This window comes from Sylvia atricapilla, chromosome 2, assembly GCF_009819655.1.
Source record: "Sylvia atricapilla isolate bSylAtr1 chromosome 2, bSylAtr1.pri, whole genome shotgun sequence".
NCBI classification, from domain to species: domain Eukaryota; kingdom Metazoa; phylum Chordata; class Aves; order Passeriformes; family Sylviidae; genus Sylvia; species Sylvia atricapilla.
In genome coordinates, this window is record NC_089141.1 from 70028608 (window position 1) to 70172786 (window position 144179).

The following is a 144179-nucleotide window of genomic DNA, read 5'->3' on the forward strand; positions in this document are numbered from 1 at the left end:
GGATGAGTTTTGTCATTAATTACATGACTGCCCACATGGCCAATAAAAAACACTGTCTACAAATAAAACATGCATAAAATGAGGTAGAATTCTGCCGTTCAACTCCCAATGCTTTTCTTGCGTTGTGAGGGAAAATGAGATATCATAGAGCAAATGGAGCTATTCACAGTAGACAGGGATGGTAGGATGGTATTGAATTACCACAGATACATAGGGTACAGATCAGGAAGAAGCCATAGTACATTCTGTGCATCCCAATATATATGGGAAACACATTTTCTCCCTGATCTACTCAGCTGAATTTGCTGTAAGCTCAGCTGGCCTGAAAACCTGGAACCCTCTAAAGTCTTTTTTCCCTAATAATAGGAGCACTGTTGTCTGCCTCAGGCCAAATATGCATCTATGTTTACACTGAAACACTGCAGTCTATTACAAAAGAAAAAAAACAAAAACAAAACCAAAAAAACAAAAACCAAAAAAAAAAAAAAAAGTGTGTGTGGAGGGAGTGTTTATTTTGCTGCTTTTGTTGTTTGTTATTTTCTAAGAAGTTAAACTAAAATTTAATATTTTGAAGGATTTTGCATGCCACAAATTTTTTCTTTAAGCAAAATACCCGAGCTTATCTTCCAAAAAAAAAAAAAAAAAAATTGTTCTGCAAAATATCATTGTTATATGCTTGGTACTAGAGCCCAGCATATTCTGATTGTGCAAACCATGCGTAGCCCCTGAGGAACATTCATGTGCTACCATAATTATGCACACGTATGCCTCATATTTTTCAGCTCAGGGCTTCAGAGTTTTAGTCAGGAATTTTGGGGGTTTTTTTGTTTGTTTGTTTTTCACCTTCTTTAGGAGATATCATGATATAAAAAAAGTGGAATTTCCAGGTGGTATGTATTTAAGTTTCCCTGTGTTTTCTTCCATGAAAATCAATGGTCTATTTCAAGATTCTTGAAAAAAAAAGTGTAAACTCTGCAGCACTGATTAGGGGAAGCTATCTCTAGATAGGCAAATATTTTGAAATATAAGTTTCTTAGTAGATTATATACATATATATGTAAAAACAAAACAAAATAATCACATTTATTTTAACCCTATGCCTGCCAGACTGTCTCAATATAGTTCTTGACAGGGAACCTATTTTGATGGGTTTTGCACTAAGCTGCTGCTGTGGATTCCTTGCAGTTCTGTTGCAGTCTCTGAGGACTCACTTCAATTTGGACAGAAGTCCATGTGTTCAAATGAAATTCATTGGAGGTATACCTACTCTTGAGGAAAGCATCTTAGGCCACAAGATAAACATTAATTTCAACATCATAATGTTGGCTTTCTTTTCTTGTTTCAAAAATGCTCACAGAAGGAATTTTAAAGATAAATAATTAAATTAATAATAATAAAAATATAAGGTACAGACATACCTAGCTGAAATAGCTGCATAATTGCCAGAGAGCAAAAAATCAGAGCGCACAGTGCTTTGGAAGCAGTGACATATGAAGCGAGGATGAAAAAAAGTACCTTCATTAATCATGTGCAATAGTTATAACAGTTAAAATGTTATGTTTAGATGAAGATATAAAGTTGCCTGGTGAATCCTTTGACATGGTTACCTGGTAGTTTGTGAAAGACCTGAATTTACTCTGTACTTACCGTCAGGTTCACTGTTCGCTAGGCTAGCATCAACAGGAGGCACTGCAATGTGCCTTTTCAATCTCTTGCAGTTTGCATATCCTTAAGCAATTTAGTATAGAAAGAGCATTAGCCTTCGGAGAGATGAACCAAATCTACTTCTCCTTCTAGGTAAAGAGGATATAGCTTTTTTTATGCCTCAGTATGATGGGATGAACTATACAACAGCCAGCTGAACATGAGCCAGCATTGTGTGCAGGCAGCCAAGAAAGTCAAGGTCATCCTGGCCTGTATCAGGAATGGTGTGTCCAGGAGGAGCAGGGAGGTCATTCTTCCCCTGTACTCAACACTGGTGAGGCCACAACTCGAGTGCTCTGTCCAATTCTGGGCCTCTCAGTTTAGGGAGGACATTGAGATGGTTGAACGTATCCAGAGGAGGCAACAAAGCTGGTGAAGGATTTAGAACACAAACCCTTTGAGGAATGACTGAGGGAGCTGGGATTGTTTAGCCTGGAAAAAAGGAGACTCAGAGATGACCTTATCTCGCTGTCTACAACTTCCTGAAATGTAGCCGGGTGGAGGATGGTCTCTTTCTCCAGCAAGTGACTGAAAGAGAAGACACAGTCTCAAGCTGTGCCAAGGAAAATGTAGGTTTGATATTAGGAAAAAAAAATACAGAAAGAGTTATAAAGTACTGCAATGGTATGCCCAGGGAGGTGGTGGAGTCACCATCCCTGGATGTGTTTAAAAAAAGATTGCATGAGGCACTCAGTGCCATGGTTCAGTTGAGGTGTAAAGGCATGTGTTGGACTTGATCTTGAAGGTTTCTTTCAACCTAAACATTCTGTTTTTCTGTTATCCTGTGATTCTGTGATTTTGTGACCGAGGAGATTCTATTTCCTACCACCTTATAAGCCTTATGTTCATGATAAAAAATATGAAATCTTGCAAGGAATCTGGCTGGGCTGTGAAGGGCCTGCTGTTTACTCCTGAGTGAGGATGCCTGAACTTAACTCACCATTGATTAACTTCCTAGAGGTAGCTGCAGAACTCCCAGAAGCAGAAAAGCAAGCCTTCAAACACCCATGCAGGAGGCTAACAGGGAGTTCCAACCTTGTGTGAGAGAAACCTGGCAATGGACGTTAATGGAAATTATCCTTGGACAGATTTTATAGGAAAGTAAGGAGATAAGTTAAGTGCCAGCACAGTGTAAATAGAGAAGCATAATGGGGACATGAATTAATGACATGTAATGAAGTGCTAAGCACTACCATTACCGCTTCTTCCCAGCATGTCTTTAACAGCTGCAGCTGCTGTTGAAAAAACTTGCAATATAGCCTTTTTTTAAAAGAGTTTAGTAGAAATTACACAGGGTTTTACAATAAGCTGACAGTTTATAAATTCTATTTCAATTCCTCCATTATACAATATACACACTTCATTTTACTATTTGACAGCACATGTTCACTCAACTAAATCGTGCAGAATAAATCACCCTCTGTGTTCTCATGTCATAGCTCTCTATCAAGGGATAAATCACTGCACTTTGAGGCCTCCCTGAATGAATAGAGAGTACCTGTCTGAAAACTATCTGTACACCAAAATAAGCCCCGAGCTCCTAGAGAACCTAAATTGATATAGTCCCATTTATGTGCAAATGATGGGAGATTAATTCCCACTGATAATATTAGTGTGATGCATTACTGAAGGAAAAAAAAAAAAAAAAAAAAAAGATAAGGTATCAGACTGTTAAATGGTATGGTAGAAAGAAAGAGCACATTCCCTATGTTCAGCTACTGGACTACTTCTGTTTTTTGTTTTTTTTTTTCCTAGTCTGGGAACAGAAACCAGTCCCGTATTCTTACCCACTGTGCTGTGTAGGAAAGATCCGTTATAGTTTTCCAATTAGCTGATGCTTAAGTAGAATTAATACACTGTTCAAATGTATAAAAACAATTAACAAAACCCAAAGGAAACAAATATTCATTGTTAAGTTCTAAGGTAATGTAGGTAATTTTTAATTACTGTATATCAATTAGGCAGTTGAAATGGAGATAGTATAATTCTTTATAAGTATTTCCAAACATCTGAGCATTTTAATTAGCTAATGGTTAATGTAATTAGTCCAAAATAGCATAGGAGAATAAAGATTTCACAATAATAGAACCAGGAATTAATAAATCAGAGAATTATGCATTTACAAAGACAAAGGAAATAACTGTTATATTAGGAAAATTAGTTGAGGGAATATATTTATCCATTTCTGTAATCTGCTTTCCAACTTACGCAAATAAAACAACATAGTGACTACTGGCCAACAAATCTAAATAAAGATGCTGGTCTATTAAAACTGTGCTTTATTTCTTTACATTTGAAATTTTATGCTTCAATGCAATCTCATACATTATTCATTCTTAATTACTTTTAACTTTCAGTATACCGAAAGACACTCAAGAAAAACAGTTAAAAACTAGTTAAAGAAGGTTTTAAAAATGTGCATTGGAGTTTATATTAAACTTGCAGGACATGTGTACATACCACAAAGAGTACTTATCTGGTTTGACTGTGGAGTAAAAATCTAAAACTTATGCATATGAATGTAAAGGAAAATAATGTGGGTTTTGTTTTTGGTTTTTTTTTTTTGTTTGTTTGTTTGTTTGTTTTTTTTTTTAATTTCCAATTTAGCAATACAGTATTATGATTCAGTTCCTGCTAAAAATATTTTAAAATATTTTCAATTAAAATAAAAAAAATGACAGAGTCAAAAATAATTGTTTGGTTTTATTGTGGGTTTTTTTGCCCACACAAAATCCATGATATTTCCTAAAAATAAGTTGCTATCATTTTGAGAAATATTATTCTCATGTAAGGAAATATCACTGCTTAATAAGTAGATGCTTGCAGGTTTTGGTATGCACATCTCTTCAGACTCATAGTTAATATGATACATGGTACATAGAGATTTCCATGTTGATGATACAGAGATAGCCTTCATATTTATGCAGAAAAATGTAAGCCAGGGTGCAAATCTATCAGTATGTTACCTCTGCTTTGGTTTTATGTGAGTTATTGAATTCTGGAAATGGCACAATGAAATGTGCCTTTTATGGGCGAGGATAACTACTGTTTACAAGTAGCCAAATGTGTAAGGCTAAGGTGCTTGTTGCATTAGGATGTCTTTGAAAGCCTGCTTCTTAATACATACAGGGATTTCAACTTTTCTAAGTAGTGTTGAAAATCTCAGGGAAAGATTTAGGTGAAAAACTTTTTAGGTAGCATCCCTTCCTTGCACAAAAAAAAAAAAAAAAATCTATTCAAGAGAGCCTTGACACAGTACTTCAGTACTTTTTACTTCTGTTAGCAACATTAGTAGAAAAAAGTATCTAGCAAGAAATTCAGACAACTGCCATGTTTTATTGTAGTATGCTTCAAGATGCTTTAATATGATAGGTTCATTTATCTATCATTCATAGATAAGATAGATAAAAACTATATAGATGTGAAGAATAAAATAATTTGAAATTCATCTTGACATAATACATATATTTTCTCCCTTGTTCATGCACTTTTTATCTAGACAAAAATTGATTTTTAGTAGCTCTGTACAATCCAAAAATAGTCTGGTAGTTATGAATTCCTGGTTTGTTGTTTGTTTATTTATTTGTTTGGTTTTATTTCTTTGTTTTTTAATGTAAACCAGCTTTTTTATCTTTTTAAGCATTTATTTTTAATGATAAATACAGATCCAGTATGGACTACCTTACCCTGCAGTTATATACAGAGGTAGTACACCTTCCCCAAAATGGTCCTGCTGAGATTCCAGCTTGTGCAGTGTAAGTACAGTACTGTCTCAAGGCCATAAGCAACAAGAGCTTCCTTCTTCCCCGTCTCCCTCCCCATTCTGCATTTCATTCCTGTCATCCATGCCTTTCTATGATCAAGGTACTTGCTCGCACTTTGTGTACAGCACTGAGGCCCTGTGAAAGACAGGAAATACTTATTTATTCATAATTACATTTCTCTTGCAACAGACTCTGCTAGATTAGATGAAGAAGATGAGGAGGAGGCACCTGATCCTCTTGTTTTCTATGCTGCAATATTTAGTGTTGTCATCTGGATGCTGTAGTTTAGTATATGCTTTTTCACTATGTCTGTCACTGGAGTATGTAAGAACATCCCAGAAACTTTGCTGACAAAATATGATTTCTCATATACTGTATATTTTCCTACTTTGTAGTGAGATGGAAGCAGGTGAGCAGAGTTCTTTGTTTTGTGTGAGTCTGTCAATATTTGTTTGGAATTTCTTTGTTCTTGAGTATTCCATACACACGTTGCTCTGTAGATTTATCAAAGGCCACAATGCCTTTAGAAATGCACTGCATATTTGAAGGGGAAGGGTCTAGAATTTAGTTTATTGAAAAGTACTTTTCACAAGCTTCTCTCACTGTGTGAAAGGAGCTGTCCCCTTTTTTATCAGCATTGAGATGACAAGCATCTCCCTTGTGTCAGAGGATCAGCTTAGACTGAGCTTCTAAAACAGTGCAGCAAGAGAGTTTCCCAACCTGTTTTCCTTAGGCAGAGTCCCACCTTTGTCCCTGTGGCAAGCCTGGGCTGGCCATACAGAGCAGGTCCTGTTGCCAGTGGATCTGATCAGGACACAGCCCCACACTTGCTCCTGCCTCAAAGCAATGCCCTCCTACCTTGATTCCTGTCTGATAATCTGGTCAGGTTTCAAATAGTTACAGCAAGAAAGAAACCTCCCTCAAATATTTTCTTTCAGGAAGAGGAATTTCATTAAAACAGCAGTGCTGGAGATGCCTTGAGAGGCTATCACAGAGAAACTACTAGCCTTCGTCAGTGCTGAAGTGTCTCTTCTGCTGCATTGCACCTCTCACTACCCTGGGAATGTGTAGTAGGTCTTAAACAAAGAGGAAAAAGAAGAACAGCGCATCACATTTTCAGTCTCTTAATTGGTTTAATCTTTTTCTTTTTCTTTTTCTTTTTCTTTTACATTTTAACTTCAAAATGAAGATTTTTAATAATTTCTTTATTCTAAGAAATTAGATTTAGTTTATCTGGAGTTCCTCACTCTTGGTTTTTCTAAACTTTAGAACCACACTTTTTTATCAGTTAGAATAATACGAGAATAAATAACTTTAAAAATGTAAGATTTAAGTGTTTTCCATCAATGTGTCCTTAACAATTTCTTGGTTTTTTTTCTCAAACTTCTGTATTTAACCTCTATCAAGTGATGAAGAATAGAAAAGAACCACATTTTCCTTTTGTGAACTGCTGAAACATTCTGCAGTCAGTAAAATTAAAATTTACCAGTAGCCTAGAAATCTCTCACAATTCGTAAAGTATAAAAAAAAAAAAAAAAAAAAAAAAAAAATTTAGAAGAGGAATATCAGTGCCCTGAAAATACTCTGACACAAAAAACCAGAAAGATCAGCAGGGATTATGTGTACATTTGAATTTCTATCTTTTTTGTGTGTGTGAAATCTTTTCCTTAACCACAATTTCAGATAAAACTCTGATGTAAATGCAAAGGGTGAGACCTGAGCTTGTCCTCACCACACCCTGTATGTGGAGAATGGCCAGCCATTCCTGGAACACGCATGCTCAGGAACACGCAAACAGATTTTCTGTGAAAAATGAGGTGCATTAAATGCATTAAAACCAAAACAAAACAAAACGAAAAAAAAAAAATAAAAACAACAACAAAAAAAACCAGTTTTGAATAGCAATGGTTAAGTTTAAAATTTAAGAAAATAAAAATAGCCCAAAGAATTCTTATATGAACTCACCTATAGACTTGCATGTTTATTTGAGGTATAAAACTATTGTCTTGCCCACTGTAGCATATTTATATTAATTTGCACTGTGAAAGGTTTTGCAGAAGACAAGAAGGAAAAGGTATTCAACTTATTCAGCTGTCAGATAATCACATCATATGACATGGGTTTGCACTGTTGTTTTTATTGTGAAGTTGGACTACAATTCTTGCACACCCTTAAATATTATCTTGTTGCAATTACACTGAGGTAGGTGTACATACTATCAGTCCATTTAAAGATTAGCCAAATGAGTGTTTCAGCAACTCAGTGTCTTTCTTCTGAGTCTTTCCTTGTTAAAAAGGTGGGGGTTTTTATATGTAGGTAATGCAGAAGTGGCTTCTAGGTCCCTTAAGTGTGTCTAATTTATTTTTTATTTTATCTAAGATACACTAACTAGCACTTTGAGACCTAACGTGATACAAAATGTTTTCAGTGGTGAAATATCCAAGAAAGAAAAGTATCTTTCTTCTACACAAAGAATAATTACCAAATAATTCAAATAAAACATAAGCCAGTTTTTAGGAATGAAATTAGAAAATAAACATCTGTCACAAGGAAATTCCTGTAAACAGTTTTCCTATGAATACAGAAAATAAAAGGTTTGTGATTAACGTGTGAATATTCTAAATAATTTCCTTTCTAAACACCACAGGAAGGAAATTAAGACTTTTAAGAGTCACTTGCTCTTAACAATGTTAAAGTCCCTCTGCTTCTCCTTCCTGTATTTTAATCACATTAAGACCATTCTTATTAGAAGAAATTTATTGATTGCTGTGCAAGTTATTAGTATGCAGAGAAGACTTCCCGCTTCACCTTTCATAGTTTGCTTATGTCTGATGTGAAAAGAACCCTTTTCTTCAGTAGATTTTTCTGTTTCGACCATCTAGTATGATTTTGAGACCTGGTCTTTAACTGCTATATTCAGCATATGTTTTAAAACAAAACTTGTAGCAGACTTTTTTTTGTTGTTGTTTGGTTTGCTTTGAGTGAATTGACATTGTGAGCATAGTTCAGTCAGTCTTTTTGAGAATATCTGTGTGGTAGGAGTGTTTTATATAAATACCTTGTCTCTAATAGTGTCCAATTCCAGATTTTACTGGCTACAGTGGAACAGGCTGAAACCATACAATTCCTCAGGGTTCATCTGAGCTCATTTTTCTTTTCTTTTTAAATATATTTCATTTTACTCTTTTTAGAACCACCCTACAACTGCTGTGACTTTTGACCTAGCATTATGGCAAAAGATTATGACAGGCATTGTAATTAAATAACTGGATCTCCCCCTTTATTCCAGCACCTGTGTTCATACCTCCTATGCTATAGATGCATCTTTTTGCACTGGGGTAGAGGAGAGACAAGAAGTATTCTGAGATCTCTAAAACTGCAGTTTGTTTTGAGGCTCCCTCCTGTTCACAGATAGCAACTTTTAAAATCCGACAAGAAATAACCTTTGAAAAACTGACTTCAAAGTCTCCAGGTGCAATAGCAACTTTTCTTGATGTAGCAATTTTTAGATTTCCTTCACCATCTCCACTGTGAGTGACACAGCAGGCATCTCTTTTTGTTCTCTGAAACACACATGAATGCCTACCCACTGGCAGACAAAAGGACCTAAAATCATAACTAACACATTTGTGTTCATTTTCAAGAAAACCAAATTATCATTTCCAGGCTTTTCTATAGAAACCTGGGGAAATAAAAGTTCAAAACAGTAAATCAGAGGAAATGCTGGGCATGATTTTGTACAAAAAGAAGTGTGGTGTACTTTAATTAAACCTATCCAGAATAAGATCAGATCATAAGAAAGAGAAAATTTTATCTGGCTTTCATTGCATGGAGCTGACAGAATTTTCTGGAGAACCTAAATCTGCTTCTGGCTGCTTCTGCCAGTCAGCCAATATTTGGAAGTCTCAAAGCAATCTGGCTTTAATTGTGCTGTTTGATATTACTGTAAATAATTTTATAGTGCATTATGGAAATGTTGCTTCTATGCACATGCTTTTCATTGCTCAAGTGTGAAACTTTCTTTGGATATTCATTTTCATCTCATGATATAAGAATGCCAATGTATTGTCATTTAAGGCTTCATGAGAATTATGACTATCTTAATGGACCCAAAATTGCTTCAGAGTTTCTCAGTCTGGTTGTGATATTTCAATATTCTCAGCCAACATCCAGATGAAGCACAATTTGGGACAACCTGTTTTTCCCTGCTCAGGTTTCTACTGGTTCCTCATCCAGTTCTGAAAAGGCGCTTCTTCCATTTCCTGTTCTTAGTGCTGGCGCTTCCTAATTGCCAGTTCATTCTTTCCGGCAAATTACAAGTTTTATCATTTGCTTCATGTTCTTTTTCAAAACTCATTAATGTACTTATAATCAAAGTGGATCATAAGATGTTTTGCAAAGGATTTAGATCTGAATTCAGATATTTTAATGCATACTAAAAGTGCGTTGTCAGTTTCTAAACCTCTTGTTTAACAGTGAGGAGATTTAATGTTCCTAATTAGAAAATAAAACTCACTAGAACTATTCCCATCAGACTTTAAAATATCATGTCTTCCTTCCAAAACTTCTCATTTACTAAGTCATTCCTAAGATGCTATGACCAAGTATTATTGATTTCAATAATATGTTACATTACTAATGTATATTACAGAGTATAAAATACTTAAACTCTTTTGCCAATATGCAACACCCAGTCACTCTTAAGCTTTTAATATTATAAGAAGCTACCATTTTCTTCTGGTGTGCATCTTGCTTCTGTTTGCATTATAGGTGGCTCATATTTCTAACTTGACTGTGAAAAATCTATTTGTATATTTTTAAGGTTGGGTCTTAGGCCAGAATATTCATTTCCTGTATAAAGCTTACATGATTTTTTTGCATATTTTTACATGTAACACTCAGCCAGGATGTTGCAATCATCCCTTCCTAACTGTTGTATGTCAAGAGTAAAAACCGACATTTTTTAGAGACTCAGAGATCCCAGTGATAATTCTACACACCCAGTGTAGTGGTTTGAAAGCAAAACCAGTGAGACACTCAAAGTCAGAAATACAATTTAGTATTAAGAGAAAAAAAAAAAAAAAAAAAAAAAAAAAAAAAAAAAAAAAAAAAAAAAAAGTAAGATAAAATAAATGCAATAATATTCAATAATATTAATTGCTGACAGAGTCAGGATACAACCTGACACCCTGTTGGTCAGGGGATTGGAAACAGTCCAAAAGTAAGCCCTCTTGGAGTGGCAAATGTGGTCCTGTTGGGAGTAGAGGTGGTCCTATAGAGAAAAGGGTCCACAGATGGGTCCAGTCTTCCTTCGGGAGTCCTGTGGGAACACTGGAGTTCTGGTAACATTTTTCACTCCTTTTCATCTAGGTGGAAATGGTTTGGCTCCTTCTCCCTAGGTAGAGCATCTCTCAATGGGATGATGTGTCATGCCATTAGTGAGCTTTAATGGCCCATTAAGAGAAGATATCCACGGGGCGGGGGAGGGGGGGGGTAGTGGAAGAAAGAACAGAGATAAGAAACAATGCCCCACCCGGTTTTAACAGCTGACTTGTTATCAGAGAAGGCAGTTATCCCCTCCCCAAACGGGTTTCAACAGATGGAATCAAATAAACGTTGTTTTTGGTTACAAAACCCAAGACACTCAGGTAGCCTTCAGTGAGAAGCAGATAGAAGGGCCATGCTATCCTACAAAAGGCAAATGAAATCATTCTGGTTCTGGGTCCTTTTTTTTCCCCACAATTAACATTTTCTAATAACAGATGGCCATTACGTAGGATCTTGTTTTTAGAGCAGGACTCCAGATACTTTCCATGATAACATAAAGCAGTATATTATCATGGAAACATGATCATGAAAAGTGTGGCCAGAATTTCTGATGGGAGAAAGACTGAGAGTGGTGAATTTAGTTTGCTGTCACACTTGCGCCATCAAACAAGATCTAGAGTCCTGTTCCTATTAATTTTTAAAAATTCATGATCCTAGACTGGAAGAGCTTTTTTTTTGTCACTAAGTATGAGAATGAAAATCTGTTGTTGAAGAGATAATTAGTGAGATTTTCACAGGAATAATATGACAGTATATTTTTCTTGGTATATTGAAACAACTAAAATTAATGATGTAATCTCTGAATTTGTATTGTTACTCTACCTAAGCTGCTGTAGAACTTTAGATTGCCACACTCACACTGCTGTCTGCCAGTAGCTCAGAAGGTAATGAATTTCTTGGAGCTGCACAGAAGGAGAATGCTATGGCCACAGAAATGAGTGAGTGTACTTTCAAAGGGGAAAAAAGATTGAGCATGGCGTTAAAGAAAAGTGTCTTGTAAAGAATGGACACTAAGCAATATAAGAGAAATTCCAGATAATTCTGAGCTCTCTTTGAATTTCTGGTCTTTGAGTTCATCTACAGAATCAGCTTTCCCATTTATCTCAAAAAGAAGAATGAAAAAAAATCCCTCAGCACAGTTTTAAATAATATGTCACTGAATACATTTCATAAATGAAAAATCCCTCTGTATCTACAGTTATGCTGCATGGACTAGTAACATGATAATTTAGGGTCATGCACATAGGATTCCCTAGGATATCTATGTAGACATAAATACCCCTTAACAGAAATCAAGTCCAATTGGGTAATTTATTAAAGCATTAAAGGTATGGTACCTTAAGGATTAAATATTCTTTCACAAATCACAAAAGGTTTATTCTTACTGAAATGAGTTAAGAAACCTTCCTGTGCAGCACAAATTCTCTTTTCTTAAGTCATCTTTCAAAAAAAAGTGCATGCAGATAAATTCATCGACTATTCTTCAAACTATTGAGGATAGGAACATTAAAGCATTGGACAGAGTAATCACATGCTCTGAAATGTTATAATCTAAAAATAGTAATTTAAGAATAATATTACATCAGTTGCCTTTTTCCTTAAGAAAGGCAACTGTAAACAAAGACCAAATAAAAATTCTGTCTTTTTTGTTTACTTGTGTATGAGAGCTAAACCCATAATTGTATAAATGACTGAATAGATAGCTTTATTGATACTTCTCTCAACGTATCTACATACTTGATGAAAATGTCTGAGTCAGTTAAAGTGGGAATTTCTGCTTCTTTACTATTATATCATTGAGCTATGGGGTTGTTAGAATGATTTATTAGCCTGTTGGAAATTCCATGGCCAAGTAATCATGGGCAATTTTTGTTGTTTTGATGTGATGGACAAGAGGTGGAGTGTGTGGTAATTGATTACCTTTGTTGATATTGTGATGAGGTCCTTTTGATTTTGGTGTGGGGAATTTGAGTGTAAATTTGTGGACATCATTTTTGTGTCCGGTTCTGGGCTTCTCAGTACAAGAGAGACACAGAGGTCCTACAGTGTCTTCAGGGGATGGCAACAAAGATGATTAAGGAACTAGAACACCTCTTACTATGATAGACTGAGGGACCTGGGTCTGTTCAACCTCAGGAAGAGACAGCTGTCATCAATGTCTAAAATTATCTGAAGGGAGAGTATCAAGAGGATGGAGCCAGGATCTGCAGCTGTGATGGTGCATTTTGTTTAGGTTCACGTTTATATTAATTTTGTAAAGCTATATGCAATGGTTTGTTCTGTGTATCCCCACCCTTATGTTCTTCCCCTTATGGTTTCCCCCAGGTTACAGTTATCTGTTGGTGATTTGTTTATGTAACCCCCTGGTCCTGTCAGTCACTCAGGGGCCTCTCCCTGCATCCAGAATGTTCCAAGGAGAGCGTCGAGTGACTGGACAGGATCCAGGCTTCCCCCTCCCATTATTTTCTGTATGGTTACTGCACCTGCCTATTGTATGTTGAGCCACACCCTTACTGTACCCCATTGGTAATCTGACTGAACCCTCCGCTGTGTTACACCACCCCCTCCCCCCTTTAAAAGTTGTTGCAAAGTCCTAAACAGGGTCTCTCTGAGGTTGATATCCCGAGGTGAGGACTCCACGTTGGAGCCCAATAAACCCCTGTTGGATTTACCCCCTCAATAGTCCCTCCTTTATTCTCTCTGCCATTGCCACACTACACTCCTGACTAGCTAAGACCCAGATATTGCTGTGGTGTCAGGGCTGACCAGACTCAGCGATATAGGCACCGCCACATGCAGCGATGGAGCCAGGATCTGCTCAGTGGTGCCAATCAGTAAGACAAAAGGCAGTGGTCAGAAGCAGGAACACAGGAAGTTCTGCTTAAACAGGAAGGAAGAACTTCTTTACTGTGTAGGTGATCAAGCACTAGAACGAGTAGCCCAGAAAGGTTGTGGAATCTCCCTCAGCGGAGCTATTCAAGAACTGCCAGCACATGATACCATGCCATGTGGCCTAGGAACTTGTTCATCAGGGAGGATGGACCAGATGAACAACTGTGGTCCCTTCCAACCTTACCCATTCAGTGATTCTGTGTTTACTGATGAAAGGGAAGTTTGTGAAATAATGTGTGCTATGTGGGATATTCTTCCCATCCCAATCAAAAAGAAGAATTTGAGCCATTTTCTGTGAGTTCTTGTAGTGGAATTATAGTTGAAGCAGAATTTTCAGATAAATTAAGTTGCTTCCTTGCCTTGCCTTGCCTTGCCTTCTTTTTTCTCTCCACCCTCAAAGATATACATTTCTCAAAATGAACCTGTGTGTTTGCAACAAGGCAGTCAGTTTACTATAGTAAACCTGACAATAACACTGTTGCTTTCTTTAGTACCATTCTTGTTTCCTTTCCAGATTTAGAAATAGAGGTTAATTTTCAGTATGATTTAATTGTTTCTCGTAGACCACTGCAATCTACTGAAAATGATGAGAGCAATTCCTTTACTAAATGCACTTCATATAAAAAGTGTTCTGAGTTGTTCTGGGTTGACGTTGTCTCCTATCCCATATCTTGGACTACATTGTTATGGAAGGGGTGGTGGAGGTTGGTTTTTAGGGGACTCCTTTTAGAGGTTCTCCCCTAAATTATTCCAAACCAGGACAGTATGAAATTGAATGAGATCGGAGGTGGTTCACACAAATGGACTGTAAAGAATGAACCTCACCAAACAAAAAATAGCACCAAAAATCACTGGCAGTTTACATAGAGAAATGAAAACAAGAAACACCAGTGAAATAATGGGGAAAACATTCCAACTTAATCAGGCTGTCTCAAATGCCTGCATTCTGTTAACAACTGGAAAGCTTAGGCTGATATATGCATTGTGTTGCAGATTTGTTATGGTTTAATTTTGCTTGTAAAAATTTGGATATGCTTAGAAGTCCTTTTGTCTTTGATTTAGAATGGTGTCGTACCCACTTTATGGTAGATAAAACTTCTCTTGATTATACTTTGCTGTGCTTATATACATCTCTTGATTCTTGAACCTCATTTTAAAAGAAGAAAAAACAGCTGTTCTTTGGAAAAAAAAAACAAAAACAAAAACAAAAAAGCTAAAACAAAGCAACAGCAACAAAAAACCAAATTACACACACACAAACAAAACCACCCTAAAATTCATGTCTTCCACAAACTGTGTGAGATAATCCACACTAGTGATTATATTATCTGTATTAGCTGTGTCTTTCCAGTCACCATGTTCTGCAGTTTTTTAGATGGACTTTTTTAGATGAAAGTTTATTCCCACTGAGACATGAAAAAAAGCACATGGAGTTTGTATCCGTACACTGAAGAAATCCTTTAAAAGAAAAAAGACCAATAACTGTGTCAAATCCATGATCCTGTAAAAGACCTACATTTAGCCTCAAAGAACATTCAGAAAGTGAGAGGAAAAGGACAGTGAGAGGAAAAAGAAAGCATAGCATTTCACACAGCTGTCATTGCTTATGTTTTTCTGTATTTTTTTTTTTTTAAGGCTAAGGATTTCACCAGTGATGGTGATCCCGCACTCCACAGACTGAAGAGCATTTATTTTTTCACTATTAATGAAAGTTTGCAAGCACATACTTGAAGTGTTAACAGATTCTCCTGCTGTTTCTTCATGCAGATATTTGTATTTCTTTTTTAAATACAGGCTTTATGACTTCTTTAGTAGCTAAGGTAGCAAGTTTAATAATATATTCATCTACCTTAGTATTACTCTTTAAATTCTTATCTTTATTCTGAATGCAGAGGTTTAGGGCTTTTTTGAAGATTTAAATAAAAATTGAAAGTTCATAATTTTTTCCTCTCAATGAAGGAAAACTTAATTTTTCACTAAACAAGATGAATCTGTAGATATCTAGGCTAAATCAGAATTTCCATGTCATGCTCTCACAGTAGAAATTGCCCTTATTATAATTCTTACTGTTGTTACTCTGTCACTACTGAAATAATTTTTGAAATCACTACTGAAAAATCTTGCTTCCATAACCAAATTTTTTGCTGAACACACAAAAAATGCCTTCTCTTCTATTCTTTCTTTGGATTTTGGATATCCTTACATTGAAATATATTTGCTTAATTCATTGAAAATTTGTTGGAACCTCTATTTATCATTACCTTATCACACCTAATTGATGTGGGAAACAGTATGGGCATGTATTGAAAAGGTTTTGTAAATCCTGCCAATAGTCCAGAGAGTGACTGAATATCAAAAGGAATTTGGAGAATTGATCTATGATCTTGAAAAAAATTCTGTGTAAATTCTGTAACCTTAATGTGAGCCTCATATATTAGAAGGGGTTTATTGTAAAATGATCTCACATGTCAGAGGTGAACCTGTGTAGATCAATATGCATTTCAGAGGCATATGCATCTCAATATGCATCTCACAGCAAATTTAGCTGTGCGATTTCATCTGGGAGATCAGACTACAAATGCCACAGAAGAAAAAGGTAGTAGAATTATTAAAATCTAAAGATCTCATATATTGTCTTCCCAAGCACTGATGTAAGAAATGATAGAGAAGCTATCATGTATCTATCCTGTGCTTCTGCCCCAAGCTGCAGTTTTACCACATTTATGCAACTTAGGGAAAAATTCAATTAGCAATAGAGAAGGACATGTACTAGAGAAGGCTTTAGGGTGACCTATTACAGCCTTCCAGCACCAGAAGGCAGCCTTCAAGAAAGACAGGGAGAGAATTTTTCAAAGGCATGTAGTGATAAGACAAAGGTGAATGGCTTCAAACTGAAAGAGGGTAGGTTTATATTACATATTAGGAGGAAATTCTTTACTGTGAGGGTGGTGAGATGGTGGAACAGGTTGCCCAGAGAAATTGTGGATGATCTGTCTCTGTGAGTATTCAAGACTATTTTGGATGGTGCTCTGAGCAACCTGATCTCTTGAGAGGCGTCCCTGTCCACTGCAGAGGGGTTGAAACTGAGTGATCTTTAAGGCCCCTTTCAGCAGCAGCCTATGACTCTCTATTTTGTGGTTCTATGACATAGTGATGTTCTGTATATATTGTCCTCCTTGTTGTATGCCATGTTTCCTAAATTCCAAAGAGAAAAATATGTTCTTGAATGCAGTACTGACTGATTCATTATGCTTCTGTGAAATGGTGATCTAGATTTGGTGGAGTTTAATAGATACAAAAGTCTTCATAGCATACCCTCAAAATAAGGATGTATCAGTCCATGAAAAGCAAACATATTTGTGAAAAAACAAATATAAAGATCCCTTTTCATTCCTTGAGTCACAGCACTATTCATTTGAGATTATTTACTATATCTTGTAGACTCAACATTATTAATTTGAGATTATTTACTGCATCTTGTAGACTCAATTTTTTTTTCCTGTGGAGGATCTCTATTAAATACAGGAAATTCACCTAGAAACTTAGAAACATGTGGTATATCATCAAACAGAAAAAAAAAATCAGGAAAAAAGTTTTAACAATTGGTATTACTATCCAATTGAGAGGTAGTGTGATTTTACATCTTCAGAAGGAATTTTCATTGTATAAATCCTCCCTTCTCAGGCCAGATTACTTGTTAAATTAAGGATAACTTAGGAGAGTTCTCTGTATGGAGTCTCTGGCTATCTCTGAGATGTCTTTGCTGAGACATCTACTAATTAAAGAGTCGAGAAATTGTTCATCTCACTGTTACTGTCCTCATTAATGGTATTTCTTACAGAGATGGCAAAACAAGATTAAATTTTTAAAGGTCATATTAGGACAAAATGGTGATTATTTATTTAAGTTCTCATGTATTTGCAAATGCATTTTCACATTTGTGAAGAGTTGCTGTAAAGCCCCTTGGTTTTGTAGGAACAGATATAATTATGAAGCCTTTCTTAGTGTCAAAAACGACACAAAATTTCAGAGCAAAGTCTTAGAAATCTGTTCCATCTTGTTTGCAGTGTACTTATTTCTATAAATGAAGGTAACTTCATAGAGAACAGATATCATTAATAGAAGAAAAGGGCAAGATTTCAGGATCTCAATTCTTTCATTAGGTGAGAAACAGATATGACCAAATTAAGTACGTGTATGATGTACATGAATGATTTATCTTTTACTTTATTTTCTTTTTAATTAGGGAAAAGCCTTGTCTGTGAAACAGAAATATCTGTTTCCCAGGTCTTAGTGGTAAGCAATTGGCTTTTGTGGATTAAAACATTTAGAAGTTGTTTGCAATCTGAAGTGTTTCATACTTTTCAGCTCTGAAAAGGGCATGCAATAGATGCATGTAATGTTCAAGGTGTCACCGGAGTAGAAAAGTGTGAAACGGAGAGAATGCACTAAAGAAAGGGGAAGAGCTGCTAGTGAGATCTGGGAGAAATCTGTGAGTTCTTTAATGCAGAGCATCTATCTATCGATCTATCTATCTATCCATCTATATCTGTATATATATATCTACATACCAACCTTAAATAAAGTTTTGTGAGTGCATGGAGAGTGTAATGTAAATAATTCTCAAATGTTCATTTTGGTAGATTTGGGATTTCCTGCATTTTTCACAAACAGAACTTACTCTTTCCATTGATGTAAACTTTTAGCATAACTGTCTACACTAATGCACAGCATTCATTTTCCAAATGGAAAGTGATTGTCAGTGGTAAAGTAGTAAATGATTGTTATGCTGAAACAAAGATGTCAAAGTCTATTGCTCATCTCTGAAAAATGTGGTAGTATTTATGTTACTTGTAACACTAAAGATTTTTTTTTTTACAAATAGAAATTTACTGTTGAAAATTAGAGACATTGCAGCTACTCTCAATCAACCAGACCCTGTTAAATGAATTTCCAGTTGTTATCCTTCTCTTTTCAAAGGTCAGAACATACTTTATCTTTGCTATTACAGTAGTGTTTTGCAGCATGGTGTTATTTAAGTGATGTTAAGCTTTATCAGTATTTTCTGTATTGGACAGGTATTTGTCATGATACACATTAAACTTGAATTCTTTCCATGAAAAAGGCAAATATAACAATCTATAGGCATAAATACTGAAAACACACAAATATATAATGCCAATGAACTTGTGTTGCTTTATACATCATCAGCTGAATTAATCTAAAAATAAAGCACTGGGTAGTATCTTTGTGTAATTAAATATTTGGGATTTGGCAAATTCATCTATGATAATGTTATCCTTTTATTAGCTCTAAGGGAGTTACAATACAATGAGTATAGGCTCTACTGGACATTTAATTTCTAGCTTTTCAGAACTTCAGTAGTTCTCAACTGTCATCTTCCCAAGATATTTGTGATGCTAGTTCTAATACAGAGGAATCTGAAATATTTGTTTTTATGTTAAATCAGCTAAATTCCTGAAACTATTACTGTGAATTCTGTGCATCTTGTGCATGAAAATGTGAATATTTGTTTTAAAAGAGTGTATTATCTAATATAATTCCTAGAAGGTATAACATTTTTGAAATAAAAGGATGCATATTTAATGTCTATTTTTTTGTGTCACCTTTTACTACCAGTAAAGCTGGTGATTTTCAAGCTAAAAAATACTGGGCTAAACACTGACATGAAGCTATTGTATTGTATCTTCACTTGATCTTGAAGAAAAAGTTTACATGGACGGTTAGTGTCAATAATAGAGAACTCTTTAAAAAGCTTGGGAGATGTAGCCACAGGGGTGTTATGGGGGGGAGGTATTTCTTAAATAAAGAGTTCTCTAATTATTTACATACTGATGATAAAAGCTCTCTGCCACTTTTAGATTATAAATGTGCCATCTGTGCTTAGTCTTGTGGGCATGTCTATTCTCTTTATTTCATATTTTGTTTTCATGTCTCTTTTAAGCCTTTCAATTATGGCTAGACCCTTCAAGGAAAGTAATATTTTTTTTCCTGATGAGTAATCCCATTTCATTCAAATTAAATATAGTGACATTACAGATGATATCAGTGTATCAGAGATCAGCTTATTGCTTTATTTGTTTTTGTGGTTTTTTGTTTGTTTGTTTGTTTGTCTTTTTCTTTCTTTCCTTTTTAACTGAAATCCATTAACTAATATAAAAGAAGAGGAAAAACTGTGAATGACTAAGTGAAAAGGCTTACTCAGACTTTCCCTGAGGATTCAGCAAACTGAATCCCTTCATAAATTACCTTGTGCTCCTATTATTTTTTTACCTTTGCTTTTGCTACTCACTACTATGGTATTTTGTGATTTATGAGTTATGATTAATGATTAATGCCTTCATGATTTTATTTGGCAATCAATCATAAGTGAAAAACACTTCCCTTGATAAATTAGGGCTATTTTTAAAAAAATCCCAAAATTATTTAAATCAGTTACCTTCAAAAACATAAAACATTTAAGAGAAGGACATTTTTTCTTCTTTTCAATAGCAAAACTTGTTGCTTTTTGAGAAGTAGACAGGAATTTCTGTTCCAATTTTCTTGTCATCATAAAACTTGAATAAAATTCTGTTTTATGGTACATGCTGAATTCCCCATTGATTTTGCCTTAATTATATATGCAGTTACTTGGATCAAATTCTGCCTTCCCTGTTCACCTGTGGCAGTAGTTTCTTACCCTCCAAATTGTAACTGGAAAAGAAACCCACACACAGAATCATACTGAATGTTCTGAGTTGGAATGGACTGATGGAAATTATTCTCGCACATAGGATGCACAAATTGAATGTGCCATAATCTTGCTCACAAAGAACCTTTGGAATGTCACCAATTAAAATTAGTTTAACCTGCAAGAATGCCTGCAAAACATGCACATCATAATTATATATTTAGAAATAATATTGATAAAATAGCAGAATATTTTCTGACCAGAATTCAGATGAAGTACACTTTGCAACATGAACAAAATACAGATATGGTAGTGGGAGAAATGAGAAGAAAGAGAGGAGAGAGAAGATAATTTTATGTTTTTTCCAAGACCATGGACCTCCCAAATACATTGCAAAAGATAAAGACAATAAGTTGCTTTTAAAGAAATAAAATTAATCACCAACAATATGTATAAGACTATCCTAATTTCCTGTTTACAAAAACCTATTATCTCTACCCCTTTATACTGCATTTTAGTTAATATCTGTCTGTCTGTTATCCTTTCTCAAAGTTTTGTGATCAATTATTACAAATTTTCTATCAAAAAAGGGAGGAGAGTAATATTATCCATAACGCCTATTTTTACTTCTCATTACTAAAACCACTGCTGTTAATGTCATTGACTCTGATTTGTGCATCTGCAGCTTCAAGCATCATTCAAGTATGAACCTGAAAAATACTTTTTATCAGTTCTCGTGCTCCAGGGATAGAGTTATGACATGCAATTATATATTAGTCAAGCATCAAAACACTCCTTAATGCTTTGCAGCTTTTTGTGTGTGTCTGCGTTGTAACCACTGTAAATTCAAAGCACACTCCTACATAAAATGCAATTTTTAAGACAATGAAGAATTCAAAAGTCTGTTAAAGTCACATCCGGCTTGTAATTCTGAATACACTGCATTCATGTCCCAAGGAGCACACTTAGTATTCACCATTATAGGTCTTATTAGAATTGCCTTAATTATTAGTGAGATGAAAGGCAATTACACTTTTTTTCTTCTGATATTAAATTCTTTCAAACAGGTAAGAAACCTGTTTGAAACCTAAATTTTTACCTAACTTATAATCTTACCCAAACTCTTTAAGGCAGATTATGCACTGATTTTGGCAACCATTCTAGTCCTTTAAGAGACAGGCTATTGGGGTGTCATTTCTTTGGCCTGTTTCAGGTATCTACTCTAATACACAAGTCTCCTACTTTTGTCAGTATCAGTGAAGGTAAGGTAGGTTAGACAGTTGTTGGATAGATATTTTATGTCATTAGTGTGGCTTCACCTGGAGTCATCAGTGCGATGTTCAAGTGTTTTCAAAACACACTGGAAGCACTCATCTTATAGATGGGGAATACAGGATCTTGTTTCCTTTTCTAGGACTGTGCTCATAGTAGGATTCCAGTGAAGGAGACTTGTCCTTGCTTGCTTGCCAGGCTCCCCAAGACTGCAGTGTGGGTGTGCTGACCAGCAGGACTTACTGTCCAACCTATGCTTTCCCTGTTTCCCAGCTTCCAGAAAAGGCAATTTAATCACCTGATGGCACTGGGAATCTTGAAAGAAGAGGAGGTTACTGTTCTCCAATCTCTTTGCTTGACAGGTCTTTATGTGCCTATTTTTGCATAGTTGCTTCTCTTCCCAGGAGTTATTTAATTTAATTGAAAACACCTTGCCTTCCAGAATAGCTCCAAAATACCACACGCACAATGTTTCTCTGTACCTTAAGGCAGGCAATTTCTCTAAGTCATCTCTGAGTAGGTCACAGAAACCACAAATGAATTCAATGTTCCTTGTTCCTTCAGTTTTGGTTAATACTACTCTCTGGTGCTAAATCTGCATTTAACAAATGAAAACGCAAATAAACGACCCCTGAATTAATGTAATAAAGAAAGAATTATTATGGTTCTGGCTTCAGTTTGTGGAGTCAATTAACAATTTCTGGTAGAAGCAGACAATGGTGCTGAATTTGTTGAACTAAATGTGAGTTATCCTGCTTGCTTGGAAAACAGAGCAAAAAACTAGTATTTCAGTGAAGCACGGTTTTAAAGTTGTTTGTCTTTAATGATGGATTCTCAGCAAACACTGCTATACTGGGAGATTTTACAGATTGTTTTTAAATGCTTTGTGAAATGAAGAATAATCAGCTTTTGGGAAATTGGATATTGCATAAATTCCTCTGTGTCTTTTGCATTTAGATGTGGGGATGTTGAAATTGCTCTTTAAGAAGTTCAGATATGAAATGAGCCTTTTAATTCTCACTCTGAATGTTAGCAATAGCCTCTGAATTCTTGTACAATATCACAATACAGATCTCAAACAGAGAAATAGCCCTTAGTAATGAGAAAAAAAACAATTGCTATTTGAAACTTCAATTTTATCCTGGTCACCTGTAAAGCAAAGAACAGCTTACTGCTTTCTGGAAGTGCACAGAAATAGAATATATCTTGTAAACACCAAATTATTTGAAGCAAGAAGGAATTATGATGCTAGACTTCAATAGTTGCTGTAAATCTGTAGACTAGATATTTAGTTAAAATCTAAATATATGAATTATGAGGTATGACATGTGAAGGCACAAATAATTTAAAAATTAAATGTCAAAGGACTTTCAGCTTGTCTGTTTTTTATGTTTGCCAGACTGATGCTTTTTCTGGCAACTGAAGTTGTTGCCAAAAACATTATATTATTTTCTAAGGAATATGCCACTCACGAGAAAAGCTCATCATTTTTTAAGTGATTTAATCATCAGTGCACTCTTTCACAATCCAGAATGCATGAACAAATAAGTTACCTTTATAATGTTAAATCTTTTTATTACTTTAAATGCATTAACATATACATCAGAGGTTTAAGTTATTATTATTTTAAAAAAACAAAAACAACACCCCCCCAAAAAAAAACCCCACAAACAAACAACAAAAGACAGAGAATTTTGAAAAGAGAATGGAGACCAGGGCAGTAGATTTAGACATTTATTTGTACTTAAAGAATTTAGATCAATTCACCAGAGAGATCAAATATGCAATTATTTACTCATTCCTATATTGTCAATGCACATGCATTAACACAACTGAAAGTTGCTAAATTCTGGAAGCAGCTGCTTTAATATATAATACAACACTATCCTCAGGGAAAAATAGAGAGTACAAGTCCTATTCACCATGAAAGCTCTGATATTAATGAGATTTAAGTGCTCCCATGGGTATTACGTTGAGGGATAAAAAATAAAAAGCTGATCACAGATACAATTATAAACGATTACACTTAATTCCTCATTTTCCACAGAAATACTTAAAAAATTCTCTGACAATTTTAATGGATGAGATACAAATAAAACCCCAAGATTTTGCCAAATTTTCTGAATGTATTCTTATCAAATACATAAAATTGTAGTGTTAACTGAACCATTCCATTACAAACATTAAACTATTGTAGGATTAAGATTTGTTAACTCTTAATCCAACTGTGATATGCCAGCGTACTACTGATTATTCTGGAAGGTTTGTAGATGTTTAACATATTTATTACCAATAATTATTTAACTGTCTTTATTTCAATTATTTCAGGCATGTCAGTCTAACCATGCAGGTTTGAAATAAATGAAAAAGTTGTGTCCCCTTTTGAGAAAAAAACTTGTTAGAGAACAGATTTTTACTCAGTGAAGCCTTTCATATGTGGTAAAACTCCATGGATTTCAGAGGTATGTAGACACAGACTGTAACTAAGGTCTTTTTTTTGTTACTGAGATCTACCTGACAAATTATATATTTACTAAAGAAAGGGTAACTTCAGTGTAAGAATGTGTATTATGGAATGGTTTAGATCAGACAAATATTACACATTTGGAGGCAGAAAATTGCAGGGGAGAAATGGGCCACTGAATAACTGAATCAATATGATTCCAACAGAAGACCTTTATTGTTTACATTACATGCTAGGTCTACTGTCCAGGTGGGCACCCATCTCTGGTTTGGCTGAGCTGCTTCTTCATGAGGCAGGCACACATTCTTCAGGACATCCAACTGGCCAAGGGTCCATCCTCACGTTGTGCTTCCCCTATCCAGGGTTTACATTTTTTGCAGACAGTTTCTCAGGCTCTCTTCTTATTTTTGATCTTGTTGTTTTCTATATAAACTTGATGAATTCCTGAGAGCTCCAACAACAAAACTGCAGGTGGTTTGATAATATTACTCACAACCAGTTTGGCTGGTTCATCAGAATGGCCTGTTATACAGATACATTGCTACAGAAAATATCAAAACAATAACCACTGAACAAAACTGGTAGCTTCAGGAATACTGTTTGCTGTGAAAAGATATCTTAAATTACAACTGAATTATGTATCTGGGACGTGTCAACCTTGAATATTCTTTGTGATAGCATGAGTCCTACATCCTTCCTTTATATAGTTCCTTAAAAACTTAATTTCAGGTTAACTCCTTCTTTAATATCAAATAAATATTTCCCACTGCTTCCTCTAAAGACTATTTTTCTTTTGTTCTTGCTAATAAAAGAAAATTATGTATTACCACCTTTGTAGTTTCCTTTGTAGTTTCCTTTTTTTTTTTTTCCCTAGCAGGTTGTCCTGCCTCCTTTCCTCCAAATTAGCAGAACAATTGTTCGTAACCATTCATAAGGCGCAGATTTACTCACATTTTTTAATAAGTTTTTAAATTTTGTTTTCTCAGCTCTCTGCAGATTTCCTGATTATTTTCTTTTCCTCCTCTTTATCAGGTGCATATCACTGTATTTTCCACCCCTGTTTTACTCTTTACCACCTGTTTAATTTCTCATTAAATATAAATCTCTGATTTTCCTTTCATTCTTTTGTGAATTGAAGACATCCTATGTCATATAAAATAAGTGGCTGTTCTGAATTTAAAGGGAATGGAAATTAATCATTTTAATACTCCTTTAATTCTAAATATGCATCTCTATAATGAACCAGGTTAATTAATCCATTTTAAGAGATATATTAAACAAACTTTCCCTTCGTGCTTAAGCTCTCTTTACAAAGCTAGCGGTATAATGTCCAGAACCCATAGATTAGTTTTATTTAACTGGGTTTTAATTTGCTTGTTATTCATGGAAGAAACACTAATAAAGAGACAGATGGTGAGAGATTATGTGCTATGCCAACTTTAATAACCTCAGTCACTTAATGGGGTTTCTAAGGCCGTTTCATGTTCTTTCCCTGCATTATCTTTGTTTATTAATTTCTTTGTTGATGACTTCTAAATGTTTCTGAGTCCCCTTCAGAACTAACATGAACAGCTCTACCGATTTCTTTGAAACACGGGAGGAAACCTGCTTACAAAAGGGTTAAGTATATTCAATGTACTGCATAAACTAAGTTAAATAATCCTATGTCTTAAATTAGCAATGTTGATAAAAAGTAAAATCTCATATTTTAATGATAACTGAATTCCTTCTACTTTATTGACTGACTATAGTGTAGACAATAATAGATTTTTTGATGGGTATTAGGGTAATATTCAGCTAATGAACTTTTTTTTTTATCCTTTTTTTTTACTCACTGATTTCATCTCACTGAAATTAGCCTGGTCAAAACACGAAGAAAAACATATTCACCTGTGTACTTGTTACTCTAATAAACCACCCTATAACAACTCTCAGTTTTATCCCCTAAATAAGAGGTCTTACACAGAACACCACAAAAGAGTTGCCATGAATCCACAAAAGCTAAGATTTTTAAGATAAATGATGGACCTGTTTATTGTAAAGACAAATATCTCTATTAAAAGGACTTTGTATGACATTTTAACAGAGTGGCATCTGCATATATTCTAAACCTTAAAATGAAAGCAGGGAAGTATCACAGTCCTTTAGAATCCTAAAATTCCATCTGGAATATCTTCTGTATTTACCTTCATGAAAGGCAAAATTATTTGTGAAAGATGCATGAAAAAAAGATGGAAAGAAACGAAACAAAACAAAAACCACCTTAAAAAAATACATTATAGATTATAGTCTAAACCAAATTTCTGCTAAGTTGGTTGAGACTGCAAGATTTACTAACTTAGTACAAAGAAATGTACTGGATTTCTGGTCTACGAGAGCCATGACTTCTTTTTTTTTTTTTTTTTTTTTTTTTTTTTTTCCATAGATCAGAGGACACCTTGTTAAGGACAAGCAAAAGTTTCTCAGTATATACAGTTTTTCCATTTATTGTCTCTAATCTAATATGGAAATTATATTAGTAGATGTCTGTAATGCTGTTTGACACATTTCAATGCCTGGGCAAATGTATTAACCTACAAAACACCCTAGGGGGGAAAGGGTGGACTAATTTTACATGGTTCAATTCAGTTGTTTATTGAATTTGAGACAACAATATTGAGGAACTGAAAATGGAAAATATGCATTTAAAATAAGAGAAAAAAGTTAAATTTCATACATTATCAAAGTGCTTAATGATCAACAACTTTAGAGGAATTAAGAATTCCATCTTTTATTGTTTTCATCTAATTGTGTTTTTACATACCAGAAAGCTGTTATGTTCAGAGAACCTTCTTGCAACAATTTTTTTTTTTTTTTTTTTCCCTCTGAGTGCCTTGTTTAATCAGGGCAAATAGATGTTTTACAGTATTGTAAAAATATCTTTTTCTCCATCTGGAAACTTGAATGAGGAGACAATGAATGATGACAGTTTTTCATGGGTATTTATACACTGAGATCTCTGAAATCAACATAATTATGGTAGAGCTAGATTAGATCTTGGATCAGCTTCAATGATTTTGTGTGAAAGTATGTTTCCTTTATTACAGAATAATAAAAAAAAAAAAAAAAAAAAAAAAAAAAGAACTATAGCTTTTCTTTTTCTATCATCAATACAATTGTATAGCTATTGAATGCTATTGAATTGGATGAAAGTCTCCACTGAGAAATACTGTTTCTCTGTATTCTTACCAAACAATGATGAGTGAATGAACTCAATACACCAGAATAAACTGTGGTGAAATATGCTGACACTGATGTAATTCTTCATTGTGGTGTTATTAAATTCTGCACAGGAGTTTTTACAAGACATTAATATGAGATATTCAGCTCATGGACTTCTTGTTTGCTACCAAGAACAAATTCTTGTTTGTTACCTTGTTTAGGCTTTTTTCATTAGACTTATGGTTTCCCCCAAAAGTGCTTAACAAGAATAGCAAATTCTTAGTTACTTTTGGATAGTCTGGACCAAATTAACCATTTTTAATGCAATTATTAAGATTCAAATTTCATAGTACTTTTTTTGACTTTTTTAAGTTTTTGATACATGAAAAGTTATCTTGTCTAAATGAAAAGTTTAGAGACTGCTTTATTATTACTGTTTCATGTTCAATGCACTGGCCTCTGAGGAGCTAAATCTATACCAGGTAAGTATATCAAATCTAATTTTATGCAATAAGCATCAAATTTGGTGTATGAAGGTACTGAATTTGCATTTCTTATATACTAAAATAGCTCCTAAAATACTAAAATTAACCTATGTAATCTAGGTAGATTAATTATAGTTTTAAAAGCTCTTACCTAATATCAGAACACAGGATGCTGTAAATATTTACTGGTGCACAGTTTAGGACCATATTATTAAATTTATATTTTCATTTTAATATAAGCCATCAAAAAATGCATGGTAGTGGATCCTCTGGACTATGAAGCTATTGAGAAGCTTAAGTTCTGAAATGGTGGGCAATTTAGCCTCAGTCCCACAAAAAGAATGGCAATCAAAAACAAAAGGAAGCAATTCTTGAACACGGCAGATGAAAAATTTTCTAAATTATATTTTCTCTAATGTTTACACACCATGTTAAGAGGCTCACCTTCATAAGGCTTCTGTTCCAAATAGGACTGCAAACCTAATATGCCATTTGAGAAATCCTGGAAATCCTTCATCTGAAGAATCAAAAGTGGAGGCTGTTAAGGAGCTGAAGAATCTGGCACCTGAGATTCCTAGGAACTCTTAGAGTTTTAGGTTCTCAGAAATTGACTTCTCAGTAATTTGTGAATGTTTCTCAGGACCCACTAGACAAATATCCCAAGTACTGTTCGAGTGATCTGTTTGGTAGTTAAGGGAGTGACAAGGCTAGAACAAAGGCAGTGGGAATGAACTCTTGAATTATACACCTGTATTTGAACACCTGAACTGCTAACATCTAAGTGTGAGCAACTTACCACACTTCCAGTGCTGACAATGGAGCCGAAATAGTCACATATAACCCAAGTTGCAAACTTATGATAAACACTTTAAATTGATTGGCTGAATGTGGTCTCTAACATTAAAATATAGACTATCCCGAGCTGGAAGGGACCCAGAAGGACAATAGTCATCACAGGCCTGCTTAGGACAGTCCCAAGAGTAACACCACATGCCTGAGACCATTGTCCAAATACTTCACAGACTCTGACAACCTTGGTGGTGTGACCACTTCCCTAGAAAGCCCATCCCAGTGCCCAACCACGTGCCCAGCCAGTCTTAGAGCCTTTTTGTAATATCCAGCCTAAAACTCCCACAGCACAACTTCATGACATGACTTTGGGTTCTGTCAGTGAGAAGACCATTATCACCACTGAGAAGAGATCTGTCTCTCCTCTTTCCTTCAAGAGGAAGTTGTGGCTGCAGTGAGATCTCCCCTCAGTCTCCTATTCTCCAGGCTGAACAAATCATGTGATCAGAAACATTTTTCTTACGACTTAGAAGGTGAGTTTGTATCCTACATCTCCATTTACTGGAAATTCCATTCCACTCCTTATTTCTGTTCACATTTAGCTAAAATCAATTTATTCCTACAGAATTACTTTTTCTTAATGAAGTATATTTCTTTCAGAGAATTTCAAACTTTAAGCAGTTTACTGGCAGTAATTTATTTTTTTAACCACCATTGGCTTTTAAATATTTCAAGTATTAAAGAAGGGGAAGAGTAATCCTTACTTATTGCTTCTATTCCATTGAATAGGATGTGTTTGTCATACTATTTCACTATTTTTTTATCACATCTTTTCTCTCTTCATCAAAGAAAAGCAATGACATTCTTTTTTTGCCTTTTTTTTTTTTTTTTTTAGCCTTTTGGCAGAGGTGAAGCTTTCAAGGTCCAAATACTGTTTTAGTTTTAGAGATTGCTTTTTCACTTTTTCCATTTCAACTTTAAATCATTCTTCACTTTTCTGCCCAAGGATGAACATTGTCCACAATCATTAAATGAGCCATCTGCAGTGTCTCTTTCTTAAGTGGATACAATAGTGGATACAATAGAAAAGTCCTGATAAGATACACGAATCAGACCTGCAGAAAGTTCCTCTGATCAGCTTTGAATAATTAACTTGCATTTAAAATACATACATGTCGTTATGAGGAATACAATTAATTTTCAAACCCTTACAACTGGCAATAAAAGTTAATGTTATTTCAGGGGGAAAAAATCTTCTTCTGTAGTGCTTTGAGTTTAAACTTAATTCTTAGTCTACCTTTCCTATACTCCCTTGAAACATAAGCAGTATATCACTAGTTAATTTTAGAATGACTGATGTGTTATGTGGTATATATTAGAATTAAATGGTTAAAGCAAACTTCATAATAGCACAACTACTTCACAAATATTAAATTTATTGTCCTTTCCAACAAAAATAATGGTGTCAAAGCTACAACAACACCAGAAAGAGCAAAAGGTTGGAAAAGCGATATGCAGTGGAGGAACATAAAAATTCCTGCATAGGATTTTTAAAATGTCTTTTTTTCATATGACTGAAACATAACTTGCAAGCAAAAGAACAGTTAACAGGAAGCAAAGCTCAAACCTGGCACGTGAAGCTGCTGTCAACAACTACACAATTAAAGACACCCAATGAAACTGTCTGCTGATTTTCCAGATATCTAAGGAGCCTGTGTAATAGAACAGATGAAGAGAAAAAAGTAGGAGCGGAGATTTGTGATAATAAATAAAAGTGTAGGTTAAAAAGCTAGTTGGGAAAAAGTCTAGGACAAAAGACTTCCAGAAAGCTGGGGAACAGGAAAACATCAATTACATATAGAGATGAGAAGAGTTACTACAGTCAAAGAAACAGAAAACCTATATGAATAATCAAACTGGCAGAAAAATGACTGGTATTGGGAGAATGAAGGGTGAGGACTAGAGATGAGCAATAAGAAAAAAATAATTAAGTTTGGAAGATGTTAAAATTTGAATGAGATTTTTAAAAAAAAGGAAACAGCAACAGAATAGATTAGAGGTAGATTTGCAGGAATTCTTGGAAAGCTAGGAAAGCTGAATAATCAGAACTGGATCGGAGTCAAGGAATTACATTTATCTAATGTGATTTTAGCTGTCTGTAACAATGACAGCATAAGGGATTCTATATGACTAAATTAGAATAAGAAATCTAAGTATTACATATGAAGCTGATAAAAATGTTATAGGATTCAGTCAGAAATATAAAAAGGAGTTAGGATATGGAAACGAAACAAATCCACAGCCAAAATGAGTCAAATGGAAATAACCCGAAGCCAATCGAAAGACTTTTCCCCAATCAGAAGGAACCTAGATCAAGAGAAATCATTTACTATTAAATTGTAGAAGAAAATCTAGAATTCAAAGCGCTGTTCAAGACCTATTAGCCTGTGAAGTCTTTTTCATGTGGAAAAAATATCCTTTTCTGTATATGCTGGTTCCCATCTCCTACCAGATACAAATTTCAGTCACCTCACATCTTTACTGGGTTCATGCTTTGGGTTGATCAGTGAATCACACAGGAGAATTGAGAAGGAAAAGCAGGAAGAATTAGTTTGCATATTTTTTCAGTCTTAAGCAATTTATATTCATTCACACACACAAGCAAAACACCTCAGTGTAATAATCATGTTACAAATGTAAATCAAAAAAATTTAAAGTTCAGAAAGAACCACAGAAAGATTTTCTTTAAAACCCTAACAAATTCCCTTGTACTAACACATTTTTTTTTTTTTTTTTTTGGAAAAAACAACTAAAAAATGTTGACTGAGGTAGAATTCACAACGGTTCTAGAGGACAAACAATTACATGAAGTAGTGATGAACTAACAATTATTGTGACAGGAAGCTGGTTACACAGAGTCTAATGGATAAAGTTGGCATTAAAGGGGTTGCAAAAAAAAAAACAACAAGGTAAAACACACGTGCACACACATATATATATTTATAAATGTGTTTTGTAAGCTGAAAATTGCTTGAATTATTTTTGAATTTATGGAGTTACTTGATTTGGTAAACTCCCCTGAAACATTGACTCAAATACTGTAAATATTTATCATGGTGAGATATATTATTGCATAGTATAAACAATTTTGCAGCTGAGCAAATGGTTCCATGTAAATTAAAGGTTTGGCTTTGTGTTAGGGAACCATATTTCATTAGTAACTTGTCCTTTATTTGTAAAGTAAGTGGCATGAAATTCGACTGTAGTACTGTTACATGTGGCTGTGCGATTAGAAGCATCAGAACAGTGTGGCTTGCAAAAGCAAAGGACAGTATGGATTCAAATTTTTAAAAATATCAGGGTTAGAAATTTTCCCAATGAAGGAAATTATAGGCAGATTTTTTTATTCCTTTGTATTTGAATTTCCAAGTAGAAGTTGAGAGTTAAACTTTGGTCACAAGATGGTCAAACAGTTTTTGTGTCACTGTACATTTAATATAAATTACTGTATTGCAAAAAAGTAAAGTAGAGGAAGCTTCAATTCAGGCTGTAGGTGTTTACTAGGAGTCTTGGGGTTTTATTCAAAAGATTAACCTGTGTTGAAGGCTGTAGTGGTATAGGTCAGTCATATATTTGGTGTAGTTTTTATAGTTAAACAAAGTCAGATTGTGTAGTTGTCCTCATGCTGCCAAGGAGAGACAAGGTTAAAATACAAAGCAGAATGATCAGATTAATTAGACAGCATGTCAATGCTTTAACTTCAGTGGATCTCAGTGAAGAAATACTATCATGGATTCAATACCTTTCTCTAGTGTTCTTTTCTTACTTATAAAGTTATTTCAAAGAACTTCACTAGCCAACAGTACATGAAGAAAAATAATAGAAAAAGCCACTAGTATTTAAATTTTAATTTGAAATTCTTGAAAAAATACAGCTTACTGTCATAGACTCATCTAACAGCTATTTCATACCGTAGTTTTAGCTGCTACAAGATTATTAACTAATATGCCTTATTTAAACTTCTTTCCTTTTTTTTAAATCTTTGGCTAAAACAAAAGGGACTTGCTTGAAAAAGGGGGGGAATACATTTCTTAAATTCATTGTGTTAAGAATTTTATGGCACACTGCTTGCCTGTTTGAAGTAAAAAGTTCAAGTCTGTGTTTGCTTATTGCTTATACAATTGTATAATACAAAACTGGAAATCTTCGTGTTGGAAAATAAGGATTAATCTTATTTAAGCATTAGATTTAGTTAATGTAATTTAGTCCTGTGTAGAAAACTGGTAGAAAATTAATCTTTACCCTTTTGGCATGAATAACCTAGATCAGTAGAAGGTAAAGTCTGGGATTATCTGGTAGCTGTATACCAGTTTCATGTCCTATATGAACAAATATTTTAGGTGTTTTGCCATCTGTATGGCTAATAGTAATCAGTCTCCTTTTTTACAATTACTTTTCCAGGTTCCTTTTCCGTTCTAGGTTGGCATGAGTTTTGGACAATCTATTTGGAAACAGATTTTGAAAAAAGGCATTCAAATGGCCACTTTTATAATATCTAATAAAAGTCTCCATGATAGCTGTGTGATTAGGTTTTGTCTTATTTTTCTTCAGTAATGCTAAGGATTAAGATAAGGAACAAGACACTTTCTTACAGGCCTCCCTGAATATTCTCCTTAAATTGAGCTCCCCAAAGAAAACGTAAAAGATCTTTCTGAACTGAAAAAGCCATGTTTTATCAGAAAGCTAACTAGAATGATGAATATATTTTGAAACGGGGACCACTCAAAGTGATCAGATAAGACAGAATAAAATTTGTCAACTCAATGACTCCCCCAGTTCCTGTAGACTCTGCTATCATAAGCATTGGTTGTGCTGTAAGTGGTCTGTTCCTCAATATACTTGTTTCCAGGTCTTCCCATCCTTCCATAAAATCTGGAAAGTGCTGAGCTTGCTCGTTCACTGCCAAAGGCAGAGATAATCTCATGTTCTCTCCAGCATTCCCACGACCCTCAGTCATCAGGTTTTTTAAGCAATGATAGCATAGAATGGGAGCAATCAGATATTGTTGAGCTAAACAATATTGAACAGAGACATTTAAGTCATCACTCCTGGCAACTCAAAGGAAAACACTGAAGTAGTGAAACCTAAGATAAAAAAATGCTAGTGTTAACATTACAGAAAATACAGAACTTTTAATTGGAAAGGATCTCTGGAGATGTCTGCAGGACTAGGTTCAGAATTACATCAAGATCAAGGCCTTAAAGGTCCTCAACCATTATTTTCCAAGAATATAATTTTTACCATCACTCTGGGCCTAACCACTCTCATTACAAAATTTTCTTACCCTTATAGGTAATTAGAATATCTTCTGTGTCCATTGTTTCTCCTCCCTCTGTGTATACCTGTCAGAAAAGTCTGGGACCATCTATATTTTAACATTTCTGGAAGTCAACAATAATATCCCTTCCTCTGGCATCTCCCATGTAAACAAATTTGTCTCCTTCAACCTCTCCTGGTACATCTGATGCCACAAGCTAAGTGGCCTGTTACAGATATTTTCGAAGATTTTTGGCATTACTCTGGCTTGGGAATCCCAAATCTGGTCATACATGGCCACTGGAGCATCCCTGGAAGGATAATCACTGTCCCCAGCTGGCTCTTGCTGGGGCCACCTTTGATCTCTACAGGCATACTTCTACAATATACAGCTTGCAGTTCAAACTTGCCCTAGAAGACTAGAAGACTAGAAGAGCTAGAAGACTTTCCCCTGCAGCTAAAACTAAGCCTCCACTCCATATGCAGCTCACTTGTGGCCTTATTACCTGGCCTACTTCGATTTAGAATTTATTCCCCCTACTCTGGGTAAGTTTGAAATAAATGACAAGAATATGATCACTAAATTTCACTGGAAAACCTGTGTGAACAGCTTGCATGAGCAAAAAGGCATAACATCTGCTTCTATTTCTGATATAAAAACAACATAAACACTGAGCAGAACAGAGCTACCATTTTTGAGAAATTTCTTAAACTCTTTACACATTCTAGATGTGTAAGCACATCTTAGTGCCTGATCACTTGGGTCAAAGGATCTCATTGATCCATTTTTTTTTCCCCCAATGACTTGAATGGATTAAGAAGGTAATCGTCATTTATTGGGTTCCTAATCACAGATTAAATTAATCAAGCTCTTTGGGAAAGGAAATCTGGTAACAGGTGGAAAGTGCCCAACGGTATTGGTAACCTCAGGGTGGTGGTGATTTAACTAAATCAAGGGTACAGTGTTTCCTTGTAGGAATTTTTAAATAAACCCCATCCATGCACGTGGCACATTCTTGTTACAGCTTAAACTCCATAAGGTTTGTGTATATTACAACATTTAAATAGTATATTACAACACTTTAATAGTATTTTGCTATTCTGTATTATATCTTTAGATTTTGTTATGGCAGGAAATTTAATTAAGTAACTATTAGCGTCAAAGATAGACTTTTTTTTTTTCCTGTCCAAGAAGTATAAACATAAAGATTTTCCTTTTTAACATTTCTTTGTGAAGTGTTCATAAGCTGCAAAGGTAAACTTGTTCTTTTAGAAATTATGACATTTTTTGTAACTATGCAGATTTTGCAGTTGATACTGAATTTGGTTTTTTGTCTATTTTTCTGTGTGTTTTATGTGGAAATAGCCTTCCTAAAATTTAGACAATATTCCTATATCCACTCTAATATAAAACAGGAAAGTAAATTCAGCTGTAAGTAGATTAACACTGCAAAATGTAAGAAGTATACTGTGATTACTGCTTTAAAGTGCTGTAAACCTGGATTTTGTATCATTTGGAAGTTAAAATTAATTTAAATCAGTCTAATAGTACTGACAGCTAAACCCACAGACTTTTTTTTCTGTTTTGTGTCATGAGCATAGTGCAACAAGGGAGAATTCCCCACAAGTAGAGATTTCATTCAGTGACTCATGAGGACGTGAGCAGTGATGAGAGCAGCCTGCATGTCAGATATGGCTGACCTGACAAAAGCACAGTGCTCTGCACACAGTTAGCAACCAGATTTTTCCTGTCATGTTGGAAATGAGTAATTTGACCAAGATAGCTATTAAGGTACTTTGGCATTATTACAGGTGATAGATGTCTTCTATTCCAGGAAACATACATTTCTCAAAAAATTGACGTTTTTCTTCAAAAAAGAGGAAAATGCAGGGAAGTCTGGATTAGGCTTAAACACTTGGATTGCTATAAAGCTCATTTTCAGTTATATTCTCATTGCTACTAAATTGGATTGCAAACTAAGCTGAGTAAAATAAGAAATGGGAATTTAGGAAAGGTTTTTTTTTTTTTTTACATTGCAAAACTAAGCAGTTTTTTTTTAACAAGAGCAGCTCTAAGTGGTAACTTGAATTTGTAACTTAGCTGTAGCTGAAAGATCTTTCAAAGCAAACAAGATTACAGATCAATGAACAAAAGACCCATATATTTTGTCAATCCATGAATTCCTCTAATATATATAAAAATATATAAAATTTATATTGAAATCTACAGAAGTTTTCATTCTTCTGATATTTTTCATGACACATTTCACATTGTCATGAGCAATCTGCAGGTAGAACAACCCCTTCACCAGGTCAACTAGTTCTGTATAGGAGGCGAGTAGGTAGTTTTCATTATATTTCTACTAATATATAAAATTATGCTCATGGGCAAAAGAAAGGAAAAAGTGACGGTGAAAAGTATAGCTTACACCATTGAGAAGAAAAATACTATATTTTTCTTAATTTTACATACAGAAGTATGATGTTCAGAATTTCCAGTTACTCTTTAGAATTTAAAAAAAAAATCTATGTTTGTGTTCTTGTTTGTGAGAATGCGAAAAAAAAAGAGCAGCCTTTTTTCAATTTTTATTTGCTACCTTTTGTTGTTATATGTTAACATTGATTAATAATACTTACTAGATTGTAACAACATTTCAAATGAGAGAAAAGCTAGTGCAAAAAAATTCCTTCTTAACAGTACCTAGTGTTCTGAATGAAAAATAAAATTAATTCATTCCTACAATGAGACAGCAGTAGTTTTAATGAAATTGAAATTAAGATGTATTTGATTCAGTGAATTGTTGGTTTTCTTCCCACAGTGCTGAGTGAAACTATTTGCAGTCCCTGACAACATTAAAAATAGAAATGTAGCTTTTTCAATTGAAATAAGTATGCCAAAATCTTGTGGCAACAACCTTTATCCCTGCTCTAAGAAAAACAACCCTCTGTTCTTGTCAGGGCTATTAACATAATCTAGGAAGCTAAGATTAATCATTTCTGTTTGTGCTGAAGAGCCCAAATGCCATCCCCCTCTCAGACATGTTGAAAATGCAACAATTTCTTGTGGAGGTTATGCTGTTCTCCAGCCATATTTTCCATGCTTTGCTCTGGTGTTTTTATTTTTTCTCCCCACCTATTAGCTGCCATATTATGCTTTAAGCATCTGTTTTGCTTTCTCAGTAGCATAAGGTCACCAGACAGCCCAAGGGACTTACCTTCTAGTACCCACACTTGATAATTAAACTGTCAGTGCAGCACGATTTCTGAAGCAGTAATAATGTCATCGGGATGTGTTTCTTCCCATTTGCAGAAAAACACCTCGCAACTCATGTTAGTGCTTGCATATATACATGTATATCCATGCAATTTTATATATAGGTACACATATGAAAAAGACAGTGGTCTTTAAAGATAGTGGTTGTATCGGTCTGCAGCTAGCTATCTCTGCACATGTATATGTATCCCCACATTTATAGTATATCAGCTTATTACTATCTGCAGCACTGTATACTGAAAAAATTCGGTAACTACACTGTTGCACCTTAAATATAGAGGTTTTTGGGTTTGGTTTGGGTTTTGTTTTTGTTTTTCAAACTTGTGATGTTCCCCAAGATTATTCTTGCACTGGGACCAAAATGTATAAAAATGTCTTCTAGAAAACAGTCTTCTTCTCTAGATTTCATGAAAACAAACACAAACCTAGATGCTTAAATAGCTTGATTTTTCAGCTGTAGAATGATCACAAGTTTATTGCCTAGCATGTTTTAGTATTAATCTAAAGAGAATCCTGAAAAAATCCAGAAACAATGGAGTTGTGTAAAAGTATCGTGCAATGAAAAATATGTGGTAAGTAGCATGCATTTTTCAGATGAGTGCAAACTTAATTGATGAGTAAAGGAGCAATAATGAAGGTCTTTGTCAAATTTTATGACATAGTGGAAATTGTGGTTTTCACCATCTGTTAACATTCTGTTAATTCTGTTGCTGTATTTAACACATTTGCTTCAGTGCAGTGGTGAAGAATATAAAGAGAAAGGTATGTGTTTCTGAGCATTATCAGCTGAAACTTCAATGTTTAAACAAAATATGAAGATTTTGAGTTAGTGCACTTTAATTTATGGGGAGTCTCTATAAAGTAACTGTTTATGGGGCAGGTCTCTTAAGTGCCTTTTAAAAAACTGTACATTCTTGCTATTTGCTTCCTATGTCTGTGAAATTTTCAGTTACTGCTTACACTAATATTGTGATGCCAATATTCTTGTCATTGTCTAGACAGAAAAATTGATTTTTCCACAAGTGACAGAACAGTATTATTTATTTTAAATTCTGAGACAGTAAGGTATGAAATAGAAAATGTCCTATAAAAATTTTGTCCTGATTTTTCTTGTAAGCCACATGTACATGTACTGAAACATGTACTGAAAGAGCACAATGAGATCACTCTGCAGCTTACTATTGTTCAGGTTGAATAAATCCAACTCTTTTGGCCTTTCCTCATAGTAGAGGTGCTCCACCCCTTGGACCACTTTTGCGTTCCTCTCTGGAACCACTCCAACATCTTCCTTGTGCTCAGGGTTCCAGAGCTGGATACAATACCCCAGGTGATGTGTCATGAGACTGGGGTAGAGGGGCAGAATCCCCTCCCTTGCCCTGCTGGACACTCTGCTCTGGACGTAGCCCAGGACACTTTTGGCTTTCTGGATTGTGAGTGAAAATTGCTGGATTATGTCCGTCCTCTCACCCACCAGCAGCCTCCAGTCCTTGTCATCAGAACTGTCCTGGATCTGTTCAACCTGTATTGATATCAGGAATTGCCCTGACCCAAGTGCAGCCCCTTTCACTTATCCTTGTTGTATGTCATGAGGTTCACAGAGGACCATTTCTCAAGCTTGTTGTCAAGGTCCTCTGGATGAGATCTTGTCCTTCAGGTGCGTCAATCACACCACTCAGGTTGCTGTCCTCTGCAAATCTGATGAAGGTGCACTCAATTCCACTGTCTATGTCACTGATAAAGGTATTAAACATTAGTGGACCCAATATGGACCCCTGAGGGACACCACTGGTCAGTGATCTTCACATCAGCATTGAGCCATTGACCACTACCCTCTGGATGTGGCCACCCAACCAATTTCTGACCCATCTATCAGTCCGTCTATGAAATCCATCTCTCTCTAACTCATGGAGAAGGGTGTTGGGAGGGACCATGTCAAAGGCTTTACAGAAGCCCAGATAGATGACATCCATAACCTTGTCCACTGATGTAATCATTCTATCACAGAAGACCACATGTTAGCAAAGCAGGACTTGCCTTTGATGAAACAGTTCTGGCTGTTTTGAATCACCTCTGTCCTTCATCAACCTTTGCAACTAATGTATTAGAATTAATGTTTATGAAGCCAAATATAATGCTCTTAAAGAGACTGTTTTCAACCTAGGATATGTTTATATGATCTCTGAAGTCTTTCACTTCAAAGGCTAAATGACTTCTTTGTAAATGGAATATTAAGGCAGGCAAATCATTTCATTATCTGCCTATTACATCAACACATCAGGATTCCTTCTGAATGCAGCCTGTTGATATTCCTCTGTCTTTTTTCCAGCTGGCAGTTTCTGGCACTCCACTGAATTTTACAGATCAGAGTAACCACAACAGTAGAGTCCATTCATAATCTTACACTTTGGAAGTCTTTCATATAATGTAGGCCTAAATGCCATAGATACAAACAAATTCTCTCAGAGTAGGGTACCAATAATGTTTTTGGCTATTCTTTAAGGAAATTTTAAAATGTCGCATATTTTACAATACATATGGCATTCTTTTTTTATTTTTTCCTGTTTACAGTATATAAATCTAAACATACATTCTATTTAAATTTATTTTTTAAATGTGGCATTGGGCATAGATGTGGGGATGTAAAGCTATCATGTCTGATCCCACCTATATTTCTGAGCATGCTTAACTTCTTACCATTTTTTTTTCTTTTCTTTTCTTTCCTTTGTTAAGTTAAACAACAACAACAATGACAACAACCACAAAAAAAACAAAAAAAAAACCCACCCAAGCCTGCTCTGCACTCTTCCCAACTTCACTGTGTGGAATTTGGCCGGTGGCTGTTCAAGTTCTGTCTGAGCCAGGATGTTCTGCTTTGTAGTGACACTTCGCAAAACATATAAAATGAAAGCCAGGTCAGGCTTCCTCTTTCACTAACAGACTCCCAGAGGCAGGGCATCTCTGAGAATTAACTTCCTTTTAAGACAGGCTTCTTATTTGATCTAGGTGCCAAGGTTAAGTTCTTGATGAAGATTCATCCAAACAACTCTCTTAACTTTCCCCCCTGAAGGCTGTCTGCTGCAGCATCACTTGGTAAGACGAAGAGTTGACAAACTCTGCTTTTAGAAAAGGAATTATGTCATTAATGGTAATGGAACGAAAAAGATGGGTTGTCATAAGTGCTACTTGATGTTTTGTTTTGTTTTGTTTTGTTTTGGTGGGTTTTTTTCAATTATTAAAGCAATGTTTTAGCAAATACATCTTACTTTTAATGGGTATTTTTTCCACAGCCAATCCAATATCTTCTCATAAGATCTGTAGTTTTGAATAGAATCTGTAAACTTGCTGAGAGTACACTCTGCTCCATGATCCAGACAACCATCTCTGGGCCCAGCCATTTAACTGAATTTCAATCCACCTCGCTGTCTGTTCATCCATCTCATACATCCACAGCTTGTCTATGAAGATCTTGTGGGAGATTAAAAGGCCTTATAGATCTCCAGGCACACAGCATCCACTGTTCTCTCTTCTACCCAGCCAGAAGTTTATCAAGTTGCTCAAGCATGCTTCTCCTTGATGAAGCCATGCAGATAGCTCATATTATCCATGTGCCAGGAAATGGTTTCCAGAATTAGCTACTCTTTCACCTTTTCATGATCTGTGTAAGCTGCTTCTCATCCTCTCTTCCTGTTCTGTCAAGTAAGGCTGAAAACTCTTCCCTGTTATGCCAATACAAAATGACAGTAAGAAATGTTTTAAAAAGTCAGTTCTGAGTTATTCACAGAATTCTAGAAGGCACAGTATGTTAAGGAAAAGACAGCATGCAACACAAAATGGTGTAGACATACTTGAGGGTAAGTTCTAAATAAGATTATATAGGAACTTTGGGACATGTACTTGTATCAATTGGTAGTTTGAGTTATTTATCTCTAATATAGGTGATAGACTTGCATCACCTTCTGCAATTACAGTGGTAAGAACAAAAGCTCCCATAATTACTTAAGTGACGAAAGCAAGACTAGGGAAAATGTGGACCCATTGCTCAACAAGACAGGGAACTTGGTTATACAGACTGAGAAGGCTTACACGAATGTACTAATAAAACAGGGACAGAAAGGATCTTTTTGTGCTCTTCTACACCAGATAGAGTCTGTTTATCTATTGGTTCCTCCAGGGCAGTCAGAGAGGAGCCTTTCCTGCTCGCCTCACCTGGGCAAACTGCTGTGCCACGCCCTCACTGCTGTGTCACTTGCTTCTTGACATGCCACATCCCCTCTGACATACCATGATCCTGCTTGTTCAGGCTCCCCCAAGCTCTGCTTCTGTTTGGCTGTGATGCTTCTGGGTTCTGGTAGGATTCAGGGATGCTGCTCAGGTGTCCCTGAGCTTGGGCCTCCCTGTATACCTCGATCCATTTTTCTCCCCTGGACTTACCCCAGTCACTGCTGCTGCCTCTGTAGCTTACTGATTTACACAGCATTGTGCCTAATTCATATGAAATATGATAAATATTATACAAATAAAAGCAGCTTTGTAAGAAAACATAATAAAAACCAAAATAAAGAATAAAATTCACAGCAATGAACTGGAACATAATTTTGGGGGGGGAAAAATTGTTCTTAGAATGTGTCAAGCAGATGCAAATGCATCTCTGCTCTCATTTATCAGTATCATGTGTTGTAGTTAACATGTTCTGTTACTAATGAGCATTAGAGGGAAAATGCAACCCAAATGCAATCATGCCCTGGCTTTTGTGTCTTGCAAAAAGAGTTGCTTGGGATGGAAAAAAAAAAAAAAAAGGATGACTAACAAGAAGACCAAGGGTTTCAAAACATTTTTTCTTCATATGAACTATACTTTGACACATACTGCAAATGTAGAAGAAAGAAAGTGCAGCATTTCTGCGAAAGGATCCAGAGCTCTGAGGTTTTGTGCCTTACTAAACAAAATTTTAACTGACAGCTATAGAGAGATAGTGCTTTGGTTTGTCTCTGCCTAATGTGTGATTTATTTTCCCTCTGAAAGTCTGTCGTATGTTAAATATAGGTAATTAGAGAAGGGAACCAGCTCAAGAAAATAAATCCGTAAGAACAAAATAAAATATACCATTTGAAATCCTAACAACATTCTGGAGTTAGGGTGAAATTGTATATGTAATATATATTAAACTTCATATTTTGTATAGATTAGGAACACAGAAATATATTTTCCCCCTTAAATCTCCCAGTGCTGAGCCTGCGTAGTGTTGCAACAAAAATGCAGCTGCATATAATAACAGCAAGAAGCAAACCACATCATAAAAAATATTTCTGCATGCAATCATACATTACAAAAAAATCATTTGAATACAAGCACTCCTAGCTGAACTACTGTTGTAATGAAAACAATCTTGACTTGGGGGATTTATTCTTAATAAAATTTATGTCCAACTAGCCATGATTTCTGATCATTGATTTCAGTACTAGACGGAGGGGGAACCTCATGTTACAACAAAATAAGAACCAAATTAAATAGCTTTCTTCGCCTTTCTCAGCATTCAACTTCTGACAAGCACCTATTTTCATTCATTGTCTCAACTTTCCTTGATTTAACTCCAGGTAACTAATTTTTTTCCCATTTTCTCCAATGCGGTGATGGGCAACATTGGAATTGGAGTACGGGGTCATGTGTTGTCGTGTTTTCTTACTGCTGCTTTTTGCTCATTAGTGTCTCTGGCTTGGCATGTGCTGCCCATGGGCATCAGTCCCTCAGAGGTCATCCCGGCTCAGCACTGGTCACCTGTGCACATAGTCTTTCAGTGGTGTCCTTCCTTTGGAATGCATCCTTTTGAGAGTGCTTCTCCAGCTTGCTATTATTATCAACACAAAATTTCCTGCTATCTAAGGAAAAAAAAAAAACCCACTGTAAGAGCAAGTAGCATGGATCAGGAGCAGGCCTAAAATCCAAAACATATGGTGTTGGGGGTCTGATGTTTACTTTACGTTTGACAATCTATAGCCTTGCCATGTTGACTGAGTGCCCTTTTGCAGTTGGAGTGCATCAGGTGTCCATCTGACTTTACCTCCTATTTCAGCAATGTCTGGAAATACAGCAGTTTGTGCACATGATGATGTGAAACAAAGCATGGTAACTGGACACAAATATGAGATTTAATTTAAGAAATCCCCCTTGATCTGAATAAAATTCTTATGTGGATTTTATCCAAGAATTCCCAAAAGAAAATCAATTACACATAAGTCACATATGGTAATAGCATTTTTTATTACTTGAAACATGTGCATTGCAGAAAGTCTGAGAGCTGTCTTCTTTTATATCATCACTATATATATATATATCCTGCAAATATATTGTCTCAAAGGAATCTGACTTACTTTACTCTTCCTTGTAAGTATTCATCCTTCAGAATACAGTGAAATATCATGTTTGGAAAAACACATGAAAAGCTATACTAAAATGAACACAGTTGACTCAAAATGTGTTATACAGAACTCCACAAATGCAATCCATGAACTGTAATCCCACTGAATTATAAACAACGGCCAGCTCCTAACATAGTGTCAGCTGCACAGACTGCAGGATTGTTAGGACAGACCAAAAATAGAAAAGAAAAAAAGTGTAGAGTTCCTCAAAATAAAATTTTCAGCATTACTTACTTGGTCTGAAGAATTGAAGCTATTTTCACAAAATGCGTATTAAAATGCATAATTTAAACCATGTATGTAGTGAATTAACAGTCCTGTCTAAAATAGGCTGTCATGATCATACCCAGAGCTGGCATAAAGCTACACACAACAGCTGATTGAAATGTCTTTAATGTTCTGCAAATGTGATGCTTTTTCTAAAATCTGTTAATTGGAAACATAACTAATATGGCCTCATGTATCAGGCTGGTTTAGATTGGTATGAATTATATTTTCTCATTGTCTCATTGTGGTTACTCAACAGCAGCCAAATAAAAGTCAGTGTCCTTCAAGAGGGAGTATCCAGGACCTGAAAGGTAGTTCAATATCAGCTAAAATTTGCTTCTTTTTTGTCTGTAAGTTTCTTCTGGTATTATTCATTATTGCTGTTTGCTGATGCTGACAGAACACCTCATAGGCATATAACTTTTTTTTTTCTTATACATGCAAGCCGAAAAGAAGATGTCAGAAGGAAATGATGGTGTTTATAAATACAGGTTTGTGACAGATCAAAATGTTGATGGCCATGTTGACTGATTTGCAAACTGTCACAGTTTATTTGTTACACATCAGTAATGTCAAGAACCATTTATTGTGAAAGGTACTGGTTTTGAAATAACCTTTAATGGCCTTATTTAAAATACACATTGTGTACAATGAATGTCTAATGAAATTTATTACCAAAATTTTAAAATATTTTCTGTTCTATTATGATGAATAATCTATCATTTTGTGAAACCATGCTTATAATTTTTTTTAGTCTCATGGTTAAACAAAATTTATTATTTTTAAAGAATAAAGAATTCAAGGAGCTTTATGGATTTGACAAAAAAAATCTATTTTGAAGTGATTTGTGCTTATGAGTAAATGGAAAGATAATTACAGACATTTCACACCAACCTCACTTTTTAATGTCTTTTAGCTGTTAAATGGAAGTTGTGCTCTAACTATTATAATTTATATTATTAGTCTTACTTCCCAAATATCAAGAGGAAGCACAAAGTTCATGACTTACAAGAGATAAGTGATGCTCATTACAATTTAAGGCCATATTTTAATGATAAGGGTTTGGGTTTTTTTTTTCACTGACCTTTCCATTTCTGTGGCCAGTCTCCCAATAGAAAAGAAAAGGACTAGGTAAAATGTAATGCATATTTTCTCTGGCAATGAGTTTTTCTGGTTTTTTCTCTATTTGAGAGATACTTCTGTCTAGTAAAAATATTCTCATCACCTATCAGAAAGAGAAAATATATTCTAACTTGAATTCTAGACTCTCCCATTTTTCATGCTGAGAAAATTAGAGACAGAATAATATAAAGTAATTTGAGCAGGGGAAAAATAATCTACCCCCCCCCTCCAAATGCTTTAATATAGCAATTAAACTTACCAAAAATCAGTTTTTCATGTTCTAAAGAACATAGAAGCAGATATTAGGCTCTATCAGAAGACTGCAGACAAGGAAATAATTTCATCAAGAAATAGGCCACACTTATTAGGATGTTATTTCAACTGTGAAATTGTTGTACTTTCTGTAGGAATACTTCTGTGAAAATTCCTCTATTGAACCTAAACCAAATATAACCCATGAGTAGGAGCAACAAAATCTAAACAATTAAATGATTTTTGATAAGCTATGATTGTTAAAACTCCTAACATATGTTTATTTAAAGGCAAATTCAATTTTTTTTTTTGCCTCTCTTCTTCTGGAGCTTTATTGATAGACTTCTTTATTTCAACATCATCACTACCTGATCATTTTGTAAATTCCATTTAGAAGCCACTCAGCTATAGTGAGACAAAATGCTGTTTATACACTCCCTGCTCTTCTCTGTGAGGGGATGACAAGACATGATGTGTTCTACACTTACAAAAATATCCTTGGAAATTCAAATGCCTCATAGAGAAATCGATTTATTCCTTTTCCAGAGTGTAGCTGAACCTTATGATCTTGATCTGAAGAAACATACACATATATATTTACTAAATTTTAAAATTCTTACAATCCATATTAAATTTGTCTTTAGATATACAGTTACTAATGTGACTAATTAAATACAGACGCACCACATTTTAGGGTTCTAGGTTTTGGAGAAAAACCCTGAACTAAAATATAAATTCTATGTGTTTCAATGGACAAGAAATCCAGCAATAGATAGTGGTGCGTTAGTAGACAACTAAAACTTCTCCAAATAGAAAAACAGTCTTCTTCTGTTATATATGTACAAATCTTATCCTCTTCACTACATATAATATTACCCAGCAAATGGGAGAGACTGATGATAAATAAACCTTAAGCTTCACAAGTATTTGTAACATTTCCAAAAATAAACTCTCAGCAAAATTCAAGATTGCTTTAATTCAACTCTGCTGATTTTTCTTCATTTCCCTTTTTCATTACCGACTGAAAAGTAGTTAATCTGCCATAAGGGAAAGAGATGAGGTTCAGTTTTCTTTGGCTGGTGCTCTCTATATTGTATCTATATGCCTCTTAAGATTTAATGCCATATATTTAAAAATATTAATTGAGGTAAAATATGGAACTATGTTAGGAAAATGAGTGAGGATAAATACTTTTCACATGCTGGGGGTAGGAGTGTCAAAAATCTTCTGATTCCATGATAAAAATATTAGTGACTTATTTGGGGAGATATTTTCATTGCTTTGAATTGCAAATTCAAATAGTCATCCTGTTTTAAACTTCCTCAAACCTTCTATTTAGATAAGGCCTACTATAATTTAGTTTTCAGATATAAACTGGTAGTCTGAATTCCAGTTGGAGAGGTCTATTTGTCTTTATTGATTAAGGAATGCAGGAACTGAAGTTCCACATCAGAATTCATTCCTTAACCCACAAAGTGCACAATCAGTACCTTCCACCCATTCTTTGGGAATATTTAAGGATGATATAGAAAAGAGTCTTCAGGTAGGTAAAGCTTTCATTCACTTTTAGAAGCAAAAAGGGGTCAGCTCTCTAGTTCCTGCTGGCTGACCCAAATAAGGTAAGTTGAAGCCTGTAATTAATTAAGAACCTTAGTGGCTGGTTGAGGGAATGCTTGAAAGGTTATTACTGTAGAATTATTTAAATTAAGGTTCAAATTTGGATTTAATCTTATTAACTAATGAGGAAGTCATCTGGTACTACAAAGCCAGGTAAAATAAATTTAATTTTCTGTAAAAGAGTATCTGAAATCAAAACCTTCTACCATTTAAGAATTCTAAAAGAGGAAGAGAATAAAAACTGACTTGAGGAGAAGCAGTCAGGAAACTATGTCACATTTAACTTAATTGGTGCATTCAATCCGGAAAAAACATCATAATGACACAACGCTGTAAAAGATATTAATACTTTGTCTACTCATAAAAAGCATAGATATGTATTTTATCATTTTGTCAATATATATGAGTGCAGGGGGACCTCACACAAAATGGAACTTTATCTTTAAAGATTTTGGTAACCAATTCCCTTCTATCCCAAAAAATTCTCTTCAGTGTAGATAAAGTTCATTTGGGATATCAAAAATGGAATTCTTAGAAGAAATAGAAAGAAAAGAGTTGAACCTCAATAAAGATATTTGACTACTGAAAAATGTCCCTTTTATTTTTCAATACACCACACATTACTTCTTTATTATTCTTGCATAGAGATGTTAGTCAAACAGTAACAAAAAATATTAAGAATGTCTATTTCAAACTAAAATCAAGAAAGTATATTATTTCACTGTTCTTAAAATCCTTATGAAAATTGTGCCATCGATAGCTAAAAGATCTTGGATGAGCTGACATCAGAAAAGATGCTACACCTACATTCCTTATATCAAATTATGTTGCAAAAAAAATTTCAAAAATACCATGGTTTTGTAAATAATTCCTTCTTGAACTGAAACCTTTTGGATTCTCTTTTCAGAAACTGAAATTTGATTATGAAATTTTCCATAAATATGATTTTCTTTTTTTCTCAGTGAAAACTCATAATAACATTAAAAAAAAAATTAAACTTCACATCACTATGCTAAAAAATCTTTGGTTTGAAACTGAAATTTAGCATCTTCTCTCAATTTTTTTATCACTTTCCAAAAGAGTATCAAAAGTTTATCAAAATTATTTTCCTTTCATTAGGAAAAATAATGTCAGACTGCCTCCATTTTACCTCATCCTTTTGAGTTAATATCTAAAAAAGAATTTGCTGGGGGAAAACAAAACTCAAAGAAATCAATATATTTTGTTCAAGACATGAGTTGGATTTTATCATCATATTACTGAATCCCTTAATCTTGTTTCCATTGTCATTGGATAACTGCCCTCTTTTCTTAGAAGTCTAATTAGTTGTCGGTGTCAGGTAGATGAAGACTGTACAACAAAGAAAAAAACTAAGTTACCTAATTTACTAGTTTTACAAAGTGCTTAGAAGCACAGATAGAAATATTGAAGAGAGATGAACAGTTAATGTGAACACATTGGAAAGTGATAAAGGCCCTGGAGACCCGATTTTCTGAGAAAACAATCTTATAAACTATATGCAAATATGGGAAGGGGAGGGACTTTTTGTTGCTCTGCTTTTCTAGTACATAATTTTATTTTTAGAAAAGAGAAAAAAAAAAGACTGTAAATCACAAATGGGCAAAATAACTCACACTGACTCTTACCAGATGGGAAAATCTTCCAGTCCTTCATAGATCCTGTGGAATTGTTGAAGAGGCATGATGGCCCCCTCAGCACTGGATTTGCTTATCTCTCAGTAGCTGCAGGAGAATATTTTATTTGAAGTGCTCCCCTTTCTCCAGTAAGCTCAGTTTTGCAGCAAAAAATATATTCCTTTCACGGATGCTCTAATACACTGACATTCTCTAAACAAAATGTTGAAAAAGTTTTGGGGTCACAATCAGTTTCAGGTTGGCCAGTATGAGCTTGGAATACACCCATCAGAAATGGGAGTGGCATGTGTGCCTTCCAGAGTATGTAATATTCGGTTTAGCTGCCTTCACTAACTAACTCATTAGAGAGAATCCTTCAGATGGGAAAACAGGGTAACTGAGAGCATTCTGTGTGTGCTATAAAAATAGTGTAGATCAGTTTAAAGCTGAACAAAGTGAGATGCTGTGGCTCAAATTTGTCTGAAAAAAGATGAATGGCTAAGCAGCAACACTTTCATGCAGATGACATTTCATAATTGCTATGTCAGTAATAACTAGCAATATTGCTTGGAACAAAAGTGTTGAACCATAAATTTGCTTAGTGATAACTTCATTAAATAATTCAATTTTCTTTCAAGGATGGAGGTCTTACATTTTAAATCAATTAAACTTGATTTCTAGTTCAATTTTGTAATTTCATAAATGATGCCTTATGTATAGATTTATACAACTACAATAGAAAATAAAAGGAAAAGGACAGGGAAAAATCTGCTCATTTCAAAAGCAGCTGAAATGTCTCTGGCTGTCAACACATCTAGTTCATTTGGATAGTTTAAGAAATGAGTCATTGCAGCATTTATCAGTGATATTACAAAAGGTTCATTTCCTCTCTGAGGAGCCAGGACGTGACAACTCCTAAAACAGTCCGATGGTGTATTGTTTTGCGTATTTTTTTTTTTTCTCACAAGGGGGAAAAATACAGTCCTTAACAACTTAACTGATACAAAATTTTGCCTCTTATTGAAGTAAAATAAACTAAAGTCTTTGGAAAATCATTAGTTCTTTAGAATACTTCTGGAAATATGTGTTGCACTATTTTGTTTCTTCCAACTTATTTTTATTGTATTAAGTCAAAAAAGTATTAACTAATGGTTTTATTTTCTAAATGTAAAAAAAAAAAAAGGTCATATGGATGGATTTAATTCATATCCCCATAAACAAGCATAATAGAATTAGAACAAATTTCACTTTCTCCTAGAAAGAGTCTCCTGACTTGCTTGATTATTACAATTATTGGACAAGACTGTAGTCATTTGTGTGACCTGCAAAAACACAAAGCTAGGACAAAATTAAGTTAAATTCATTACATTTCATGTATATGCTTTAGAACATAATAAATATCAATGGCAAATTAATTACTACAGTTATTATTATTTGGAAAATAATGATCACTATGGAAAACAAAAAAAGTGTCAAGGATTTATATAATTAGCCTTGCCTTAGGATTTTTGACAAAGAAAAGTATGAATTATTTTTATAGCACTGCCTTTCCTGTTTACAAACTGTCTTTCTTGCTGTTTCCAAATGTACACAGTTTTAAACTCTGGAGCAGTTGTTAATTTTTACTGTCAGATAGATCAGCTTGTTATTGTAGATGGCTACATTTGGACCCAAATGCCTAAAAAATTTCTATACTTTTTAAAAAATAATATTCTCTGTGTTGCCTTTGGTCTATTTTTTCCCTTTCTTATACTGAAGTAAAATGTACTTTTATAGCAGCTTTTTAACGGTTTAAGATCTCCATGTAAGCAAAAGGTCCAGAACAAATACCATGTGCCTTCAAACATAGTTCTTTGTTACTATTTCATGCTGCATTTTTCATAAACATTGAGATTCAGAATACCTATTAAAGACATTTGTTTGACATTTTGATATTTCAGCAATAATTTTACCTTGATTTATAGTTTTTCTTGACACTCGCTTTCTGGTTAATGCATCAGTTAGAAGACAGCAGAACTACAGTTTCCAGAAGGATCTTTTGCTCGTTTATCCAACAATGTATGCAACTGTTATACAAAAGATGAACTTATCTCCAACCACATTTTGCTTTATAAATACTGCAACCTATGACACATCAAGGCAAGCTATGGAAAGTTATACTGTAGATATAAACAGTTGTTTCCTGAAATAACCATTTCCATGCTCTGTGGCAGCCAGGAAAGCTGGAGGTACTCAGAATGAACACAAAGACACTAGGATGAAGAGAGAGAACATTACTTCCTACCACATAAAATACCAGTATTCTGAGAGCTGTGTTTATTTCTGGTCTCCTAATTTCATGAATTTTGAGGTGGATGTAGATGAGGTACAGAATAGAACAGCTATACACTTATGATCAGGATATTATATTGGACTTAAGAGTAGGGCTTAACAAAGCTGGAGTTCTTGGCCTAGAGCAGGCTGAGGAGAAATAGGGCTAAGATTCAGAAAATCATGTAAGAAGTAAATAAGTTGAACATTAACAGTTAGTCACTAAGAGACAATTTGTGAAGCCTGAAGTACATTGGTTTCAGGTATATAAAGGGTGTCATTTTTTAAAACAGAGGTTAGGAAACATCCAAAACACACTGAACAAAAAAAGTAATATGGGTATAGAAAGGTCTATGAAAAAGACATATCCAGAAAACCAGATACATCCAGACACATCCAGAAAACATCTTCTAGGAGGACAACTCCAAAAGCACATTTCAAGCAGATTTTATTTGGTTTGTGTGGCAAGATTTTTGTAGAGCTGCAAAGGTGGTGGTTGGGGAAAGAGATCAGGAGCTGCCCCTATGTGTGAGAAGGTCTCAGGGGGCTCCAAGACAGATATCCACTGGCCAAAGTTGAGCAAATCATCAACTTTGGTGGCTTTTCTGTGATAACATACTTGAGAAAGGGGGAAAAAAATACTGGGCTGGAACACTATGAGAGAGGAGTGCAAAAAATGTGAGAAGAAAAACCCTACGGACACCAAGGTCAGTGAAGAAGAAGGGGGAAGAGGTGCTCCAGATGCCTGCAGCCCATGGAGAACACTATGGTGAGGCAGATTGTCCCACTGCAGCCTGTGAAAAGAACCACACCAAACCAGATACCCACCCTGCAAGCCATGAAGGTCTCCATGTTGTGGTGGATGGAAGGAAGGAAGTTGCTTTCCATAGACATCCATGAAGGAACATACTTTCTGGTAGAATCTGTAACCTGTGGGAGAGGTTCTTTAAGGAAAGACTTCTCATGGGAAGTACTCCATCCTGTAACAGGCATAGCATGAAGAGAAAGGAGCAGCTGAGACAAAGCATTATGAATTAACCACAACCCCATCCCACTGCACCACTCAAGGGTAGTGACTAGGTGGAAGAGTCAGAAGTGATGCTGATCTCTGGAAGAAAGGAGTGGTGGGGAAGAAAGAGTTTTATTTTGATTCTTATTTCCACTTATATTAGTCTCTTTTTAATTGCTAATAAATTAAATTGATCTTCCCCAAATGAAATTTTTTTTCCTGTGTCTGTAATTTTTGAGTGATCTCCCTGTCTTTATATTGACCTGTGAGCTCTTTCTCATTATTTTTCTTTGCCTTTGTTGCTGAGCAGTGAGACTGAGAGAAGTAGATGGATATCTGGAAGCCATCCAAGGTTAACTTAAGTCAAGGACTATGCAAGGATATACTTTGTAATGCCCCTATTGCAAGAATTCTGAATAGTGAAGAAGTACAAAGGGAATGGAGCAAGCCATTATCTTGGCTCATGCTCTTTTCCTTAACAGCATCCCCTCTTGTCACTGTGCATGCTTAGCTAGATAGATTGACCCAGACTGTCTGACCCAGTGGGATATTTCATATGTTCCGATGTTATTGTGGTAGGAGCACTAGACATACTCCTACATTTTTTTAGTATTTTAAGCACTCGACTCCCTAACTTACTTTTTTGGTATTTTTATTTCCTTTAAAAAATTGCTGGTTATGGAGTGAAACTGACTTGTGCATTTGTGGCATAATATCGGAAAGACAGATACTGACAAAAATCAGACGTTGACATAGATAAAAAGAACTATGCATAGTCAGAACTTATTCTTCTGGGGGTGTTTTCAGTATGATAGATATAAAAGCATGCAAACCTGTGCAGTTTATTAACAATTCATGGCATCAGGTGTCAGGAGGTACAATCAGTCATTATTTCAGTCATTATCTTACCTGAAGAAAGTGGCAAAACCCTTTGTTCTGCTTGACTTGGAATTGAATGAGGTAAGACTCATAGGGAGAGGTAATATATTTCGTTTGACTGGGATAACTGAGAAAAATAGTTAAGCTTTAAGTACACCAAAGGCTTTCTATGGCTCTACAAGTGAGTTTAAGTGGATTGCATTGTCTCCTCTTTACTTATGATCCCCTTATTCACCACATGAGCTAATGTCATGAGATATGATCTCAGGAACCACAGCTCCATTTCTCTATTTATAAAAAGAACACATTTATTTCTAGTGTCACAGTAGTATTCCAACATTTTCTATGTTATGGAAAACTGATGACCAGAACAGAAGGAAAATTAACCCGTTCTTTTCAGTTTTTTCCTTCTAAATGGTATAGAAGAATGTCAGAAAATTATTGCTATGAATAATTTATATACTATTTTATTTTTATATCTGGAGAATAGTTCAGAGTGGTTACAAACTATGATAAAGCTGAAACATGGATTTGGCATCATAATGTAAGAACTTGGAAATTCCCTTCAGATTCTTGTAATAATATCACAGAGTGGTAAAGAAAGTATATTCCACCTATCACAGATTTTAAAAAAGTTTGAAGTCAAAGGCTTTCTCTCTAAACTAGAAGAAAATATCACACAATATTAGTTAAAAAATCAATAACAAACCAGTAGATCTCAAATCTGCTACCAGGGTGCTCTTGTCTCATTGGTTCAGATTTACCAGTTACCACCACCAGTAGTTCACTGGCTCCACAATGCATTTGTTAATACAGATACATGACAAAGAGAAGCAAGAACTGACTGATTTTCTATGCTGATTTTCTTTCATGGTATAATCATTCTACTCTGAATAAAAATAAAGTTGAGCACTTGCTCATCCATGTTTCGTTTATTACCAAAACCAGGAAAACAGAAACAAACAAAATAGATGCTTAGGTACTAAAATACAGCTGAAGTTTTGAAATGTTTTGCTGCTTGAACTTCTTGTAGAATCAAAACAATATCTTTTGTACATCAGCTTCAGGTTATAAACCACATTGTTATTTTTGTAGATGGTCAGAATTGTGCAGTAGTTTTCCTAGAACAAAAAACCCAACCCCCCCCCCCAAAAAAAAAAAACCCCAAAAAACAACAACAACAAAAAATTGCAACAACTCCCTCTCTAAAAAATGTAAAAACGTCTCTATAACAATACACTCCTCCCCCTCCTTAAACACCCAAATAGTCAGCAAATTAATACAAATTCTATAGATGTCTCAAAAAACCCCATAAAACAATTGGTTCTCCTCTATAGGATAACAGAGTACTTGTAGGTCAGGTTTAGGTGATTGAGTGATTTATCACTGTTTATGCAAAGAAAAGGCACTATAAGTCAGATTGATGTACATGAGAAAGAAGAGTGGCAGCAGCCTTTATAAGGGTGGGTAGGAAACTGAGCATTACAGTCCTGTATATGAGTTTGAATTCTGTCTCTGTGTCAGGTGTGACAGTGGAAGTGTGGCCTCATCAGATAGTTTCAGGTCTCTTAAAGCTGCACTTAGGAATAACCATACAACTTTGGACAATATCTCTTTACCTTCTATATGATACTTGCAGGTGATTGTCACACTCATTAATTTAATCTAGCTCATAGAATTGACAATTCAGCGAAAACTAGACCTCTGCAGGACTCACAGTGGGAGAGTAATGAAAAATGGGAATGTACAGAGGGAACAAATTTCTTGCTAGTCTCAATTAAAATAGAATGTATATGGATATAAGAGAATACAGGTCTTGATATAATTTATTAAAATCCAATTGAGGTTGTCATCTGCACATCACTTAAACTTTAAGGCATACCAATTATATATATTATTAAAAAAATCTATATTAAATATGCAGACTTAAACAAAATTATAGAAAAATACTGAATTTCTCATTCTCCTCCTTTTATTTATCTTTTTTTTGTAGATTTTAGTGTGTTTTTATGATCCCACAGCATAGAGTAAACAAACAAACAAAAAAAAGAAGTGTCTTCTTCATAGTGTAATTTGCATAGTACAGCATATAAAGGATATTTTTAAACCATAAAATTTCTCAGGAGGACTTTGCTTGAGAGCTTTACAGCATCTCCACAAAACTGAAAATAATGTAGAACAAATTGTATTAAAATCAGTAAAGGATGAAAAATATTTTAGGTTTGGTTCAGATATGCAGAGAAAATTTGGCTTTTTTTTTTTTTTAATGTATCTGAATATAATAACTTCTTAAATTATGAATCAAGCTGTAAAGCAAAGATCAAAACAAAACCCACCACCAAACCCAAAACATCTCTCATAAAACTTACATTTTTAACAGTAGTTTCAGCACACTTGGAAGTCTCTCAGTACTTTTGTTTCCCTATCATATGCCACTGTTTCTGTTCTGAATCATGAACAAATCCAGACAGTGCAGAAAAATACTCATACTGGTGACTGAGTGGGAAAGTAGAGGAGGAAGTAAAATTTTAAAAACCCTCACACATTAGCAATATTTACTGAGCTAATCAAGTTTCACGTTAAGTACTGAAATGTCCTTTTAAAATATCTGAATTGCCAGACTAATTTAAAGAGTAAATAGAGCTCAAAGAACGAAATACATACTAGACTTTCCTAAGGAATATTTCTTTTGGACATAAGAAATAGTTCCAAGTGCAAAAGAAATCCCATGTCTTGAGGTGGTGAAATCAGGTATCAGGTCATGAGAAAATACACAAAATGTGGCTTTTGCTTTGTCCACTCTCTTTCCATTTTCTTTCTCATGCAGCAAAAAAAAAAAAAAAAAAAAAAAAAAAAAAAAAAAAAAAAAAATTCACTGGTTGCAATTTTGGGGAAAATTCCTTTTCACCACAGTGTAATAAATTGACTTTTTGCCAACAAATCACAGCATTTGAACTGAGAGATTGCTTTCTTAATAGTTTTTTTCACCTTCAGCTATACTTACTGGGGTCAAACACAGATCCAAGTGCAAATTTTTGTATAGCACGGACATGGCTAATGTGCTCTTGAGGGTAATAGAATATCTACAAGACAGCCTGTGTGATTTGACCTGTGACTAGGAAACACTCTGTGGCCCAGGAGGAGTGTGAAGTGTCCTGTCCTGAGGACGAATTGTGACAGTGATAACCTGTGATCAACTGACTGCAATCGCCATTACCTGTTCCACTGGAGGGAAAGGAGGTGCAGAAAGTCAGGAGTAAAACTGATCCCAGGAGGAAGGGAAGGGTTCTTTTAAGAGCTGGTTTTATTTCTATACTTATTTGATTGGTAGTGAATTTATATACTCAAGTCAATTCTATTTCACCCATGATTGCAATTGGGAGTGATCTCTCCCTGTCCTGATCTTGTCCCATGGGTCCCATTATATTTTTTCTCCTTGGTCCAGTTGTGAATGATAGAATGACTTTAGTGGACACTTCGTGCTCAGCTAGGGTCAACCCATCACCCTTCCTTCCTCCCTTCCTCCCTTCCTCCCTTCCTCCTTTCCTTCCATGTTCTAATCTAAGTGTACTTTGAGAAAAGAATAAATAAGTAATGAATAAAAATAGGATTTCAAGATGAACCAAAAAACATTTATATACTGGAGAAAAGATATGTTCTTCTGCTTTGGTATTATAGGATGACCAGGAGAAAGATTTATAGTAATTTTATTTTATATTATTTAATTGGAAAGAAATTCACTTGTCTGTATAATTGACTTAATAGAATATAATTCTTGTAAAGAAAGAAAAAGTGAAATAGTCTAGTGCATATAGTAAGACTGTATTATATTCTGACTAGACTTCCCTATGCTTCATCATCTTTGGTACCCAATCATAACCAATAATATTGAAAAGCCTAATGTATTGTCTACAAGGTCATGCTATGGAAACAGAATTGGAGATAAATTATTCACAAATATTGAAGCATTTTTATTTTTCCCACATCTATATAGCAGATAAAGAATCCTATATCTCTCTGATTTCTGTTTAATTTGGAAATTGTATTTTTATATTTCCTATGTAACTTAAAATGCTTAAGATTCATGATCCTGAAATTAGAGAACTAAAAATCTCAAAGTTCATATTTACTAAGGAAATTTCACTGAGCTAACACAGATGGTGATATTTATCTAATTAGATGCAGATATTTGCACTAGACAGTTCAATTCAATCTCCTTTAAATGACAATGAAGAAAAATAATTTTTAGGATGCAATTCATGTTAGTATTACATCCATATTTTATCAAGTTAATTCATTAAAAAATGCTCTCCTTCACTCTTTGTAGAGGGAGACTGAAATGTCTATTTCAGACATAAATATCTACGCTGAAGACCTTTAAGAAGGATGAGTCCTCTAAGAGAGGAGGAGGATCTCCTCTGAGAGACTGATCAGTTATAAAGTCATTAGTCTTAACATACTCAGTATACACCAATTAAATTTATTCTTTCAAGGTTTGTGGTAAACTCAAATGATCCATTGAATGTTCACATTTATTTTGATTAACAGTACTTTAATACAAAGAGAACTGTGCTGTATCAGTAAACTTAAGTATAGGTCTACATCAGATCACTAATATATTTTGTATTTCGATTTTTATGCAAAAAATCAGAAATCAAAAATCCAAGCAGAGTTTCTCTTGTTTGGAAAGTGTAACAGATATTGGAAGCTGAATGTCTTATCATAAATGTAGGGAATGCTTGTCCAGGAAAGAATGTTCAGCATTTGTGTTTGAAATGTCATCAGCACACTGTGATTTGACCTACTCCTTGTATTTGATAATGTATAATTCTTCTACCTCTTCACCTCTAAACAAACTTGTAAATTGCTGTTTTCACTTTCATAATATTGTATTTTTCTGTGCAAAGGTCTGCTTTCATCTGAAATGATCTGTTTTCTCAGACATTCATATATTTATTCAAAAATTCATCCCAAAATATAAGATTTAAGATTGATTAAAATTCATCACCTCAGCCTTTTCCATCAGAAAATTGCTTATGTAGTAATTCATGCTCATCTTGAAACAAGTCAGGTTCCTGGCTGATATAATTTAGAGTTACACTTCGAGGTACATTGATCAATACCATTTGAAGATTTAGTTAATTATTTTTAATGGATGAATGACCAAAGTATACTTCCAGCTTCTGAGGGCTTTTTGATGTCAAAAGAGGTGCACAGAACTTGCATTTTCTGCAGAACGATTTATTGTGAGTGTACTCCAATATCATCAGCATCAGTCTTGTTACACAAGATGCAAGAAGATTCAATGTAAGCAAGCTGTAAATAAAATAAATTTCTTGACAAAGTGAAAGTTCTTTCTCTATTTTTACCCTGTCAGCACTTTCAGAATAGAGCATAAATTAATTCATTTAAAAGGTCCTTTTGGAAGACGATTCCATGTGTATGAGTCTTGTATAAATTTCTTCTAAGAATATTTATTTGACTGGTCTTTAGATGTCTGGGGGGTTTATTTCTTGTTAAAATATAATAGATGCACAACATAACCATGAATACATCTACTAAGGAATATCTTTTTACAAGAGCTATGCACAAAAGGCATAAGGTCTTTTTGTTAAAATCTGAAAAACGAAAAAGTCTATAGACTTTGATGTCCTCTGTATCATGTTTATCATGCAGTTATGTTCTGTAGGAAGTTCAGTATCTGTGAAATTCCGTACTATGAGAACTACAGCTCTGCTTCATTAAAGTCTCTTAAGCATCATATACTTTTTTAAACATTAATGAATAAATGAACTCTAGGGCTGCTAAGTTGAAATTGTGCTAAATAGCACTTTCTTCTCTCCAGTTTTCTTCGCAAAGTACAAAATCCTCACATGGGTTATGTTAGTCTTTTGGGAAAAGGCAAAACTGACAGCACAGCAGGCTGTGGTGATGACCTAATTCAACATCGCTTTCAAGGAATTACTTTTTCAGTACTATTGTTAGAGGATTTCTATAAAAGTGGTATTCCTTCCAGAATTATCTTTTGAGCAAAATATGAACCAGTGACCTCTCTGGCACTAATATGCATAACATACTGAATTATCTCTGTGAAGATAATTCTCAGCCATGCATTGTATTAAATTTGAATGTGTTCATTCATATTGAATGATCTGCTGAGACTTTCTTCTATCTGCAATAAGCCAGGAACTTTCATGTGTTTCTGTAATCAATCCTAGGTGACAATAATAAATCCTGAAAAAATAATAACATATATATGACAACAGAAGCGAAGACATATTTCTTTTTTCATTCGGATAATACAACAGAAGAATAACTGGCTTTTATGCAAAAAATGTATTAAGTTATTTAAGAAGCCTTTTTGCTTTCTTCAGTTAATCTCTACTTTTTTATTATTATTATTTTTTAGCTTAGAGCAACATTTAATGTACAAACCTTTTTGTTATAGTCCAGTTTTAGCTGATCATTAGGAATCATGTAAGAAACTGGGGGAAAAAGAAGTTGCGAAAAAAGATTACCTGCACATTATTCTATTCTTTGTAGTCTTTCAGGTAGGTAAATATTGAATACTGTCATAAAGAGCTAGATGTTCTGGGCTAGTGCTAATTAAAGTGAATATTTAAATACAGAGTAGAGGCATAGGAATGATCTGATGTTCAGCTCTTGAACAATAGATAAGTGGACTGGCAATGAAGTGTTTTGTCTTGTGATGTTTTCCAAAATTAAAATAACTCTTAACCTTAAGAATAGATCTATTATTTTATGCTTCATTATTAAATATGTAAAAAATAATTTTACAAACCTTCTCCCTGGTATAACAATGGTAGAAATATTAATATTTTTTCTTACTAAGCATCTAGGGTTAAAAGGATTTCTATATTGTATGCTAGTAATGTGCAGCATATTTCTGACTTGATTTCCAAGTGTGAACCAATGAAAAATACCTGGAAAAACATTAAAAATTATCGAGGTGAAACATATAACCAATACCAAAACATATAACTAGATATTCAAAAGTATGAATAATGATGATATAAGGATTAGAAAACAGAGATTAGGTACTAATTAGGAAAATTTTCCGCTGTTAAGAAGAGTTGCCTTTTTTATTGTGCTGCTCTTACTCAGAAAGATTCAAAATGAAAGTTGACCGAATAGAAGCAACCTGTGTTCTGGAACACAAGACTGCATCCTGTCCTTACATTTCAGAGGAATTTAAGTGAACATATGAATTCTCTGCTGTGAGGCATATTAGCAGCTCTGTCTCCCTACGGCATGCCCTCAAGCATAATAATTTCTTTTAGTCTTTTCTCTGGTGTCCAGACAAGGTAATTGATTCTCTACAGTCATTTGAACTCAACTCAAACAAACACAAAATTGAGTTTTCTTGTAGTATGAAACTTTTCAGCCTTTCCTGTGGATCTTGTGAATGTTTTCCTAGAATTCTTGCACCAGTTCTGCACCAGAATTCATCCAATTCATGCTGCAGTCCAAAGTTTCCTGCATATCAATTTTAGTGTAAGTGAAAAAAGTAACATTGTTTTGTGGCACATTAATTGCGACTTCAGACAGAAGGCAAGGTTAAATTTTTATTTTTTCTATGACTAGCCTAATGCTTGATGTACTTTTTCTTTTACCAAATCTTTACCTCAAAAGATTCCAGTGATAATTTTCACTGAAATATTTTTTCACATAGCAGGTATTGTTGGCTAAGCTTATAAACGTCTATTTCATGAAGTTTAAACTATGGCACTTGAACTTATTTTTTAAGATGATGAATTCATGTAAAACTTAAAAGAAACCACACCTTATCCTGGAAATCAGCTGTCAGGTTTCAAGTCTCTTACAAAGTTTTATTTAACCTTGGCTTTCTAGCATAATGCAGTTTGAGATGGTAATCCTATACACTAGCTTTCCTTTTAGATGTAGCTGCTTTCTAAACTGGAAATTACAGACCACGCTGGCAGCTTAGTTGGATCTGCTATTCTTCTACGTTATTGGAGAGGATAAAGAAAGTAGGTCATCAGTAATAGTTTACAATAACAAAGCACAAGAAAGAAAGCCTTGATTGTCTGAGTGTCTCAGCAGGAACACTTCAACCTGTAATCTTGCAAGAGGGCCAGGTTTGAGTGTTCCCTCTATTGGCTGACAAACAGAACTACCTTATCATCAAGCTCAGCTGTCAGTATCTCTGCTCACTTTAAAAGAAGAGAGCGAGGTACTAAGAAAATAGGAAAGAAAAGTATGATCTTCTAAATAAATAATACTTAATACTTCTGAAACAAGTCATAATAAAATGCCACATTTTCTTCAATATTTTTTTAAACCCACATTTTTTATATTTTATTATTCAAAACATATGAAAATAAATGCATTGTCTATTTAAATGTTGAAGATACTTCTTTTGTAGAATAGTTTGCAACATGGAAGAAAGCTGAGAGATGGAAGTATACACCACACTCCTTCATCAATCTGGCCTGTAATACATAAGAAATTAGTAGCAATGAAGCTGACAAACAAAATTTACTTTACAAATAGAAGTTTAGTGAAGATTTAGCATGTCATTTAGACACAGCCTAAAGGAAGAAGTGTTGTAGAACTTCACTGGTCTGAGTCACTGTCCTGCAGGTTTCTGCCTGGAGGGGAGAATTATTTTCTAAACTCACAAAGTGTACAGTTGGTTGGTAAACAGAGAGGTCAGATCATAGCTGTCTTTTTCTTTCTTCATTTTTCTTTGCATTCAGGAATAGGAAGCACAGTATGATAAGGATATATATTTGTACCTGAGGCTGAATCCAGCTCTCTAAATATAAGACTCTGTAAACATTTGATATGCCTTTGTTATTCTACATGATCCACAGTTGCTTCTCCCTAAATGCAGGAGATTCCTATAAATCATAGGGCCATTAAGATTGGAAAACCCTTCCAAGATCACTGCCCAACACTTGACCAAACACCATCATTCCACCTTGGCACCACAGCCCTAAGTACCATATTTTCAGTGAAGAACTTCTTCATAGTGTCCAGCCTCCCCTGATGCATCTTGAGGCAATTTCCTCTCATCCTGTTGATAGTTACCTGGGAGAAGACGCCAACAGAATTTGAATATCTTCTGTCATTTGTGTCAAACTACTCCCATTTCTCCCCACATTCTCTCTCCTGTATCCACCTCTTTCTAAAAGGTCTGCAAAATGTCACTGATTTATAGATGATTGAATACTTATTGATTTTTTGCCTGATTTCTGCCTTAGAATCCAGTCTCATGATTCTTCAAAAGGAAGCAAAAGAATATATGTGATCATCTATTCTTACCCATTGGCTGTTTGAGGAAACAATTATTAGACTCAGAAACCTACAGGGTTTTCTGCTATGTTGTCATGTAGTTACTGAAAAGATATCCTTTGTTCCACAAATTTGTGGTAAAAGAAATCAGGATCAGAAACCTTCCTCTGTACTGTTTAGTTTACCATTATTGTTGTTGGATGCAATTAAATCTAAATATAAAGTCTACCTCTTTTCCTCAATCCTTGCTTTTGAATCTCTGTGATAATTTTAGAAGTGTGATTCCTCTCACTGCAGAAGGATTTTATTATCACTTTCTAGATGAAGGAGCACAATATCTGTCACTGAAACATAAAACGTATTTTTATCATTAAGCGGAAAAGCACAAAACACTACCAGAACATCTTGGTTGATGGCCAGACCTCTTTCTCAGAGAAAATGATTTGTTGTCTTGTCATCCCCATGTGTCATTTCCAAAGTTTCATCCTCACCTTTGTTAGTTGTGCCATCCCTACAGAGCTCAGGCTTTATGGAAAATCTTAAACAAAATAAATATAACAGATATAATTTTTAATTATTTTAAAATAAATTCAAATTATTGGACTGATGAAAAATTTGACTGTGCAATTTAAAATTTAGGCAAAAATGGTCTTTGACCTGAAATAGCTTATCTAGACTATTTATTATCCATTTATCTTATAGTGAATTAAAAGGTGCCAGGTATTTAATGGTATATTTTATTTCCTTCTCCATTTACTCCTTCTTTGTAATGACTCATAGACAAAATTACTGCTTATAGAACATAAAATAAATATTTCATGTAGAATTACAGTTTAATCTTTGAGTTGAAACTATTGCTACTAGTATCAGAATATTCAAAACATCCAAGACGTAAAACCAAAAAGCAGTCTTCACAAAACAACACCCCCAATAAATGAAAAAAACAAAACCAAAACTACTAAGATTCCAAGTTATTGTTGTCTACATTGTGGTTACTTAATAAATCAGATGGATTTTAGAAGTGATAAAATTTAGAAGAGATAATTTAGTAGCAAATGATACCTTCAGATATTAATGAGAAATTATTAATTATGGGGTAGGCTAGATTTTGGGAGAGGAAAAAATCATCATCCTCTTTATGGGCTCTGTCTAAACCTTAGAGTGTTTTCGGGTTTTTTTAATTTTTAACTCTTCAAATGCAACTAAACAGTATGGTAGGATAGAGCTAATTCCTTCTTTTTTGTTAAGAGATGTGATGTCATGCTGGGTTTCTGCACTGAATATAAAAGAGGGCAAAATATTTTTTTGAATCTTGTGAAATTTGTAAGGCTTTTTATGACCTGAGAAGCTGTTTTTCATCAGCACTACACTCTGTCGCATGTATCGAAGAAAAACTTTGAAATTCTCTTCCTGCTCGATGCAATTCCATTTCCAAATTCTTATATATCTGAAAATATTCCTCTAGAAAAAAAAAAAAATCCTCCTATTGATTTAAGGTGAAGCCAATTTTGAATATTTATATCTGACATTTAAGGAATTGTTTCTACTACCCATGTAGAGGGCATAACCTAATCACAATCTTTGTCTATGTTATCATCAGGCATATTCTTACTAAAGAAGCATCTATACCAAGAGGTTTGAATTTCTTTAGTGCTCAGAGACTGTATGTTCTAGTATACAATTGATTTCATAGGACCACACCCCCACACTCCCCTTTTCAGTTCAATTCTTTTAGTATAATACTTATTCAAATCATATGGTGAAGCTGCCTCACTGTTAAGATTAATATTTTCTGGTTCAGAGAATTTCTATCCTTTGTACTTTTACTTTTTCATTAGTTTCATATTATACACCAGAATTACTTAGGCATATGGTGACCATAACTCTTGGAAATTATGTGATGTTCTCCAGGTGAAGATCATCTCTTTGAGACTAGCCTAAATTTCTGTATATTCTGTCACTATGACTCCTTTGCATACTCTGAAACATCTTAACATTTATTTTTCCTTCTTTTAAAAATGAGGGGTATGAGCAAAGTTTTAATAAAATTGGTATTTTTTGACAATTCTTTTTCCTTGGATACTCAGTGATCTTTAGGTAATACCTACCTTTATAAACACATTTTATTTGTACTTATGACTGAGTAAATTTAGCCTGAAAGCCAAGGCATGATGATACCTGATTTTCTAACTCAATAGGCTGGACTAATGTAAAAAGTGCTATCTGCATATAAACAATAAAATGACCTGGTAAACAGAATCAACAGAATCAAAGGTAAACAGAATCAACAACCCACCTCCATGCTCCTCCTCCCAAAAAAAACCCCATTACTACCCACCCTCCACTGCAATAAAAGTGAAGATCACATTATTTCAAATTCAAAGACCTAATATATATATTTTCAACCCCAGAGGAAAGTTCCCTCCTTTAATACACACAGAATTGCCTATGTAGGACACACGTATATACTCCTATGAAAAGCAATTTACTGTTAGATACTAAAAGCACTCAGGATATTCCTCCAGTGCTTTTTGAAGATGGGCCCCAAACTCTTCTGGATATGTTTCAAATGAGCTGCTTCTTATCTGTGTTACAAGCTGCAATCATTTTTCTTTTAAACTGGATAAATTGGGTAGAGTTGTTTCTATGTGTCACACCAACAGCAGATGGGATCCTACAAAGATGGTACTGATGTTTTAATGCCTATCCCTCAAAGCAGAATACAAACCTAATGTCTACCACTTTTAGTTCTGGAGGAGGTTTTACAGTCTGAAATGGTCAAAAGGTTTTCTAAAGTTAGGCAGTGGAAGACATAGACTCCAGAAAATGCCTGAATCCCTGTCTCTTTACTCTTGCACTTCCATCAGATTAGCAAGGCTATATCTTCACCTAAGATGAAAATACACAACATTTCTGAATGTCCATAACTTTTTTTTTTTCTTCAAAAGGACTGATTCCGAGATATTACTCTCTATCTTTCATATAATAGCCCAGAAACCAGAAACCTTGACAAAAACTTGACTTCAGTATTGGAGAATAAAACACATCTAAAACACATCTTAATTAAGAATTATAGCATCTGTCTGGTGAGTGTTAACTTTCATATTAAAAATATGCTTCATTCTCTTCTTATAAATTTGTTTTGTTTGTTTCTTTGTTTGAGTTTATGTTGGGGGTTTTTTGTGATGCTTTGAGAAGTTTATATAAGTTTTACTGGCAACTATATCACTAAAGTATTCATTACATACCAATAAGCTTTATAATTAGAGGAAGGATTGTTGAAAAATATTTTTTAGATCTTTGTCACATTCCTGCATGTGTGATAAGTGTCATTAATTCATAGTTGATAATACTTATGACCTGGCTTCCACAGTGAGAAATAGGAGTAGAGAACAGTAAAATGCCTGCCAGAATGTAATTTTTTTTTTTGCTTCCTTGTGGTTTTAGAACCATATTTTGAACCACTTTCATAATTTCATACACTTGAAGAGACATCCATGTCACCTAACATTAACTGTTGTTAATGTTAGACATTTTCTCTGATCTGTTTGGCCAGAACTTTTTATGATTAATAGAAAAATAAGGAACTTCTTGAACTTAATTTGTCCAAATGATTTTACAGATCTGTTTTAATAATAGATGAATTACTCTACTATACACACTTACATATATGCCACCCTTGTTTACTCATATTGTGTGTCCTCCTAAGAATTTGGAGAATCTGGTTTTTTGCATGCCAGAAGCTTGGTGGTTTTAACTCTTTGCAGTTTCAGATAGACCATCTGAAACATAAAATATATTTCTATATCCTTTACAGTAACCTCACAGAGGCTTTAAAAGCATGTCCAGCAGTACTGGCATCTGCTGGTCTAACTCCTTCCACTGCTGAAATGATAGGTATCTGATGGGTCTATGAGAACAGTGGCGATGTTAGAAACAAACAATAGTTACCATGGAAATTTTTCTGGTAAATTAAATTCATTGCTTTAAATACATTATTGCCACTAGAATTGTTTTGGTGAACTGCAAAAAAGTTCAACAGCTTCCTCTATGAATTCAAGCAACCTTGTAGTTGTCACTGTGATCATGAAGTTGACTACCACTTGGGGTTTTCACTTTCTGCAATTAGTCTTAACCTACCACCCTGTTTATGGGGCAAAGATGAGAATAGGCAGTATATGATGATCAGGCCAGTAAATAGATACAATATTTCTTTGTCCCAGAGGCTTGTATGTTAGAGTTCTTTAGCAGTCAATTGATGGGAAAATAAGTTAACTTTTAGAAATGGCAGAAGTCTTCAGCTGCTATCCACTGTCACTTAGGACTACCAAGACTTAAATATAGACAGAGCTCTTAACCACTAATCATTCCACGGTAGCTCTGTCTTCTCATTTTCATTTTTAATTTAAGATCTTTTGTGGTTAGAGGCATATAAAAACATTGCAAGTTATGATCAGCAAATTACCTTTTATTTTCATTCATGACAATTTCCTTGCTAGGATTAAGAAACACATTTGATGCCACTAAGGTTGCTGCCTATAAGCCTTGGGGTGTTCTTCAGTGTCTCCAAATATGAGCTAACACGCAGCAACTGAGTTTGTGTCTACTTCCTTTTATTTGAACATAGTAATGTGAAACTTCAGTCATTTACTATTTCAGACTATGAGAGAACTTCCATGGCAAAAATGGTAACTCTAATGTGGAAAAAAAATTTCTTCTGCAAGCAATTGTATTGATTTCTGGTGACAGTAGAATAGCCAAATGGACTTGGAAGACAGTCAAAAATTTTGTCTAAAAATAAGAGGTGATATCAAGACTTCTCTTAATTGGCAAAACACTGTGGATATCAATATTCAAGATAACGGCAAAAGCCGATTTTATTTGTGAAGGTTTTATTTGTCTGGCAATAACAATTTGTTCCTTCTTTTCTGTAGCAGTACTGTTAATACTTCATTCTTCATGCCTACTATTTATTATATTTCTAGCAAGGAATTTATATTTGTTGATTATTGATTATAAAAACTGTTGGGTTTTTGTATCACTGGGAGCTTACCTAGTCCATTCCCTGGAGTATCATTACTGATTGAAGTACCCCTATTTATCCTGTGCTTCTATACTTTCTAGTAAATACAAATAAAAGCACATTTAATGTGAAGCAATTTTTTCTATAGCATTACTCTGAGTTCACTCTGTTATTCTACTATTTCCCTAGGCACTTGCTGCTGGCCACTGCCAGAGGTAGGCCTTGGTGGAATTTTATCTGTTCTTATTTGTGGACCAGATTCCTGAAATGTCAGTTCTACAGAAGGATGTTGCATCAGGGCATAAGAAAGATACAAATACCAGTTCCATCACCTTTCCATTCCCCACATTATGACCAACAATAGCTTCTGAGAGGAATCAATTTCTAAAACAATGAGCAATCATTCACAGAATAGTTGTCAATGTTTCTGACCTAGTTTTTGAGTATCCTGTTCCTTTTAAAAGAAACACAGAGCCTGCCAGATGGCAAAATAAAATAAAATAAAATAAAATTTAAAAAACACTGACAACAATAAATCCAGCACAAACTAATTATATTTGCATCAATTTTAAAATCAGGTCATCTACCAAAATTGCAAAGGCATGCTCAGCAGCTTGTATCAGCATTTACAAATTCTTGGCACTGGTACACAGAAACTAAAGCTGAAATATCTGAACACAGAAAGCAGAAAACAAAACAAAAAAACAAACAAAACAAACCCACAAAAGTTAATGAAAACAACAGTATGCTGAGAAATAACAGCTAAAACTGAGGGCATGTTTCAGTCCCTACTGGAGGTGGAAAGAGGTGAGATGTAGTGTGGACTTCAAGAGAGGATAGTGTGAAGGACAAAGCATAAGCAAGTCAGCGTAATTTATCTGAAGCATTCTTGAGTGTTGCAACAGGAGTGTTCTGTTTGGAAGAGGGTCCTGTGGAGGTAGAGCAGTGCTGGTCTGAGCTAAATTCCTTTTTATTTGCTAGGTCTCAAGTTACCCTTGAGACTCATGCTCAGTGCACCTGCATTAAGAGAAGGATCAAATCCTGGGTACCTCTCTAAAAGGGGCTTCAGGACCACCACAGACTCTCAATTTTCCCTGACTCATTTCCTGGAGAGCTCTAAAGGTCTAGCTGTGCATGTGTGAATAATATGGCACTAATGGTGAAAAATATTATTTTACATAAGAGACATATACCGGGTAAATAAGGTAAGATGTAAACTGATTAGTCTCTCCCTTCTCTCTCTGTCTCTCTTTCATTGACTCCAGATCCAGACAATCCACAGCAGCAAGGGCATGAGATCTACCGACTGGTCTTTTGCTTCCTCTTTCCTTCCTTTTCTTTTTCTCTTCTCCCTTGTTTTATCTCAGCAATTGTGTCAGTCATATTCTTTGCCTTACTTCATATCTGAAATTTGTTCTGAGGGTTGGGAGCTTGGTAAAGTTTATTTTAAAAGTTTACAGCTTGTTAGCCAGCACTTTTGACACTAAATGGAAGACTAGTTGCTGAACTTAAGATGATTTTGCAATAAAGCATAGGAGCTCCCTGTCACATGGATTGATATTTTTATTCAGCCAGTCAATTATTTATAATGAACAGGCACCTGCTTCTGGGTCATGACAGAGGGTGATTGCTGACTTGTAGTGTCAGATAATCTACGTCTTTCACAGTTACATACTGACACAGAATCATAAAATAGCTTGTGCTGAATGGGAGTTTAAAGATCATGTAATTCTAATGATTCTGCCACAGGCAGGGACACCTCCCACTAGACCAGATGGCTCCGCGTTCCTTCTAACCTGGCCTTGAACACTTCCAGGGATGGAAAGTCCACAGCCTCTCTGTGGACTTTCACTGTCTCACCACTCTTACCACAATGAACTTTCTCTTAATGTCTCATCTAAATCTACCCTCTCTCAGCTTAAACCATTGCCTCTTGCCCTTACTACACTCACTTGAGAAAAGTCCCTATCCATTTATCTTGTAGAACTTGGAAGGTTGTGGTAAATTCTCTTCAAAGTCTTCTCCAGGCTGAATAAGCCAAACTCTCTCAGCCTCTCTTCATAGAAGAGGTGGTTCTGGCCCTCTGATCATCCTTGTGACCCTCCTGTGACTTTGCTCCAACAGGTAGATGTTTTTCTCTTGGGAACCCCAGAGCTGTATGCAGCACTCTGCGAGGAGGTGAGGGGGGAGGCGGGGGGAAGGGGTTAATGAAAAGGAAGTAGAGGGACAGAAACATGTGTCTTTTCCTCATGGACACCCTTCTTTTGATGCGTTCCAGGGTGCGTTGGCTTTCTGGGCTGAAAATGCACATTGCCAGATCATATTGAGCTTCTTGTCAAATATCACCTCTTTCTCCTCAGGGCTGTTCTCAATCCATACTGCAATCATCCTGTGTTTGTGCTTGGCATTGCCCTGACCCACGTGCAGCAACTTGCACATTTGCCCTATTGAACTTCATGGAGTTTGCAAAGGCCCACCTCGAACACTTGTCAAGGTCCCTCTGGATGGAAAATGTGTGCTAGAAAAATCTCACATTAACAAGAAATCCTTAAAGGTATCTAAAGCTGATCTTCAGTCAAAATGTTTAAAAACATCAAGGTGATTGGAACCAGTGAAATCATAGTGAACATCCTGAATGCATCTTCTGATTTTGACACTAACAATTGACACAAGAAAATTGGGTAGAATAACAGGCCAGGACACAGGGAGCTGTGACCCTGTAACTCAGCAAATATGGTACTGTCCACACTACAGGCACAATCCTTGATAACTCTGTGAGAGCTAGGGACTAAGCCTGGGTAGATGTTCTGTGTCAGCTCCTACTTTGGTCTTGGTTGGAACTTTGTTTCAGCTCATTTGGGTGCAGCACCAATTGTCTAAACCCTGTGACTGTTACTGAGCTTTAGTACAACTTTGTTTTATGAAGTCCCGTTGAAGCAATGTTTTTAATATCGTGAAATATTAGTAAAACTAACATGTAAAAGCCACCTATTATGTGTAAAAGGAATGCTCTTCAGCCCTAAAATTAAAAAGCAACTTGCCGAAATGCAAATTTGTGATGACAGCAAATACTTTGAAACAGTAAGCATGATACCAGAGGTTCCAGAACTATAAACAAACGACTAATAGCCATTGATTTGTTATAAAAGAAATGCAACCTTGAAAGCTGGGGTAAGCCCTTTTCTTTCAGCAGTAACAGAGAACAAGCATCCAAAGAACAAGTATCCAGAGTAAATAAACCCCAACATATATAGCAAATAAAGATAAAATGAGGAATTGTGGAGCATCAGAGAAAGATCAAGGTAGGCAGTGCTACAAAAGGCACAGAAATAACCTCAAGAGAATCTACGGACAAGAGGCACTTCCCCATAATACCATACTCTCATGGGAAAGGGCTCATAAAGCTGACAGCTCAGTGTAACACACCCTCACACCCCCTGAGGGCATCAGGCTTAGCAATCACACAGGCAGTGGGTGAGCATAACAACAGCAGAAGGAAGGAGTAGATGCATGAAATGTAAGCAGAGTAATCATAACCAAATCATTAATTGGAGAGTTGTTTTGTTGGTTTTTTTTGGTCTGGCTTTAGCTGGTTTTAGATTTGCAGTTTGGGGTTGGTGGTGTTTTGTTTTGTTTGTTTGTTTTGCTGTTGTTATTGTTCTTGTTGTTCTTGTTTTTTTATTTTATTTGTTTTTCTCTCATAATTTCATCAGTAATAAAGATAATTAAACAGTTGAGATTAAAATTAGATTTAACATTAAGTTGGCTTTAAATATGAGGTGTATCTCTCTTGTCCTCATAAACTGCATAACTCACAGTGCAATAAATTGATGGAGAGTGCATGCAGGCAAAGATGTATTTCAAATACAAGAGGTCAAAACCAAAACCACAATAGGATCAGATGGGAAATCTCAAAATTACCGAGGCTATCTTGATTATATTATACCACAAACCTAAACCTTTGAAAATATTCCTTCAGTAGTGGAGGCTGATGACAGTAATTCTGATAAACATATTAAAGCATTTAGAGAATGTGGAAAGGTTTTAGTGAGAAAAAAAGCAACATAGAACATCTCTTATAGAAGAGAGAATTGAAAGAGTTCACCTTCATCATTATTAATGATTGAAGATAGTGAGTCTAAAAGAAAGGCTGAGAATGTTTGGAGTAATGCACTTTGCCCTCACGAGAAGTCGCAACATTCCAGTGTTAGAGTCCTGGTTTTCCTGGAGGTGATTGAACACTTGCCTGGGAAGTTGAGAATGAATTCCTTATTTTACTCTGCTTCTGCATATATCTTTTGCTTTACTTATAAAGCTGTCTTTCTCTTGAAACGTGAGTTTTGCAGTAACAGATACATCCCATTCATCACCACAGGGAGATGAAAAATAAATATTAAATTGCAGTGAAATCCACGCGGATCATGAGACAAGATTCAACTTTTAAGAACATCATTAACACATATTAGCCATGAACAGTCCAACTTAAAGACCCCCAGCAACCTAACAAAGAAACAAATCCCCCAAATGTTAATTACATGTATTATTATTAGGACTGCCTTTTGTTATCCTTCTCAACAGCACTATGTATTGTGAGAAAAGCTAGAATTGCATCAAGCTTCAAGAAAATTCATGTATCAGAAGGGCACCAATCCTTCATGAGAACTAAGCTATTTTATCTTCTGGCACATTTGCTTCATGCTTTCCTCTAAGAGTTAAAAGCACTGTAGTATCATGTACAGAAGGAAGTTTGAAAGAGAAGTAGATGTTATTTAAGTAGAAAGAGTCAATAGACTCCTCCTCTCTTGATAAATACAAACATCTTTTGTACAGTGCACCTGGTCTTGTGAACTATTTGCCACTGAGGAATCCAAATAATTTTTGTTAGGCAAATATTTACAAAATGAATATGAATAGCATTAGCCTCAACTGTTCACACAAAAAGAAGTATATTGTACTTAGTGAGATTGTATGTGCTAACTTATCCCTTTTCAATTGTGACTAAGGCTTAGGAGGAACATTTATGTTTAAGTGTTGAAAGCAGTGAATGGAATCTAAACTCCATCTCCAGGTTCTTTAGTTCTATTGATCATGGAAACAGCAGGTGTTTTGAAAAGTATGCTCAGTGAAGAACCATTGAGATTGTGAATAGAACACAGCACTTTATGTCTAAATCAGAAAATAAAGACTAGAACTAACTGACATAAAATAGCTCAGGTCAATCTAATTCCTTCTCCTAATTTCCTAACACAGGGTGGCCTTATTTAAATGTTGGTTTGAATGTTGATAAGAATCCTTGGCCCATGTTTTATTCCTGACACCACAGTGTTGTCAGAGAAAGCATACATAGGGCAAGAGTATACAAAGGAGTATGTTAAATTTAAGGAGTGTGGAAGATTTATTTTATGCTGATGCTCAAGCCTGGTTATCAACTCTTGCTTTTCAGCTAAAACAGATTAGGAACTGGAATCAATTCCAGAAATCAAATCAACTATTTTTGCTTTTATTTAACTTCATTCCTATCACAGCTGCCTCATACCATTTGAGACGCCTAAGGATACAATGGCTGTCATCCCAGTGCCACACTGAGAGTCTCCAACAGGCTCTATGCCAGATCTGCAACAATCATATCTGTTAGATGTCTCAACTACCTCCATGTTTAGGTAGATGAATTGAGGCTCTGATCTCTGCTGACTACAGTGAAAATTTAAATATCTAACTTATGTGAAGACTGTAGCATATAGGTGTTTACATGCAGTCTAAACACTAACTCCACTATGACTGTAGTTTTGATTTATTTTCAGCAAAATTTTTAAAATGCATATCCCTTATGAGACTTCTCCCCCTAACATATACTAAGCTTAATCATTTGGGTCTGTCAGTCATTTAGGATGTTCAGTGTTGGCAGGCTTTTTGTTTATGTCCATTGTTATATAGACTTTAATGACCTGATTATACGTCTCATTTCCTATCTAGTTGGAGTTTATAATGTATTTAACTGATCATCTATGACTGTAAATTTTTATTCTACTCATTCAGTTTGAAATATCACAATTTATTCAGCTCACATTGTGTGAACAGAGGATTATGGACTAATGCACCACAAAAAACCTTTTTATAGACATCAACTACTTCATATTCTCAATGATGTTATAAGAAAATTAATGCCATCCTATTTCTACAAAGGAAGAATTGAAGGAGCAATATTTAAGGTCAAGCTGTCTGCCAGTTTTGAATAGCCAAATAAAATTACATACTCTGGTGGTGTATGAAGCACACAGCAATGTGCATTAACTCTGTACAGCACCTAATTCTTTCAAATCTTAAATTCCATTGATTTTTTAGTTACAGCTGTAAGTATTCAGCTTATGTATGTAGCTTATGCCAATGAGGCAAGTAGTGGATACAGGAAAGGAGAAACACCATGATTAGCAGGTCCTCAAATCACTTTGCAATAAATTAGTATATATCAAATAGTAAGTAAAGCTTGAGCACAGAGAACTTGACCTGAGAGAGAGGTGGAAATTATCTACTAAAATTATCATAACATCTCAGGCCACCCACTGTACAAAGTTTTGCAATTTTCTAAGAACCAATTAATAATAGTGAGATCCAAGGACAGACTAGCAATCTCAGAATTTCCTAAGGGAAAATTTGTTTACTCATGCAAAATTTAGAGTTGTAGTGTCTTATTTAAGTAGTAGATTTTATTTGATTTTTTCTTTTTTTTTTTTTTTCATGACAGGTTAGAGAATCTTCTGAGGTGTGTAAATCTCAAATCTATGTCCTTTTTCTGGGCCCACAATTCTTGTTTTTTGTGAACAGTGCTCTAGTTATGCAGTCTGTGATTTTGATAGAATTTGGAGGCACCTCCTGAAATACAGCAGTGGAGACACTTCCCTCACAACAGGGAGTTTCTGAGAGTGCATGAGGTTATATCCATCGACATTTTACTTGCACCTCACCTCATGAAGATTTCACTATTTCAACTCTACCTTTTATTAAAAATCCCCTGTTTTGTATCTCAGATGCCCCTCTTTCTATGGTGCATGCATGCAAAGAGAAATAGAATATAAAGTTTAATAATTAATATGATTATGACAAATAAGATGTCATTAAAAACCCAAAAAAACCCAGAAATGCAATGATTATATAGAAATAAAAGAGTCAGTGGCATAATTTAAGTATTTTAAGAATTGATTTACATGTGCATTCATAAAATTTATATATTTTATCAAGTGTACCTGTGGTATAAAGTGAACTGTGAAAGAGGAAGGCAAGGTCCATTTTCTCAACAGTTCCTGAAGAATCAGCAAATCAAGAAGAGCACAATTTATTTGTTCTCTTTAGAGGCTGAGATATGAGGGGTTCCCTAACTGCATAAATATTGATTAATTGCCATGTCGGTAAAGGGATGAAACAGAATAGGAAGATTTTTTTGGGGGGGAAAAAAAAAAAGTATACAGAAATGAATTTATTAGAAATCAGACATTCCTTTCTACATAACTTCACCAAAGCTGCTATGCAGCCAGCCTCGATTTCTGAATTCTGCCACTGATAGATACAGCTGAGAAATTTACTAATTAAATAGAGATGACTGAGTATGATCAAACACTGGGATTTATTTCCAGAAGTCGTACATACCTTTGTCATTAATAATACACTGATTTTTCATTTTTGAGAAATAAATTTCTATTTCTTCCACTTTGATTGATAAAGCATAATAAGGGGTGACAGCAAAGCTGATTTTCAAAATGCTGGGAGCTGATTCGCTTCCTTGTGGGTTTAACATAAGCTCCTTCGTAACAAGGGAGTAAATAAGAAAGTGTTTATTCATGCAGATAACATGGAAGTGCTTCAAAATGAATTTTGTTAATATTAAATACGGTTTTATCTCTTATAATTTATTTTAATTAGTGGCAAGAGGGGGCTATTAAACCTACAGGTAACATAAATAAATACAGATAGGTTTGAAACTGAAGTAAGCAATGTCCATCAGTTAATTAGGGTTTTGAAGTCATCAAGAACTTTTATATATTGAAACACTATGACAATTTATGGAGAATAAAAACAGGAGGTTATAAAATACTACCAAAACTGTGATAATTTTATTTATATTCCTAAGGTCTTAAAAGACAGCAACATCACTTACACTTCAGGTAGTCACTGAGATTTGTCTGCATATTACACATGTATGAATTTTTTAATAGAAAATTAAATTTCTTTGTAATGAGAAAGTGAAGATTGAAAAAATATTACTTTAGGCAAAGGAACTTTGTATTGTGCCTTAACAGCATAATTTGTGTAATCCTTTGCCAGCATAGTTAATCAGAGTGTAGAGTCCTCCAAAAATGATTTCAATATCTCCTTAAATTGAAGTAGTGCTTTCTTACTCATCGCATGATTGCATTCAGAAATTATATTCTTATTGTTTATATCTCATCTGAGGTTGAAGAACCAAATAAATGAATCATGTTGACAGCTGTAAGCTGTAGCTGCATACATATGCATTTTTTTACAAACTTCTTCTTTCCTGAGGTCCTGATTGAGACCTTATTGAGGTTCAGGGGGGCTCTGAACTCCTAAATTGGGTGCTAGCATTAACAAATTATATCAATATAAGGACATCATAGAACAAATTAATCCAGGTTAGATATTCTAATAACCAAGGTCCTTTTATTAAAATAGTGAAATTTTAAATACAAATATATTACAATAAAATTAAAACAACTGTAGCATTATTCTGGTAATTATTATTTAAATTTGTTCAGAACACATATAAATATTTATTTTCAGAATTTCTTTGCACTCTGTGTTTTATATAAGAAATTTCTTGGTGTACTGAACATGTTAGGATTCAAACATGTTCACTGCATAAGTTATTATCTAACTGCACATGTATAGACTAAATTTAATAACTTTGATAGATTATCTAAACTTTTGTTTGTTTGTTTTTTTGTTGTTTTGTTGGGTTTTTTTTTGAGGGAGGGTTTTGTTTTGTTTTGTTTTGTTGTTTTGTTTTGTTTTGCTTGTTTGGTTTTTTTTGGGTTTTTGGCGGGGTTTTTTTGGTTCTTCAAATGGGTGTTACAAGTAATATTAATAAAACACCTAATGGACTTGAATCAGACTCTTATTTCAGAGTTAATATTTGAAGAGTTTGCCCATTCAGAGAAAGGAGAGGGGAAAGGAATTGCAGCATGAATTTTTTGGTCTGACAAGGTGAATTCCATATGCACTTAGGAAGAAATGTATTTTTATCAAGGATTACCAAGAGTTGACTTCGTCTGCAAAGAAAACTTTAAAATTTATCTTTGAAAATTGTTCCATTGAGTTGCACTGAGAGTTTGCATATCTCTGTTTAGCTTCATGAAAGTTTTAGGGACTATAAAATGAAATGCAGGTATATAGAGCAGAACAGAGAACAAAAATACAATGAAAAGGAAACAAACAAACAAATTTAAAAAAAAAAAAAAAAAAAAAAAAAAAAAAAAAAAAAAAAAAAACAGGACAGGTTTTTCTTTCTGCAACTCATGAGAGCATGACATTATTTGCATTAGAAGGAACAGATCCTATGGCTCAGGAGAGCAGAAACTTTTTGTTACAGCTGACCTAAATTTCACTACAGATACTCTGATGGGGAGAGAAAGGATATGTTAGAGTCACATTGATATGTCAATTGGACAAAAGACACATAAGGTGTTTCAAGTGACAAGTTGAATTTTGAACAATCTAATAATAAAGGTTTAATAAAATATTTATTTTCTCAATTTTTCAACAGAAAAAAAGGATGAGCAAATTATTAGTAAAAAAAAAAAGCTATTTGGGATTTGGCATTTAGATAGATCAATTACTACAGGAATCCCATTGCATTGCAAGTTTGTCTTGCAATTCTGTCATTTCTAATATTTCTAAAATAATAATAGCTGGGAGCAGTGTGTCAAAAATAAAACTGAAGACTGGTGTGGTAATGTGCATAAGTCAATTAATTTATCTTGATTTTTATTGAGTTTAACTGAGATCGTGATGAACTCTCTACTTCCACTTCTAAAGTGTGATCCTAATGAAAAATGGGCTTATCATTTTTATTCAAAGAATAAAAGATGGCAGAATAGTCAGCAAATATTTTGGTGTCATACCACTGACTTACTTTTTTTTTTTTTTTTCCAAGAGGTTGTGGTGACTTTTCATGTATTTGATTCTCTTTGACAAATTTCAAGGCATTTTGCATGTCAGATGGACAATGTGGATGAGCTCAGAGAGTCTTCTTACTGCTTTTGGTATGAGGTTCTCTGGAGAAAAAATGAGATTAAGGAAGGATCAAGTTGGTAGATAAATTGTATGTTCCTATTCTCATATCAAAATTTAAAGGAGGATTTAATTTGCCTGAAACAAAATTCCTTTTGAAAGGTGATGCAGATGGGTCTTGCATCTCCCATGACTAAGGATATACTTAAAAAGAACTTTTGACCCCGTGTTTTAACAGAATTCTCTTGCCCTTTGGGTTTTATGTCACTTTCTTAAACTCATGTTGCTTCATATCTTCAAGATTTTGTCAATTATTAAGGGAAAATTCAGTGGTCAAATTTTGTGTTTTTTGATTTGGGTTTTTTTGGGAGAGAGATTGTTGTGGGGTTTTTTTGTTTTTGTTTTTGTTTTTGTGTTTTGTTTTTGTTGTTTGTTTGGTTTTGGGGTGTTTTTTTTGTTTGTTTGTTTTTTTGTTTTTTTTTCAAAAATGTGCAAGCTTAGGAATAGCAATAGCTCCATGAAGGAAATACAGGTATAAAACTTTCTCTGCCACAAAGTTTTATATTTGGCTTATTATATGTGTGCTTTCACTATCAGCTTTCAACTAAAGTCATCTGAGTCCCTGTAATAATTGGCAAAGTGATCTTGCAACTACAAAATTAATCTAAAATGTAAGCTGGCCTAGATTTGGGGTTTTTTGGAGCTACTTTTATGCTGACTTAAACCTGTATTATATCAATCCAATACAACATTGATTCAACAGGTATAATAATAAAATCCTGAGAATACTTTGCCCTACAATATTTAATTTGTGATATTTGGGATTTATATTTCAGAAAATAATACTGTGTGACTAATTTGCCTTTTTCTAAATACAGTAAGTCTCATAGCACTAGATTTCTTTTAATTATTAAAACTCAAGCATTTTCTTAAATTATGATTAATCACTGTTTACATCTTGCATATAAAGAAGAAATTGAGTCATCAGGTATAATAGAGTGAAATACTTTTCATAGAATCTTGGCCATTAAAAACTCTACTATCACAATCATGATATATTATGCTATTTTTCAAAGCAAGAAAACAGTAGCAAATTCAGAATTTTAAATATGAAGTTGAAGAATAAGAAAATATCAAATAATTCAGCATTAGAATTAGGAAAAAATTCTGAAATCTTTGAAGTCAATAGAAATAAATAAAAAATAAAACATTTCAGAAACAACAATGCAAAGCTAAAACAATTATCTTTTCTTTTTCAGGAAATCTGAGCTGCATATTATTAATAAAATGCAAATTATTGTGATGACGCTGAAATGATGCAGCTAGCCATTATTTCTCTTTCTTTCTCTCACTTCCTGTACTCAGACACTGTGAAAGCAGCTTCCATTCTGAAGCGATGCTGAGGAAGAAAGGAGCAGGTGCAGAGTAACCATGTCTGATCACATAGCCTTTTATTCTCTCTCCAAGGTAGGATGGTGAGCAAGAGCAGTCAGCTTGCCATATGTCCCTTTGTCCCAGGAGAGCAGGAGAAAATTTAGGTCCTAATTCACTGGCCTCTGAAATTACTGGTAGTCATTTCACTGATCTCAATAGGTGTGGGACTGAATCTTTTAATTATGGTCCATCAGTCAGAGAGGAAATTTAAACAGGCAGGATTTTTGTCTTGGCTAATGGCTAAAGCATCCTGTCAGCTATATAAAAACCTAGGCACCTGCTCTCTGACTGTTCTTCAGTAGTCTATGCCCTGCCTCATATTACCTCTTCAGACAGACAATTAAAAGCCTCAGCTAAAGGGTTAGAGGTCTTATTTCAGATGGCAGTATAACACTTTGGTCATAAAATTATAGTGGCATAAACTCCATAGCTGAAGATGTAGGGCTGAAATAAAGTAATAGTTAAAGCATCATAGAGCAGGAATATGCTCATACTAACATGCAAATCTTTAAAAGTGTAAAGAACTTAGGCTTCACTTTCCTGTGGATCTGCGTTTCTGTATGTAGTTTATATAACAGACATGAATAATTTTGCTTAATTCCCATGATTATATGTTTATAAAATAATTATTTTTATATTATATATCATTATACCAATTAGAAATATATAATAATTATCCTAATTAATTTTCTTAATTTACACACTGGAATGAAGATCTCCAGATACACTTGTGCTTAATATATGGTTAAATTTAGGTTTAGGGAAACTGATTCTTCCAAATCTATTCAATTCTCATCCTAGATACTATAGATAGATATCCTGTGAAGAAATGTCTGCATGCCCTGGTGAGCACAAAAGGCAGGCAAACAGAAGTGCATCAGTAATCTACTTTAGGATCTCCACCTCTTACAATATTTCATGCATTATTTAAATGAATTATTTAGAAATCAACCATCAGTTATCCTCGATAAAAATACATTTCTGCCTGAGTGTGTAAAACATTCACATTGCTGGGCAAGAAATTTCATGCTGGAATGCCTGATTTAGCCTCACTAGAAAGAAGAGGCAGGAATAACCCAGAGGTGTGTGAAATTCAGCTGCACAGGCTTTTCCCAGACTCATAACCTTCCTTTTGTCTATGACACACCAGTACCGGTAAGGCTGGGCTGGCACTGCCTTCTGCCAACATGATTCTGCACATAGGAACAATGGCACATATTGCACACACTGTGTGCACCTCCACTTCTGGCCATCCAATCTTTTATTTTGTCAACTGTTTTAATAGATCCTGTCCTGATAGAGATTCAGCAGGAATCTCTATCCTACTGAAATGGTCATCCCATTTTCTTTCTAAGTTGAAAATGTGTCACATCTGTCTCAAACACTAAGAGGGATGGCATTTAATCTTGTTACAGTCTCGTGATGAGGATAACCTCAGAGGATGAAATGGCAAATAAAGAGGAAATTACATAGCTCTCTTCCCTTTGCACTTACTAATATCTTTTAGTGAATTAGTCCCTCTTCTGACAAATATTTTTGTGTGCAATTGGAATTGCAAAAGCAGTATTTCTGTCAGACTATAAATAATAGTTAAGCCTCTAGCACATTTTTTCCTGATTTTTTGCCAGTGTTTTCCATTTGCACTGAAGGTATGTTACTCACTTTTGGCAGTGACATTTTTCACTCTGTGTGGACTTCAGTACCTATTGTTTTCATGAAACCTTAGTTTCATAATGCATTTTTTCAGTGATCTGATAAATTTCATCACTTGCATTTATTAGACTTTTATCTGACATAATTTTTACTATGTTTCCCATAAGGAAGAACCCATGACATAAGAAGAGACTCCTCTCCCTAGGACAAGTGGAGAAAGACCTTAAAAACTGGCAAACTGACTAAAAATCCCATATTTTGTCTCCCTACACTGTTGGTGAGAAGGAAAGAAAGGCTAGGGTTTGGAGAAAGATGTTCTAAAGGTTGATTTTAGTTGTCATTATCCTCTTTCAGTTCTGTTGGGGTTTTTTGGGTTTTTTAAATACCTTTTAAATTTTTGAGCCCACTTTGCCCTTGAAGTGTTTTCTCCTAGTCCTTATCTCACACCATGAGCTTTCTTTTCCTTTTCTTTTCTTAACTATAACCAAAAAAAATTAGTTCTATGGACTATGACCAAAAATAAATGATTTTCAGAGGTGCACTGGTGTTTGGCCAGCATCAACCTGTCACAGTAATTCATACACAAATATTTTAAATTTTCAAATTACAAAAAAATTAGTTTCCAAGGAAAATATTGTATAAGATGTAGAAAATAAAACATTTCAATTTTATGAACTTTTTTTAATTAATTGAGGATCTTACATGTCTTTTGAAATTAACGAAACTTATCTTAAAAGGACCTCTTTGCCACTAAAAGTAACTTTGAAATTTACTGTACATACTTAAATGTATTTAAATATTATATCCTCTTTTTTCTTTTAAATAATAAATTTTGCAAACTAATAATTAATGTATACTCTATCTTTTCTTAAAGTCAATATCTAATTTAGACATCAGTTAATATTCAATTGTAGTGGGCTGACCCTGGCTGGATATCAGGTGCTCACCAAAACTGCTCTGTCACTCCCCTCTGTAAATGAACGGGAGACAGAATAATTAGCGAAGGATTCCCAGACTAAGATAAGGACAAAGAGAGATCCCTCACTAATCATCGTCATGGTCAAAACAGACTCAGATTTGGGATATTAATCCAATTTATTACTAACAAAATCAAAGCAAGATAATAAGAAGTAAAATAAGTCTTAAAAAACACCTTCCTCTCACCCCTCCCTCCTGCCCAAGCTCTACCTCTTCCCCCCAGTTGGTGCAGGGAGACAGGGAGTGGGGTTTATGGTCTGTTCATCACACATTTCTGCCTCTTCCCCTGCTCCACTGTGGGGTTCCCCCATGCGAGACAGTTCTCCATAGAGTCTCCCACGGGCAACAGCTCTCCATGAACTGCTCCAGTGTCGGTCACTCTTCTAGGGGGTGCAGTCCTTCAGGCACAGTCTGTTCCAGTGTGGGTCCCCCAGAGGATCATAAGTCCTACCAGTAAACGTGGGCCAAACTCATCTTCCCACAGGATTGCAGGTCCTTGCCAGGAACCTGCCCCAGCACAGGTTTCCTATGGCTCACAGCCTCTTCTCGGGTGTCTGCCTGCTCCATGAACCTCCTCCACAGGTTGAAGGAGGATCTCTGCATTTCCATGGAACTTCATGGGCTGCAGGGGCACAATTGCTTTACCATGATCTTAACCATGGGTTGCAGGGGCATGTCAGCTCTGGCGCTTGGATCACCTCCTACTCCTCCTTCTCCACTGACCTTGGTGTCTGTAGTGTGGCTCCTCTCACATATTCTCATTCAGATCTTCTCTAGCCACAATTACATATGTCAAATAGCATTTTTTTCCGCTTCTTAAATATATTATACAGAAGGGTTGCTGTCATTCCTGATTGGCTCAGCCTTGGCTAGCAGCAGGTCAGTCCTGGAGCTGACTGGCATTGGCTCTGTCAGAGAATAAGTGGGGGAACAAGCTTCTAGCAACTTCTCACAGAAGCCACCCTGTAGCCCAGCCTTGCCACTGCCAAAACCACACAAATCTCATACGTCAGTATAGCTTGGCTATTCATAGCGTAGCTGATTTTAAAATTTCAGATTGGTGTAGGTTGAATAACAGTTGCTTAGGGTGCAATAATGCATAGCCTGAAATATACTCACGCAAATGTCTCAGAGCTTTGCAAGTCACAGACAAAATGTGAAGGTGATAGAAGACTATGCTTCCTTTTAACATTTCTCTTTATTGCCTCATAGATATATTTTAATCATTGGAAAATCTGTGCTTTGGAAATAAGAAGATGGAACACAATTCGTGAGATAGCTCTTAAAATTTTAGAAATCATTCTGTGGAAGTTTCTGTTTCTCTTCTAACAAAGGGAGATCAGAGAACAATATTTCTTAGACGTTTCTCAGAGGCAGTCCTGGCTGGAAAGGTAAGATTACACTAGATTATGTATTCTAATTGTCTAGCAGTAAATAAAAAGCCCAAACTTGCTATATAGGATGTTCTGTATGTCACAAAGAGGGCAGTGTATATATATATATATATATATTTGTTGTCATCATTTACACAGGGAGGTTTGTGATTTTATTTATTTTATTTGGTGTGTCTGAGTGCATGGAACCAACAAATATGCTAGCATGTTCTGATTCGCAATAGAAGTGAATCTGTAGAAAGAAATGGTTGTTACCTATGGTCAGCTCTGTCATACTTCAGAAGGTTCCCTTGTGATGAGTTCTAATCTAGTCACATGAACTGGACCATCTGAACTAAAACTATAATGCAGACACTTGCAGTAGACATTAGATGATAGTTTCATGTCTGCTACTGACCTTCTGGGTGACCTTATCCTAATAATTTTATAACTTAATACTTCATTTTTTCTCTCTAAAGAGGATTAAGAGTACAAGTAGGTAGAGTATTACCAACATTACAAGATCTCTGACAGAGTGGAATTTAGAGTGGAATAGTACTAATTATCCATGTTTAGAAAAAAAAAAAAGACCAGCTAGCAACAAGTTTTTCCTCAACTCCAGTTTACTGTTTCAGTAAACTCCAGTTTACTATTTCAGTGGTCATACAGGTGGAAATATATTAGCAATAAATCTGGCAAGTCTAGAAGTTGTGGAGAACTGTTCAATGTGGGAGAAGAGTGTCTTAATGATTGTCTCTATCTTTATTATTAATTCTTATGAGAATAAGTTAAAGGTTTTCATTAATGAAAATTTAAGACAAAAATTGAATAAATTTACAGATGAAGGACTGCAGATATTATCAGGGGAGGATTCTGCTTAGATCACTCAGCATGACAATTGAATCATCTTCCCTCTGCTTGAGAAAGAAGGATCTTATTCTCTATTATAACCTTATTCAAAATAGTGGGAAAACTCATGGCTCTGCTCCATGTTAATAAGTGTTAAAGACTCATGGGCTTTGTAAAATCAGTCTTTTTTTCTCAAATGTGTTGGCTCCTATGCAGTGCTGCCATAGAGCTCAGGCATCATAACAGAGGGAGCAAGGAACAGTTCAAAGCCAGTGAGTAACTCTTCCTGCTGACACCACTTTTTGGTGTCATACAGTCAAGCATGAGTGATCACACTGCAACAGTGAGAAGCATGTAAAGGCCATGTACCTTCTGTGACTCACTGTTTAAATCAGGCAATAGCCAAGTTAACCACAGGAGTCTCCTGTTTAGAAAAGACATCAGTCCTAATTCTTGTTTTTTTTGCCTTTTTGGAGCTGTGCCTGTGAACTCCTATGTGATGCCTGCTGCTTTGTTCCTCCTGAACATTGCTGCAGAGTAGTATGGATAATCTGCCTTCAGTTGTTCTGTTTGACTTCAAACACATGGTAACAGCCGTGGCGTTGAATCACAGAATAAAAAACATTGATTTTCAGGTTTTTTGGCATTCCATATATTTATAGGAAATGCGTAACCTGACAATTTCCTTTTTCTTCTGCTTGCAAAAGAAAGCTAGAAAAAATAATCACTTAAAATAAGCTTCGGGATTTTTTTTTTTCCTGAGGAAATGGACTGTGTTCTTTGGAAACATGAACTTTTACGAGAACCTCTTCCTGAATCTGGAAACTATTTTTTTTCCCAGATTTCATGTGCATCTAGGAAAAAATATTGAATTGAGAGCCTTTTTACATTGACTGACAAGAGAATCCTTGCAAAATAATTTGCTGTATAGTCAAAGAATGTCAAGTGGTTGACCTTTTTTGAGTCTACACTAGTTTATAAAATATACACAAAACCCCCAAGAGTTTTTGCCAGGGGTTGCAGAGAATTTGCCTGGTAAGCCTGCTTTGCACATATTAATTTTGAATATTTGGGAAATCCTATTAAAAGCCTTAAAAACAGAGAGTTCAAAGCTTTTTAACTGTTCACTTCCCTCCAGGGGAAAGTATCTACACCAATTCACAGGAAGAAAAAAAAAAAAAAAAAAAAAAAAAAAAAAAAAAAAAAAAAAAAAAAAAAAAAAAAAAAAAAAAAAAAAAAAGCACTATAATTAAAGAACAAGAACACAGAAATATTTCATAATTTTTGCATAGGGCAATTAGCTATGTTCCTAGATCTGAGGCTTATCAGTGTGTGTCTGACATTGTAAACATTCTGCAAGATTTATCATGATTAACTTGAAATATGGGCTAATTATAGTTGAAAAGAAAATTATTCTGTAATTATCTTTGTAATCATATTACAAAATGCCTGCATATAGCCTAATCAACCAAAATAATAACTGATATTTTTTAAATGTTGAGTCTGAACATCTATGTCTATGTTTGTAAACAGGTAATGTAGCATATATATGTCTGTCTACATGTTTGCTAATAGATAAACAAACAGTGTGGAAAAACCATAAAACATGAATTGAAATTCTGTCAGCTGCTTATGTGATAGCCCTGTTAGGAGAGCAAAAGCTTAAAACAAAAAGGAAATTCAGATCACTATGCTCCTCTTTCTATATCTGGTAGATGATTATATATCCCTTAGTGAAATTATCCTCTGTAAATATTCAACCAAACAAATGAAAATCTTTGCTTCAACAGGATCAGAAATTCTCACACAAGATTTTTAAATGTTTTATTTTTTAAAAATTTAATTCCAAGTGGGATAGGGAAAAATTGTCCTCCATTTTGTCCCATTACTAAGGTGTAAGATATAAAAGTGTTTAATTTTTTATATTATAATTAAACATAAAAAATCCTTTAGAAATGTATAATTCAATGCTCCTTGGGAAGCCCAAAAGGTATTTCTATACTTTATTTCTTTCTTTAGTTGCAAGTAACGGGGGAAAAAAGATTAAAATAATCAAATAATTGTGGGGAGCCAACTTGAAATTATTTTGATGTGTTAATAGAACTGTGTATAATTATTTCCAAACATTTCAGTTTTTCAGTATTTTTCAGTCCCAGCCTCCAAACGGATCATGCAGCACATGAAAAGGGCTTGATATCCATTTGAGCATTTGAATTCCCTTAAGCCACTGTAGCAAATCTTCCACTTTGCTATTCTTTCTGTTCATTTGGCCATTTTGAGCAGTCTCAGGAATCATCAGCTGGATCCCTCTTAACTAACTAACCCTGACTCAGAAGATAAGCCATAAGAGAGACATTGCTGGGCTTCAGCTGCAGAAGTTTTCAGTTCTGGGATAAGATCACATCAAGTGTGGGCTCAGACTCTTGAATCATGCAAAAAATACATGTTGTGTCAATAACACCAGATATCTGCCAAGCCCAATTATGTTTAACACAGTATGTACTGCCTGTACTGGCAGCAGCAATGAGCCTCCCTCTATGACAAGCAGTGAAATCTAGAGGCATGATCAAACAACAGTTTTTGTATTAAGGTGGGAGGAACAAATTTTCTGTGTTATGTATAGTTTGGTTCTTGGAATTTGCTTATTTCCAAGTAAGCTGGTAGTTTACTTGTCAAACCTGAAATTATAGGCCCTTTTTATTTTCTCCTTGTAGTCCCCTACCATATTTACTACCAAAAATACAACTTCTTCAGTGAGACAGAAATCATACTTAGAAATAATTCCTTCCTTATGACACTGTAATTTCATTTTACAACATTCTTTTGCTCTGTGAAGAAATTAATCTCTGGGGAGTGGTAGGGGGGAGTTAAAAAAATAAATTAAAAAAAAAGATAAAATTTTATCTCACTTAAGTTTAGTCATGTGAAAATTGAACATCTACTCCAGTCCTTCTAAAGATGTAAATGTCTCATGAAGCCAAATAATACCCTCTGATTTCTTTTTGAAATAACTATAGAGATAAACTTCAAATATAGCTTAGACTAGAAAGCATTATATGGATTATTTAAAAAAAATCCTCTCCATGTAATTTTATTAACTATTAAAAAATTACTAGAAATGCATTGAGCAAAGACTTAATTATTCATCATAAGCTCTGATTCAAATGTCTGCAATTACAGAATATTTGGTTTTGTTATACTCATATATTCTTAATTATGAAAAAGCAATGCTGCAACAGATTACTATATAGTATACTAATGTGAACATTTAGATGCTCAAATACATATGTAAGTTTCTTTCTAACTCCAATTTTCAAAAGAGGTGACAGAGATATTTGCTTGCTTTGGGAAGGATTTTATTTCTGTAGTCTACAAACATGTAATATTTTAACAAACAGTTAATATTTCATCAAAGATTACAGGAATTTTGCATCCTCACAAACAATTATCTGACTTATAATTCATCAAAAATTTTTGATTTGTAGAACCAAAAATGTTATTGTCTATACGTAATAGCTGCTTTTTAAGAAATACCAAAAAATAGGCTACCAGCTTAATCAAAGTCTTTTTCACCTCTGCAGCCTCTGCCCCAGCTCCTGAAACATGCTTAAAAAAAAAAAAAAAAAAAAAAAAAAAAAAAGAAGAAGTTAAAGTGTTCTGATCTATTTTTTCAGATAGGTTGTCCCACATATCAAAACACAGAGAAGCCATTTTAACATGTACTACATCTCCAGCTGTGCTGAAAACCACTTTGAAGACACATCACTAAGTGGACAAGTCAATATGAAAGAGGCACCCCACCAAAGGTGCTTTAGTCACTTAAAATTAAAAAAAAAAGTGATCCATCTTCAATATTCTCACATAGTAGGCAAGACTGATGCTCAATAACAACAGCCAGCATCGTGCTCAAGGCCAGCAGCTACATTAATGCATATATTGCCAAGTTAATCATAGATTCAGACTAGTAAAAATAAATGTAGTCCTGCAGATCTCTTCCTTCAGACTTCAAATGGAGACTACATTTCATTAAAACATACAAGGATGAATTTGCGTACACTGTAATAGTTGTATAAAATGCCCAACCCTTTATCTTAGACTTCATGAGTATGTAGGAACTGGCTGTGGGAAAATTCTTGGGGAAAAATACACATTAAATATATAAACTTTAGATTAACACAGCGAGATGAATGCTCCTTCTAAACACCTTCATATGGGATGCCTGAGATTATTCTTGTGGAAGGCATTTCCAATAAATCACAGCAGGTTATTTACATCTTGTCTAAACATTGTATGTTTTTGACTTGAGATTTGTTTTCTGTTTTCCAAAACAGAAACAATAGTACGATACACAGCCATGTTGAATTGGCCATGGGATACTTGCCAAGTAATTTGGCCACACAAATCCATAGAGGCTGAAAGTTAAAATAATAAAAAAAAAAGAACAATTATTCATTGCTTGTTTATGTGGAAAAAAATAATAAAAAAAATCACACAATTCTATAAGAAATAAATCATAGCAACTCTAGGAAGAAATTAGTATGCTCAGTCAGGAATTCCCTTCTAGCATTTAGCTAGCATGGCTGACTGTACACAAACTCGAGCTTTTCCAACTTACCAGCACCCTTCAGCCAAATTCAATGTTAGTTATCTGAAAATGTTTGTTATGTTTGCTTCTTAGATATTCTGCCTACTGACGACCCTTCCTAGAGGAATGTTTCTTAAAATCCATTGTGATTTTTTTTCTGTTTAAAGAAATGTACTTTACATTAAAAAAAAGTATTTTATTTGGTACTGTAGGATACAACAGATCATGTAATTCAGTATAGTACTAATCTTATCTAAAATAAGTATTTCTGCCTTCCAATCAGAAAATCACATAAACATCTAAAATAAATTGTGTTCATATTTTTAGAAAAAAATGCTTTTATTGACTAAACCTTGGAAGTTATGTTAGGATCTGTTCACTCTGAAGAAAGACACAACTAAATTGAAGACGGTAATGATAAAATTTTTTGAATTCTCTCTTGAATTTTGTTCCTACAGCTACATCTACATGAGGGCATTAAATGCCTGGCACTGTAGCCAGCTGGCATGGTGCAGCTTGTGCCTAGACAGGCAATTTACTCTGCCATGCTTACATTCTCTCTGCATGGCACAGGCCCCAGCGCGGTAGGGACCCTACTCATTTTACTCATGCACAGGTACGACTCAGCAGTACATCATGGAATACACCTCTTCTTCCCTATCTCACATGGCACGTAGAGCACACCCAGGGGGTTTAAATGTGCCCAGTAACCACATTGTTGGGTGAGGAATTACTCTTGGACTTGTCCCTCCACCCTGCTTGTGTTATGCAGGGACACCAGACACCAGACTAGGGGTGTTCTCTTTCTTCTTCATCTCCCTCCCATAGTCGCACAGTCTATATTTCTTGACAGCAAGGACTGAAAACAAGCTTTATGTCCACCAGACATAACTTCTTTATCCAACCTGATGGCAGTGGCATCATAGAAAAGGGGTCTTTTGGCAAAGAGCCTTCTGAATTAGGAAAAAGTGTTTTTTGCAGGTTGCAATTTTTGAGGTGGCGATTCATCACATCCTGTGAGGGAGGAGGTGGTCCTTCTCCCTATCAAAGTTTAGTGTGCTGAGTCCAGGTCCAGGCTGTCCAACACAAGAGGGACATGGACATTTTAAAGCTGGTTGACAAGACTTAGAGCGATAGTCAAGACAAGAGAGCTGGAAACATTCAGCCTGAAGAGAAGGAGACTCAGGAGCATGCTATCATTCTGCAAAAACCCTTGATGAGGGGCAGCAAAGAAGTTAAAGCCAGACTCTGCTGGCAGGTGACAGGACAAGAGCCAAGAGAGACAAACTGAAATAGGTGAAAGTGCATTTAAACATAAGAACAATTTTACCACAAGAGTGGTTAAAGAGAGAACCACGTGTCTTGAGATGTTGTGGAGTCTCTGTCCCTTGAAACTCAACAGGGCAAGGCCTTGAGCCACCTGCAGTATTTTACCCTGCTCTGAGAAAAGGGGATTAGACTGCCTGATTTGCAGAAGGCTTTTCCCACCTACAGTAATTCTATGATTCTGGGAGTCTGCAGTTTCAAGCACTCCATGGTGTCTCCCCACTGCGGCCAGATCTTCAAATAGATTTTTCTGAGGGTTGGCAAATCTGTGGTGGTTCCAAAGGGGAAATCTGAAATCTCCAAAGCCAGATGTTAAGCAATGAGGGGATAGACATCGGAGCTAAACATAAAAGCAAATATGCTGATCTGCGCCAACATGATAAAAGTGAAATCTGTAATTTTTACTCAAAAACCAACAAAAAAAATGTATTTCTCTGCAGTAATTTTTGAGTGGTTTTTTTCTCTGCCTGTCATTTTGCTATTGATAAACTGATAAACCTAGCCAAAGCAAAATCTTCATCTCCAGCACACTTGGCCAATACCCTTGCAGGCTAAAGTGAGGGTGACCAACAAATAGGAGCACAGCAAATACAAATGCACAAATGCAGTAGTTTGTACAGCAGTTTGTACACAGGGGCATGTGGAAGGGATCCAGCAGCAAATGAGGACAGCACAGGACTGCTCAACATGCTGTGATGTGCCACAGGGAGCAAAGCATAAGCCTCAACAACATCTACCATCCCAGCACATCAGGGACTTCCTCTCAAAGTCTGAGCTGCAGGGCACCCAGAGATCTCCCACTGAAACTAGTGAAAATGGTGCACATGTCTGCATCTGTGCTCTGGCTGAAAAGCTGGGCTGCCTAGCTAGCAAACAAACAAAACAAAACCAAAAACCAAAACTAAAAACCAACCAACCATCCAACCCCAACAACAATAAACAAACCAAACAAACCAAAAACAAACAAAAAGAAACCAACCAAAAAAAAAAAAAAAAAAAAAAAAAAAAAAAAAAAAAAAGAAAAAAGAAAAAAACCAAAAAACCAAGCAAACAAACAAACAAACCAAAACAAAACAAAAACAAGGAAAAATGTTTCTGGAGGAGATGAACAGACTGCAGCAGTAGGAGAAATGAAAATGAGGTTGACTGGAAACTTACAGAGCCCCTGCAGAGACATGAATCCAAGTTCCAAGCTGCACAGGAGGAGAAACAGCCATCAGATGTTCTAGAACACCAAGTCATCTGCATAGAACCACAGACTAGACAGAAGATTTATGAGAGACATACATTCATCTGGAGTGGAGAAGATGGAGACCAGGAAGGGTATTTCATCAAGTCTGAAATTTGACGTTTAAACAACTGAAGCCTACCTCTGTGAGTAGTGTGAGTGGGTTTAGGAGCCCTAGACACACTGGTCTGTTCTCTGCCAGACCCAAAAAGTGTTTAGCTTATTCATTTTTATCATGCTTTATCGTAGATATTGAAAATATAGGTGCAAATTAGGTTTTGAAAGGAAACAGAATGCAGACTACCATGGTCCCTAAACCAGATCATGTAATCTGTAAATTGCAAATGTGTTTTGACAAATTAATCTGATTCTATGTTCTTAAGTGGAAGCAGGACTGAGTCAAACAAGAAAGAAGAAAAGGGATGAAAGCTAATGGTTTTTATTTGAGGTATCTCCTACTCTTTATTTCAAAATCTATACTACTGATTTTTCTACTTCTAGATTTTATGATTGCTCTCTCAACATTTCATCTATTCATTTTAATAAGAATATTGTATCACTGTTTTCAGATTCCTTATAAATAGTCCAATTTTGTTAACTTTTTTTTTTTTTTTTTTTTTTTTTAAATTCTGCTTCCAGTTGAGGTATCTATAGTAGTAAGATATAGTACATTAACTGGATTTGTTGGTGGAAGAGATTATGGATAGTATCTTTATTTAAAATTGTCAATAAAGCAGAATTGAAAGCATCCTAAATTCAGATGCAGATGTTGTTAGTGACTGGTATTTACTGCCTGCTGCTGAACAGTTACACAATATTGATATAAGAATGGGATTAATATCTTAATTCTTCAGACATTGCAGCTCTTAAATGTTAAAAAAAAAGGTACCATTTTATCTTGCAGACAATCCAGTATAAGGCTTTTCAGCAAGCGCACAGTCACTTTGCAAACTGCAGAGTATGAAACAGGTTTTTTTGGTGTAAAAAGTATGCTACCCTCCAGAAAAGGAACTAAATTTACAGCTTTTGAAACAATTCATGACAAATGTGAATATGCCTCTAGAATTATTATGAAAAAAAAAAAAGAAAAGAATAAAAGCACAAGTTAATTATAACAAAATTGCTTTCTAAGAAATAAAAATAGAGATACACAAGAATCTTAGCATAATTGAAACATCTCAAGTTCATATAAATGAAAGGAAATTTAGTTCTCCAGGCTATAACTTTTAAGAAAGTATGGGTTAAATTATTTTTATTCCATATTTGTGATACCTATAAAGATCCGATTTTAATATGTTTTCCTTACCTTAAAATAGATATGTTAAATACTTCTCTTCAAATAAGAATAACAAAATTCTGGAAGTGATTGACTTTATTAATACTGGATAAAGTATAGGCATATATAGGATAAAGACTTTAAGTCAAAAGGGGATCTTATTGTAAAGGTAAAAAATTGAAAAAATCTTATTTTTTTATAAATATTACTTTAAAAATGCAAAGCATTTTCTATTTTTTATGTCAGAATTGAATCTCATTTCAAAGTTTTACTTTGAACCATTGTTCAAATGCAATTTGATATGTTATTTTTACTTCTGTTTACTTTTTTTTCAGAAAGTAAGGAGCTGTTCATGCATTTTCATTTGTTTTTCAAGCCTCAGGAGTTTGGCAATGTGTGAAACAGAAAGATAAGTGACAGCACTTGAGATGCAAGAACCTAATGTACCACAGAACTGAAAGCAGGCAATATTGATAAAGACAAGGGAAAAGAGATGTAGTGAAGAAAACGTGAAAGAAGAAAATGCAATTTCTGCTGTAATTAGTGCATTATTTCTACTTAATTAAAAAACCTGGTTGTTTTACTTTTAGAAGTAAATGAAAATTTAGGGATGAAACTTGAAAGCTTTGTGTGTTTTAAAGGGTAGGCATGTATAAAAGTTGAGTTAAAAAAAAAAAATAAAAGGTTCACCAGAGCCTAAAACTTCTTAATTAGTTTGCTCAGAAATTTGGGTGAGCTTGCATCAATGAATAATCTCCAAACAGAGAGATTGTGGTACCACTCAAAGCAGTATATATCTTTTTTTACTCTGTTTTAACTGCCAAGGTTTTGAACTGTGATAATCTGAATAGTAAAAAGCATACTTTTGGAAATTCATGCAGTGAAAAGATAAAAAGAGGTTAACAGCTCCAGTAACATATGAAGTGATATTGTTGTGATCTTCCCTGACACCTCATAACTGTGACATGCTAAAAGTGGTCCTTTGCAAACAGTGAGTAAGATGACCCATGCTACCCTTACTGCATTGGCTGTGTCCCGCATACACAAAACTGGTGTATGGATTTCTTTCTAAATTATTGTGCTCCTAGTACTGGATGTATCTACAAACACTTTCGACCTTATTTTTGTCTAAGGTACCAAGAATAGTTAGAATTTCTTTCACTCAGGCTATTTTGTATCTCAGTGTCAGCTCCATTAATATTATCAGGTATATCACTAGAAGCCCTATAGAATTTTCTAGTCTTTCAAATGCTGCAGGATTTCCATCTGTCCAATTGACTTCTCTATTTACATTCTTGGAAAAATAAAGGAGTCCAGTCTATTTGCTTTAACAAAGGCCAGGAATCATTTGCTGTGCAATTGTTAGACTCAACTGAAGTGTAACTAAAGCTTCTCCTCAATGATCTCTCACCACATGTTCTCTACATATCATTCTCTGTATTATTTACTATTTTGTAGCTTTAACTGAGGCATTTCTTACATCCAGATGGTTTCTTATCCTGGTATTAAAGAGACTAAATTTGGACTTTTGCTTCTGAAGTATATTAAATAGTTTTATTTTTGCTGGATGCTTCAGCATACACATACTTCAGGCTGATATTACAAAACATCCACCATAATATCTTGAATTTTCTCAAAATTCAGTCGGGATTTCATATATGTGAGTGACAACAGAAGCCTGACATTTTCTGAAACAAAATAAATGGAAATCTTCCAAATAAACTATTAAAAATGTATCTGTATTTGAATAAAATGTCCTATTTTTTTAAGTAGGGAGAAAAGGAAATATACAAATGGATGTATTTTGCTTTATATTCATTTGCTTTATTTCCTTTTATTTCTAGCAAAACACAGCAGAATGGTACCAGTGTTTGCTATTTATCTGCAAGTGTTTCACCAAAAAATAATTATTGTTTGAAACCTGTTGCAAACTCAGAATAATTAAAAGGGTACACAGAAGAGCAGGTCCATTAACTAAATATCTATGAGAAAGCATCACATTTTCACATCTAGAAAATTACCTCAAAATAATTATTGATCACGGTTTCTCGATACTCTGGTTTGAAGATAATTTCCCCCCAATATTTTCACTTCATCCATGGAATTAATGAACAGGACCAAAAGGACGTTAGATAAAATAATTTTTAAAATGTGCTCTAAAACACTCTTTACAAAAAGGTTGTAAAACCCCCACATATACTTAATATATATAACCATAAAACATATACTTAATTTGTAGACTCTTTGGTGAAATTAGAAAAGGGACAGAATATTTAGGATAGTGATTAAATGTAGTTTTTCAATGATCATATCTTTAAAAAATGGGAAAAAAATTAACTCCAGTATTGCACTGGATTTGGCTCTGATGGAATTTATTTTCTTCATGCCAGACAATATGGCTGTTTTAGATTTATGACCAAATCAGTGTTGACAGCTTACCAAGGTTTTAGCTACTGTTGAATAGCACCTGCACATGGTTAAGGTCTTGTCCTGCCCCAAAAAGTGGGGTGGGGGTGGGCAAGAAGATGGGCAGGAACAGAGCTGGGCCAGCTGACCCTAACTGGCCAAAAAGATATCTCACAGCACATAACATCTTGCTCAGCAATAAACTGAGGGGAGTAACTGGGCAACTGTGTGGGGAACTTACCAGTCAGCTGGGGTCAGTCATTAAAATTAAGATTTGGGCTGAATATAAATTTCACCGATACTCATATATATATATATGCCTTTAATAAAAAGTTGTGAGAATTATTTATGGTGACACAAGATTCTGTCTACATCCATGGTGTACAGTACTCATATTTGACCTGAACTGAGTTGTTCGATTCTCTGAAGAGTTCAGAATTTTATAGGTAGTGATGTCTCCTATATTATTTTGTAGGATATCCATTTTCTTAGATGTGTCATATTGAAATGTGCTCTCTTTCCTGCGTTGCCTTTTATATAACTGTGTTGCCTAGGGGCCCTTGTCACAGTCTAAGTCTCCCTTGAGCATTGCAAACACTGAACAAAAAGGTGAACTTATCCCCCAGACATTTCACAAGGTAAATATAAAAGAAGATCCTGCAGGCTGATATAAGAAATCTCATTCAGAATGCAAAAAAGCAGTAAGAAGGCATTAGTCATGATGTTAGATGTTTGTTTTGTGAGTAAGCTCAGTTTTTTAACACTTAGCAGTATAAATGTTAAGAACAAATCCATAAGAACCTCATAATACTTTTCAGGCATTCGTGGAAATGGAGAGAACAAGAAGTAAAGAAGAGGTAAAAGAGATTCAATTATTTAGTACAAGTCATAAGGCCCCTGGTAGCAAATTTTTTTATAACTGAAGAAAATTTGAATCAATGGCTGTGGCTGGCTCACTGATTTGGAGGTTTTTTGAAACAAGAAGTCATTTTATAGAGAAGGACTAGGATGAAAAGGCCAATGGCCACACACTGCCTGCACTCCAACCCCATAAAAAGTTTAAAACTAAAATTCCTTTTGGAATACTAAAGTTTAAAATAAATGTGATTATTTTTTAATCTGAAAAAAAAGCTAAAATATTTATAGAACACATTAATTTATTAAAATATACCTAAGAATATCAGTCAAGCAAATATCATTATTGTACAAACATCATAATCCCAGTTGTGTGCATGTGCAACACATAACAGGGATGCAGTTTATTTCATTTTTTCTTTATCTCCATTTTAGTTTTCTTATTTTATATGCATAGGCTTAAAACTGGCTTACTTTTCTGATTTTATTTGTATGCTCATGAGCTAAACATGAGAAATCTCCAACTGTAATTGTCAAAAGGAAAATACAAACGAAATAAGGAAACTGGGAAATATGAAATATAATATTAGTTAAATAAGTACCACTGTCATACTCTTCACAATTTCACAGACGATTTCACAATGGAAAAAAAAATACATAAATTCAGGTTTATAGATGAAAGGGGACCTTCATTTTCTAACACTTCTACCAGGATATGTCACATCAAAAGCATCACCATCACACTTGAAATGTGTTGTGAAGGGATGAAAAATAAGAGAGCAAATCTGAGCTTCAGTCTTATCTGAGGATTTGACCCTTACATCAATATTTTTCACACAGTATGACTTAATAAAAGATCAATTAAAAACTAAAATGTCACTTGAAATTACATCTTTTTACTTTTGAAGTTGTTAAGGCTTTATATTTCTACAAATAAGCTGCAAAGGATTATGGCATTATGTAGAAAAAATTATGAAGATGTTCTTTGAATCAGAATCACACCAGTGAATTAAAAAAATCTAATAAAAAATAAAAAATAAATCTAATAAAAAATAGAAATAATGAAGGGAGGTAGAGTCCATATTATGAACAGGAAATTCAAAGGAAGAGAATGAAATGCATGTAACTGTCTTTCTGCTATTTATATTAAAAACCCATAAAACTTCAATGTGTGGATTGGCTATTTCCTCTTACATCAAAATTGGACTCCTCTTATTACATGATCTAATCTTTTTGCCCCAGAAGGTGAATATTAAGCACACAGATGTGTATCAACTGCTCAGTGTGCTTGTGTGTTTTCGAATGCTTGCTGAAGCCTTTGGCATGAGCTTCCACTTAATTAGAATTACTTTATGGTCCATTTTAAATTATATAAATTAAATTAATTATGATATAGCATTAAATATTTTTATTTGAATATAACAATAGTGTTAAGTTCAAACTATAAAAATAAGTCCCATGCTGTCCACCAGGAAATTACCACCTGAGAAAAAAACTTTTCAGACAGTATTGTTATTGATACTCTTTCATGTGCACACACACACAATTTCACACACAGATAGCTGTGCTGTGTGTATTGTATTTGCACTTGAATACAATATAAGGAGGTTTAATAATGTAGATTTGTTTGTTTGTTTGCTTGTTTGCAGGCTCTTATCCTAAAGGATGCATGGAAAATTTTAGAAAACTTCATCGGTATAAAGCTTTTCCCAAGACAAATAATTTGGAAGACTTTCTCCATAATACGTACATTTAACCATAAAAGTCTTCACCTTACATTGTGCTAATAATGGATATTAGTTTAGGTAATTCAGAGAAGCATGAATTTTCAACTTTGTTATTTCAAATATGGGAGTACACAAAGCAATTAGAAACCATGAAAAAGCAGAAGATCCATTGTATTTTTACAATATATTTTTTTCCAAGGTATTAATTTTTTTCCAAACTTTATTAACTCTGCAAGTGAAACCATGCAAAACAGATAATGCTGCATTTTTAAGATGATGAATGTGTCTGCAAGAGGAAATGCACTCCACTTTTTTTTTTTTCTTTTTCTTTTTTCCTTTTTCTTTTTTTCCCCCATTATCACAGTGACTGAGAAATTGTTGGAAGCTCATATAATGTGTCACATCCCTCTCATCTTGCACTGACAGCATAAGCTTGTGGCGGATGGATTACAGCACATGCCTGTTGTGAATGTTCCTAATGTTCTCAGTTCTCACAGGCAGCTGAGACCTGAGATAGAACTGCTCTGTTTCCTATTATTATTAATAAATGAGGCAGATTAGTAGAGGTTATACAAGTCTGGGAGTATTATAGAAAGTGGATATGCTTGATGAATTTGCATGTTTTAAAGTATAAAACATGGCATAATATTTTAAAACTATTAGTTAATGCTAGCAATGGGAAAATAATATAATGGAGAAAAAATATATCTACTGACAAACTGATTTGTCACTTTGAAACATTAAAGAAAAAATGGGATTTTTGACTGGTAGGAAAAAAGTGGTTGGGATAGTGAAACCCATTACAGCATAAAGTCACATATCTTTTTTTTGTAGATTTCTGTTTACTCAGAAAGAAATAAATTTCTAACCCTGGTATGTTTTTTGATTAATTGTTTCTACAGTATGAAAATTAGAAACAAAATATAAATGTCATTATTACCTCTTTTTTAAATAAGGGTAGATTGTCAATGTTTTTAATCACACTTTTAAAATACTGCTGTGAATGGGTTTTATAGAAAAATTCGATCTGTAATGGATTCATAAGTAGGGCCACAGTCTAAAATTCCCAGCATCTAAGTATTTTTGATGTGACAGGATCCGGAAGATTTAAAAATAATAAAAATTAAAAATATCCTTGAAAACCTCAGCCCTTTTTATGTTGAATTGCTGATGCAATGTGGTTATTATACTTGTGATTTTTTTTTTTTTTTTTCAAAAATCAGATTAGGAAAAAGAAGACAATGAAAGTTCTTTTGAAGCAACAGTGAAATATGACTTAGGCAATGTAGTAGCTAGTGTGGAGAGACATGTGTCTTGAATTAAGTAAAGTTCAGTATAAAAATTAAGTTTTTTGCCCTATGGATAGAAAAGAAAGACATGCATTTCAAGTCACATTTTAACATTTACATTTTTTGTATTTTCTTCCCTATTGGTTTTCATTACCTTCAAATACAACATTAATTTACCACAAAATGGTATCTTTTTTAAAATGAAACTTACTTATCAGTTTTGACAGTTTAACTACAGTTTAATTATAGTTTAACTTTCTTGGTGTTTTAATCATTTGGTACAGTTTTGCACATATCCATATTTAGATAACTTTAAATTGGGACTTGGGTTTCTATTCTACTTTCAAAATTAAAATGTAATTTCTGCTGCCCAGACGCATGCTGACAATCCATTCTTTAAATGTGAAGGTGCTAACAAATCTTAGATTTGTAGTTAGAACATTTAATGCATTTCAAGCACAAGCTCCTGAAGGACACAGAATATCTCTGAGCACTCCACGTTCAGGTTTTAGACAACTTCAAAACCTTGACCATTGCCTAAGGTTTCTTCACTACACTATAAGTGTTTTTCAGATCATGAAAATCAAGTAATTGAAGTTCTATTACAAAATATCAAGATCAATTCAAAAATCAGAGAAAATTTCTACCACTGAATTCAATCTCTTTATTTTTGCTGTGCTTTACAATCACGTGTTTGCATATCATGAATTGTTCTATTTTCCCCATAAATACTGATACTGACACAGAGCAGGTAGAATTAATTTCAGCTATCTGGAACCATCTAAAAAATAATTCTTTAAATTTGAAGTACCTGTCTTTACAATCAAGTAGAGATAGATGCTTTAAAAGTATAGTCTTTGAAAAAGAAAGATGCTTGAGGCAACTATATTTTTTAATTTAGACAACTCAGTTAAACCATAATACACTTCTCTTCATAGACACATATTAGCATATTTTAAAACTAATTTTTATAAATAAATCAATCAAATCAATTACTTTTTCAGTGTTTTTAATGCTTTTTTCTAAGAAACTGTAGAACTAAAAAAAATATGACTGATAATATTTGGAAAGTTTGTCTCTAGCTGCTTTACTGAAACCTCCTTTCTACAAATGTTCACATCTTTGGACCTTCGAATTAACAGTTGCACATATGTGGACGTTGCTAAGATGCTAGATAAAGACAATAGGCATATATAGCATTGACTATTTCGATTTTTGGACTAGCCGTTATGTAAGAATATCAATATACATGAATGATTGCAATTAAAACAAAGTCTATTTTAGGTTTGTAGCAATCAAGACCTCATACTCAAGCCTTATTTCTATGCTGGCATTGTAGCTCAGTATTACACTACTGGTTTTCTTTCAAAAATTAATATAATACTTGTGAAAGCTCTTAGAATCATAATACTGGAAAATTAATCTCTCCAACAGCAGAACAGATAGAGCAGGGGCAGTGATGGACTACAGTCTCCAATATGGTCTGAATCACTTTATGTCCTACTTACAAGTGCAAGAGCAGCTGTTATAAACTGCTGATAAACTTAAATAAAGGACACTATGTAGAGAAGTGAAACTGCAAAAGTAATACCATTTTCTTTCATTAATAAAGTCTGATTTTGTGAGCTTCTCAAACATTCCTCCTAGTATTAAACATAAACACACAGATCAACATTTTTAAGTCTGTTTATGCAATGTAAAAATAAATAAGCAAGCAAACAAACCAAAACTCTCATAATCTTTGGTTTCCAAAATATAATGCTTTCTTATATCGAGGTAACACTTTTGTTTCAAGTATGCTAAATATTAATAAAATTATGTTAAGGTGAAAAAAAAGAAAAAAAACCTAATATAACAAAACTTTAGAAACCTGTTGTTTCTTTTGGTTATATTCTCTTGCATCTGGTAAACTAAAAGAAGAATAAAAAATATGAGAAGGTAAATCATGACCCCTTGTACTTTGAGATATTGTCATTGTATGAAATACAAAACAGAAATTTGAAATGTCCAGCATTTTCCTGGTATTTTCTGGCATATTAAAATGAGAGAGGATATTTTGTTTGAAGGAGCAGTCCACATTCAGAGAAGACAATAAATAAGAAAGCTCTATGTAAATTAAAAATAATTTTAAATTTAAAAATTTGAGAAGAATCACATTAATTTTAATGACCAGGAGCTCATATTCTTTAAAACTGAGCAATCCTTTAATTGCCATTATAGTTTCACTGTCATTAATAGAGTGTGAGTGGAACTGTGCAAACTTAGAGGAAAAAAAACCCACAAAAACCAACCAACCAACAAACAAACAAACAAAAACCGAACCAAACCAACAAACAAACAAACAAAAACTGAAGCAAACATGCTGCCAATGAAAAGAGGAAAAAAACCACAAGCAACGCCTCAAAAAACCTCAAACCCCCCCCCCCAACACCAAACAAACAAAAAGCAACCAACCAGTCATACAAAATGTGAAAGACTGAATAATGGAATAAAGTTTCTCAAACTGAGCCTGGGGACAGTGTAATTCAAATCAATGAGACCTTTAAAAATGAGGAAAATATCAAGGAATGAATTAATAGATAAGAGACTACACATTCAATTGAGCTTAAGAGGACCTGAATGTCTTTGATGCCATTTCTGAAGGAAATTATTGGATTTACTAACAGTGGCAGTCAAGTCACATGGGAATCACTCTAGAAACACAAACATCCATCAAAGAATCTGCAGCATAATCCCCAAAATGGGTTTGATCATTTGGTGGCTTGTTCTGTAAATATTTCTGCAAACATTTGACCATTTAAGGTATTGAAATTAGTGTCAATAACATACTTTTGCATTATAAGATGCCTGCACTTCTTTCCTCATTTGAATGTCTACTAATTGATCTCACTTCTTTCTTAAATTAAATTTAAAAATTAAATTACACTTCCAGGTGCATGAACTCTGCTGGCTGTTTCTTCATACCTGCAAGCCAAGGGCCAGTGTCTTTCTCTGGAGGAAACAGGCCACATCCATGTTACAGTGGTGTGCTACAGCTCTGAGATGTAATTATAATATCTTATAGGTTTCTTTCACTGCAGAATGTCTGAAATAATAGTACCGAGCAAACACAAGTGTTATTTCCACAGCAGAAAATTAAGCTCATATCTCATATAACAAAATGCGTTGTTTAAGGGTGCCAGGATGGCACTGGAGGATTGTGTAGATTTGAAGAATATGTAGAGTTCCAGGCATAAGAATCCTACAGAATTGTTTTGGCGTGGAGGAGGGTTAGGTTTGTTCTTTTCTTTCTTTCTTTCTTTCTTTCTTTCTTTCTTTCTTTCTTTCTTTCTTTCTTTCTTTCTTTCTTTCTTTCTTTCTTTCTTTCTTTCTCTCTCTCTCTCTCTCTCTCTCTCTCTCTCTCTCTCTCTCTCTCTTTCTTTCTTCTTGTTGTTCTTGTTGGTTTTGGTGTTTGTTTTTTTGGTTTTTTTGTTTTTTTTTTTTTCAACTGGAAACCTGTTCTTTAGCTTAAATACACAGTCTGGGATTAAATTAACACTCACAGATTGAATAATAAGGTGATCCGGGGATGGAGAGTTGAAGTTTTTGGTGGCACATATAGATCTTTGGATTTGAGTTCTTTGTCATAAGCATGTATTTGTTGCATTAGTTAGGAACTAAACTTTCCAATAAATATATCCTAAACATTAAAAAGCATCAGGCCATCTCATTCAAGCCATCTCAGACACTATAAAATTTACAGTTTGTCTACTTTGAATATTGGCCGAAGAAGAACCCTTTTATTCGGTTTTCAATTTGTAATGAATTAAGGCTTCCTATAAACCATTCAAATTCCTTTTAAGTTTGCAATGCAAAGAAATCTGGTACCGTGACCTTGGCTCTGCTCCAGTTATTTAATTAAATTTTCATATCTCTGAAGAGGCTCTAGGAATAGCACCAGTTCTGTAGCTTTTTGTTAGACCTCTCAGTCATATTCTGGGAAAAAGGTTCATGTCTTCATCCAGATGGTGCTCAGCTGGTCATAAACTGTAGAACAAGTTCAACAAGAACACATAGAAAGAGAGAGACCTGCCTAATAGATGAACCTGTTCCTGGACTATATTCTTGAACAGCGTGGGCAAAGCTCGTTCAGTTTCAACCAAGACAGATATAGGGCTAATACACGGATAATACATGGGCTTGCTTATAACTTGGGCACTTAGAAAAAATAAAGGGGTTCCTTTAATGATTTGGCTTATTTTTTTCCATTAAAAACTACCTTAGAATTACAGTTGTTGAAAATAGATGAGATTATCATTAGCAAAGAGAAAGATTTAACTGTGAAGAGACATCTCTTTCCTAGGGTCAATTTTTTTTTGTGTCTTTTTGGGGAAGACAAGTTGGGGAAATTTGTGTAGAGATTATATCTTCCTAAAATAATACTGAGCTGTTTTCTTCATTATGGTCTGTGTCAAAAAGTCTAGCAAAGAGTTTCTTCTAAAGGAGTATGATATTATTGACTTGCACAAGGGAAAACAGTCTACGTGCTCTGTCAAAATTAATTGTCTAAACAACAAAATTATTTATATTCCTTTGCATTGCTGAAATGTTACTGTCTTTCAACTTCCCCTAGAGTTCCTTTTCTTTCAAAATAATTAGATTTCTCTCTATTTTTTTTATCTAAGCTTGACTTTACTATTAATAAATAAAGACATGAGATGCAAATTCTGCTGAAAGAAAGCTGAATATATCAGCAAATATGGGCATCTGCACATTAAAATTGGATAGGTGATTGCCCAGACACATTAGGAAGTAAACAAGCTTACAAGGACTGGTATAAAAATAGGTCCACATAGATCTTGTTGTATACAAGTAAATAAGTCCACAATTAATAGTCAAAAAATATGAGTTTTGTATTGGCCTGACAGTGCAGGCACTCAGGGCTGTCCTGTACTTGCCTTGGCCTAATCTGGTATTAGTGTTTATAATAACAGAAATGTATTATTATTGTGACTTTTCTATATTGATTAGGACTGTGAAGAATAGTGTAAGTAAAAAGTAAATAGTATTTATTGTAATTGCTGCATTTTTATCATTCTGTTAAAATATTTATTGAGCTGTCAATAAATTCTGAGCTCCATATAAGGGTGGTTTTTTCTGTTTGATTGTTTTGGTTTGTTTTGGGTTGGGTTGGGTTGGAGTTTTTTTATCACAAATAGATTTTGAGGTAACTTTGCAAAAAATACCCTTTTAAAAATTATTGCTTTCAATGGACTTTCATTGAAGTGGATATTCAAAGAGCACTTGGGTTCAGCCTAAGCGTTATTGTGCTTGATGGGGTTTTTTGTACATTCTAATCTAGAATTGATATTACACCTCATTCAACATCATTCATCAGTGGCAGAAGTTTTACTGCACCCCCTCTTAAAAAAAAGAAAATTGAATGCCACCAGCCCTTCAACAATCATAAATCATGGCAGCTTATACAATTTCAAATATATGATATATTCCATCTAAATTCCTAATATTCCTGCACTCTACATGAGAAAAACATATTAACAAATATTTTAATATTAATTGATCATAGAAGCTAAAGATATATTATTATTTCTCATTTACAGATGGGTAATTAATATGCAGAAATGCTAGGGTGGGTTGACAGAGTCAAGTGTTTCAAATGAAATTAACTTATTATCAAGTCTGCATTCCATTGACTTGGAATGGATCTCAAGTGGGTCATCAACCATAAATGCATAAATCAAAAATACATGCATGTTAAAACTACATCTGATTAGTATCATGCATCGTAATATTTGTTCAATTAAATATTTGATTAAAAACTGTTCATAAAATACTTGTTTTATTTTTAATGTTTTCCAGACCCTTTGCATTCAGAGAGCTTTCTTGAGTGGATGCATTTCCCTTTAAATGATAGCAAACATCATTGAAACAAAACCCTTTCCAGAATATACACTTTAGTATTTTGCTGTTAAGAGAGTAGGAAGAAATTTTGCAGAAATTAAATGCCAGGAACCTGAATTTTTGCATGGTGCTGAAAGGTCACAAGACAAGATCAATCTTCTAAAATAGTTTGAGTGGTTTAAAAATTATGTTTCTTTTGAACAAAGATCTGAGGGGGTTTTGCTGGTGGGTTTTTTTTTTTTTTTTCAATTGTAGATTCTTTAGACATGAAGAGCCCAAGAGCAAAAGGTGTTCGATCTAGATATTTACTGTACATTTGTGATTTAAATTAAAGTACACTAAATCATTATATTAAATTCTGTTAAACTGTTTAACTTATCCTATTTTGTATGCCAGTGTGTTACTAACCTTTGCACTATCATATGAAGAAACAGATTAAAACATGTAGTAAAGATACGAAAGAATACTTACAAACTCATTCTTGTGTTGACATAAATAACCACAAAACACTACCAAGCCATTATACACTGTTAGAAAAAGTTAAATTTCAGTCTACTGAAATGTTTATCTCTATATTCTGTGTGCATAAATTTGTTTCAAGCAAATTATTCACCACTAGAATTTATTGCTATGAAAATATTACAATATCACAGCATGGTTTGAGAGAGACCTTAAAGATCATCTATTTACAGTCCTCCTGCCATGGATAGGGATGCCAGTCACTAGTACAGTTTCCTTGAGGCCCTGTCCAACCTGGCCTTGAACTTCCCAAGGCTGGGGGCATCCACAACTTCCCTAGGCAATTTGTTCCAGTGCTTTACCCCCCTCTGAGCAAAGAATTTCTTCCTAATATCTAATCTAAACCTGCTGTCTTTCAGTTTCAAACCATTGCCCCATGTCCTGTCACTACACATACCACACTTACTATAAAGTGAAAAACATTCTAATAGGAAATATGGAAAACCACAGATTGGACCACATTTCAATGGTTATTGTCAGCAGATCATGCACACTGTCAGGGGTCATGAATACCTGACATATTTTGCAGGTAGATTATTTTGATGGCTCAAAATAATCTAGTAGTTCCTACCACAGTTTGAAAATCCTGCTAAGATAGTGTCAACAAACTCTGCTTGGTGATAGCAGATGATATAATGATGTATAACACCAACAGATTGCAGCTTGAGACATCTGGACTGTAGAAACATATTTTTTTACTAAGAGTTTGGATGAAATCTGAGCATGTTGCCCAAAGAAGTTGCAGAGCATTGATCCTTGGAGCCAACTAGACAAAGCTAAAGCTGAACTAGTCCTGTGATGGCAGTAGTTTTTATATGAATTGGAAGTTGTTCTACATTATTTTTCTATGATACTTTATGAACAAAACAAACTAAACAAAACCAACAAAACCCCCAAACAAGAAAAAAAACAAAAAACACTTCCAAAAAATCCCAAACCAACCAACCATTCAACAACAAAAACAATAGCAACAAAAACAAAGAAAGAGACTCAGATGTCTACCATTTCAATTTTTTTCACTGACAGAATCACAAATAATAAGCAGATGCCTGAAAATGGTCTGAAGTTAAAATGTCTTAACATTTCTTAGAACAGAAGTTTGTTAGTCTGGATTTCATTATGTGGACAGATTTATTATTTCATTGTTCATGGAAGAACAAGAATAGCAATTGAATCATTAAGCAGAGAGACATGAACAGAGCTGGGCATCAGTACCATTTCACTTTTTTGCTAAAACTTTTTCCACTTTCAGACACACAGGCATTCCACTGGACTTAGAAATGAAGGACAGTTCAACCTTTCTGACAGGTTCACTGAATTTGCTAACTGAAAATTTACATTAGGGCAACAATTCATCCCCAAATCTAGCATTAAGAGCTACAAATCTTCAAAAACAGTGGAGTCAACACTTTAAAAATAAGCTTTCAAGTCCTGATCTTTATAAAACCATCAATGCAAGGAATGAGATTGTATTAAAATCTTGAGGAAACTACTGGAGTTAGTGACCTTGAGTGACACATATCTGCTCTATTGGACTTGTACTTAGGGCTTGAAAAACCTGCATGACAGTGTGTGACCAGAGTGCAGCCCCCCCATATATAAAAAAGTAAGGGAGTATGCTAGAACATCCAAGATAGCTGTTGTTCCTGAAGTTCTTAGATATGTGTAGCTAGGCATGTTCTAATAGCCATAAAAAAAGACCGGATTTGTACCTTTCAAGACAAGATGGATCATTTTTTGCGTACATCAGATGTAAGGAGCAAACCTCTTCATGAATAAGATGTGCACAGTATGATGTGAGAGAATTGATCTGGTGTCCATCTCATGCTGCACAAAATCAAGTTCTTAGAATCTGAAGGGAGGTAAAATGTATTTGCTCTCTGTATTTTTCTTTCTCTTCCTGTCTTATTATTAAAGCTTTTTTTCTTCTTCTTAGTTGTTTGGGGTTTTTTTCCTTCTTTTTTTTTTTTTTCCTTTCTTTTTCTGTGTTGTTTGGTCCTGTACCTTCCTTCCTGAGATCCAGCAAGGACTCTGCTTCTTCTTCATAACAGACATGAGAGTGAATAACAGGCATGGATTAATATATAACTCCTGAAACACATTTAGAGGCTTGTATCTCTGTAAAAAGAGGCCCACATCTATTATGCCTCAGCAAATATGGTCTCTCCATAACTTTATCAAACCACCCCTGCTTTTATATAAATACAAAGTTAAAAAATCAGTTACTCTCTCTGCTTTTCACAGACTTCATTTTCTGTGTCAGACAGATTTCAGAATAAAAACAGACATACACAAGCTAGAGGTCTGGATATTTTTCTTACATGGAAAAATGATTCCTGGTCACTTATTACTATAGGCAGCAGTAGCAGTTCAGAAGAGTATATCTGGATGTTAATATCATTCAAATCACAGTTTAAACCTTAAAAATAACAAATCACTTGACTTCTTTTAATACTATGTTTTTACTTAAAGTTGTTACAGGTAAAGTTTGAGTTTCTTTTTTTTAATGTCTTGGGCCTTTTATTTTTTTATGTTTGTCAATTGTTATGTGTCAATTTTCCTACTGAGAAAGATTGAATTTTGTAATAATTTGCTCTGAGTTGAAAAAGCAAAATTTTAATGCATTATTTCCAATCTCACAGTTTATTACATCGCCCTGCAAAGGTGTAGATCAAGATGAAAATATTCAAACACCTACAGCCTGAAGTACCCATAATTTGCTTTTAATTACCACTGCTTAGAAAATTTCTGCTTTATTCCAGTGCTATATGTCTCTCTAAAAACTACTGGATATAGATAAATCAATTTAAAAAGTGTGATGTGCTGACGAGAATGTGGCATAATGTAGTATAATTTTACCAGTGTTAGCTGAGGTGATGACCAGCACCATGAAAAGGAGTCCTCAAACTAATAAAAACAAGACCCAGAGTTTTATATTATTCATATTTTTTGGGAATATTCATATCAGTGTATATAATAGTATATAATAATGATGTATATATTAGTAAATATTAATTGTGGTTGTTATAAAGAAATTTGAATTCAGCTTCACTTACTACAGAAAAAAGGCAAATTAATATTTCATCCATACAGAGAAATTGTTTTCTGTATTTTATCATGTATTTTATCATGAGAAGCAGAAATATTTTTCTGTTTATTTTCCAAAATATAAAACTTTCTGAAGCTACACTTTATTTTCATGGTTGAAAAAAGCCTTTTCAGTTTTCAGATATCAACTTTCAGAAACTTTTCTTTTTGATAGACCTTGTGGCATAAGAATGACTTGTACAATTTTAGTTTTCCTCCTCTCAAATTGTCATTCTCTTTTTTTAAAAATAAAATTACTTTTTCTTGTTACAAACAATCTCAGTTTAAGGCACATGAGTAAGGTAATTTTGCCACATAATTTTATTCCAAAAAGTAAAAAACAAAGCTACTTAACAATATATTAATGCAATTTTATGGTTTTTGTCCCAGTTGTATCATATTAAATGAGATATAAAAGATGCTTTATAATGGAAGATTTATTTGGTACATCTGGTAATTGGTAATATTTGCTGAGAAATCAAATTCCATATCCAAAATTACACAGACAGAAAAAACAGCTATTTTTAACTACCATCACATCTACCATTACATCTCCTCAACATCTTAGCTAAACTCATAAATTAATGTAGGATGCAACAGGCACACTATTGGAGTTAAGGGACAGGGTAAAAGTCTAGATACAAAACAGGACTTTATTCCATTCACTGGTATCTTTAGACCATGCATTCTGCCTAGGCTGCTTTCAGCTTCATCTCTTTGGAGAACAATATGGCATGAAAGCTATCCTGGAAATTGTCACATGTCAGGAAACCATCCAGTTTGTGTGGTAGCATCTTCTCCAGCAGCTAGCATTCCCTGCAGTTAGCAGCAGCATTTATAATACATCTTGTGGCAGCCACATCACAGAAGCAATGCAGCTTTTTGCTGTTTAATGTACTTCAGCAATTCAGAATATTTAAACGAGGTAACATCCAGCTATTCCTTGCCATTTAAATCACTGCCATGTTCATTTTGATGCATCAGAATCACCTTGGCTGTCTTCTTCCTTTCTTCCCTTTTTCTTTTTCTAGATTAAACTTGCCTTATCACTGGAACACAGTCATTATTTAGAAATGAAAATTTGTACAGTGACTGGAAATCATGTCACGGACTTTAAGGACTTATTAAATCAATCTTATCTTCTTTCTAGACTGGTTTCTAGACCATTTGAGTCAAAATATATGGCCCAAATTTTAATCCCTGTAAATAGTTTGCCATAATATTATAATCTAGACATTCGTAAAACTTACTTTGCATTAGTGCCTAGATCCTGAGGGAACTTTCCAGGAGGCTTTAAAAATCCATCAATGTACTGAATACATCATCTGCATTTTTAGTCACCATTTCCAAGTTTAACCATGTGATCTTGAAGGAATGGACAAATGGTGGAATTTGGAGCATGAAAACATTAATCATTCTTCATAAGAGAACTCTCTATCTGGCAAGTTTATATAATTGTCATTCATCTACGGCCACCACTTCCAAGATACCTTTCTAAAGATGATTTCATATAATCAGCATCCTATTCATTGCTGTACCTTCGGCCACACGTAATCTTTGAAATAATTGTCATTCATTTTTCCTGCAAAGATAAAGTGGTCTTGAATTAACAGAAACCAGCAATAGAGTTTAGTTTATTAATTTGATGGCGAAAATTCTACCATTTGTACTCTTTTAGAGAATGATGACTCTATACCATCTTTTCAGTACTTGGAATAATATCTGAACATATCTGATCCCAGGACTTTCTTTATCTAAGCAAAGTTTGTCACTAATCTTTATAGGAGCTATCATTTTAAAACATTGTTTAGGAATTAAAATCTTTGGGAAGCCCCCTCTCTTTAGGATAAGTCTAGGGTTTTTTTGCTCTTAGAAAGAAGTGAGCAATATAAGTGCTAGTTGTTTTATTCCATCTCAAACTGATGGAAAACAAAGTCACAAAGGTCTAGTTATGTCCAAATATATTAATCAATGGATCTCAGCATGAGCTGTCACAATCTACTATTTTATATTTTGAATGACTTGAAGGAATGTCAGTTATTTCTATGGAAAAAAAGCCAGGCTGAAATTATAGAAGCACTACAACTCATCCCGATTTCAGACTTGAAGGCAGTCACTGTTGCATTCAGATAAAAGGAAAGTTTATTGCCTCATTTATTCAACAAATGTTTATTAAAAAAAATAAATAAATTAAGTGTACTTGCAAATATTTTGGAAATACTCCTGAATTAAGAGAGTTATCTAAAATAGTATCTTGGAAATATCTCAAAACAGAAGAGAGGATTTGGTAGCTGGGGGGTTGCTTGTTTCCTTTCCATAGGTTACTTTTTTAGTGTTCAGCTAATTTAATCTAACTTTTTTTTTTTTTTTTTTTTTTTTTTTTTTTTTTTTTTTTTTTTTTTTTTTACCAGACTGATGAATGAAAAAAATTCACTCTGTTATTCACTCTGGTTTAACACTGCCACAAAGACATGAAGAAACCCTGAGATCTGATCAATTGGTCAGAGCATGGTGCTAATACTGCCACAGTTATGAGCAGGATTTCATGATTCTTGTGGGTCCCTTCCAACTCAGACTAGTCTAATACTGTGATGGGCAAAATTATTGACTATATATATATTTCTCTACATGCTCCTCCAGTTAAACATCTCCAAAAAAGTCAGTTTCAGGAAGACATGAATTTTAATATTCAGGTTGTAGTATGACCTCTGTTCTTTCATTTTAGTATTTATATGCTTTATTGGAGGTCACTCATTTAGAGAACAAAAATCCTCTTAATATTTACTAGTTAATGAATTGGATTTTCTAAGTTTAAAGACCACTTGATTCTGAAGCTTTAAAAAGAACTCTTGAGTACGTCAGTTCTGATGTGAAAAGAAAGGATGTCTAAGTTGTCAATTCGTTAACTTCCTTGAGGCTTTTGTTCTCCTTATAGTACTTTTATTATGAACTTCAATGCTCAATGTTTTCCTGACAGTGAATAGATGGTGAATTTTCAGCAGAATGTGCATACTCCAAGTGAGATGTTCAAAACTGCAAACAGGAGTGCTACTTGGCTTGCTCAGCACCTTTTTATTCATACTCAGAAACAAACTAACAAAACAAAATAAAAAAAACCAAACAAAAAACCCCCATATAATATTTATATAGGAGTCATCTGATTTAAATGCTTGAGTGTCTACCTTGCTTTTGTATAAATCCTGTTTAGATGTCTGGCTTATATGCAGGTACTGCTGTGATGCACCCAGGTGTCTTAAGTATTTTTATCAGTGGCCTCAAAAATCACCAATTTTAGCTGATACCAGACCACTCAAGTCCAGATAAAGGTTTCATGGGGTCCCTAACACAATGCAATTGTGAAAGTCTGGTGTAAACCTGAAAGTGTGGCAATATGATACAAAATTTCTGCTACTGAACAAACAAGATGGTGAAGAACTTTTGTATTTCCTTATCACTGTAATATTGGCCAAAATACAGACCATTGATCTCCCCCAGTTAAAATGTTATTTTCTGGTGTAATGGTAACTTGCTAGGGAGTATACCACTTGAAAAAATTGAGACCACAGATTTATGTCTGTCTAAAAGAATAAGAAATTTTTCATGTGGTCAGTATTCCTGATTCTACTAGAATTTCTACTAGAATTTCCAGCTTTTTCTTATACAAGTAAAAATAGTGATTCTTACATTTGAAAACAATTTTAAGATACCTACATTACAGTCTAAAAGCTATCATTTAGCATGGTAACCATAGTTGCTGGTCTAAATTGTCTTCTTTAGAAATAAGGTTGTGATCAGTGGATATGTCATTCTGATTTTGTATTTTTGTGTGATTTAAATTTATAATATGAAATAGCAGTTTAATTTTTTAAAAGGAAACTCCCTGAAAGTCCCCTTTTCATCATCATTGCTCAGTCTTAAATCATTAGATTGCATTTAAACATTGCAGCAAAGCCCTGCTACAAGCTTTGATCTTGCTCGTTCAAATGACTGTATTTTCCACAAAAGAAAGAACCAAGAGGCAAGAACTGTTTCGGTATGAAGTACATCACTGCTGTGTTTTCCATTTATTTGTATTTATGTAGTATTTTTTTTTTTGTCATCTGTTTTCTGTCTTCTGTCTGTCGAACAAAAGCACAGTTCACTTACTGCTGCTTGCTACATACACTTGCAGCCATCATCCACTGCTGAAACATAAATAGATAGAAACTTCATAGATATATGTCTTCACTACCAAAACTAAAAGAAGTGACATGCTATGAAAATTGTTTGTATAATTTCTTCAGCTTCTTGAACGACTAAGTATTTCATTACAAATAAAAGTTAGGTAGCACCAGTATTTGAAAATACAGTATACAACAGTGGAATTGTACATTACGGATGTGAGTCAGCTAAAGAGGTTTCTAATGGAATTCACTTGCCTGCAATCCTCAGTACGTGTGTCTTTTTTTTTTTTTTTTTTTCCAATAGTGCCCTGGAACTATACAGAGTGGATTGCACAATGTGGGTGTGGTAATGAAAGTACTTATTTTACCTTTGAGACTTTCAATACACAGAAAAACAAGTTTGTCTAGCCATGTATTTGCTGTATTGGCTACTGCAGTAAGGAAGAGTATCACCACTCAGTTATACATCACAAGGGCAGAGAGATTTATGAAAGCAGGAATTAATTCTGCAGGCATACATGCTTCTTCTCATGCCCAGAGCAGGAAATAAGGAGTTCTGAAATACCAGAAAGCAGGTATAGGTGACTCCTGAAATTTACTGTGGCAAAAAAAAGCAGAGAGAGTTTGGACTGTACATTATTTACTCTGTTTCTAATTTTTACAATTCCTTGCATTGTTTTTCATTTTGATTAAAATTTTTGCAGTCTGTTGTTTACTTCTGACAAAAGCATAGTCAGCAGTTCTAACACAAGGGTATATCAGATATAAATATTTCCATTCCAGCTCCAAATGCTATCGATATCAATCATAAACTTACTTTTTCTTTTTTCTCCTTCATGGTTAGAGTTTCTACCATCTTTATTACATTCAGTTAATGCAATGTAATTTATTGCATTGCTTTACAAATTTGTAAAGATATGTCCTTCAGTCAAAAACTCAAATAGTTTCCTAAAGCAAACAGGTTTAATTACCAGTAAGTTAAATTACTAAATGAAGTAACTTGATTTTTTTTTTAATTTCGTTAGTTGATTTTTGTGTGTGGGTTTTTTTGTTGGTTTTGTTTTTTTGTTTGTTTGGGGTTTTTTGTTTTTTGTTTTGTGGGATTTTGTGTGGTATTTGTTTGTTTTTGGGTTTTTTTGGGGTTTGGGTTGTTTTGGGGTTTTTTGTTTAATTTTTTTTTTCTGCATTCCCCAACATTTTAAACTGATATGAAAATTTCCTTAAAGTAAGGAAAGGCCAAGCTTGTTATGTTTATTGGGAAACCACTGTGTTGCTTATGATCAGATAAGAACCTAATAAACATTGTGTTCTCACTCCGGATTATGTCTAAAGTGAAATATAAAAAGGGATTCATTACCCTGAGTAAGTGAAAGAAGTAATTCTTTTTTTTCACCATTTTTTCCAGAAAATAGGATAGTCATGGAGACAGTTTGGGAGTTTCTTAGCCATGTGGAAATCTTAGAATTGTAGCTCAAGATACATAACATATACTAGAAAACTGGGACATGAACTGAGTGCTGAATAGTCAGCTTATTCCTGTTTGTTCATATAACTGCAGTACAGGGCTCCAAAGAAGAGTGACAATGTCATCTGTAATGCTTTGGGGCACTGAGTTGAATGAAGCTGGGGGAAAAATATTGGTTCATCTTTTCTGAAGCGTAGTAAGTTTTGGAAAGTTTTCCAGACAGAGAATGGCATAACTGAAGTGTTGACTCCAGTCTTGGACCTTGGGACAAATGAAGAAGATATTTTCAAGGCCCATATAAGGAAGTGAAGCTGATACAACAAATTTTCATACTCAGAGTAACTTCAGGTGAAAAAAAAAATAAATTTAAAAAAGTAGTTCCATGTCTTATAGGAGAACATTCTTTGACAATAAGATCCTGAAGTATTTTCCAGACAACAGCAGATTTTGAAGGAGATCAACATATTTTATAACTTTGGTTGAGTGATTTTTTATGATCATTTAAGAGCATTGTATTTAGTAAATTGTCAAAAGATTGGTTGCAAATTCTGGCATTACTTTATGCTCCTGAAAAAATAGAGATATTTCATACATAAGATCCTAAACATTGTTTAAATTCTGAAAAAGAATAGTTGAAAAAGAATTTTCTGAGGTCCAACATTTTAGATGGTAAAATGCCAGTTGTCATACATAAGAGGTAGCCATAATCTCTTTACTATTTACTTTTAATAAATTCCACCACATTAAAGAAACCTCCCCCATAGTACTAAATGGAAATGCTGATGAAAAAGCAGGAGGGACAGATTTACTGCCTTGACAAAAAAGGTCTTGGGGAAGGCAGTTCAAGGGAACATCTGTGAGGGATAGACCTGTGTTCTGCATGACAGCATGTGTGATTACATCTCTGCCTTGAAAAGCATGAAAGAGTCCTTTCCAGAAAATACAGGATGACAGACGAACAGGAATTTGACGCCAGGTTTGTCTTCAACCGCAGAATGCTCTCTCATGGTGTTTGTAGGTCTGCAGATGTGCACTTCTGGCTGGACAGATGTGCCTGATGTTTCTGTTTCTCTCTCGTTTCTCTGGGGATATGCATCAGCTCCTTCTCAGTAGTTCTACCCTAACATGAACTCCTCTGTCATAAGGATTTAGTTGACTGTGAAGCTGTATCTTAAAATTCCTCAAAATTAAAAATAACTGTTTGAGTTTTTTCACATTATTTTACAGCTTTAATGTCCCTACAAATACAGGTACAGCTAATGAGATAGTTCAATGAGCCAACTCTGCATAGATCAACACTGTTATCAGAACAATTTCACATTATATGTTACCTAATGGGTTTAATCACTAGCCTCCTTTTACTCTAGACCCACTTTGATACATTGCAAACATAAGGCACATGATGATTAGATGATTTTATCTCCAGAAAGAGTGAGTGTCAGCATTTTGAGCTTCATGCATATTTCAGACATGTTTCATCTAGCAGCCTTTCCTTCAGTAGAGGAAATACAGATATTAGTAAACCAGAAGTGCAAGTCTCTGCTGATATTCATATCTGGAGAGCTTTATGAAAATTGAGAATTCTTTTATGCCTCTTAAAAATACCTTACTGCAAATTGGACAATATTTAAGAGAAATAACATGAATTTTTTTTTTTTTGAGAAATGTGAAGTCCAGTAGTATCTCTGTAATCTGAATCAGAATTTGCAAGCATTTCTTCAAATCAATATAAAGGATGGTGTGATTTATCTTATTATAAATAAGATTACCATAATAAATCAGAGAAAGCACATCATTACATGGTCATTTTTCCCTATGGATTTTGAAGGAGACCTAGTATTGCCTACTCAGACATGGATTTCTAAATTGTAGATATCTGGAACTATCTAGTGAAGATAGATCACATATCAAGGGGCTGTATTTTAATGTCTTTACTATTTGACTCAAGTAATTATATAGTTAACAAAAAACAGTAGTGGAGAGCTAAAGTCCAAACTCCCAGCCAGCTACTTGTTCACTTACTCTTTTTAGTGGGACAGGAGAGAATAGGATTAGAAAGCTAAATTGAGATAAAAGATTGAGATAAAGGCAGTGAGATATCTTAGCAGTCTCAGCTTGACAGACTTAGTTTAATTTATTGCTAGTTAATATAGATTTGAATAGTGAGAAAGTAAGACAAGCATCAAACCCCCACCTTTCTTCACCCTCTCCCAGGCACTTCACTCTGCCATTTCCAAATCCTTTCCACACCTCGAGCAGCACAGGAAGGAATAGGGAGCAGCATGATTTGAACGCAGTGGTTTCACTCTTCTGCTACCCTACTCTTGTGCAGGCTCTTCCCATTGGGTGAGTTTCTTCAGGAGAAAAATTTGCTCCCATGTCAGGTCTCCATGGGTATCATCTCCTTTGGGAAATCTCCACCTGCTCCAGTGTGCAGTCCTCCACAGGCTGCAGTGATTTTCTCCTTGGTGTGCTCTTCCAAGGGAATACCAGCTCTAACAGTCTCCTTCACAGGGTAAAGGGGAGTATCCCCTCCCTCATAGATTTCACCACAGACTGCAGCTCCCACTCTTCCTTTTCTGACGGTGATGCTCACAGTACAGTTTCTTACTTTTGTGTCCCTTCCTCTTCTGTCTGTATGGCATTTTCTGACCTCTGTCAAAAATGCTTCCCCTGAGATGCCACAATCTTGGTTGAGGGGCTCAGCCATGCTCTGCAGTGGCTCAGTTGGGGCCAGCTGGAACTGGATCTCTCTGGGACAGACCAGAGACCATCCTCCTACCCCTGATAGCCTCGACACACATTCAAACCCAACACAGCAGTGTTTCTAATTCAGCTCATAATAACCTTCACATCTAATGAACATGGAACAATAGCTCTGGTGTCTAATGGAATTTCAGATCTCTGAGTAACATAGCAATATTTTAGTAGTACTAAACTTATACCAGTGTGTCCCAAATTTTAGAAAAGACAATAAAAATCTAGAACTGTACAGTGATAACTCTCTACTTTTGTTTCTCAAGAAAGGGTCACCTCTTAAGGTTTGTGGCTGTTTTGTAAAACACAGGCACTTTCCAGAAAAGTAGATCTGTTTGAAGAGGCTTAAAGAAAGTTAATTATATCAGCAGTCTAGGACTTCACATTCAGAGAAGCAATCAGGCATCATATTGTTGAACGGTTTTCAAATAAATGACAAGTAAAAATGACATTGGTATGATGGAAGGTCTTAAAGAAATTTCATTAGTTACCTCTGGTGATGGTCCAAGGTGAGATGAGCTGCACAGAGCAGCGGGGCTGAAGATAAAGCAGGACACCCTATAGTGAATTAATATTAAAATCTCAGAGTATGGCACACTGCCAGTTTTTCTGAGAGATTTAGCTAATCTAATTAGAAGACAGAAGTGAGAGGACAAATTCCATGTCTGGCTGTCAGCACTGAAATAAGAAGGAATACTAAGTAATAAAATGGCTGTAAACAAGTGCAACACAAAATTTTTAACCAAATTGCACATACTATTCACTACTCTACCAATACTAACACTGGCTTTCTTTTTTTATATGAATTCACCATATCGCAGTCAACAATTTGGAAATTTTTGCAACGGGCATAATGAAAACATATTTTGCATAAAGCATACAATGCAAGAAATTATATAAAACAGGCAGATGAGAGAAAGAAAAGCTGATCATAAATGCTTCTAAAGAAAATCAGTGGTGGTTTTTGATACATTTGTTTTAAAGATTTGGATTTTTTTTTCTCTGATATGAAACAACAAAATCAGGATTAAATCTAAATTCATCATCCCTTTGGAAACAGAAACACTTGTGTTGAAAATCTTCAGATGAATGCCTGAATAAGGTAGTGGATAGCACTATCTAAAGGGGTTAAAATAGAGCCTGTAATGAAGATATAATTTTATTGACTTATGCTTTATAGGACAAGGCTAATTTGATGATTTTATGGCCAGTAGTATATAATAAATTCTCAATTACATAGTGCATGTATATATCCAGCTGCAAAATATTACTAATAATATTTTGGTTTTGTTCATACATTTGCTTATTTGGAGCTTTTGTAAAAAAAAAAATCTGTTGTTGCGTATAAAAAAAATTTTACCATCACAGGCTGTGGATAAGCCATGAGTGAAGTTTTTTTTTTTTTTTTCAACACTTCAGAAACAATCAGCTTCTGTAGTCTTATTCTAGCTACTTCTGATACATACAAAGTGGACAACAGTTTTGGTGGCAGAATTAGGAAGGTGACACATCTGCATTAGATGGAAAACAACTAATTTGCTTCTCTGCAGTTGGTGCACATCTGTCCTCATTAAAATCGAAGCCAAGATTTTAGTTTTCTTCAGTGGTGTAAGATGAAATAAAAACATTTAAAGACTAGGCTATTTGCATCCTCAGAATTAAATATTTCTGTGATTGCTGGGTGTTATGGAGGGGGAAAGAATACAAGCTGAATGTCGGTTTTCTGTCATTTATCTTTAAAGTTAACTTTTGTCAGAAATAATAATAACAACATTTCCATATGAATTTTTAATGTTAAGTACACATTTAGCATTTTCTTAACATATGTTAAGTATGTAGTACCATCTATTCCTTTGGCTAATGTATTACATATGTCTAAAGATGCAATGCTTTATTCGTTCTTACCCATCTTAAGAGGGAAAGCAAAACAATATGGCATTCACTGACTGTCAGCAGGAACAGAATATCTTTGTAATAATAAAACTAAGTCCTGTAAGAAATCCTAGATTTTCACCTAAGTATCAAATTAAAAAACAAATAGGACAAAACTGAAGTACTCTAAACAGGAGCAGTGCCAGAGATTAAATACAGAGAGTGGAGAAGCCTTGATATTCTCTTGGGCAGTTGTCATGAATGAATGTTTTAGGTCATTCAAAGAATGTCCAGCAAAGGTATGGGCAGAAGGAAGTTTAATATTAAAGTGAGAGTGTGACATAGCTGATTGACAAGATCCACTCTACTGCTCACTAGATGGTAACAACAAGGAAAATCAGACTAAAATATGTAAAAAAATAAATCTATAATTAAAATCAGTGTAAAATGGTCTGTGTGGATTCTGGGGATGGAAAAAGGGCACAGATGGGAAAGCGTAAGTATAGAAAGGAAGAAGGCCCTCTATTGAGTAACCAGGTTCATAGTAAACCTCCTTGACAAAGCTAGCCCCAGACTTGATCAGTGGTTTAGGACTTAAGGTTTTAAGAGTTCTTAAACTTAACAGCACTTAATCCATTGTCTAAATTAAACAATTTAACAAAAGATAGAGTAGTAACTCACTTATAGGCCTAGCAGCAACATACATAGTTTATTCACGTTTAATGACCCACACAGACCCAAAGGAGTATGTGCAAGGTATAACTTATGAAGAATTCCCCTTGAATTCACTGAAGTCAAGTCCCATCAGATGTCTTTGCACGCTCTTAATTGTTGAAGGACTGGGGATATCAACACAGGCTCTGTTGTCAGTTGTCCTCCAAGTATAGTAAATTTGAGAATTTTCTCACTCTGAAAGGTGCCTGCTCAGAAGCAGATCCTAGAATCATAGACTGTCCTGGGTCAGAAGAGGCCCTAAAGATTATCCAGTTCCAACCCCTCTCCTTGAGCACATCCAGAGGCTGGACATCCACATCTTTCTTTGGACAACATGTTCCAGTGCCTCACCCCTCTGACAGCAAAGAAATTCCTCTTAATGCCTATTTTAAACCTACTCTTCTTCAGTTTGAATCAATTCCCCTTGTCTGCTGTGGTTATACTACCTCTCTAGGATGTAAATTTGGTATCTCTGCTTAAATACATAAACAGGGGGTGAGGGGGGGGGGGGCGGAATTGCAGCTTAGTACTAAACATTACAAAGTGTTGACTAAGGCAGGCAGCAAAATTTTGCAAAATTTCATCAAGTTTTAGGAAACTTGGACCATATTTAATGATAACCATATTTACTGATTTCACAAAGGTGGTCAACATTTCTTTCTCTGGGATGGAGAATGATCACAAAGACATACAAACGGGGGTAAATCATTAATTGTGTTTTTGTAGGAAATTAGATTAATAAAGAAAGACTCCAAGCTTCTGATTTAACTGTGATTGCAGCAACCTATCATTTCCAAAGAATTAATTTGCAGCATCTGCTAGGATGTAAACAAAAACCAAAAAGATCAGGAGCAACTCAGAGGAAGAAAACTCTTGAAGTCTCTTTACAGAAAGAGTGACTAATCTTGGTTTCAGACAGTTTACATTTTTAAACTGAGATGTTTTAGACCTTGGCGGAAGAGATGTTGTTCATGGAACTGTTTACTTTTGATGCTTTCTCACAATGAAAATCACTGTCCCTGGTATGCTTATAATTTCATATAGGCAAAAAATTAACATACTTTGTACATATACATTCAATTTTTTTTAGCTTAGCCAAAATTTTATAAATCAACAGTAACTAAACCAGTTAAAACTCAAGATGAGTCCAGTTACAAAAATACAACCTAATAATATAACTTTATACAGAAAATTAATGTTTTAAAACAAAGTGTTGCTTTGGAATAGGTAAAACTAATACCCTTCTCGTTGATGTTGCACTCATTTTTATAATGTTTCCAGGGGTCCTACCATGATGACAGCCATTTTTTATCAGTAGAAACATGGTCTGTTGAGCAAAACACTGATAATGTTTCAAGTTCTTCCCTGCAGGATTTTTTGTGATGGTGGTTCCTCTTTTATTTTCTTTGAGTTTGTTTATAACTTTCTACTTATTACTACAGTCTAATTCCTTTTCAGTCTAATTTCTTGTTTCCAATTACCCTTTAAAAGTTAAACAACTGCTTCTTCCAGTCTCAGTGGATACAAATTCCAGTATATTTTAAACAATGGCATATAAAGAAACTACAGCATGTGCAAGCATTTGGTACTTCAATTTTGTTTTGTGTTTTAGAAGATAGAATGAAATATTTCAGAAGTGACATCTGTTTTATGAATTTCTTCCCCTGCTATTATTCCCATCCTGCTGGTCTGATATCCTTCTGGACATGATTTTAATTTCATGGTTAAAAAAAATACAAGTAGACATTACCATCATGTTATATAAAGTTCAACACAAAAGATGCTCTACGAGTTGCAGCTCACATATGCAGTCTGTGTTCTTGAAATAAAATTCAGAGATAAAACATACAATGTACTTCAAAACATATATGGTGTAGTTCAGAACTAATTATTTAGAATCTTACAGGTTTAACATACAAAGAAAAAGTCACTTCACTTTCTGCTGACAAATATTCTGGTTTTAAATAATTCTGGTTTTAAATCATTCTGGTTTTAAAAAATTTTTCTCCATGATCATGCTTCCCATATACACGGATGAGCAAGAACCAATACTGGATTATAGTATTTTATAGAACAGTTAAGAGAAAGTTTTAGCCTTGTAGTCTGTTAATGTAATCTAGTCAGACACTAGAAGTTTCTTCTCTGTTGGCAGTTATAATTTCTAAATCAGGTCTAATCATGCAGTAAAATAATTCAGCAAATATTTTCAGAGAAAGAAGAGATTTATTCACCTTTTTTAGGAACAAAGCCACGTTGTCTTATGAGGAGAAGAAAAAATAATGCAATATCAGATTGTCTGAAGAAAATCTTTAAATAACTGGACAAAGCTTTAGAATATATTTGGATTTTGATAGAAGACATAATGATATGAGGACTTCTAGAATTAAATATTCATACCTTGACTAAAAAAACCCCAAAACTAAAGCACACATCATGGGGTAGAACAATCATAAACAGTTAAAAAATGCTAAAATATACAGGAAGCATTCTGCATTGGAAAAGTTATTTTGATGACAATTGTCAGAAATTATGTTATTAAAGTTTTAAAAGGAATGTAGAAAAATTGATTCAGCAAGAGATACGTCAAGAGGAAAAAAAGCTCCCCGATTATTTTACTATGATTATGATGATATAGAACAGGGATGGCGTCACAAGTTTTCCTTGCATCATGATCTGGGTCATTGACCTTAATTTCAATAAACTAATGGAAAAGGTATATATATAAGGTCTTGGTTTTCATTTCTTGTTCTCATTGCTTTAGTTCTGCATTTGCACTCTAAAATGTTGAGTATGTGACTTTTTTACAAATCTATGGAGAAAAATCAACCATGTCATTGTTGATTTTTAGGAGTTTGTTAATAGAGACATATATCTGTGAAGATTTGTTACTATTACAATATTACATTGTTGAATATATTCTCTAAGTACTCAATATTACATGGTAGCATGTAATTTGGATTTCTCAAATCCACTGGAAATAAAATAAAATTAAAAACTTCAACAGATTTGGTTATTTGAAACAGGAACAAGCTTCCTTTCATGATAAGAAAATAAATTTCTATATTTCTTTGTTACTCTTTTTTCTTTTTTTTTTTTTTTTTTTTTTTTTTTTTTTTGTAGTTTTCTAACAAGCTGCACATCTGGAAGACACCAAAAATACATTAGTTATATTCTCGCAGTATGCCAGTAATGACTACTATTTTACATTATATTGAAGCTTGTATGGAAACGTTACGGCTAGGTAGAGACAATAAACATGCTTTGCTCCTTTAGACAGGTTTTCTTACAGCACTTACAAAATGCTTTTTACAGACCTAAAGATGTTTTATAGAATAGACAGTAATTTAATATTTTTGGGGATCTATAATGCTAAAAGATCAATGAATGGAATTGCAAAATTAGTTTTATGACTCAGAGACATAATTTCATACTTCACTGATATTTTGTCATTGACATTAGTGACAGCAATATCTCCATGGATAGAGTTGCATGGATCTCCAAAATTTCTCATTTCCTTCTCTTACTCATTAGGACCAGTTTTTTCTACTGAAATCCATCTGATGCTTTTTAAACCAATACTGATGGGGTACATCAGGGTAGAATTGGCTTGGAAATGTATAAGATTGTTTTTTTATTTTCAAAAACAGCTAAAAAATAAAAGTCTTTGTTTCAAAGAGGCTTTAGGTCCAACTTAAAACCAACTTACAACTTACAACTGGCCTGAAATGAATATGTGCTATGTACTGCAAGTCCTCTAAACTTGACATTGTGCACTTAAAAATTGCAGTTATTGCTATTGAAGAAAAAATAATGGTGGAAAAGTGAAAACAAAAATAAATTAGACATGGAAGGTAAGGAGAGTAAAATAGATGATTATGATGATGATGTTGAGTAAGTTTTTCATGCATAAGATTTCTTACGTTGGGTAGTAGCTAGTAACTTTAAAATATAAAATGAACTGAGATATCTTGTAAGAGATAATTTTCCACTGAATTCCTATTTGCTTTAGATGGGTCTGTTCTAATTTACTCTTCTTAACTAATTCAGCCTTAAATCATCTTATTTCTCTCTGCCTTTGTGACTCAACTAGGATTTTTCCACATACCTAGTCATAAATCTAATCATAGTCTAATAATGTTGCCAGCAGCTGCTAAAAGCTTTATTCAGGGTGTTCTAGTTTAATTCACTTGTTAGTAGCACTTAAAAATGCAGGTTTATTTTTTTTTTAATTTGGTTTGGTTTGGTTTTTTCTTTTTTTTCTTCTTTCTTTTCTTTTTTTTTTTTTTTTTTTTTTTTTTCCTTTATTTATGTCTGTGTATAGGCAGATTGTGAGTGTTTATGTAGTGGAGAGAGATATAAAGCAGATACAATAACCATGTCTCTTTTTCTGTGTAAACAGTTCCAGGCAATCTCACGTTCCCAGTTTATATGTTTTCATTAGCACTTCCACTTGTGGAAAGACAACTGCTTTATGTTTTACAAATTTAGACTAAGATTGTTCATACTTGTCATCTAGTTGAAGTGAAATGTGAAAAAGTGCTAAGAGATCCTATATTGGATTTACTGGACAGCGATGAAAGTCCAGTGCTGTCTTTGTGCGTAAACTGTAGCTTCTGGAAGGGAAACACTCACGTTGAATATTTCTTTCCTTTCTGTGTTAGTGAAGAGAATATCCTCTGTATCTAAATGATGGGAGAATTCTAACTAGTGGGATCTCAATTCTCACCGGTACAGAGGATAAATTCTTTTCATTTCCACAAAATCTTTCATGGAATTGTCATTAATTAGTGTTTCTGTGCTCACATAGAAACTCCATCTTACTGTGTGTGACATCCATTGCTGGGAGCTTTAGAGACCTAATAGTTGTAGTGATTAGTTACCACCTTGTCTGAGATGAAGTTAAGAAGTGCCTGAATATTAAAATCTACCTACAGCTTATTTGCCTTGCAGATTATCTAAAGGGATCAGTTTCTTTACAAAATTTTTCACACAATGTATCATGGAACAGGGATTGAAAACAGGCTAAGGCAGAAGTAAACATATAGAGTTGTTGGTTAGAGAAAAAACAAGTAAGACAAGAGACAAAATTATGAACATTTTATACAGGAAGAATAATGTATAGTCTGGTAGCTAGGATGGGAGTCTAGAATTCACTGCTTCATTGTCAGTACCAAATACCTCACTATGTCTGGCCTAGAAACAAGACTTTCACACAACACTTTTCTTCCCTGTATCCCTAAAGGGCTATGAAATAACAAATGCCTTGGTCTACATCTGCAGTAGAAACCAATGCATAGCCAGAAAACAAGCTGAGACTCTGGTCATCTCATCATCTTCACTGATTTCACATTTACTGTCTGTGTTACAGCCCCTCTGACTAACATTTTTTACAAGTCAGGTATGTCTACAGAATATACTGCTTAGACTTTCCTGTAAGGAATATGAGAGAAAAAGTGTGAGGTTGTGGTGTCATTTGACCACAGATAGGTTCCTCCTATTTTGTTGTTTTTTGGGGTTTCTTTCACATAATAGAGTACACATGTGCTTAGTTTTGTACATCTTAATGTATTAATTGAAAAAAAAAAAAAAAAAACAACTCATTGTTCAGGTGAAAAGCAGAAAATACATGGTATTTATCACACATTTTTTTGCAATGTTGAGATGTAAATAAGCATTTTACTGTTTAATATTAGTCTATATGACATCATTATATCTATATCATTAAAAGTTATAGTGAGAAGGGTTAATTGTAAGTCTCATATGAGAACAATCCTACCTCATAGGACCATATATCACAGGATTTGGGCATATATGTATTTTGTGGGGAAAAGCAAAAACCACATGACCATAAGTTTTCCTGAAAAAATGATCTAAGAGTTTAATTTAGTCATTCACTTATGGACTTGATTAGTCATCTTTGGAAGAAGTGCAACAAGAACAGAAAAAATGACTATTATTGTCCTAAATCGTGGTCTATGCAGCTAAGCATTGTGGTTCCTGTTACAGCAGTACAAGTGGCCACATGAAAGACCAGAGCTTCTGCAGTCCTTTTCTCTTTCATCTGTGTAATCTGGGACTGAGGAAATTAAAGCATACACCTCTGCTGGTTGCCTTCAAAATTTGTTTATTGCCAATATTATCCACTCCATAACGAAGATTTAAATACCATGCCAAAAATAGCAAATTGGTAGTTAGGAGGAACCTTTCTTTGATTCAGTCTAAAACTATAAGAACTGTCTTCTGTCACTTGCCACATATCCTTTCATCTTCTAAAAGTCACACATACACATATATAACATCTTTTAATATAGAATGTATACATAAGTGGTATGGTATATACTATACTACATATGTATACGTTATATATACTGCGCATAGATACAATAAAATATACCATAGCATAGAGCGTTCCGTTTGAAGGATCAACCTACAATAATCATGCAATTCAATTCCCTGAACATTTCAGAACTGACCAAAAGTTAAAGCATGTTATTGAGGGCATTTTACAAATGCCTCTGACAGGCTTGGGTCGCTTCTCCAGGAAGCCTGTCCCAGTGTTTAACCACCGCCCTTGAGGTAAAGAAATGTTTCACAATGTCCAGTATGAACGACCTGTGACACATCATTAAATCATTCTCATGTCCTGACACTAGAAACCAGGGAGAAGTATCTCCCTCTCTACTCCTTTTCAAGAAAGCTGTAGAGAGCAAGGTAGTCATCCCTCAGCCTGCTTTTTCTCCAAATTAGAAAATTCCAGAGTCCTCCGATGCTGCTTATGAGACATTCCTTCCAGCCTGTTCACCCAGCTTTGTTGACATTTGTGTGCCTTAAGAAGTTTCCCAAGTTGTGTGTCCCAGAACAGCACACAGCACTCAAGGTAAGGTTGCAACAACATTGTAAACACCAAGATAATAACTTTTTGACTGGCTGGCAAAGTTGTGTTTGATGCACCCTGGTATAAATATATGCTACACATACAGGTAGACACAATAGGATATTTATCCTATTTATACACTGCATACCTTACATATTTACTATTAGCTGTACATTATTATACTGTACATACTGTCTCTATACTACATTATTCTAGGTACTATTCTACAAGCCACACTGGGTGAAGGACTGGCTGATGGTCACAGCTCAGAATGTAGGGAATGGGACTACACCTGACTGCCAACTGGTTCGCAGCAGCATTCCTCAGGGTTCAGTTCTAGGTCTAGTTCTCTTCAGGAGCTGGATGCACTGTTAAAAAGTTTGCTGCTGATATTGGGTATTGTCCCCGCACATGGTGGGGGACATAGGGCAGGATGGTATTTGGGATCTCTTCCAACCCAAACCTTTCTATGGTCCTAATAGCGATGGTACAAAGTGCCTTGCAGAGGGATTTAGATGTATTGGAGCATTGGACAATTAAGAGTTATTTAACAAATTGAAATGACATCCAACTTCACCAAGGATGGACTCATGCCAGGCACAGGTACAAATTGGGAGAGGAATATCTCGAGACCAGCACTACAGAAAGGAAGCGTGATAGTTTCAGTGTGGGCCAGATGTGTGCCCTGGCAGCCATCCTGAGATGCAGCAAACACAGTGCAACCAGCTAGTAGATTTTAATGGGCCCAGAGAAAGGCCACCACAATGATGAAAGGTCTTGAACACTTCTCTTATAAAGAAAAGCTGAGAGAGTTGGTGATGTTTAGCACAGAGAAGGGATCTGATTGCTGCCTTTCAGTAGTCAAAGGGGGCTTACAAAAAAAAAAAACAAAAAAACCCACAAAAAAACCACAACCAACCAAACACATAGAGAGACTTTATAGAAAGGCCTGTAGTGTCAGTTGAAGGGCCAATGCTTTTAAACTTTAGAAGGGTAGGTTTTGATTGGATGTAAGGAAGAAACTCTTAACAAGGAATGAGGTGAGATGTTGGAACAAGTTCTCCAAAGAAGTTGTAGATCCTCCATCACTGGAAATGTTCACAGTCATATTGGGCTGAGCAACCTGACCCAGTGAAAACCATCAGGGCAATACAATTGAACTAGATAATTTTTAATTGTCCCTCCCTATCTAAACCATTCTAAGTCGCCAGGATATCCTTAACAGCAATGTGAAAATGTTGCTTGACACTTGTCTGGAGCTTTCACAGCTGTTCCATTTATACTTCACAGGAAAAAACCAACCAACCAACCAACCAAAAAAACCAAAGCAAAACAAAACAAAACAAAATTCCAAAAAAACCAAACCAAACCAAACCAATTAAAAAAAAACCACAAAAAAACCACAAAAAAACATGATAGAGATCAGGGAAATTTTACCATGTGAACTTATAAATATGTTCTGCCTTAATATCATTTATGTCAATAATTAACTTGAACTGAGAACATTCAATGGAAGAAACCATTTGTATGTGTATATTCAATTCTCATTAGAAAGGGGTCTCAGATAGGGACCACAGTTCATATAAATCCACCATAGTTATATGAGGCAAATGACTGGGAAATTTCTAATGCTTTCAGCATTCTGAGATTTCAAATGAGTTAAAGATAAAACCTGAATTTTTCAAGCTATGAAGAGGCAGACCTCTCCTGAGTCTTTTTCCAGCCACCAGCCAGTCTCAGTACAAAAACTAACACAAAAATGTAACACACTTTCATATCCATAAAAAGCCTTTATAAAGATTAAAGCTCTGCATTAACTGTCCTTCACAAAAAAAAAATAAAAAAATCTTTTTTTCCCTTAGTGAGGTCTTTTATAACTGATTTCTATTGTGTGCTAGATTTTTTTAATGGCTGTGACTCAGCTTCTGGTTTCTTCCAATACTCCCCTCCCCCAAATAAGAAGCACAATTTGTTAAAATTAAATAGAGGTGGCTACAAGCTGACATCTGTGTCAATGTGAAGAACGAGGACAAAAACTCCATGCTTCTCTTTTAAGAACAGAAATACTGTTTTGTTTTTTTTTTTTTTCCTGGAATTCTGAAAGTTGTCAAAGGCTTACACATTTAGCCTTCCTTTCTAAATGAAAGATGAAACTTCTGCAGAAAAAAGAATCAATGACCTGTAAATTAATACATAAGTTCTTTTTTTGAAAAATATTCAAGACAAAAGATAAAAGTCTTATGCCCTCTAAGATTTAATGTTTGATAGTTTAGTCCGTATCATATGCGTATTTTTTACATATATTGCTTACTTTTCAGTAGACATTTTTGTCAGAAATTAAAAGCCTTTGTGCTAAGTGCTTGTACCTAAGCACTTAGGTACAAGCACTCTGAATGCTACAAGAGTAAATGCTGCTTATAAATAGAAGCTATTCTTAACTTTGTCATCTGAACAGAAAACTTTACGGTTGCACTTTAAAGGCATGCTGGCAAGTGCAGTTCTCCACAGGAGTAATCATGACTGGGTTGTATCTTATTTTTCAGAAAAGAACTACACGAGGCAGCATATGAATCACAACAAGTGAAGTTGCAATTCTAAAAAAAACTATTTTTCAGTAAAAACACATTACAGACATTTAAAAGACAAAGGCTTTTTAGACTGTAAGATATTAAAAAATAGTATTTTAGATGAGCCTTATTTTACTGGAGTTTGAAGCTTAAGTTTGCAATGAATTATTTAATCAAATGTCAACTAAATGCAGGCTGTCATATCTAATATAAGATAGAATATAGAATAGATCATGTTTCAAATTTGTGCTAATCATCATTGTATTGGTATTTTCTTTAGTGAAAAGTACATATCTGCAATGACTTTTCCTATATCATCTTTCATCCAGATGATAATCCTGAAGAGGATGAAAATGAATCCTGAGAAAACTTTTCACCCAGACTGTAATTGAGGAGTGGGACAGGCTCCTGAGGGAAGGCATAGCAGAAAGCCTGACAGAGTTCAAGAAGCATTTGGACAATACTGTAAGGCACAAGGCATCATTATTTTGGGGTGTCCTGTGCAGTGCCAAGAATTGCTCTCAATGACCCTGATGGGTCTTTTCCAAACTGGCATGTTCTCTGATTCTGTGGTCACTCCAAACACATTAAAGATAAAAGGCAACTCTTTTTGACAGGATGTTATAACAACACACCTGCATTTCTAGCACATGTGACAGAAGAACCTTGAAAAAATTATTCGTCAAACAGAATTGTGAAAATTATTGCTGTTTCCCTTAAATGAAAAATATTGAGGAAAATATCCCTTTATATAGGATTTTCTCTCTTTTATTAAAATATTAAAATATGAAAAATTGTTATTAGCTTCTCTCGTTAAGCCATAGTCAAGTAATTTCTGGCTTTCATCATTAATGTAAGAAGACAGAGTTCAATCACTCTGGTAATATTAGACACCTTTTTTTCATGAGTAGAAAATCCACCATCCAAATATGTCTTTTCACTTTTCATCATTTGCAAAGAAGCCTCTGGCAATCACCTTAGTTCACACATTCAAGTTTCAGTTTTCTAAAATTTGGGTAGATGAAACCTTCCCTAAGCACGATTCTAAGATTACCCTACTAAATATTAAATAGACTGGTTTAGAAGTCAAATGGCATCTAACCTTTGGTTTATATTCTTACACAGTACATCAAATGCTATTTCTGCATCTCATTACAAGCCTGTATATGTTTTAGATACACTTTTATTTTTCACTCAAGTTTTTTTACTGTGTGCTTAACTAGAAAAAATAATTAGCCAGTAACTAGTGATATTTTCTGGTTAAAAAAAAAAAGAAAAAAAAAAAAAAACCCAAAAAAATAAAAAACAACCAAAAAAAACAAATAAACCAAAAAAAACACTAAAACAAAAGGAATTGTTTTGATAATATGATATTGTTCTGGACTATGTCTAATTAGACAGGTATTTTGTCTCACTTTTAAATACAAGTTCTTCTTTAATTGAGAATCTTTTGGTGTATGAGACATGTTTCTTTTAACAATATTTCTAGGCAAGTATCTCATAAAACAGATTTTTTTTTTTTTTTTAGTAGCCACATCAAATCAGCATTGTATACAAGCAAACTATAAATAGTGTGCATTATAAGGTATCTTGGTGAATTGGCATCTTACTATGGTAATTATCAGCACTTTTACCCTTATTGCTCCAGTACATGGGCATCATGCCAGTTGTCTTATGTACTGCAGGGCCCTCGTTCTGCAAATTGAAAAGCATTCTAAAAAGCATTTATGCATTTATTTCCTAATCTCACTATCCTCAGCTAGTCATTGCCAGATCCATTGAACTTGACATAAATCACATGTCGGACTTAAAAATGTTTAAGATTTCAAAATATAATGCACAAGAATATTTGCCATAATCAGTTCACAACTACTTAATGTTTAATTCAGTTGCATTAACAAGCCACTCTTCCTTCTATGCATTCCTGGAGGAAATAAAATGGATATATACTTTAGGATGAGAATATCACACTGCAAATAGAAATAGAAGCCTGGTTTAGACTTCTGAGATGAGACACACACATCTCAATACTTTGCATTCAAACTATTGTCAATAATAATGAGAATGCTATCCAAAGTATGCTATACTCACAGCAAAGAGAGAAAATATCCTACCTATAACTTCACAGATTATACTGGGTTAATACCCTCAGGGAAAAGACGGATTTCAACAAAATACGCCTAAAATTATGCACTTCAACCATTAAACAAGAAAGTACAAGAACACCAAATCTATAACAACTTCCGAGAAATTACTCTGTGTGTGATAAAGGCCCTTAAAGTCAGGAGATGGATCATGAACCTCAAATGGAGAGAGAAGCTTTTTTCTCAGACCAGAAAAAAATGCTTCTCTTTAAGAAATGAGGCATAAGGCTTGCAGCTCTTCTCAGAACTCTCTTCTAGCAAATTACTTCTGCTTAGTTCAGCAGCCTGGCTTCATGGACTGCTCTCATCTGTAACAGTCCTCAAGCATTTTGAAGGGGCTTGGGCACTGAAATAGACTGTGTATTCTATTCCATGGTAAAATACATGGAAGAACAAGAAATTTTCACATCAGGCATTTTTAGATGTAACTAATAAACCCAAAGGCTTTATTATCTAATGGCAAAGAGTTTTTCATCAGTTCTGTGTAACCTACTTGTTACCAAATTATAGAAAATACCACTCTGCCTGGATGTTCTGTTTTCTGGTATTTTAAATGTACATGTAGATAGTTAATTAAAGTTGTTGGGTTTTTTTGCTTGGGTTTTTTTGGGTTTGTTTCTTTGTTTGTTTTTGTTTTGTTTTGTTTTTTCCCCTCTTAGGAAATAAGAGGGGTAATATTGTTTCAAAGTTTTAACAGTTGAAAAAATACTAATGATCTTACACTAGTGAGGTTTCTTTGGTATTGGTATAGTTGTTTATTTGTTGGTTGGCTTGCGGGGTTTTTTGTGTGGGTTTTTTTTTTTTTGTTGTTTTCTTTTGTTTTGTTCTGTTTTTCTGGTAGTAATATAATCTGGAGTGGTGAATCATCGTGGAATGGAACAAAATTGAATTCAGCTTCTGAATTTGCTGAAGCCAGTAGTTCCTGTGTTTTAAACATGCTTATTCAGAGCAGACACTTCAGAGAGGCAATTTTAAACTGATATATATTCCTATAACACCACTGTGTGACTTTTTTTTGTGATTTTTTTTTTTTAATATTATTATGAAATTGAAAGTGCTGTACAGATACCCATGGAAAACAAGATCGTTCACTCAGCTGTCATACATGCAGAACATATGCAGAGATAAATTCAAGTACAAGCTTAAATCTACGGCTTGTGTAACTTGTAGTTATATCTTTGGGGTTTTGTACTTTTAAGCTGTGGTCTGTGTGGTAGGCTGACCTTGGAGGGATGCCAGACCTTCTCCCAGCCCCTCATGCCCATTCAGCTGTTCTCTTACTCCACAGGCAGAGAAAATAAGATGAAATAGCTAATGGTCAAGACAAAGACACAGCTTGTGTATTGCAGGGGGATAGGGAATGGAGGTTGCAGTCAGTCCATAAAAGTTCCTCTTTGATGCTCTCTGTGCATCTTGAAATGAGAAGTGCAGTAACCACACCAAAGGTACAATTACTTATTTTTCATTACACAATGTCAGTACCATGGCCTTGGCCCAAAGTGCCTTTTTTTTTTTTCTACCTCCAGGTAGTTATATTAAATTTACTCCATTTTAGGTGAATTTTCAGGGTCTCTGTGGGTACACAACGATTGCCACTTTCCCATCGTATCATTGTATTTTTTGTTAAAAACAAATATGAAACTTTCTGTAGTAAAATAAGCTAGGCAAAGTCTCCGTAACATTTGGACATGTTTATATGAGTTTAATTTAATCACCTCTATTAATGACTTCTCATTAAAGCTTTTTTAGCAACAAATTTCTACTTTTAAATTCAATGTAAATGCAGATATGCTTCAAGATCAGACTGTAATTTGCCTTATTTTTCCAACCATAACCACTTAGGGCAAGACTGTCAACACAAATTAAACATTTCTAGGGCAAGGAATAGATCTGGTTAACTTTAATGTGTTCACAATCTGATTTATTTTGTTGACTGTATCACAGACTATTCAAGAAGCTGTTAGTATAGAAGAAACCAAGGATTTATGCCTAACTTGAAGCAAGAAAGATTTCCCTAGTTGTGCATGCAATATTTTTTTTGCTAAATGCTTCAGATTTTCTGCTTCATTTGCATATAAAAGTATTGCTTATTTTCACTTCTTGTAGTCAATAATTTTATTATTGCTACTTAAAAATTCTATTTTTATGCAGAGCAGGAAATTTTTATGGTCATGTTGGCAATAATTGCATCATTTATATTTTACATCATTTACTTTTTTATCTTTATTTTTTTGGTCTCTGTTGTGGCTGCCAAAAGTAAGTTTCTGGACATTTAGAGAGGGCAGTGTAAAGCAATACCTAACTTTCTAACCAGATGCAGCTTTCAGTGACACTGGGCAGATCAAGATCGAATCTTAACAACTCAGCCAATTCCAAAAACACAGGCATAACTTGAGTTCAACAGGCTTTGGATCAGGCTCAAATGACCATGTTTTTCCATCTTCATTTTCCCCAGGCAAGCAAGTCCTTACTTGCAGGAAACCCATCTGGTTCTGTGGTGTAGGAGATGGCTACAGGAGGTCAAAATATGAGGAGCCCAGGCTGATGCAGAAATGTCTTCTGATCCCCAGGAAGCCCCAGGGCAGCACAGCATGGCTCTACCAGTCTCTCATGCAAAGAAGTTAAAGCAGCTCTGGGCAGTAGCTGAGCAGTAGTTAAAATGAAGAAAGAATTGAATCTTCCCTGTTTCTCATTAATCAGAAAAAAAAAAGTTCATTTAGAGTGTGTGCAGGATAAAGACTGTGCTGGACGCTATTTGAATGTCAAAATTGGGTTCCTATATTTTGCAGGTTTATCTGTAATGTTTTTTTTTTGTTGTTGTTTTTTTGGTTTTTTTTAGTGTTAATTTCTCTAACATTGACAAATCTTAGCAATTTGTAAGGAATTTATCAGTAGCAAAGGTAAGACTATGACAACAATCTGACAGAAAATATTTTTATTGTGATATAGTTACTAAAAGTGCTACCAAATTGCCAAAAAATCTTATATAGGACTTGATGTTTAAGAGTCTTGTTAACAGCTCAGATGAGGTTCAAACAAAGGTCAGTAGAGTTTTGAAGAGAACTTTACTACTGGTTTTGGGCAATTTCTGTGTCTTCCACATGTATTTTGAAATAACAGAAAGAAAAGAGAATACCAAAGCACTTAAATTAAACAGGAAGTAGATACCTAAATCTAAAATTTCATGCCTACTCATCTGTCACTGAAGTGAAAGGAGTTTATAATAAAGCAGGCTTTACAGACAGCATTATTAAACATTTCCAAGTCAGATAGCGTAGCATCATAGCATTTGCCCAATTGTTCCTGAAAATCCTAGTTTAAGAAATAATACAACACACAAAATGTAGTTGAGCTTCCTGTACACTTCTACAATGCTTTTGATGAAAGATTGTGAAATGCCTTTAAACAAACCTGACAGGTTGAAGTATCTTTTTGTACAACGAAAATCTGCACTTCAGCTTCCCTACATGCATGAAGGATTGCAAGTGTGCATTTCTCATCCTCATGACAGTCACTTAAGCGCTAAACAGGAGGCTGTCAGTTAGGTAAAAGAAACAGCAGTAACACTCTCACAGAAATATAGGATGGTTTGTTGTGAAAGGGCCTTAAAGATCATCCAGTTGCAACCCCCCTGCCATGGGCAGGGTCACCTTTTATGAGACTAGATTGTGCAGAGCTCTACCCAGTGTGGCCTTGAACACCCCCAGGGATGGGACATCACTTCTCTGGGCAACCTGTCCCAGGGTGTCACCATCGTCACAGTAAAGATTATTTCCTAATATCTAACCAAAATATATTTTCAGTTTGAATCCATCTGTCCTTGTCCGATCACTATGAGACCTTGAAAAAGGTACCTCTCCTTGTGCACTGTGTAGGAGCATTTGATTTCTAACACAGGGTCCTCAATCCCCTTGGCATGGGTAACCCTGAGTGCAGAGGCACCCATGTTCCTTTATGCATCTAATAGTTTATATGTAGTGTAGAAACACACATAATTGTCACAGTGTATTCTCAAGAGCTGGATAAAACTCAGTGGTGGGTCAAAAAAGGTAAACTTAATTTTCCCAGATATAGGCCTTCAAAAGGCAAGCATAATATTTAGGCGTAACTCATTGCGCTGGTAAAGAATGTGCTAGAGGGCTCATCACTCTTCATTGACTTTGAAAAATATCCAGCAAATTTTATGTAGACTAAAACTCCAAGCTGTTAATCCATTTTGAATTATGCCTCCATACCCACAAAATGATTTAGCCTTACCATTTAAATTAGCCTTCAAAGTAGTCAACCTTGTCATGGTTTGGCCTTTTAATCTTTTAAAACTGAGTCCAGAGCAGACATTTTCTAAATACATTAATTCAATTTCAAATATGCAACTTCAATCCATAATTAGTCTTTTTTTTCTATTTTATTCAATCATCCAGTGATTGTTAAAGCAGAATGGCCTCTGGCTTTTTGAGGCCCCTTAGGCAAATCACATCATGTAGCTATAAAAAAAAAATGGTGTAGTCATGCCTACCAATAAAGAGATATTTGATATAATGTGTTATGCATTTTCTTCAAGCTCACCAGTGAAGGATACAACATGAAAGCCTGGAAATTATTACAGTGAGATTTCTGTGAGGGAATTTTGTTACATGTTGCATACAGCAAAAAGATACAATATTGGAGTGAAAATTAAATGTTCATAATGACCATCATTAACCACCACAATCTATATATATTTTACCTTTGTTCAATCATTTGGATGCAAATTCAGGTTATTGTACAGATTCAGAAATTTAGTTAAAATTTAGATGCATTTTTCTGAAATACATGCTATATAATTTTAGCCAATATTAAGAAAATCAGAAAACTTTCTCATTTAGGTACCTTTTGCTCTATTCTGTTTTCAATTTCAACATTAACGCAAATCAAAATGGAAGTCTTTGCTAGCAACTTTACTGAGAATTCCAGAACTTTAAATGCAGCTGCTTACAAAACTTACACATTTAAAAGATTAATTTACATACGTCATGGAATACATGCTAATTCAATGTTATATTAAACATATGTATGTAAAATTTAGACTTGTAAGTTAGCTGCATTGTGGTACAATGGCCATAGTAATTCCTAATGTCTGTAGCAAAACTATTACAAATGTCAGTATTGTGTCTGCACATGTAGAACTGTAATGACTAGATTCTTTCCATAACTAAAATACAGTTTTTACTTCTAAACCAGAACCAGTATTCCAATGAATCCTGGAGAGAAAAATGCATCATTTTTCATCACTTAATATGGTGGGACGTGGATAGATTTTTTTTGCATATTCCACAGAATAGGAAAGCATTTACTTTTAATATGGGCATCTCTGTTTTAGTTCAGATAACTTTGTTGATGCTGACAGTTGTTCTGTAGGCTAGAATCATTTAGAAAATCTCAAGCATGCATTTGACAGCAAATGCTTATATAAAATTATTTAAATAAGATGACAAAACCTATCTAGCAATACTAATGTCTCTGAAGTAATGGAACAACTGTTTCTAAATTATATAATTCAAGAGACAGATTGTGTCTGTACAGGCAAAACAACTGCAACATGTAAAGCACGTGATGAACCAGAATACATCAATACAATCAGGTGAGATCCTAACTTAGGTTCCCATATTCTGTGGAAAGATATCTGTTCTGGCTGAATTGGGAACAATATTGAATCAAATATCCTCATAACAGAGGCTATGAATATAGGAAGGACGAAACATACAGACAGGGATAATGCAGCAGATGTAGTTTGTAATTTATACTCATTTAGTAAGTTTTTAAAGGTTAATGAAAATAGAATGTTGGAAGAACATATTGTCATGAATACAGGTGAATATAATCAATGAAGAGACTAAAAGTCAACCCATCCAAAAAATTCAGGTGATTCAAAAGACATAATGTAATACTAAAGATAAATTCACACTATTCAAGCCACTGGCCAGAGCAGTAATTTAAAGCTGAACTGGTCATTCTTGCTTCACCTCAATTCTTCCTGCTTCCTCTACATCAGCCTGGAGGGCATATTGGTCTTCAACCTAAACAAGCCCAAGCAACCCCGTCCCATTTTCTGGATCAGTTCTTTAGGCTTTCTGCAATTATTCCTCATCTTTCCTATAGAATAATGTAAATTTTGTGAGCTTTATAATGAAAAATTCATAACATAACATCTCCACACTTGCTGTTGAGCTTGTTCTGTGGGCAGAAGAGAAGTTGAAATTCCTTGAATGAGGGAAGGAGGAAGTCTGTAACAGTGAAGATGTGCAGCCTTGAGAGCTGAGAAAGGCTGCTTTACGGTCAGGGGGAAATCAGACAATTCAGGCAAGAGAGGCTAGAGGGACGTAGCATGTTATGATAAGCACCTACATTTGATCAACAAACTAGTCTCTTGGTTCCAAGGGCTTTCTTGCCTAGCTCTTCACTGACCTTGACCGATGGTGAGACAACTACATTTTAGACTCTAAAATTAAAGTCTCTCTAGTCTAATACTGCATCAATTTTCACTGATTATAAATATATATATATATATATATATATATATAATAAAAAGCCATGCAAATTAGTAGAAGAGAAACAGATGAAGGAGGAACACCCTCCTAAAATTATTTTTAGAATACTCTGTGGCCATAAAACCATTAAGAGTTTTCCATATTTCTACAATCTATAAATTACAGAAAATTTAAGAACAAAATATACATGCTATTCCTGAATATTCAACATACATGTTATTGTAGAGAATAATTGCGATATTTCCCTTGTTAGTAGCATCAACCCCTAGTTAGTTTATGAGAAATACCACTCTGCTTGAGGTATTTGTGTGTATGTAGTGGGACCCTGTGTATATTGAATGGAGTATGACAAGTGTTTTCTTTCAAGCCTGAAATAATCTCCACTGTCACTATGTTGCAAAATATTCAGAATTGAATGCATTTTGAAATTCCTCCAGGAAAAAAAAATTCCTTTATCAACTAATAAAATTGTACAGAATCAAAAAAAATTAAAGACTAGAGTTCTTTTGGTCAAAGTTTTTATTGTCAGTAATAGATACATCTAGTGCTTGTATAAAGAGGTTTTATAGAAATATTTTATATGCCTATTATTATTGATTTCTATTGTTTCTTATTCTTACTTTCAAGTCATCTGATCTAGATAAAATGTTAAAAATACACCTTATTACAATTTTTTTCTTCTATACTAAAAAAAAAAAAGATTTTGATTCTCTAAGTCTTACATCTGGTGAAGTCTGGGGGAAAGAGCTGAGAATTTTGAGAGATATGAGAAATGCAAAAACAGTGAAACATTTTAAGGCTCAGTACATATAGCAAAAATACCATTGCATAGTATTGAAAACATCTCAAACTGCTTTTCAAAGTTACACATGCCCTGCCTACTGAAGCATAGACAATGCTCTGACACACAATGTGAACATCCCTGTACTGTGCAGTGCCACCCACCTTCAGCCACCAAAACATTAGTAACCTTGTGGCTGTTGGCCCACAAACCATAATTTTGATTTATGTTTTCACTTGGAGGAGAATTTCAGATAATTTAATGGAAATGTGTAAAACTTCATGCATCAAGTGATGATGATGTGCCCATGGATTGGTCATGGTTTTAGGACAATGAACATTCGTTTGTTGTAGTTTGTTCCTTTCAGCTTTGACTGGCTCACTTTTCCTCACCCATCCTTTGCTAGGGAACTGTTCTGAAAAGTGAGAAATGTATTCCTGCACAAGGAGAAGGAAGCAGATCCATTATACACTTTTTTCCTCTGTGTGGCCTCACCTTATTGCTGTGTGTGGTTTTGTTTCTTAATTTTGCCTGAATTAGTCAAAATAATTACAAAATTGTAAGTATAAATGCATGCTTTGCCTGTTAGGCAAATGTGATAGATTACATATTCACTGCAAAAGTAGTTTGGATAATAATATGTGAAAAGAAGGAAACAATACACCATTTCTAATCAATATATATGTTTTAATAATTTGCTATTTTTGCTCTCCTGTTATGGCAAATCCACTTAAATATATGGCCCTAGGCTACAGGGCTTTTTAATAGCATTGCTTTTATTTATCCTGCTTCTGGGCCATAGGTTTTTTTCCTCAACCTTTTTTTTTTCCCCATGAAAATATCTGTTTTCTATTTTCCATATTTCATAATGTTTAAACTCAAAACAAATGTTACCAATTACACAGCTACATGAAATGCAGTGATGTAGCATATGAAGAGACAGAAGATAAATTTGGAGATCACTATAATATATATCCATAAAAGCTTATATATATATATATTTTATATGCACATATGTATGTGTGTGTCTATGTGTATGTGTGCATAAGAATGTGTATATTCTTTCTTTTCAAAGATGCAATCAGTTTTGGATGAATATATTAAGACACCTAAAATTTTAATGTAAAGTATTGGTTGTCATTGCCTTTAAAAGTCTCGTGATTAAGGACAAGCTCTGTAATACAGTTGAGCTTTATACATCAAGCCAGCTTTAACTGTTCAATTCAGATTATAATGCTGAAGCAATATATGCTATAGTGCATTCTCTATAGGTATTTTGCCTGAATTAATTTTTCAAAAGTTGCAATATATTATACTCAATATTTTAGGTCTTGGTCCAGTATGTGAAGTACAATAAGGAAAAATAAACACCCAGTAATATGAAAAGTCAGTCTTCCGAAATGCTTTGTATTTGAAAAGGTATCTCATAAAATCATAGTCCTAATTCTTTGTTTGCCAGGCCATTGGGCAGTCATGCAAATTGGATGTTAAATATTTGTTCAGAATTATTTTCTACTCTGTGTACGTACTTAAAAATAATTACTCTTGATGAAAATTCTCAACAGAATTAAGCCAAAGTAACACTTGCATTTTGATGAACAACTCATTTTCCTCTATTCGAACTGAAAGGATGAGAGGCAAATGCAGACTTTACATAGATATTCACATTCAGAGTTTTATGAGTATAGTTTAGAAACATAATAAATGAAAATTGTTTGAGCAACTGGTAAAAATTACAGATAATCACTATGGAAATTTATTTCATCAGTTAATCAGGAAACCAATGACTTAATGAATAATCAGAGGTATGAAAATAATTACAGGAGGGAAAGAATTATATTGAAGTGACCATAAAATCATGAAAATCTTTTTTTACCTCTCAGCAATACACCTTCAGTAATTCCCCTCCAAAACCCATAAATGTGATATTTATAGACTGTCAGTACAATTCTTTTAGGTAGGAAAGAATTTCTACAAATGAGACCCAAGGGACTTGAACTGAATTGCCTTTGTAAGATATTTCCTGTGAACTTGGAAAAATCCTGACAGCTCTCTGCGAGGATTCCGTCTCATCCAGCTTTAGAGAGCTGTGATAAAGGTGCCTACATCACCTGGTCACCCACTATCATCATGAGAGAAAAGCTTTTTTTTAGAGCAGATTCATCTGATTTACTTTATGTATCTACATTGTGAAGAGACAATGTGTCTTTCTTTCAGCAACACAAAAAGGAAAAAAAAAAGACCCTGGGATGAATCCCCTTTTATATGTCTTTCTTTTGAGAATTGTAGAATGAAGAATGAAGTTCTGCCTTTCTCCTCAGAAGAATAATGAAGAGAATTTTAAACTTGAAACATTATGAATTGCACTGGGTTTAAGTAAGACAAATATGAATATCTGGATGTAGAAAAATAATTGATAGATCCGATTTTCAACAAATAATTCTGATATATCAATCCACTAAAGAATGAGCCATGTCATGATGACTTGTATAGCTTAAAGGACAGAGAGAAATGTCAGATTTATAAGACCATAAATAAAAGGAACCTGAAACTCAGTCCCAAAAGTAAGTATGTCCTGAGAATGGGCCCATTCTTATTCTTCTAGGAATAAATTTAAAGTAAATATACAAGAATAAGTCAAGTTCTCAGAATCACAGAGTCATAAACTAGTTTAGGGTAGAAGAGACCTTCAAGAACATCTCATCCAACCTTCCTGTAATAAGCAGAGACATCTTAAACTAGATTAGGTTGCTCAGAGCCCCATCTAACCTGGCTGAATCTTTTGGTGTTTCACCATCCTCATTGTAAAAAAAACAACAACAACAAAAAAAAACACCTTTCTTTATATCTAGTTAAAGTCTACCCTCTTGTAATTAGAACTCATTACCCCTTGTCCTATCTCAACAGATCCATGCAAGAGGTTAGTCCCCATGTTTCTTACTGACTCCCTTCATGTACTGCGAGGCCAAAATGAGGTCTTCCTGGAGTCTTCTCCAGGCTGATCAACCCAAACCATCTCAGACTTTTCTCATAGGAGTGATGCTCTAGGCCTCTGATCATTTCTGTTGATCTCCTCTGGACTCACTCCATCAGGTCCGCCTCTTTCCTGAGCTTAAGAACCCAGAGCTGGATGTAGTATAGGTGATTTCTCAAAAGAGCAGCGCAGAGGAGGAAAACCACCTCCATTGACCTGCTGGCTATGGTTCTCTTCTCTTTCTGTCCAATTTCTATTCATCAATATCCCAAAGTCCTTCTCAGAAGGGCTACTCCCAGGCCCTTCAACCCCAGGCTTGTTTTGACACTGATGGCTGTCCTGACCCAGATGCAGCACCTTGCATCTCTGAGGATGAATTTCATAAGGTCCAATTGACTTAGGTATGGACAAGTTCCACAGGTGGTCACTAATCTGAATGCCTAATTTATTTTTACTGACTGCCTAAATGTTTTTCAGATGATGCCTGATCTATAAAGCTTGGTGTCTGTGGTCTCAGAAACTGGAGTGAGTGTAGGTGTGTGAATGAATATGTGAGCACTAGTGAATATTAATCTGCTTTTGACAATCAGCAGCTGAAGTGGCTTATTGAGTGTGAAAAACAAACAGGGAGAAAGAGAACCTTGTTTGTCCACTCCCTTGTATGAGGATCAGCTCCTTTAGAAATGTCTAAATCCCCCCAAAATGGGTTGTTTATTCACCACAAAACAAAAATAATACCTTTAAAATATTTTTGAGGCACAATGGAAAAATTGTTTTTCAGGTGTGACCTGAAGAACAGAGATGGGCACCGCATTATGTTGTATTTTTTAAAAAAAGCATGAGGGACAAACCAGTGGGTGGAAGCGTATAGATGTACACATGAATACTTGTGCATATTTTGCACATTTTATACACAAACAAGTTCTTTAACTCATTTTCATTTAGAGGGACAGTTTTTACAACAGCATTTGCTCTGAAGGAGAATGACATTCATCTGCTTGTTACGCTAAATGATGTCGAAGCTGAAGATGTGACATGCTATTAAACTTTATTTTCTTTACAGTATTTCTGTTCTGCAATCATTACAAAGAAATTGTAGTGTGGGATGATACACAGAGAACATCTGTAAAAAAAGAGATGCATTTTAAATGGTTTTGTGAGTACATGCCCTGTGGTTAGACGTAACTATAGAATTGTATTTGGATGAAACCCAAGGTGACAGTTAAGGGAACACACTAATTTAATAACAGTTGATGAATTAAGAAACTGAATTACTTTTTAAAATCACTTAGGAAGTCTCTTTTCAAACCCCTTGGTAGTCTGGTTGATTCTTCTGGACAGCATGTCAAAAAGATTTGGAAACACACAGTCTGTACAAACCACCGTGTCTGGTTCAGCTTCTTTTTCACTTTCTAAAGAAACATACATCAAAGCTTTATATTCCCATTCCAATAAATATACTCTGTACAAGAGTTTTCTTTTCTAGACAAAATAATGCTGATTATCACAAAATTTATTTCAAGCTGAATATATAACCTGTAGCATCCATCACTTTTATATATATTTCCTTTAAAAGGAGAAGAATATGTTAATGAGACAAAGTCCAAACATTCTTAGTGATGATGAACCACTCCTTCATATTTATATGCAACAGAAACCAAACCATTTCCATAAATGTAAGTTTCCTGGAAAACTTAATATGATGGCACAAGTATCTAATGATTATAGTCAAATATCACAAACTTTATGAACTCAGTGTCACAAAAACAGATATGGAACAATTTGAACTTGACAGCTGTGGTTTCTAAAATGTTTTCAAAACAGGCAGGGAATGATTATGACTGAAGTAAAAAAAAACAAACTTACATACCCAAAGGATAAGTCCCAGTACTCAAAAAAGTCCTCAAAGAAAAACATTTCAGTTACTTTTTTAAAATGGATTAAAATATTTTCTTATTAACCCTTGATATTCCATTTCTGCAATAGATTATTTCAATTAGTTCTTCATGAACCACAAATTAACATGATGCCTGATCTGACAAGAAATTAGTGAGTGCTCCTCTGAGTAGAAGCAGAAAGGCAATGCCATCATGTACAAAAAGACAGAACTTCTAAAGCACATGTGTGTTCAATACAGAAGAGATGGTAATTATAGTACAAACATTTCTGTGCACACTTACATGTTTCTAAACCCCACAAATCCTAGCTCCAACTTCTTATTTGTCAGTATTTGAACCTTATTAAAACCTCACAGCTACCACTGAACAAATTGTTTAACAATTCCATAAAAATACAATGTTAAATGGAATAGAAAACACCTCCTAATCTCATGCTTTTGGAAGTGACTCGAAGAGTCAACAATATCCTGAGTTGAGGGTTAAAAGTCTGCTCCCAAGAGAAAGATGTGAATTCTCCCCTCCTGCAGCAGAGATAATAATGTAACATGTATGCTTTTTTTTATTTCCTACTAGGAAACACTAAGAGAATTTGGTTAGTTCAGCGTTAAAAGGACACAGTTTAGGCATGACCTAACTCTGGCCTTTCAGGACCTGAAAGGAGCCTGCAAGATAGATGGAGAGGGATTTTTAAAAAGAGCATGTAGCAAAAGAGCAAGGGGGAATAAAATCAAACTGAAAGAGAGTAGGTTTAAATTAAGTATTAGGGAAAAAAAAATCTTATTGTGATAGTGGTGAGACACTGAGACAGGTTGTCCAGAGAAGTTGTGGCTGCTCCATCCCTGGAGGTGTTCAAGGCCAGGTTGGACGGGGCTCTGATTAACCTGCCCATGCCCATGGCAGAGTGTTGGAAGTAGATGATCTTTAATGTTCCTTCCAACCCAAAGCATTCTATAAATCTGTGATTCGTAGTATTTGACCCATGATACTGTGTCTCTCTATCCAGTCTACAGAATTCAAGTTTTATTCTATACATATATTTAATAGTCACAATGGCTGTAAGGAAAAAAATGTTTACCCCTTTTTCCTGGTCTTTTGTGTCTTAGAATGCAGCAATGACTAAAACTGTTACCTATGCAAAACAAAAAATCTCACCATCAATCAAAATCTTCAGCCTAAAATTCATGTTCCAAAGATGGAATAATTGTATAATTCTTCAGATTATTGTCCAGTTTAATTTAAAAACACTCATAATAGAGATTTAACAGCATCTCAGTGTATTTAATGATCTGCTACATTTCTGATAAAGTTTCATGGGGTCTTTTAGCTTTATCTAATCTAATCTAATTTTCTCCCATTAAATTTTAAGGAACATTATTATTTTTGCAATCCTTGTATCCTTATACCATAATTTTAGTTATTTAAAAGATTGTTATCTTCTCTCATGGCTTTCATTAGGATGACCAGTTCTTATTCACTCATTCCTTTCACAGAAATCATATTTCTTAGACATTGGTAATCATTCTGGTAGCTCATTTTTTCCCAGCTGTTCCAAATAGTTCTTTAAGTATGGCACAAACCTGAATGTAGGTATTTATCTGAACCCTTGTTGGCTTTGAATGAACAGGAAATGTTTCTATTCGTTACATATCTGGGGTTTTTTTGTTGTTGTTTTGTTTTGTTGTTGTTGTTGTTGTTGTTGTTTGGGGTTTTTTTGCAAAAGTCTTTAA